The 117434-nt window shown below is 44.1% G+C and overlaps 4 protein-coding genes across 8 annotated transcripts; 2 read left to right on the forward strand and 2 right to left on the reverse strand.

Annotated features, from left to right (window-relative positions):
- Positions 1 to 24637: 24637 nt before the first annotated feature.
- AQP11 (aquaporin 11) lies at positions 24638 to 35209 on the forward strand (the record flags this gene model as incomplete). Its single annotated transcript, XM_084281568.1, has 3 exons — positions 24638 to 25232; positions 30317 to 30433; positions 35086 to 35209. 3 exons carry the CDS (start codon positions 24638 to 24640, stop codon positions 35154 to 35156), a joined length of 783 nt encoding a protein of 260 aa, XP_084137694.1. The 3' UTR covers positions 35157 to 35209.
- Positions 35210 to 38439: 3230 nt separating this feature from the next.
- Positions 38440 to 46954, reverse strand: CLNS1A (chloride nucleotide-sensitive channel 1A). 2 transcript variants are annotated; one of them, XM_084286850.1, is made up of 7 exons: positions 46805 to 46954; positions 45214 to 45350; positions 42852 to 42956; positions 42262 to 42372; positions 41979 to 42152; positions 40653 to 40737; positions 38440 to 39046 (listed from the first exon to the last, which is right to left on the reverse strand). In XM_084286850.1, exons 1-6 carry the CDS (start codon positions 46921 to 46923, stop codon positions 40670 to 40672), a joined length of 714 nt encoding a protein of 237 aa, XP_084142976.1. In that variant the 5' UTR covers positions 46924 to 46954; the 3' UTR covers positions 38440 to 39046; positions 40653 to 40669. The 2 variants fall into 2 exon arrangements, with proteins under 2 accessions (XP_084142976.1, XP_084142975.1); XM_084286849.1 differs by having other exon boundaries at positions 42852 to 42959.
- A 3401-nt stretch (positions 46955 to 50355) lies between these two features.
- Positions 50356 to 106093, reverse strand: RSF1 (remodeling and spacing factor 1). 2 transcript variants are annotated; one of them, XM_084304308.1, is made up of 16 exons: positions 105894 to 106093; positions 87821 to 87912; positions 84695 to 84787; positions 84200 to 84405; positions 82034 to 82191; positions 76982 to 78714; positions 74626 to 74823; positions 73610 to 73714; positions 71874 to 71953; positions 68155 to 68209; positions 66705 to 66814; positions 63776 to 63843; positions 62863 to 63070; positions 61465 to 61688; positions 59134 to 59325; positions 50356 to 57715 (listed from the first exon to the last, which is right to left on the reverse strand). In XM_084304308.1, the coding sequence occupies exons 1-16, from the start codon at positions 106078 to 106080 to the stop codon at positions 57138 to 57140; spliced, it is 4287 nt and encodes a 1428-aa protein (XP_084160434.1). In that variant the 5' UTR covers positions 106081 to 106093; the 3' UTR covers positions 50356 to 57137. The 2 variants fall into 2 exon arrangements, with proteins under 2 accessions (XP_084160434.1, XP_084160435.1); XM_084304309.1 differs by lacking the exons at positions 84200 to 84405; positions 105894 to 106093 and having other exon boundaries at positions 87821 to 87837.
- Positions 106094 to 106409: 316 nt separating this feature from the next.
- Positions 106410 to 114984, forward strand: AAMDC (adipogenesis associated Mth938 domain containing). 3 transcript variants are annotated; one of them, XM_084304334.1, is made up of 4 exons: positions 106410 to 106426; positions 109685 to 109835; positions 113165 to 113260; positions 113950 to 114984. In XM_084304334.1, exons 2-4 carry the CDS (start codon positions 109704 to 109706, stop codon positions 114088 to 114090), a joined length of 369 nt encoding a protein of 122 aa, XP_084160460.1. In that variant the 5' UTR covers positions 106410 to 106426; positions 109685 to 109703; the 3' UTR covers positions 114091 to 114984. The 3 variants fall into 3 exon arrangements, with proteins under 3 accessions (XP_084160460.1, XP_084160461.1, XP_084160462.1); XM_084304335.1 differs by lacking the exon at positions 106410 to 106426 and adding an exon at positions 108157 to 108241; XM_084304336.1 differs by lacking the exon at positions 106410 to 106426 and adding an exon at positions 108256 to 108345.
- Positions 114985 to 117434: the final 2450 nt, after the last annotated feature.

Genomic DNA, 117434 nt, shown 5'->3' on the forward strand with positions numbered 1-117434 from the left:
TAAGTGAAATTCAGATTCTTTTGTTTGTGTTCTGAGTACTCAGGGCAGAGAAAAGGCTCAGAAGGGGTTTGGGGAAGTGATTCATCTTGCCTTGTACGCAGGATAAACTCAGGCGGCCCATTTTCGATATGAGGGGGGATGGGGTTTTCTTACACCTCAGAAGGGTCTCTGGTGTTCTGTGGGAAGAACCTTGACACCAGGCCCCAGCCGCAAAGACCAACTCTGTTAAGCAATCGATTTTACAGCGATCATATCAGAACTGCATTTCCCTCCCTTTCGATGTACAGCAGAGCGAGCAGCCTGGTTTCTGGAGCTCATAGCCTGACAATTTATTCCTTGTCAGCAATACCAGCACTGATAGTTCTTACTCTGCCGTGCATCTCTGCTCCTAAGCTACTCCCTGCGTTGTGCCAGCACGGCTAATTGTGCACTTGGGAGGGCTCGGGGCACTTGGCCACCTCCAATTTTTACTGGGTGAATTTTAATCTGGATCAAATCCCCAAGTCTTGCCTGAAATGATGCACAGGGAAGATGTGAAATCACAGAAGCTGAAGGGTAGCTGGTGAACAGCAAGTTGTTAGGATGCACCAGTTTAGTCACCTGCCATCATCTGTCCACTCCTTTAACCTACTCGAGCAATTATGGACAAGTTGGCCTCTGCCTACAAGGAAGCAGCCAGAGTTCATGAAAGCCTTGAAGAATAATCAAAAATATCTAAAGAAAGCTTCCAAGGCTTTGTAGTCAGACAAGGATCAGAAAAAGAAGAAAAAAAAAGAAAAAAAGGAGTCCTATTATCACACATAAACAAAGTTCCTCAGCCAAACTGCCCACCACCAAGATGAAGAAGCAGCAAGTAATGGCAAACAAAACTGGAGGTGACAGTGGGTCGGGATACCACCTATCGCCTGGAGGTTTCTCACCCAGTAAATTAGAAAGAAATCCAGCAAAATAATGTTGTTATGGCAGTGTGAAGTGATGAAGAAGACAGACTATGATTCATCACTGCCCTACGTATCGTGTGTGCTTGTCCAGCTCTGCAAAACACTTCAAAATCAGAACCATTTCCTTTTCATTCCGCTTTGGCCAGATAACATGGTGAACTGAAGCAGTGGAAAATGTGTTTCTGGATGCAAACTTGCGATGCACAAACCAAGTGTTTTTTCTGAATGAAAGCCTAAAAGCACATCAGCATGCACAGTAGCAGCAATCTTTCATTTCCTCCATGTTAGGGTGTGCCAATGCCAGAAAGACCAAGTAGCAAAGTAATAAAAGGGCTGGACCACTTGACTGGAAGAGAGCAGCAAGACCTGGTTCCTCTCTTACCTGTCCTGATGGTAGATCATGTGCCACAGCCATCACAAAGAAAGGCAGTGGCAGCTCTGAAATGGATGGAAGTAGCACGTTACATCTCGTGCTGATTTAACATGGACACATATTTCTTACCATCCTGGAGAAACACTTAAACCTTGGTCAGCTTATGTCAAGAAATCCACCCCAAATTCAGTTTTTCCTTTCTTGGTTGAGTTGCCCTATAGCTGGCTGAAAACTCAGAGGCATCTTTATGCCATTCCAACTTTAAATCATCTCTGACCGCTTCATTGAAGGCCTGGAATCCAGCAAAACCTCTGGTGATGAATACTTTTACATTCCAGATCTCCTTTAGCCAGGAAATTGCACAGTGACAGCTAAGAGCACTCAGTGCTTCGGTGAGCAGTCAGCAAGTCAGGATGCATACTAGGGCAGCCACAAGTGACTCGTTGATTCTGGAGGCCTTATGTATTTCTGGAAGTCATAAAATACAGATGGGTAATGGCTTAACAATGAGGTCAGGCTTTGATTCATTAGCTAACAGCGGAATCTAAGCGCATTTATCCCAGTTTTGAGGCATGCTGCTAATTCAAGCTTAAAGAGATGGGGGGAGTTTTGCTCTGCATTATAAGTTTCTGTGGAGCTGTACATGTTCCTGACTTAGGCTTTGTGTGTTTTCCTGGTGATCTGAAGAGTTTTATTTCTTGAAAATTTACCTCTAGCCATTTGTAGCCTTACACAGAAAACATATCCAAATGCCTAAGCTTTCTCCCCAGCCCCCCTGTAAGTTTTGAACACATTGGGTCAGGAGCTGTGCTAATTCACACCAGGAGCTGACCATTTACATTTTGATCCCACAGCAGGCAAGGATCTGCAGAGACAAACGAATGCTAGGATAAGAAAACCTGCTTTCAGACACTAAAACCAGCACCAGCCTGTCATCCACCTCATGTTCAAAAGCCCTTTTCTTTCCTGCTCCCACCCAGCCAACCTAAGGTAGGCATATGCTAAGTCTGAACTTTCCCTTAGTGCTCAGTGGACTCCATCTGGACTAGAAATCATGAGAGCAACTCTGATTTGTGAAATCCATTCATTCCAGCAGCCCTTCAGACGAGGAACGAGGTACTCATGGAGAGCCAGAGGGGCTCCGCTGGGAGGCTGGCAGAAGTGAGGAGAGGGCAACAGGGGAAGCTCGTACATCCTGCTCATTCACTTGGGTCTTTGGAGCATGAAGGAACTTGCTGACAGCGCAGGAAGCACGGAAAGTAGCGTGGTAGAGGCAGGCAAACATCCCAAGCACATGAGAGCATGTCTCCAGACGGGTGAAATACCTGCAGAAATCACAGAGCATGCTATTGCCTTCCAGGATTCAGCTTACAGAGCTCTGATGTTATTGTAACACACTCAGAATCACTTTTCTATAATTTTCCATTCCTTTTATTCTATTTTCTTATAGCCCAATGATTCAATAAATACTTGTCTGTGAGAATCTGGAAAAAACACAGGTTTACAGGTAACTTGAAATCAGCAACTCCTGTTGAACCAGTAAGAAATCCAGAATGACACTGCTAAAAGTGAACTTAATCCAAGTTATCCATATACATATTATTTTTTAAATGTCTTTTTACCTGTAAGTGGGGAGAAATAAAACAAGAAAGCTATAATATCAAGGCAATAAGGGAGACAACTCCAAAATAGCATGGTAAAAGACTGCAGTAAGCTTTTCTTTCAGTAGGGACTGTCCAAGTTTAATGAGCTATCCTATAAGGAAAAAAATAATAAAAAATAATAATAATAAAAAAAAATCAATTAGCTTTTCTTCTCTATTGATTTTTTTTTAAGTATGCCTCTGGAGAGGTTTCACTTCCAGTACAAGGTTTAAAAAAAAAAACAAAAAACAAAAACAACAACAAAACTGCTACGTAATGCAGGAGGCAGTCTGAAGGAGACACCAGACAGGGAGTACTAATCTAAGGCTACTTTATTACTCAAAACCTACCAAAATCAGCTTATTTTTCTACCCAGAAAGTCTTGGCTGCTTTGGAGGACACCCTAAGCAGAGGACAGCAAGCCCGAAAGAGTTTGTGACAATGTAGTGGTGAGACAGATTTCGATTCTTTTGCTGGTTTTGCTGAGCTTATTCAAACTGTGTGACTCTGAGGACCCGATCCTGCTCTGGCTGAAGCTAGCGAGGCATTTGCCACACATTTCAGAGAGAACAAAACCAGCCCTTCAGTCATAACACCTCTGCCAGAGTTTGTTTCACACCCTGCCAAAATGTCATAGCCCGAACCACTGTGGCTGCTTGAGCCATTTAAAAGTGGGCTGAACAAAACCCCGGAGGATGAACTGCAGGGAGAAATCTTCCCCTCTTCTTTTCCTTACCTCTGAGATTCTGCCTCTCTGGGTTGCACGAACAGCAACCAAAAACTGCAAGGCACAGACGGACGTGGAGTCTCTGCGTGGTTTGTACTGATGCTTCACAAGCAAACTGCGAAAATATGAAGCCAACATCCTTCGTTCCTACCTATTTTCTTCATGTCCAAGGTGAATTAAGTGAATCATGACACAAAGGAAAAAATACGCTGAATTTTGGTTTATTTCATACCAGCTTTGAGCATCAGTGCAGTTCAGTTCTGTTAAAGAGCAAATAAAAGGTCTTCAGCAACATAATCTGCACTGACATGAGGCACGTGCATTATCGTCAACAGCAAAATAACTCAAATTGGTGTGCAGCATTATCTCACCTAAAATGTTGAGCCAGAGATCCCATTTTGCCCGGTAAAGAGCAGCTTCCACAGTCAATCCAGCAGAGGGAGCCAGAAAAGCTCAGGGGTATTTTGCTGGGTAAGGTGACACTGGTTAAATTGGTTTAACTGGTTTTAGTGTGACCAACCCGTGCTGGAGATACAGATCGCTTCCAGCCTGCCCAGAGAGCTGGCCCTGCAGAATTCTTCTGATATGATGCACATCTCAGCGCTCTCCAAATAACTGATGAGTTGCTCTGAAGGACACAAGAAACCTTAATAAATTTGATTATTTTTTGCAAAATGTCGTAAAATAGAACATATATGGAACTAGGTACATTGTCTTAAATGAGGGAAGAACAATTTTTTTCTGTCTTCACGTATCATTTCCAATTCCTACCTACAGGAACTACAAAATAACATCACAATGGCCCATGAACCCTTTTACTGGGCACCATCGTGTACAACATAGAGCTCCCAAAACTGCCAAGGTACAGCTGAGATTTCAGGAACATGCCGCCCTCTAACTTCACATTCCTGCCAAGCTGCCTCTGAAATCAGAGGAACATCAAGCTGTGCTAGCTCTGGAAGAATAACTTCATCTAGGATCCCCAGTTTAGATAAAAAGCACCACTGTAACTGCAGTAATTTCTGTGATGAGGTTTTTGTCCTGAGTCTCACCATCTCGTCTGGCTTTGTTAATTAAGAGGTTTAGGGCTGGCTATTTTGGTTTTCTTTTCGCCACATTTGCTGGGATATATTGAGATCCTTATCGAATTATTCAACTCTTACCAAATAATTAACTTCATCAGCATAAATTAATCACCAAAGCACCCTTTGAGCAGCATTACAGATGGGCAAAATGAGATAAGAGCTCAACCAGCAGCCTGAGGCCATGCAGCAAAACTACTGCAATTACGCTTCACGAAGTCAGGAGCTCCTGTCTCCCAGCTCTGTTCTCAGACGAGATCAGCCCTTAAAACTGCAGCTGAATGCTTACAGTCCTAGCAAAAATAAGCCTGGTAGAACAGATCTGACCCAGTACAGGCACATGGAGATCTGATCTTCAGCAGGCAGGTGAGCTACAGGGGAGGCAAAAGCAGAAACGTTTCATTTTTTTTTTCATTTTGCTGTTTGCCCCATATTTGCAGCCTTTATGCCAAGGGTTTGTGTGAGTAGTCTTGCAGGAAGACACGATACTGAAACTTACCCCGTTGACAGTGGCTTTTATCCCACCCAGGAGGGACGAGGTAAATGGCTGTACAGAGAGAAAAGGCCCAGAGGCGTAAGGTAAATAGTTTTCAAAGCACAATGCAGAAAGGGAGCCAAATGCTGATGTATGTGGACTGTGTTTGAAAGTGTGGGAAAGCTGCTTGCTCACGGGGAGCTGGGGTTGGGTACACTGAAGTTACACAGTGGACAACATTCTGTTGTGCAATCCCTCGATGGAGGACTTTTTGTTGTTTTTTTTTTTGCACATATGCCTGGACTTCTGGAAAGCGCAGATTTAATAAAACCCTCCTCAAGAGGACCGTGCTAAAGCAATTGTTTTTCCCCTTTAATTTTTAAGTGGTTGCAAAACAATGAAGCCCTCAGTTCTTTACACTTCACAGGGAAGAATGTACAAAGAGCTGCTTAATCTCTTTCAGTTCAGCTCCTTCATTCTCATGGGTATCCAGTTGCAAGGTATCTGTATCAGCCTCCGAATTCTCAGCCGATCCCCACAGCAAAGTGCATCCAACTGCAAGCTCTTGTTTTAACATGCTGCTTCAGGACTGACCAGGTTTCAGCATGCGAGGCTCGCTCTGCCTAAATCTGCCTGACATTGGCAGAGGAGCAGCAGCACGAAAACCCAGCAGCGCTCATTCTGGTGATGAAACGCCGAGTAAGCACTTGCAGAGTGCCAGGCTAATCTTACCACTGATGTCTGCGATCTCGAAGGAGGCAAGCCATCTGAAGGAGTCACGTCACCGAGGAAGATTTGAATGCTTCCTGATTGGTTTTCCAGACAATTATTTCATCTGCTTCGACAGAGACCGGCTTGCAATTCAAGTATTAGTTGGTTTTCTTCATCACTGCAAAGTGCAATTAAGGAATGGGATGGCAAGACATCAATCATATCCCAGGATCAGCTCAGAAAGAATGGTGAAACCAGACAGGGCTAGGGATTCAAATGAATTCTCTCCCACAATTGCCAGGCAGTCTCAAAGGCAAAAAGGAAAAAAGAAAAAAAAATATATATATATATATTTATAGTTAAGGTAATAAATTAACACCTGCACACCAAATTAATTGGTTAAATTTGCCAAATGAAAATGCTAAATTTAGCTCAGTCACTTAGCAACAGCTGCATCAGCTTGAGATGTTATCATTCTGCAGCTGTTAGCTGTCACCTAGGGCTGGAGCTCCCAGCCCTCGAGCAAAGTCAGCAGAAGGCAATGTGTCCCTGCATTTTGGCTGCTCCTCTTCAAAATTCGGTGCCTTGATTCAGATGCATCTTTATCAGCCAGCTGGGAGCTCGGCTTTGTTGTCAGGTAGGAGCCCCTCCGTACATTTATTCTGACAGCTCTTCTGTGAGGCAGCAACCCACGTCAGAGAGGCAGCACAAGCAGCAGCGATCGATGCCTTAAGTTGAGACAAAAGGAGAATTGTGAATAAGCATGAAAGTGCCCAAGAAAATTAGGGTAACAAAACGTTGGCTGAATTATTGCCTCGGTTTAACAAAGAATTTAGGAACTATTAGGCCAAAAAAGGAGCCAGAGACGATGTAGCCTAAGGGTTAGAGCACACCCCAAAGGGGAAAGGCAGCTGTGTAGTTTTGGTCTCAGCTTTCTTGTGTGCTGAACTGCAGCGGTGCTTCACCCTTGGTTATTTACTTGTTTCCTGGTGTGAGACTGCTGGCTGTGAGGTGTGTTCAAACCAACGCCATCCCAGGTTAGGGGATGCAGACAAAGGAACGCCTGCTACGAGGATCCTGGGTAGGGTTAAGGGTGATACAGGAGCTGAAATGCTTGTACTCGCTACAACAGCATCCAGCCTGATGTGCAGAAGGAAAATTGAAAGTGCAAGAAACGCTGGAAGCCAGAATGAAATCACTTTGGCTGGTCATTTTGGAGAACCATGTTTGTGAACTTACAGCCCGAAATTCTGATGGGAAAACGCTCCAAAGTTAATAATTTGAATCTCAGATATTCCTGCCAGAGAACACTGGAAAAAAATAGCATTAAGTTGTAGTCACAGCTAGGATTTCTGTGAACTGGTGATCGCATTTCCTTGCTCAAGAGCATCAAAGCAATCGCTCTCCAGGAGTTGCAGCGTCTCCACCTTCACTGGATGCCCTCGGGCAGGGCATAATGGCACAGCTACAGGGGAAAGCTGTCTGCCAGGTATCATGGTTTCCTGCTCACCAGGCTGGAACTCCCTCAAACATTTTTCTCCCCTGCTGTTCTTCAACAGGAAGAACTTAGCAACATCCGTAGGAATACCACTGTGGCCTCCTTCTCACCACAATAAAATTCAGGCTGAGGATGATGCCTTTGTACCACGAGCCATGAGGAAGCAGTCGGTACACTGGAAATATGCTTATTTTATTTTTTTATAATTATTTTTAATTGTGTTGTCTCTCTGTGAACGGAAAGAGACAGTAATCAGCCCTTCTGCTGTTACACTGGGTGCACGCTTCATTGTCACAAACTCTGGCTGATGCACTTAAGACCTAAAAATTAAGGAGACAAAACATGCACCTAGGCTAGGCAATACAGTAATTAAAATTATTTTGATTGTACACAGATGAAAGTCAGACCTGAAGCCCAGACCAAGCCCAAGGCTTCCATCTGAAGTGTGTATCAGTCCCCAGAATGGCAAGGCCATAGCTGGCAGGCACTGCTGTAACACTAATTAAGAGTAATAATAACTTGCCAAGCTGAACTCACAGCTCCTGCAGGACCCAAGTGTCCACTTGTACTGAAGAGAGTAGGAGATATTTAGTGTTTAGTTCCACTGGGAGCTCATCCTTGTGTGCAAGTGGAGGAAAGTCATCCAACACAGCAGGTATACAATTAATCTCTGCAAGAAACATCAAAAATATATCACAAATAAAAAATATAGATATAAATATAAAGTATATCACAAATATACCTGACAAAGAAGTGGGAAAAAGTAGGAAAAGTAGAAAAAAAAAGACATAAAAAAGTAGGAAAACGACCTAACAAGCAAGTGAGCCTGATTCTCCCCTACCCAGGGCCCTCCAGAGTCACTTACGATACGAAGTTGGATACCAAGAGTTCATCACCTCTTTTTTTTTAACCTCTGGTTTGTTCTGCACCATCTGTAGACGAACATTTTAGAGCTATTAAAAAAATAATTTAAAAAGTCATCATCAGGGTATGTGCCACTATATTCACACCACCAGTAAGACAACTTAAGATTTTTTTAGCCTGAATAAAAACTGTGTGAGGTTCATTCCTACCACAGGAGGTAAGTTTCCTTCAGCAAACAGTTCTCATACGCAATAAATAGATGCAGAACAGAATATTTTGGGGGAAACATGAAAAAGAAGTGAACAGGATGTTGTTATTAAACAAACTTGGCTCAGAGATCGCCGGTGGCTGTATGCTTTCTTTTTTTTTTTCCTTCCCCAAACCCTGTAAAATAATCTGGTGACTAATAAGATCGCAATCAGAGCAGCAGGCTGCAAGGCCCACTTAGTAAGGGAAAATAAATGTAAAAGCATAAACCTCAGTAACTTAAAAAACAAATCAGGTCAGCAAGCAACCCCGGTCCTCGGAAAGCGCACAGGAAGCTCTCCATTTCAAAGTGTTCCCCCCCCCCCCCTCTCTCAGCCTTTCAGTGCTTTTAAACTGGAATTTTGCAGGTGTTCAGGGTGAGCAGACGTGCAGGCGGAATCACTGCTGTGCACGGGGCGAGGAATGCTTCTAGCAGATTCCAGCCCCGGAACAAGCCTCCCGTCACTGTCAGAGGGAAGACTGCGGTTTTGTCTGACAAACTTTGCTGGACTGCTGCCAAAATGTTCTCTTGCCATGCTGAACCTTTCCCTTCTGCCTGTCCCAGCCCACCCATCCTATCCTTCACCCAATGAGTCTTTCCCTTCGCAAGCTGTTAGTTTGACCTAGGTAACATGGAATGAACCAAGCAGTTCAGTGAGCTCATGGGACACGATCGTGAAAAATCCCAAATAAGTAGGGAGTGCAGAACTTGCCTGTTTATGTTATCATTCGTGCTATAATCCTCACTTTCAGCTGTCTGACTCAGCTATCTCTGTGGCAACACACCAACTACTTCCCTGAGGTCCTGAGAGATCCCATTCTTCTCATCAAAAATCAGTAATTTCATAAAACAAGCATATTCCCTTGTTCTGATACTACCTATTTTGGTCAACTTCCTTCTCCACTCGGCTCTAAATCCCCCAGACTTGTCATAAAGCCTCCACGTCCATCCAGGTCAGGTGAGGGGACCTGAGACTCTCAGTGGCTACGCTGCAGTTTGCTCTGCAGAACATCCAACAAAGAAACACCACAGCTGTGACCTCCAAACCACAGAGATTTGGGTTTTCTTTAAAGTAATTTGCCTCCTTGCTTGCAATGTGGCCCCCAGACCAGCATTATAAAGCAGTGAAATCACAACGCCAAAGTGTTATTTACACTTTGATGGCAGGATAACATTTTTGCTAGCTCTGCCCACTATTCTCGTTTGCTGTGGTGTCGCCTTCTGGGACGGGGTGGGGGGGAGTCACTGCAGTTCTAAAAACTAGCACTTTCCCTTTATATAACAGAGTAATTGTTTAAAGTATGAGCACTGGTACTTACTGCAAGCTGCTGGTGAAACCGAAGTTTGTCTGAGCGCGTGAGATGATTTGTCTTGCTGTTTCAACTGGGATGGAAAGTTTTGACCCTGCAGCTCACGCAGCCTTCAAACTGAGCCAAATTCTCCTGTTGGTCACAGGTTTGCCATACGCATTTGACGAGGCTTCCATGCAAGGAGACCACAACAAATCGCCCATTATTTTTCTTTTAACTAACTCTCTCCTAACGCTTTTAGGATAAAAAATTAAGGGGACATGGCAACCTCCCTGTGCTAAAAATCCCAAATAAGTTGAAAGGAGAAGGGGGAGCCAGAGCTGCCAAAAACTTACTGACTTTGATGAGCTGCACCCGGAGACCCGGAGACAGCTACAGAAGATGGATGGCAGGCATCCACAGGGAGTCAGCTCCTCAGACAAGCTCCCTGACCTGAGAACGCCCTCTTCTCCCAGCTCGATCAGATGGGACTGCAGGATGAAGAAGAAGACGGCCAGACTGTCCTTGACTGCCCAGCTGCCTGGGGAGATGAGCGATGGTCACTCAAGCGTTTCCAGAGAAGGTGATTCTTGCTGTTTAATGTTACAAAACCAAGCAGCTTATCTAATACTGTAAGAAACGCAGAGAAGCCAGAATTTTTCACGGTCACTACTGCATGCCCAAATCACTCAGTGGGAAGAAGAAGAACGGAGGTCTCCAAAACCACAAGCATTTAAAGGATAATCTCCATTGTCCGTTAACAACAAAGCCTGCACCATCCAGCTGGGGAGTTCTGACGTGCACCAGAGGCACTTAAGGATTTTAAAAGGTTTTCTATTACTAATTTTTACTAATTATCACTACCAAATTGAGAATCCTAAGGTGGTAACACAACAGAAGTCGTACAGAGACAGCACATCTCCTGTTCTGAAAATCACATAGGCTTAACAGACAAGGCAGGGGCTACACGCTGCTGTGTGTGTTCCTAAAACAATGTTCATACATCTCAGGGTTTTTTTTTCATTGCTCAACTTTAGCCCAAGTCAGTAAAACATGGGCTTCTGACCACAATTCAGTGTTGTGGCTACAAAGCCTTACAATACGTGCCCAGAGGTTCCAGATTTTACCATTACACGCACAATATACAACATTAATTTAATGCACAAAAAGGATGCTAGAAGAACGCTAATGAATTTGCAAATCTGAGTATTCAAAATCCAGGAAATACCTGAGTGAATGTCAGCTGCACCAGATTAATTAACGCTCTTTGCATACGCACCTTATAACAGATTTTAATTATCTGAGTTGGTGCTGATTGCTTCCTCATTTGGTTCGCAAAACAACAGCACTCACTCAAGGGGAGATTGGTGTCATTTGTCTTTACGCCCCAAATGTAAGTAATCTGAACCTTCAGTAAGCTGAAACTCCTTTTGAAATAAGCATCTTACCACGGTGAATGCACAAAACCATAATTTAGATATCTCCAGGATGCAGCAGCAACCCACCTTTTAAAACAGCAGCAGCTCCAATTCTTTTCTCCTCCTTTTTTCTTGCGTGTTCCAATTCATTACTCACTGTAAGGTGGCCAAACCTGCAGAAAGAAAATATTGCTCTACAGTGTTCTATTATTTTCAACACAACAGAACTTCAGCATTTCTTACTTATTTTATTGTAACAACCTAGAGGCAGCAAATATCCAGTCCTACAGGGAACAGCTCTTGCCCAGTCTCAGTTTCTCACCCTGTCATCCCAGTTTTGTTTGCCCGATATATTTATCTCCACACAAACCAGGTTGTTTAGCTAAATCTGTTTCTTCTCCTTAAAGCCAGTCCCAACACCTTTATAGGGCCAGACCTAATTTCCTTCTCATGTCCCCTCTCTCCACCATCTTCTCCTCCACCCTCTGTCATTCTCCCACCCACCGACGGGAATTATTTTACTGTAGAAGCTGAGAATGTCTCCCCAGAACACGAGGAGATCCTTACAGGCTGATTTTTTGGGTGGTCCTGTGTGAAGCCAGGAGCTGGACTCGATGATCCTCGTGGGTCCCTTCCAACTCAGGATATTCTCTGATTCTTTTTCAAAGGCTTGTGACTTGGCCAAATTTAGGTCAATTTCCACAGGCACAAGAGGCACATTCCTGACGCATCCTTTTGCCAAACTGAAAAAGCACAAAAGCTTCTGAGCTTCTCAGATAAGTTACTGCCAGTATTTTAAAACTGAAAAACAAACTATTTTTTTCTTTCCATACTGGAAAACAACCAAACAGCTCTGTTTGAAATTTTTGGGGAAAGTGGGGAGGAAAGGGGCAGCGTAAGACAGACCTTTGGCTGAAAAACACCAGAATTAAGTAAAACTAAATAAATAGCTTCAAACAGACCCCAGATTACAACGGGTTAAGGGAAAATAATTATTTTTATTGCAAATGATGCCTTTTCATGGTCTCTGTGTGAGCTGTGATGATCACCTAGATAAGATTTCAGACATTTCTGAAAATATTTACAAGTTACGGTCCACTGGCTCTTTACAGAAGTTCCCTGGAGTCATCTTAGATTGTAAACCCAAGGGGAGGGAACTACCTTTGTACATTCACTTGCTGAATACCTCGCCCAAGGGGATCCACGCACCTAATTATTAAATATGTTTTGCATGCATTGCATCCTTTAACACCCAAAGGCTACCCATTTGCTTTTTCCACATTCTCTTTTTAACAGAACCTGCAGCAGTTATTTTTCCACGTAGCATTACCAAGTCTGTTTTCCTGATTCATTTTAAGTCTGGGTCTTGGAATTTTAAGTATGTATTATCCCCGTTACTGGTGGTTTACCAGTTTGAGATTGTGGAATTGGAGTGGAGTGAGCACTTTCGCAAACACTGACGCAGAATCCTGCACCACCAAGACTTTTTTTTGAAGCCCTCGCTCATAAAAAGGCTCAGATTCTGTCTCATTAAGGTATTCTAAACTTATGAAAGAAAACATAAAAATTTCTCCCTTTGCTGAGCTTCAATTTCAGTTTTGCTCCAACATGCAAGCCAGTTTTCCCATATCCTAGCTCAGTCTCATTTTACTTTTGGGCGCTTGGGCTGAAAACTCTGCCCAAAGCAGACGAACGTTTTGGAGATCCTCTGCCTGAAATCATCCACACCAGCTTAATTAAAACTCACTCTTCCCATTTATAGTTATTGCTTGGAGAAATCATGCCAGGTCAGTTTTGTACTGGCACAACCTTGAGAACCCTGATATAATTGGTAACTTCAGTTTTTCTTTAACATTGCTTCCCACGTTGTTACATTTTAGCACGAAAAGCATAACTGTCGGTAAATGAGCGTGGAAATATTTTCACTGTGATTCTGGGAACATAACTGATAATATGATTGGAAAGGAAGCCTTGAATCATGCATTCATGTTCTCTGCTACTAGAAGCAAGGGAATACAAGCTTAAAATAAACGTGCTTGGTTTTTTGCTCGATGATCTACTTGTGTTTTACACTCACGTCTCTCCATTTGTTCTTGCATCATTGTTTTCTTTTACATCAAACAGGTCATCCTCCTGCTGACCATTAGCTTGCCCCACGTCCTTTGAAACAGCAACTGGAGATAAGATTTCATTTGCCTTCATTTGGGACACATTTTTCTGCTGGTCCACCGTACATTTTCAGTTAGCAGCCATATCCAGATGCTTTACCTCCTCTTTCTGCAAATCTCTGTCAAAACCTTCTTCTTAGTCCCCAGTACGTGACTTTGCAATGCGTGCTATCAAACATCACCCAATTTTTATTCCTCAAGGTTATGCCGTGCTTCCTAAACAACGTTCCAGTCTTCCTTTGTTTTGATATTGCTTTCCAATTTTATCACATCAGTAAATGTAATTAGCAAATACTGTCTTGCTCAAGTTTTAGAGCTATTAGCCCTGAAAATATTATTCATTGTTATTATATACATTATATTTGATTATGATTATTATATATAATCATTATTATATATCAGTAATTGTTTATTTATTTATTGTTATTATTTCTTATCATATTACTACTCTCTGGCTTTGCTGCAAATGCTTGACAAGCCAATAACCTCATAAACCTGATATCAATGGAAAAAAAAATGTTTATCTAGGTAGCACAGTTGGTACTACTCCTGTCAATTCTTCCATCAAAGATTTTCTACCAACGTTAAAACTGTCGTTGTTCAGAGTTCCTTTGACACTAGGCAGACTGGGAAATTGTGGGGGCATTGTAGGCTAACTCGTCAATGATATTCCAACTCAAATTAAGTGACCTTATTTGTTAAGTTGTAAAATATTACCCACTGAGAAGAAAGGCATCCGTTAATGTTTCTCAGAACTATTTTACAAAGATTTATGAAAACTTAATTCATTCCCATACTGAATTGTTTTTTGAAATCCTGAAGGCTAGAAAACAAAGAAGGTGGGAGAAATGGGAGTTTATAACAAAAGCTTCAGTTCTGGGAAAATTGTGGCATTACAGAGAATTAGCTATTGTCCGTAGTTATGCGCTGGCTGAATTTCACCCCAAACCAACCTTCATTTAAAGGTGACATGGAAGTTTAGGCTTCAGAGACTTTGACATGGCACCTCTCAACATGGTAAAACTCGTAAGAAAGTAGAAAAAGAATAATTGAAAGAGCTTTCTGTGTCGAGCCTGCCACTTCTCAAAGATCTGGTGTCTTGATATTGTCCTTCACGTTACCTCTTATTATCTGTCTTGAAGGATGATGCCTAGCATTGTGAGGAAAGAAAGTCTCCTGATAGTCAGTGCCCTCATCTTACCCTTAAGAAAACTTTTAAACTTCCAGTTGATTCAGATGGAGCTTGGGTCCAGCATGTCCGGAGCAAATAGCAAAGCTATTGCTCACTTTTAAGGCCAAGAATACCCATGCAGCAGCACCTGAAAGTAAATAAAATAAAATAAAATAAAATAAAATAAAATAAAATAAAATAAAATAAAATAAAATAAAATAAAATAAAATAAAATAAAATAAAATAAAATCATACCCAGTCTGAGCACAGATTGTGCTCTCTATACATGATCTGGGTTATGCTTTCTGATATCTGCCTTTCTGTCATCTTGCACAAGGCATTAAACTATCTGTTGATTTAATAGCTATTAAAATGAGCAATTTTCTACTGCACCTCATAACAGTGCTGTGAAACATACTTCTGCTGTTTGTGTAATGCTCCAAGATTGCTGTTGTTAATAATTCTTTTTATTACAGTAGGGTTAGCAATCCCATTTGAGATCTGAGTTGCACATGATAAACACATTGCAATGATGACCCATACAGCCAAAAGTTTACAGGGTAAATATGCAGGCAGAAGAATGCAGGCAAACAGAGAAGGGCTTAGTTAAGACCACAACACAAAAAAGTCATGCAAAAAGGACTGGACTGCATCTCTCTTGACTTACACATCAGTGCTTTTGCTTACCTCATGTGTCGCAACTAAATTATGACTCCTATATAGAAGGCACTCCACTCAACACCTCTTCTTATGCTGAAAAAAAAATAGATAATAAAGTATAAAACACAAGCAAACAAAAGATGTAGCAATCCCCCATAGAAAAAATATAATATGTGAGTGAAAATAAAGAAACATGGTTGTGTTAATAAAGCTTTAATCTTATTATATTTTCAAAGCAATTGTGTGAATGGAATGATAAACAGGCATGGGACGTCTCAGTGCCAGGAACAGCAACTACACTAACGTAAACTTCTGCCACAGGGAGATACTCACTCAGATTGATCCTCCTCTCTAATGACAAAGTTTTCCTTTTGCTGCAGCTTCGTGGCATCAGAAACAGCCAAACAAATGTGCCTTATCCAGAGGGACTCCAGAAAAGATGAGCTTGTAAGATATTCTCTCTGAAGGGAATTGCAGAGAACACTGCCATGGTGCAACTGAAATGGAACATGATCATACAGTTAGAATCACAGAATCATTAGGGTTGGAAAAGCCCTCCAAGATCACCTGGTCCAACCACCCCCTACCACCAATGTCACCACCAAGCCCTGTCCCCAAGCACCACGTCCAACCTCTCCTTGAACACCCCCAGGGACGGGGACTCCCCCACCTCCCTGGGCAACCCGTCCCAAGGCCTGACCGCTCTTGCTGAGCAGAAATGTCTCCTCATTGCCAACCTGAGCCTCCCCTGGCACAACTCGAGGCCGTTCCCTCTGCTCCTGGCCCTGGTTCCCTGTGAGCAGAGGCTCCAGGGCCTCAATGTCCTTCTGGGAGTGAGGGGCCCAAAGCTGAACCCAGCACTCGAGGGGCGGCCTCAGCAGAGCAGAACCCAGGGGGACGAGCACCTCCTTAGCCCTATGCTCCATAGCCACACAGATCTAACTTCCCAAGCATAAACCAGGCATAAATCAGAGTCAGGTTCCCTTTCTCACATCTTCCCTTTCACATCAGAAGAAGACAACATCAGAATCAGCCAGAAGTTGTGATCACTCTCCCTATTTTATGTATTTCTTCACTCACCTTTGGTCACGCTTGCTGCCGTAGCTGTCTGATCCAGATCCTTCTGAGATGTGTTGCCTGTTTTTTTTGTCACTTAAAATCTTTCATCAGCTGGTCATAAAGAAAAGCAGAGCTCCCGTCAGCTTTCTGAACCACTGCTATTGTGTTTTCGAGGCTACAACCAACAAATGAGTCACTATCACTAAAAACTGAGAGAGGAAGAACAAAAGACCTCACTTGTTTCCCACAGAGAAGTTTCTAGCAGACTTGGTTTACTTTTTAGATAATTTTTTTTTCATATTTGTCAAGTGAACATGTCTGACAGCATGTTCAGAAGGCCACTTGGCAGGTATATGTGTATACCAGTGAGGTGATTTATACTCAGATATAGAGCTTAGCTACAATTAAACCTTAATCCATGAACTGCTTTGGCTAGGCCAAAACACTGTTTTGGTACCAAGTACACAAGCAAAGAGCACTGCGAGCCCTCCAGCTCCGTGAAGAACAAAATCAAACTGGGCATGAGCCAGGCTGAAAAAGTTTTCACAGGGCTTAAGTGTTCTGCTAAAAGCAGGACAGTGCTAAAAGACTGCTGGGCTCCAAGTTCTAGCTCAGCCCAGCAAAATACAAATGCCTATTTAAATATATTTCTGTGCTATGTGAGACAATACAGACCCTTTTTGCTTTCTTTCTAGCCTTGAAACCAGAGTTGTAGAAAAAATACTAACTTGAGCCTCTCTAAATCCCAGCAGCAATTTATTTGTTGGGTTTGTTCCATGGCATTTGACAGAGTCAGAAAAAGAGAACCAGCAGTGACAGCAAGTGGAATTCAGCCTCAGATCTCTCCAAGTTCAGCAGAATGCTGCATTTTATTTTTAGATGATTACTTTTTTTTTCCCAGAAGCACCCACAGGTAAAAATCATAACACAAAAATGATTGGTTTGGTTGATCCGTGGCACTGTGCGTAATAAGCAGAAGCAGCAAATTCAGTCCAAATGTTATTTTGGAGACTGCTGTTTCAAATATACTTGAAATCCAATCGTTTTACCTCAGGGTCTTCTACCATTTTCTCAGCATTTACAATTCTTAGAAATATGTTTCTGTGTTATCTTACATTATTAAGTAAAGTAGGATTGAATATGAGCAACTAAAAAAAAACAACACCATACACACACACACTGATGTCCTTTAGGACATCTTTACATTTCTATCAGGTAGGATTTTATTTTTTTAGTATGAAAATATGAGTTTAAATGGATGCTGCCCTTGCAGGGGTATCAAGCTAGTTGAGAAGAAAGAGAAAAGGGGCTACAAAGAGCACTGTAGGATTACTACAAGCACACCTGAAAAATATCATTAGCAAATAAATTTCTGATGCCATATGAGTAGGCTACCTACATTTATATGCATCTATGGCGTAAGCCAGGTGTGAACTAGTGACTGCAAGAACAGGTGATCCAGGAGACAGTGCTTGGGCTTTAGGAGGTAATAAGGCAATTACCAGTGAGGAGACGTGTAGCCCTAAAGGCTTGGCTCATTTCTGTAGACCTGCAGTTTGGAAAAACAGTTTGAAAGTTTTCAATCGGGTGCATCACACACAAGAAGAAAATAAGCATTCAGCTGTACCGTGTCATTTCATCCCTGTTCAATACAGGACTGCACTTTAATGCAACTAGTTGGACTCTGGCAAAAGCCCCAAACCAGTGGAAAGCAAGACAAAGCAAACAAAAGATGAAGGAGTGCCCGGTGTGCAATTTTTGTAGGAAAATTTTGGCTTTTGATTTTGTTTATCACTTTACTATCAAGGACAGGGCTAACACCAATGCTGAAGAAAGCAAAGCTGAGGGTGGTTTTGTACCACATAACCTAGAGGTCACTCACATAACCTAGAGGCCACACTAACCTAGAGGCCACACTTTTCAAACTTCACACAGGTGAGACTTCAAATAAAGAGTTCCCAAGGAAACCTCCACTTTAAACAGAATTCAACTTTAAATGGGATTTCCGCAGCTATTTAGAAATGAAAATCCACAGGACAGAATCGTTTGCAAGTATGTCAGTTGTGTGGACATGCCATATAGCTGGATGCCAATACAGTGATGTTGTCTGAAATAGGATCAGTGGGTCCCAACCTGCATGCCCCTATGTTATCGGCAGGTGGCTAGGAGCTGTTGCTAAGAAGGCGTGCCTTTCATTTGGCTCACACCTCAAATAAAACCTAAGGAAAATAAAAACACGTTGCTGTGAAAGTAAAAGGAACTCTGAACCTTTTATTGCCATACTAAGACTGATATAATTAATAAGTAATCAACCTTACTTCAGGAGAAGATAGCATTCCTCTTGGAAAATAACGTGTTACTGATTTCAGATCTACGTATTCACCTTCTACCACAAATATAAATTTATGATGGCGCATCCTTGCTCTGCATACTTTAGCAAAGCTAAATTCAGCTGTATGAAGGCATATTTCAGAACATCTATGAAAATGCTGATTGCTTTCTCCCACCCCTAAACCATTTGTGACAATTTTAGGTGAAATCCTTTAAAGCGACGGATGGGTGAGACGCAGACAGATGTAATAATTTTCAATTTCCATAGCGAAGGATTTGTTTCCTCTCACTTTAAATGCAGATTATCACGCAAAATAACACACACTCCTCTTGAGAAACGGTCAGCAGCAGCTCCCTGAAACGCAGATTAGTTGAACAGAGGTTTCCATATAAGCACAGGCACTGATGTGACAGACATCCTAAATATACCTAAAAAGGAAATTTTAGGCACCGCTTAAGCATGCTGCATTCAACCAGAAGAGGATTTGGTCTCATTGCATTCTGGAAAAATCCAACCTTGCAAGAGGTCGTGACACATCCTCGCTAGCTCTAGTCAGGAGCTATTTCAGCCAAATATCCACACTTAGGCGTGAGGATCTAGGGAAAAAAAAATAGAAAAACAGCAATGGACTTAAAAAAAAAAAAAGTCTTAATTTTTTTTCCTTTTTTATTTTTTTTTCTTTCTTTTTTTTTTTTTCTTCAGAACTTTTTTTTTTTTCTCTGCACTTATCTTCTTGTTAGTTTTAGTTTTTAGCCTTTTGGATTATGCTCACTAGCTAGACTTCAAATCCAGGAAAGTTGGATCCTTCTATTTTAAAACAAAACCTGAAAGATATAATCACTTGTACTCGGGATCCGGGTCTTAGGCAAAAAGCAGAAATATTGTGGCACCTGTAAGAAAGTCATGAGCCCTGGCAGCATCAGTGAATTTAAGGGTCTTTTGCCATCAGTGCCTGGCTTCATGTCCTCATTTAATTACAAATTATCCATTTTTGCTCCAGTCCTATTCACGATTTTCTTTTAAAATCCTAAATCCACACGCAGTACTGCAGTAATACAGGTATACTTCTACACCAAAATATCTATTTTTGTATAATGTCAAAAATTATGTCTATTACAGAATTATGATTTTGGGTGTATGAGTTTGTATATATCTTGTTGCATCAGAGATAATGAAGGCAAGGTGAAGGTGGGTTTGAAGACTTCTTTTCTCAGCTAATCAGTCAAATAACATTGCTCATATTTTTGGGGAAAAAAGGGCTTCCCAGCAAAGCTAACAGCATGAGAAAACAGAAAGTAGTGGTAGTACTCATCCAAACGTGTACTCACTGTGATTATACCCACATCAGTGAATTAAATGAGCCTGGGACCTGTCTCTGTCCCTGAGGCCATCTCAGTGGCATCAGAACTGGATCTCCAGTGCCCATTTTCCTAAAGCCTCCCAAAGACACTGAAAGCACACAACCTGCCTAGCAGGGATGGACCCCCCGATCTCCCAAACCATGCCCCAGAGCATTTCTGGACACTGCTCTTTGGCTCAGGCTCAAACCGTGACGCTCAGGAACATCCATGAAGCCAGTTTTGGCAGAGCTTTGAAGTACCCTTACATTTTTCACACTTTGAATTGTGCCAATATCCTCGCTGGGTCCCTACAGCCAGCCAGCACAGGCATATGCCGTGGCATTTCCTGCCCCAGTAACTCTTGGAAATTGCTCAAACCTCACAGTCACCAACCAACTCCCCCGATGTCATCATCCCTGGCTCTTAGGCTGCTGGAGCAGCCTCATGAAAAGCAACTGGAAAGGGGTAACGTCCCAAACCTATAGCCTTTTTTTAAGAAAAGCTGTGACAAAGCTGTGCTCAGGTTTGCCAGGGCTTCTGCTCAAGGGTGTTTTTTTTTTTTTGTTTGGAGGCACTCTGACTACTTCTACCTTCTCTGTCAGTTCCCAGGGAGGTTTTAAATGTCGAGGGAAAGCTACTGATTCAGGGGGAAACCAGCCGAACCACAACAGAGAACACAGGGGCACGTGAATTCCCTGCTGTATAGTTATCTGGACTGGTTTATTGAGATGAAAGTGGTTGGAAGAGCCTGCCAACATCTTCCTGCCTTCCTGCCCCTGCAAAATCCATCCAAGAATTCGTGACTTGTTCGTACCCCGAGTGACTCAGTCTCCCATAGGAAAAGGAAGCAGATTGGGGAATTTTAGGAAGGAAGAGAACAGACCATATACAGAGCTAAGAGCAGTTAGCTGCATAACATCTACAGAAATAGCAGAAAATACGGGGCTTGAGAAGGAACGTAGGAAGACACAAATAAGAAAATACAAGTACTGGTGTGCATGGAAAGGAAAATGGGAGGCAAGGATGTGGAGTGACTGAAATGGGGAGGAAATGGAGATTATCAGAGAAAATGGAAACTACAAAAATCCTGGTACAGGGCAGGCAGGAGCAGAAGGTAAAGCTGGTGTGTGGAGGAGAGGACAGAGAAGACACAAGGAGGACCTGGAATCAGATTCGGAGCCAGCCATGCCACAGGGAAGAAGAAAACGATGAGCCAAACCCATTCAGTTTACGGAAACTGAATGATAAATTTTAAAACGAACTTAAAAATATATTCCAGATATGAACATGCACTTTTACAAATGACAAACTTAAGGGCTTGCACCTGGATCTAGCAGGTCCTTACTCTCACCTAGCGGTGGCAAGAACACGAAATAAAACTGCTGTGGGTGCACGCCAAAGCTGTTGCTTGGAATGACACTGCCATCTGGTGGTCCCAAAAAACACCCTTTTAGTACACCGGGGGGGTACAATTGCTTGGAGTTGGTCCAGCAGGAAACTGTGACTTGTTTGACCCCTTATTCAAGCAATAGTCTGAGGCTCCGAAGCAGGCTGGCAATAATTTGTATGTTCTCTGGCAACGTGCAACCTGGAGACTGAACTTGGTCTCCACAAATTGTGTGTCTGGAGCATAAGGAAAGTGGCGTTTCAAAGCTGCAGGGGGAAGTTTCGATACAGGCTGGGGCAGTACGTGATTTTCAGGTGCTGAGATCGCTCAGTATTTTTAGCACAATCACTTTTTAGGCCTTGGGAATTAACAAGTGTTCCTTCAACCATCACCTCTTAGCAGTGAGCCCTGTTGCCTAAAGCAGTACCCTCCTAAAAAATGGTAACTTCATTAATTTGATCCTTACTTCTAGCAGGACATGCCTTAATTTCTTCCAAAATCTAACCATAAAGGATATAACTTTTTTTTTTTTCTTCTATATTACAGTTTTAGGATACAGAAGGCTGCTGCTGAGAAAATCAACTGCTTTTCCATGAAGTTGCTTCAGGACTTATGTACGGTTATTGCAGTCATTACGTCTCCTGCGTTGCCTCACATTTCTTGACATCTAATCTTGTAAAAACAATAAAGGCCAAATATTAACGACTCCACCATTTATTCCTTTCCTTTCTTTACGTTATCACTTTTCAACTGTTGTGTTTTGTTGTTGCTTCCCTGCTGTTAAAAACATCCCCATTTCTCACAGCCGAATGATCCTTTTGGAAGCTGAGCCTCCTAAATGCTCCTCTATCCCCAAACCTCGTAAGATCAGATGTCTCAGTGGTCCTACATTTCTGAAAACAAGGAAGAATTGGTTCATCATGTCACACCCTCTAAGAGAAATGGTTCTGTATTTTGCAACTTTGATTTCTACGGTAGACTGACCTTCAACTAAAAGTACGGGTTCGCTTTTGTTGCTTGGAAGCAGTATATTTGTGTATTGCTTTCTTGCAAGAAATGCAGTCGTGCAGATCCTGATCGGTCAAAAGTCGTTGCTACAAGGTCTGATAAGTTATCATCTTTGGTGCCACCTCGTGGTACGAACACTGGATCCTAGAAACACTTTACACTTGCCTCTTTTGGCAGGTGTGCTTATTGTAGTGGCAATCGTTGTCAGCACTGCTTCGGTTTTACAGTTCACAAAAGCAAGATTTCGCCGCTCCTAGAATTGCGACACCAGTGACAGGGAGGTGGGAAAGGAGAAAAATGCACTTTTATTCTTTCCACGTGGCGGAAATTTAAGATGTATGTTAAAGGACACACGGCACAGCCATTCGTGTGCTCAGAAGCCCCCGAAATATTTCTCTCTCTCCACTGCAAAACATTCACAGAAAGGGGAACGACCACACAACTGTCAATTAGCACCGCAGGTAGAGATTGAAGGAAAGCTCAGCTCCAGCCTCAGAGCAACAGGACGCACTTATGCCAATTACCTCACAGTGGGCTCTTCCTTCTCAGACACTAGAAATAAAAACATTGTAAAGGAGGAAATCTCAGTTTCTCCGGGCCATCTGAGGCCCTTCTGGGCCTGCCCTGAAAGTCAACCTTGCCACCTCCTGCAGCATGAGGACAACACCTATTTTTAGTTTTACTTCTACTGGAGACGGCCATGTATTGCCTCCAGTCTCCTTCTGGCACCCTGTCAAAGGTTCTTCTCCCAGCAAGCAGCAGAGAAAGAGGAAACTGAGTTAACCCAACCATTTTGTTGGTCTTTTCCAACCTTAATGATTCTGTCTTGGACGTGGTGCTTTGGGACATGGCTTGGTGGGTGATAGAGGTGCTAGGGGGATGGTTGGACCAGATGATCTTGGAGGGCTTCTCAAACCTTAAGCGGCTGAGGGACCTGGGGGGGTTTGGGGTGGGGAAGAGGAGGCTCAGGGCAGAGCTTATTGCTCTCTGCAACTGCCTGAAAGGAAGGGGTGGGGAGCTGGGCGGCAGCCTCTGCTCACAGGGAACCAGGGCCAGGAGCAGAGGGAACTCCTCGAGTTGTGCCAGGGGAGGCTCAGGTTGGCAATGAGGAGACATTTCTGCTCAGCAAGAGCAGTCAGGCCTTGGGACGGGTTGCCCACGGAGGTGGGGGAGTCCCCGTCCCTGGGGGTGTTCAAGGAGAGGTTGGACGTGGTGCTTGGGGACAGGGTTTGGTGGGTGATGGTGGTGGTGGTGGGATGGTTGGACCAGATGATCCTGGAGATCTTTTCCAACCTTAATAACTCTTATTTTAACACACCTGCCACACACACACCTGCAGCTCACACACAAGTCCCAGGGATATGTGAAACCACATTAACCCCCCACCCTACCAGAGACCACCACCAGCCCTTAACACCCCTCACTCAACCCCCCCCCCTCCCTCCCCAACGACCACCAGACACATTTCATTTTTTATTTTCCTTTATTCCAAACACCGAGGGGGGACAAGTCTCGCCGGGAACACTTATACATGAAGGAAAAGCGACAAGAAGGGACCAGGGGCACGACCGAGCCCGGCGCCCCCCTCAGCTCCCCTCAGCCGCAGCCCGCGCGCGGGAACGCGCCCCGCACGCGCCCCCCTCCCCTTTTACCCCCCCGCCTCCGCCCGCGCAGCCGGGCTCGCTGCGCATGCGCAGTGCCGCCGCCGGCGGCCGTGAGGCGAGGGCAGCGGGCGCCGCCGGTCCTCGCCGCGCCGTGTGGGAAGCGATCTTTTTAATTTATTTATTTGTATTTTTTTTTTAACCGTTTTGCGCCTCTTCGCGCTCTCCCTAAACCGGTCAAGGGCTGAGAAGGGGTAATGAGCTCGGTATTTTTTTCCTTCGGGGTGGTAGAGAGGGGTTTGCCCCTGCTCGTCCTCATGCTCCCCCTGTCCCGCCTCGCCTGAGGGGGCCCCGCAGGCCCAAGGGGGGCTCCTGCCCTCCTTAGGGAACGAGGGGACAGGGCTTCCAGAGCCAGCACCCCCCTCAGGCTGCACCCCTGTCAGGCTGAGGGGGAACCTGCCACCTGGCAGGCTGTGGGCAGGTTGGAAAAGAAGCAGCTTTTCTTCCTTCAGGGGCTGAGCGCTTCCATCTGCCCTCCCTTTCCCTCTTTCTTTTTTCTCGTAGGTTTTGGTGGGGCTGGAGCGGAGCCAGCGCTTCCCTTGTGAGTCCTGCTGCCCTGTGAAAGTCTCCTCTCCGTCTTGCCATGGCCATCGGTGGCATCTGGCCGTCGCTGCTGCTGATGGCAGGCATCGTGGCAGCGGTGGGATTGTGCAGGAGCCTGGTTCGCCGCCGCCTGCACGCCCACCCACACCTCTGCTCCTTCCTCCTGGAGGCTTTCAGCACCTTCCAGGTGTGTGCGTGCACGAACGAGCTCTGCCTGCTCGGCAACGTGGAGCCCAAGCCTCACACGGCGCTCACGCTCACCTACGGTTTCACCGTCCTGCACGGCTCGACGCTGACCGGCAGCACATGCAACCCCTGCGGCGTCTTGCAGCCCCTCTGGGGCGGTGGGACATCACTCAAGGCGGGTGGGCTGAAGATCGGGGCTCAGTTCGTGGCCGCTGCGCTCGCCAGAGTTTTTATGCACTTTGTCTGGAGGCTGGGGATTGCAGAGGCACATCCTGGAGCGCTCTCGCAGGGCTGCAGCAACCCCATGCAGACTACAGAGGTGCAGGCTTTCTGCATAGAACTGCTCTTCTCGGTCGTTTTCCAGCTGACCATCCTGCAAGTGGAAGCTGTTAAGCCCAGCTACCGAGTCCATTTGATCGCTCTTCTCATCACCATGCTCGTTTATGCAGGTCAGTCCTTTTTTCTCCGTTACTGCAATCGAGTTGTAACTTAAAAATTGTGAGAAGCAAAATTATTTTTATTTAAAAAGCCTCGTAGAAAAGTATTCGATCCTACAAACGCAGAGTTCATTTGGAGTTCATACAAAGTTTGCCTGGTTAGATTCTCCTGCAGGTGTGGCGTTAAGAATGAAGTGAGCTGTGCATTCAAAGCAACGTTAAATCTACAAGTGAATGTGGTTAAGAGACACCGGATCACTTTGAAAATAGCTCGGTGAAGGATTGTTTCATAATGCAATTTGATACAGAGTGCGAGATTTCATGCAGTGTGTGCCACAAAGTGATTTCCGAGAGGCGTTGTGAGGCAGCAGGGCTGCCTGCATCAGGAGAAAATCCCTGATTGTGCAGACCTGCGGGATGGATGTTCTGCATTTAAATGCATAATGCATATCAGTGCAGTTTATTCTGGTTAACTTAAATCTGGACGTCAGAAGCAGGGAGGGATATTTATGGAATGCATGCAGGATGAGCAAATAGTGTCGCATGATTCGAAGTACTCATGAAACCACATGTTTAAAAGAAAAAAAAGGTGCTTTTTATATCAGGGCACCTCCAGATCTCGTGTCTCTGTAATCCTCCTTGTTGCCCTGTCCTTGCTTTTGCCTCTGGGTCACCTCTGGCCTCCCAGAGCTGGGACAGTCACCTGCACAGCCTCCCTGGGTGGCTGGGAAGGAAGAGCTGCAGAGAGGCAGCGTGAATGTTTGTGCTGGCTCCTCGTGCTCCTTGTGCTCCCCAGCGAGGTGGCAGCTTTGTCACTTGAGGGCTGCTTGGCAGGGAGCAGCTTGTCCTGGGAAGGAGCCTCTGTACTTCAGGGTGCAGGGAGCTGAGGGAGAGGTGGTCACGGAGCTGCTTGCCCCAGCTCAAGCTTCAGCTTCAGAGGAAGTCATGCAGGGAATGATTTCTGAGAGGAGATCGCTGCCGTAGCTGCAGGTATCTGCAGTGGTACTGAGCTCTTGTCCAAAAGACAGAGGTGAATTATGCTCCCTAACACAGCAGGACAAAAATAGAGCCAAATTTTCAGATGCATTAACGAAAAAAGCCTCACTCATTACATTTAGCTGAAATCATAATAGCGGAAAGATTTTACTCCGTGGATAATTTTGATAATTAGCGATTTGAACCACTTTCTCAAATTAATCTTTGAAGGCAGAAGCGAGGTGTCGCTGCATTTTGGCACACCAGGTGTTATTTCTGAACGGGTTGGTAAAAGTGTAGCCAAAGATTATAGCACCTCTCCTACAAGCCAGAAAACTTGGATTACTGATTTCTTAACATTCCTTTGCTGCTTAGCAAATGTTCCTGTAAAATAATACGTGTCACGCTGCTTTTCCCTCAGCTAGTTCATGCAGGGAGTTCATGCCCAGTGCTCCTGGCCAAGCCATCTCTTTCCAGCAGGAGAAAGCTGTCTACCAAGTTGGCTTCTTGTCGTAAACTTGGACTTGTGACTATCCAGAGCAGTCAGTCTGTGTGTATTTCTAGGAAATATCAAACCTGCAGTGCCCAGGCCTGTTTCCCAGGCAGTTTGTGCTGTATCTTGTGCAGAACGCCTTGTGCAACCTGGATGTTTTTCTTTCCACTATACCTGAATCAAAAATCAAGGCTATTTTTAAAAAAAAAAAAAAAGTGTTCCAGGGAGCAGATCTGGAACCTAGTTTTATCCTCTCCCTAGTGGAAAATGTATTAATTCTTGTTCACCCTGCTCCACGCTTCCTAGGGTTTGCTAGGATCACAAAGAAAAGGTGAGAATGCCATCCTGCCCCTGCAGCAGGAACAAGCCTGCTAGTTACTGTGCGCTCCTAAGGTAGGGTTGAAGCATCTTTAAGTAGCAGAGGGCGTAAGAGCCAAGATTCCTGCCCCTGAGGTATCCCACCAGGTGTGGGAGCAGGCTGCTGCTGTGAACACCTTTCTGTGATGGGGTCAGAGGCTTGGAACAGATCCTTACCATCATGGAATGAAACATTCACCCCAGAGTGCTGAGAGAAGTGTTGCTTTTCCGTGCTGAGAAGAGTGCTTTGACCACACAGAAGGAAAATTGAACACCTTCCAAACTGGTCATTACAGTAGTGGCCAAGTGCTGGTGCACAGGGTTTGAAGACAGGCAGATCCTAATGTAGCTGGGCTAATCATTCTCAGGAATCATCTGCGCCTCTTCGTTAACTCTTTGTGAAGAATTTGAGCACTCCTGTAAAAGGGATGGATCTTTCTTGCTCACCCAGCACCAAAGGGTGAGCACCAGATTTAGGGAAACTGGTAACACCCCTACTTTACCCAACAGAAGTATCAAACAGTTATAATATTGTGTGAATAATGCTATTTCAATCTTTAATTTGAAGGATACAGTGTTTTGGCTAGGAACTCCGAAAGATGCATTCAGTTAGAAAATAAAATCTGTGATAGTGGTTTCTTTGCACACTGATTGTGCCTCCAGGACCTGCGTTTATTACAGTCGTGAATGAATCAGAAATGTTAGAAAATACATCTCAAATACAGTATATCACATTTCAGCACGTCAGTTATCTTCAACTGCATGTTTAAAAGCTATATCCCAAAGAAGAATGATCCTAAATGATCCCTAAAAAGGGACACTAAGGAGTATCTCATACTCACATTAAATTTGGTTTGGATGGAATGTTAACGGTTAGCCACATCTCTGTGGCTTATAGCCATCTACATTTGTTGATACATGTGCAGGGCTAAAAACCATTAAATTGTTCTTTTTTTACAGTTGACTGAGTTAGATTGATGGAAAAAAAGTAAGTGTTGTTAGGTCACTGTGTGTGCCCATGAAAGTTACTTAGGTAAAGCATGCAGCTTACTCCAACAAATAACATCAAGTTATGTTGTAAGTGTTTTCAAAATTACAGGCTGTTCCTTTAGCATTTCTTTTACTTTTTCAGGGAAAAACATTCAGATTTTTTTTACATTCTATCTTACGCTGGCCAAATTTTTATAATAGCAGATACTGTACAAAAGAGAAAGAAACAAAACCTCCAATACTGCATTCGTTTTGTTTCTTCTACAAAAAAATGAGAAAGAGAAAAGGTTGTGCCTATAAATATTAAAGGAATGATTCAGAAGCTGAGGATGCAGACCATATATATGCTGGTGAAGAACACTCAGATACTTCCTTTGGGAAAATATTTATTAGGGGAAGAAAAAAATCCACCTTTTGAGAGCTTTTTATTTACAGGCAATATTACAGTGAGTTGAATAAAACTGGTAAGATATTTCTGAGCCTAACATATTGAGGTAAAAATGATGAGAGTATTTTTAATTCTACATTTCTCCCTAATTTTGTTTTTTTTGCTTTTAGTAATCTTAGAAGTTAAAATTACTTTCTCAGTCGTTGTGCAGAGCACTCACTACCTCACATTTTTGGGTTTTCATGTGTGCAGTATCAAAGATCCTACACTACTTTTTGCCATCAAATGATTTATCCTTTCTAGTACACAGACTCTGAGGTGCAGCTTTGTGTTTCCTATCACGCTTTACCATTCTTTCATGTTTTAAATGTGGTGTGCTACCAAAGGACATTTTAATCTAACAAATATTTTTAAACATGATAATACAAGTGCCCCTGTCCTGTGGTTTATATTCCAGCAGTTCCTAGTACTGAAGAAGTAACAGTTAAAACTAGATCTTATGTTTAATATCTATTCTGAAACAGCATCTGCCTCTTGAGAGTGAAATTCTGCTCTTAAATGTGTGTTTGTGGATACAAAAGCAGGAGCTGTGAGTCTGTAAACAGATTAAAGTAAAGTAAATTATGTTAGATGGCCTTCCAGGCCACGGTGGAATTTGCACTTGTCTCAATGTGCAAAGTAAGACTTCACAGTAAGTAGGAATTGCTGTTGTCAAATCAGAGTAAACTGAATCGGTCAGCAAGGATTAAAACCTTTCCAAGCTGCAATAGTGATAAAAGAAATGGGGAGGAGTATATATAGAGAGAAATACAGAAGAGAAGGAGAAAGACCTTACTAAAACTTCTGGTAAATGATTGCATTCATGACAAACGAGGATTACAGCAGTGTGGTGTGTGTACAAAGGGCAAGGTCAAAGCTCATGCCAGCTTATTTGGCCTAGGAAAATCACAAATATGATTTAAGAAACTAAATAGATACAATTACACACTACGATACGGGAATAAATTAATAGATAGAATAAATATGGGGCAGCTAGTAAATAATAATACCAAATAGAGAGCTTTTTAACGAGCAGTGCTTTTTCAGCAGGGTTGCAATGAGGGGACCAAATCATATCAGAATTAAAAACACTTACCTCCCAGCTCATCTCAGTGTAATTGTAACTTAGTCCCCACAATGTAATATGTTTGGATCTCATTTAGAAAATGTCGAGGCAAGTTCATTTACATCTAAAGCCAGAGGGAAGGAAAGATGTTCAGCTTCTTTAAACTTCTTGTAAGAGAATGAGAGGGGTTTGCTTTTATTTTCTTCAAATAACATAGAATGAATGTGAAGGCTTTTCCCCTGTTATTGCCCTGAGATAACCCTAGAGTTCAATAAATCAATGTGATAACAGTGTTCTGTACAAAAATATACAAGTAAGCTTAGCAAGAACAGCACTTGGCAGTTTTCTTGATTATCTTGCATATATGTTACATGAGACAAGAAGATTTAATAAAAGCTCAGTATTTGTTTGCTGACATTTGTGTAATTTCTGCCCTAAAACTGTGATGCAAGACAGATTATAGTTATGTCAACAGAAACATTTAACATGAACCAAACCCATATCTTCACACAATATTTGTGATAAAGAGATAAAGGCAGCTGTAGCCTATACTTTGGGTATTTTAAAATACATTTTAGGAAACTGTTAATAAGTTAATCGTGTGTCATCTGTTTAAAAAAGAAAAAAAGCTGTGCAGAACTGTTCATCTGTTCAAGTGGTTTCTGCAAATGCATTTTATTGCAGGGTAAGTGTTTCTTGCAGTGGTGTGTAGGTGTGTTTCAGTATTGCATTTGAAGTAGGTATTAAGCAAGATGGTTTAATTTCATGCTGTTTATATTTTGTTTCAGGTGGAAATCTCACAGGAGCAATATTTAACCCAGCATTGGCTTTTTCATTACATCCAAAATGTTTCTATGACAATTTTTTGATTTATTCACTAGTCTATTGGATAGCACCATCCTTAGGTAAGTTCTTAATATTTTATGTATTTAAGAAAATGTTACTTTGCACATAGTTCAAAAATCAAGACGCAGATATTCTTTATTTGATAGTCTACTTGTCTTCTGGTTTAAATAGAAGACACTGAATTGTAACATATGCGTAGAAGTCATTCAGAGTCAGGGCTTCCTTCTGCAAATGCAGGCTGTGTATTTTGAACTTAGTTCATGCTTTATGTGGAGCACCCATAGTAGTAGTCAGTTTTGTGAATCGAGCATTTAATACTGAGGTTTAAACACCAGTTTTATGCTCAAAATAATATATACTGCTTTAATCAGTTTAAAGAAACAACCACGTTAGGATATAACTGCTTAGTTTTTGTGTCATGGTCAAAGTCTAAGTACTTCTGGGATGCTTTGAGTGGTATAATGTAGCAAGGGACAGGACTGCACAATGCTAAATGGAAAATAGGTAGGGTTAACTAGTTAGTTATGGACCAACAGTTGTTTACTCTGGAACACGATCCTTTTGGAGCTGCCTGCTGTTTCAGATTTTATGCCTGAGTATTAAAACCCAGCTTGAGATGTGTTGCATGTCCTTACACTGACCAAGGGCCAACTTGTAGATTACAGCAAAGTGTTAAAAAGGAGAAGAGGCTACCTGAAAGTAAACATTAGCCTGATAAATTTCAAAGAGAAACAAGTTGTTTAGCATGCTGTTTCTATCTTGTTTTGTGACAATATACAAAAATATGGGGATGATTAAATTAAAAAATACGTATATTTTTAATTAAAAAATAATAAATCCGGTATTAGAACAATATGCTCAATTATTACTACTATAATATCACCTTTTTCATCACCATAGTGTCCAAACTTTGCCGTTTCCATTCCATGTTTTTCTCCCAGTCACTGTAGGAAACGATCTATTCTTAGTTCAGGAATAAGGAACACACATGTGAGTAACTGGAATTTTTCTAATTTGAATTCTGGTTCATCTGGTGCAGACGAAAACACTTCGTGCCATTGATTGTTTACAGTTACTCCTACCAAATCTTTAGCCTTCTGTTATATATAAAGAGGCAGTCAGCTAATCCCGAGTTCTTTCATGACTTAATCCTATTAGAAGGCACGACAGTGGTATTGGAAACAAGGTGAGTCCGTGAAACATGCACAGGAAACAGCTCCTTGGTAAGAGTAAATAACTATTTTTTTCCTTCTTCGTGCATTTTCTACCAGAAGTGGCTTTTGGTCAGTCAAAAATGGAGAACGAATTTCAGTTAAAACTATTTTTTTTTGTTGTTAAAGCTTGTAAATTTTGTTAAATTACATATCCAAACATGACGACTAAATGGAGTACTAATGGATGACTAATGTGTGCTGTTCCAGTTAATAGCTAATGAAATGTTTTAGGTAAAGCTTATGGGCATCACCCAGTTCCTAATCAAACGTAGGATATTCCTCAGAATTGAAGTTTAGCTTTCTGTTACTTCACCTTATTTCAGTCTGATATCCATCTTGAGATTGTCTGGCTTCTCAGTATGTGACCTTTACTATTTTCACAAGTGATCTAAAGAAACAGGAGAAATTCTGAAACACCGTGTTCTACTTAATTAGCGAGACACATCCTGCAGAGCTGCTTTGCAGAAAGCCTTCAGGTGATCTCAGCTTGAGTAAGAAAATCAACAGATGGTAATTCAAACAGAACCATGAGTCAAGGAATGTAGGATGTGGTTGGGGAATAATGTTACGTTTCTATGAAAATGAAAAATTATGAAGATAAACAACAGTTTATCATTGGTCAACGTAAAGGCAATACATACAGAATATATCAAACACTTTTTATATTTTACCAGGAACTTCCAACCAAGTAGTTGTGAAGATGTGAACGCTGGAGACAGATCATTTTTTGCACAGTGGCACTACTGTAGCCAAACATTTCATTACAGATGTCAGGCCTGTGGATCACCTGCAGGGCAGAGTAGGCTATTGGTAACATGAATATCTCATAAAGCAAGGGAACTTCATGAATACATAGACCTTGTTTTATTATAAAACGAGAATTTTAAGGTGCCTGAGGTGGAAGAATAGGGGAGCTGAGACTATTTGAAAACTGAATCAATGAATATGTGAGTGCAGATCTACAAATCTAACATGAAATGTTCAACATGAGAAATTTAATCTAACATGAAATGACATTTTTCTGAAAATAATAGAAATTCTTCCAAAAGTGGACTGAATTATGAAGAAAATGGCCTGCTGTGATGATAAGAAAATTCTCATGAGAACAACCTCTAATACATAAGCAGATGATGAGGGAAAGGATATTTTAAATGTAGTTGTAAAGACTGCTTTCAGAATCCATGTGGCAGTAGAAATACTTCCAGACTTCTAGAAACCCACAGAGTCATAGCGATACACTAATTTGTGTCTCATTTTCCCAGCATCAGCATCTTGGATGGTTAAATTACTTTGTTCTTGTTTGGGGAAATTCTTGTAGGACTGTTACTTAGGGGTTTTTGTGATGTGGTATAATAACTACCATGTGCAGAAGCAGCATGGACCAGCATACCACGAAACTTCAGATTGCCTGTGCCACGTATGATACGATCTCATTTATGGGACAGCGGATACCATGAGGACCAGGAAACTGAGGCTATTCAGTGTTAATGGATTCCCTGATCTAGCTGTAAGCCAGTTCTTAACCATCACTTAAACAGTTTTCTTAGAAAGTACTCTGGGAACAAGAGGAAGATTGATTATCGTCTTCACAAGAGGAGGAGGAGGATATAGAAGTTTCCTGTTAGGATAAGCAAGTTTTCTAGTGTCTTACAGCCATTTGTGAATGTAATCTTGGAACTGTAGTTAAGAACTCATTTTTCAAAATGTTTTCACTGAAGTTTCGTTGCAGGTGATTCTTCAGTAACATTAAAACAGCTGATTCCCGAAGTGAATAGAGGTGTCAGCGAGTGTTTATGGCTTAGCTTAGGCAGTCCCAAATTCTTGTGAGCACAGAGGCAGTGAGTACAGGTGGAACAAAGACGGTTTCTCTTCCACTGCCAAAGGAATTCATGTCACTTGTCCAGGCACGATCACACCATTAGTAATGACCGTGACAGAGCTAATGCTTCTCTTTCAGTACCAGGGAGATGGCAGCTACGAGTGGAAGAGTTGGTGGCAATATATTGGATGTGAGAGCAGTAAAACAAATCTCTCTTAGCTGGACAGGCGCCAGCTTATCCTGCCAAGTTACTGACACTACGAAAGGAGACTCAATGACTGTTGCTTTGGATGGGTGTTGCCAGAAAGATTGCTGTTGTTCCTTAGAAGAAAATTTTTTTTCACCATCAGGTTAGCAAACAAATGCCACAAAAGTCACTTAGCAGCAGATGTAAAGGGAGGAGGCTACAGGTGAAACTGTCACCTTTCTGCTCAGAGGGGAGGATATTCAGGTTTCCATCAGGTTCAGTATGTAATAAATGACAAGTATGCTTAAGATACACTTACAGCTTAGTAAAGAAACAAGAACTGCAAGTCCATTTGCAGTGAAGTGATCAGCATCTTGGGGACTTCGAAGACTTGCTCCCAAACAGGGAAGAACTGGTGGTAAATGTGGCCTCTTGGGCTGTAGTCCTTACAGTAGTTCAGTGGAAGACTTAGAAGAGTAAACAGCAGAGGACTTTGGACTTCAGACCAAAGTTCTGCTTAGTTAGGGAATGGGGAAGGAGAATTCCCTGGGAAGCTGCCCCAAAGGGAGAAATATCCTCAGAAAAGCTGATTTTTCCAAAAGCTTGCTGAGAGCTCAGTAACATTCTCACATGCAGGAACAATCTGTCATGCAGTTAGTCTGGGAATTTTGACAGAAAGCCTCTCCCTGTGAAAATGTAATGATGGATGGCACGAAAAAGGCTCAATGGCTTTTTTTTCCTCATTTTTCCCAAGCAAAGCTTGCTCCCAGACCTGTGTGTAAAACAGTAAAGTTTTGGAAAAGAGGCAGTAAATAGAGTAACACAAGAGTAACAGTGTCATCTTCCTTTCTGAAACAGAATATGTTGTTTTTTCAAGAAGAGGGGGAAAAAAAGTCTTAATCCACTTTTTCTGTGTTTCAGTGCCCTTCTTGGGAAGAACGTACCATCTCTAACTGCCATTTGTTTTGATTTAGAATAACCTCTAATATGATACTGACCTTAAAATAAAAAAAAATAAAAACCCATTATCCTAAAACCATTTCTAATGCCTAATACCAACTGAAACAGACACTGCTACCCAACTCAGCCTTATCCCACCTACTGAGGAATTAAGGTTTGGTCACCATCACCTGTATGTCCTTGCTGATAGCAAAACAGAAGGTGCCCCCATCAGCTTCAGCTGGTCAAATCTGCTCTATCTTTGGCTTATATGCCCCAGAAATAAAACCTTCACTATCCAAAGAAACACTTCAGTATCAGCTCATAAGAATCACTTGCATGGTTCACTGAAGCTTTCTTTGTGGAAAAGTTTGTGTTTCCTAAAAAATACTGGTTGGCTCTGCCCTTTCAACGGGAAATTCCATGCTGCTGCAACCCCTGCTGATGTAACTTGACAAATACTTTAACATAACATTTATTTTCAACTGATGCTGGAGAATTGTGTCCTTGTGTCCTTTAAATAAATGTTCTTTTTATATTTTGTCTTTTCAGGTACGATACTTGTGGCTTTTGTATGGAAATCCTTCCTCGGATACCCTGAGACGCCAACTTCTGAATTTTAGCAGAACTACTTCAAAAAAATAGTTTCAAGAAAGTTAAATTACAGCCACCTGCAGAAATGAATCTTACAGAAAGATGCTGAAATCAGCTTACACACCACCTGTCAATTGTATTTTCAGATTTCATGTTTTGGAATATTTCACTTAAAGCTTTGTATTCAAAAACTTACTTTGTAATAGCGTATCAGGATGCTGAGAGTACCTGCCAACAGTTTCTGTTAAGCCATACGAATGTGAAGGACTGTTAGAACGCTGCAACTTTGTCACTTTAGCCGTAAGTGCCATTCGCTGACCTTAATTACAGTGGCATATAAAACTAAGTTTAGATAAACACCCGGTCCTTTCAGGGTTTGATTTTACTGGATTCTTCCCATAAATGGCTCCTGTGAAAATGAAGCTGAAGATTTCATTCTTAGATTGATCTCAACATACTCCTGCTTGCCATACGCGTACCTTTGAGAGGAAGAGAGGCTGGCTGCTTGCTTTTCTACCCCCTAGAAGAATCTCCACAGCTTTATTCTAGAGGTAACCTACACCAAAAGCAAAAACCTGTAGGACCAGCAGTGTTTTACTAATACCCAAGCGCAGGTAAGTAACTCCTCCCTTTCTTTCAGGAAGGCTTTGTCCTGTCCTCTCCCTGTAGTTTATTGAATGTTGATCTTGTTTGAGAAGAGCGTTAACAAGGTTCTGTAACAATTCAGTAGACATGCAGGTAAAAGTGATTATAGAGGGGAGGAAAAAAAAAACAAACGATTTTATCCCAGCTTGCAGTCTTTTGCACACAGTAGAACAGACACAGTAAAGAGGGGTAAATCACATGGAAGGTGATGCATAGGTGGTTTTATGCAACTCCTATCAGATATTTTTCTTGATTAAATTCAGTTTTTCACTTCACTAGATTTGAAAAGCAAGATGGTTAACAGGTTATATAAAAATTCCAGTACTAGACCCCTCTCTACTCATTGTTTGTTCAAACTTTGTTCCCGTTGCTGATCCTATTCAAAGAGGTACAGGAAGAGTCAAGCAAGCTTTTTGCACTAAAATTGTGATGGGTGCTATTGTCGCTGTGCTTTTTGCAAGAGCTTGGGAAATAGTTTCATTTCCTACTTCTTGCTACTACTTTTTTTCCTCATTTCCTACTACTTTTTTTTCCTCGTTTTAATTTCTAAGGTATGTTTAGATTATACTGTGAAATGAAATCACTGTTTGGACATGTTTTTCATATAAAACTATTAATATATTAACTGTGTTCAGTCACTTAAAAAAAATACTAATACCCCAAAGAGAAATAGAACTGCTGGGTTATCATCATTCAGCAGCACTCTGATCCTGGTGCGAGTTGGCTCGTGGAAGGAAAGAAGCTTCAAGGCAAGGGCTACACCCCAGCACGCTGTGTGCCAGATAAAGCGTGATCCTTCAGCCGTTTGGGTATTCAGCCATTTATTTATACCTCAGCCGTGGAGCTGTAACAAGGAACAAAGCTGAGGCATGCAACCTGTGAACACCACGTACTTGTGGTCTTCTGCTTCTAAAGGAGACTTGTCAGGAGGCTGCTACCTGTCACTGCCTTGCTTTACTGCTTTTTATCCCTTTTAAGGTGAGCCATACATCGTGTGTGGTTTGGTTTTGTGTTTTTTTTCCCCTGGGGCTTGCGTTTCCTGGTATACTCAAGCCCAGTTTTTAGCCTCATTTCTTACGGAAATGAACCTTACGTAATGAATTAATCTGCACATCTCCTCTGAGCCCCTAAGGTCCAGAGGATAAAGGTCTCAAACCTCAGCGTCAAGATAAAAGGGAAAAGAGAAAGCAGAGAAACACCTACAGGAAGCCTAATGTTGTTAGAGACCCTACTTCCACATCATTTTTGAAGGACTGCAATCAAAGTCCGTAAAGCACAGAGGGCAGCTCTGATTTCTGTAGCTATGTTATTTATTTTGGCATAGTATACACCTTAACAGTGATATTTGCTATGTAGCTGGGTAATTAATAAGCTGTTGCTCGATTTCTAGTCACTGGATTTTAAGTCACTGCTAAAAAAAACAAACAAGCCTTAAATTGACTAAGGGAAAATGAAAGCAAAGAAAAAAGGAGGAAGAACATAAAAGTTAGAAAGTAAAAATTTTAACTTTTTTTTTGAAAAAATATTTTTACGTTCAAAGTAATTAATGTTTACGAAAGGTTTCCCAGAACACTTACAAATAGCTCGAATGCAAACTTTCATTAAAGATAAAACTTGCAAGTCCACATTGGACAGCACATAACCTTACTTGGGGCTCATCCAGATTTGCTTCCACCTGACCAAAATTAATCTCACACCATCGCTTTGACTAGAAGCGTTGTAAAGCAGCTGGATTTGGAGTTATCAACAGAAATTCTCCCTCCTAGAGCTTCCTACTGCTTCGACACAGGGCAGAGTGCTCAGCACAACGCTGCAGCCACCCTACACGTTAATGCTGCCTGTCTGCTGTGATATCTAACACAGTCTGCAGTTTAGTGTGAAAAACAACAGGAAGAGCACACTTCAGCAATTCAGAGTTACACCAAAACAAACAACAACAAGAAATACCGGTCTCTTTTAGCCACAAACAGTAATTTGAAATTTTATGAGCTCTCCTTCTGTGGTTTCTATCAAGGAGCTAGTAAAACAGTATGATTAGAAAAATGCAAGGCCTACATGCTGCTACCTTTTTACCTGCACCACAGAAAGACTTAATTCAAGAGTGAAGTTAATGTTGGTAGGTCATAATCAACACTTTTTCTTCTCTGCAGCTCAAGCAGCTGTTTGGCTTCATTGCTTTAATCCACTTAGCTCAGCTTTGGGAGGCTCAGCAACGAACAAAAACCTAAGTGTTAACGTCACAGAACTTCAGTTTTCCTTTCAGGTCAAAGCAAAATAGCAGCAAATGGTAACTGGCATTCCTGCTGCCCCCACGTGAAAATAATTCAAATAAAAGAAAATAATTCAAATAAAAGAAGATAATTCAATTTTGCTGGCATGGCCCCACAGCAAAAACATCACAAAGCAGAGAAGTGCAGCAGGAGAAGGGCCAGCAGGACCAATCCGTAGTGATCTAAATTTGGGTTCCTAAATCTGGGCTGCGCCACAGAGGACTCCTATCCTACAGAGGCACTTTGCAAATATTCTGGCCCTTCAGTCTCACCTGTGGGTAACTGATGAAAATAGCTTCACTTTTACTATTATAATAGAGCTCAAAACTCGAGGGATGTCAGCTCAGAGCTCCCAGCAGTTTGTCGAGGTAAAAGACCGAGAACTGCAACACACAGGTGGCTGTGAGATACAAAAATCTTAGTTTATTTAACAGTGCTGTTAACATTTAATACAAAGACACAACCCAGTTCTCATTTTCAGGACTTTACAGGTTTTATTCCATCTCTACCACCCAAACTTTGCTCCCAGACAAATGGAAGGGACAACAGTGAACTGATACCAGTTACTTGAGGGGCATGAAGCTGAGCTTTGCTTTTCATCCCTGTCTGACCTTATTTTCTTTCAGCTGAGCTCTGTAACATTTCCATTCCTCTCCATTACTCAATGAACAGGTACAAAAATACGGGAAGTTCTAGGACAATCTAAAATTCTGCTCTGCGTAAAGTTGTATTTCTGCAGTCCTAGAACTCCTTCTTTGAAACGACCCCTGCCAAGCCCCATTTACATTAGATGGGAGAGGTTTTATTACTTGTTGTGTGTGTGTGTGTGTTTTTAAATAACCCCATAGTGGTCACAAATGTCAACTCCTTTTTTTAAACATCTATAAAAGCATTTATAGACCGAGATGTCTAAGCGCAGATCATTAAAAGAAAGGTTAACTCCCGACAGTCACTGCGATGCCTTCAGTTTTACAGCTTACTCTGCAAGTGCCACAAGGAAGAATCTGAAAGACACAAGACACCACGTTTACGTCAGCAGCACCACAAGAAACGATTATTAATCGTTCCAGTAGCCACCCGGAGGACAGCACTTTAATTAAAACGCACTAATTTGCAGGAGGATTGAGCACCTTTGTCCCTGACAGACCCAAACTCAGGCCGGCACGCACGGACAGCCAGCTGCATCCCAGTGCCAGGGCACCACATCACGCCGCCACGCACCACTTGGGCCAGAACATTGCAGCCTCGTGATGCGAGGGACAAAATGCCACGCACCACGAGACCAAGTGGGAACGTCCCCCCCCGAACCACCAGCGAGTCTTCCAGGAGCTTCAGCGGGAAACTGCCACATCGCATTTGGGTAACGAGCAGTGACGTGTGACACGAGCAGCCCACAAGGGCGCCACTTCAGAGGCAGGGAGCGCAGTGCTCTCTGAGCAGCGATTGTTTTTGCTGCTCAGAAAGCCAAAAGGACCGAGCTGCTCTGAGAGGATAACAGCCAGCTCCCTCCTTGCCCGTATTTTGATGGCGCAGAACCAAGCAGTCTTTGTGCTCACGCTTGTTAGCAGAGCGATGAACACCTCCACGAGCTGTTCTTACATCACCCTTCCAGTTCTTGCTGCGGGTTTTTTGAGATTCCTTAAATTACACCAACAGCACGAGAGCGCCCTGCGCAATCACCTGCTTTGCATGGAGTAAGGTGCAGGAAGAATCCCACCCACCAAAGCTTTTAGGGACAGAGCGTGGCATTTGCTTTGCCAGAAGATCAACCAACGCCACTTCCACCAGCATTTCAGGTTCCTTACAGAGCTGCCACCAGCCAGCAGCTCCCCTGAATCCTGCTAGGTTCAAACCAGGCCAACAAGCCCTCGAATCTGAATTTTAAACAGATGGCTGTTAAAAATGGCTGCTTTATTTTTATCTTCGTAAAACCACGGGCAGAAATCTCGGAGACAAAGCCAGCAGAGCTAAGCTTTCCATTCAGTATCTGAGAGTCACCGCATCTAGAGCTTGGTTTTAAAATGTGTACAGGGCCACCAGCACCTCGACTTTATTTGCAAGAGCTCTGACACCACAGAGGAAACACTAATTCAGGACCAATGGCTGGGATCAGCGAGCAGGGACTCAGAGACTTTCAGAGCTGCAGGAGTTTGGGAACAAATTAAAAGAAGCAGTGGAGGAGGAGAGCAGACACACACACCATCTTTCCACCACAACCTTTCTCAGGGACCACAGCCTCTTCCTCAGCGCCGCTATAACCTCCCTCTGACTACTTCTGACCCATTTTCACTCTTTTTTTTTCAGCTTTCTTCCTATTTGTCCCCTTTCCTTCCTTCCCCCTCAGCTTTTGGCTGTCTGCCCCACAGCTTCTTTTCTCTGGCAGTCAAGTGGAGCAGTGAAGCGGGGAAGAAGCGCAGCCGTGGCAGCGCTGCACATCTCCCAGTGATGCGGGGCACTTGTGGACCCCTACAAGAGATGATTAAAAACTCCCCACGCTCCCAATAACCACAGCGACCTTCTCCTTCTCCCAGCTGCCATCGTGCCAACACCACGAGACATTTCCCGTCCGCACGTTAGAGGTGGAAGGCCTCGGAAGCCACAAGAACTTACAGCAGCACGCGTCCTCCTCAGTGGTCAACTTCTGCATCTTCAAACTGCCCCGCCACTACTGGTGCCATGTCCACCTCCATCCCATCTGCAAAAAAAAACAGCCAGTGCCACTCAACGCTGCAGGCTTGGAGGGGATGTTAGCATCCAAAAGAGAGCGAGTGCCCTCTGCTGACAAGAGATCAGCAAAGCACAAGATGTTTGGCTGAACTTCTGAGAAACCCTGACGTGCTCATAATTCTTTTTTTCTTTTTCCAGCTGCATCAGCCGGTCCCTTAAAGACATCCCCACATCTCACCCTGTCTTATTAAAGGACTTCAATACCAGATTTTAAATACTTCATTATTTTTTTTTTTAAATGAAGTTTTGCTGTAACAAATGGTGATTGCTTCTAACAGCTCTAGTTGGGCTCAGCTGGAGAGAAGCCAGATCCTGTTCTCCAGCAGCTCTCAGCAATCAGCAAGTTGAGGATGGGAGCAGCTGCCCCGTGCTGCAACGTCAAAGAGCAGCAACTCTGAAAGCGAGCAGCCCTGGGGACTTTAATAAGGGCAGGAAACCAAGGAGCTGTACCAGAGCAAATAAGATCAGGGTGGCTAATAAAGCTGATAAATTTGGCTCTGAGACATTTGACGTACTGGCTGTTCAATTTTTTTTCCCAATTTTCAAGATGTCGGGGTTCAGAAACCAGACAATTTTCTAATGAAGGGCTGCGCAAACACAAGTAAGCCACCTAAAGTTATCTTTGTATAAAATTGAGTCACAAAGCTGTGGAACAAAAAGAACCTATGAACAACTGGCAAAGGAAATAAGATTAAAAAAATGATCCACGCGAATCAGAAAAAAAAAGTGATTATTGTGCTTTTAGCTCTTCTAGGCAAGGGGATAGCTAGAAATCACAACAGCTACATCATTTTCAAACAGCAATCCTTGAAAAGATTTCAGGCTGTTCTAAAACACTGAGATTTATATAAAATAAATTAAAAAATACATTACTCAGGTGAAAGCAGCATGGAAAGAAAAAAGAAAATGTAGAGATCTTTCCATCAAAAAGAAATATTACTCCTTAAATACACACTTAAACAATTAGGAGCATTCAGAGATGGCATCCTTCAAAAAGCTGACTTAGAAAAGCAGGTAGGATGTTGTGTGTGCTTTTTTTTTTGTTTTGTTTTGAATCTGTTGCACTACATTTCCAAGATCCTAAATTCACGCTGAACCCCAAACAGAACTATTAGCCCGCAGCGTGCTCAGCGCTGGTGTTTAGGGACCAGCCAAGCTGCAGAGCCACCGCACTCAGCAGTTGTTTAGGAAGAGCAAAGAGCATCTTACCCTCAAACTCCCGTATCGAGTCCTCCGTCCTCACCCCAGCCATGTTGTACTGGCTGCTGACAGACTGCGCCAGCATGCCCTCCAGCCTCTCCAGTGTGGCCTGGCCTTCTGCGGTTAAATGCGACAGCCCCTCCTCGTACGTGTAGAAGGTCGGGATGTCGCCCTGCTCCAGCTCTGCAAGACAAGCCCGTGGCAAAAAGAATGTTTAGGTGAGATAAGTTGGTTTTTTTGTTGTTGTTTTTGTTTTTGTTTTTTTTCCCCAAAAGAAACAGCTCTTACGAACCGCGTGCCTCAACGTCGTACTCCTCCCCTTCGTAATCGTTGTCCGAATCCTCGTCTTCTGGGTCGGGGTGCAGAGCCTGGCATTCGCACATGGCTGAGAACATGGCTTCCACTGGGGAAAGAGAACACAACCGCCTTGTGGACACGTGGCCGAACGAAAGATGCTGCCCGTTTCCCTCCAGTTGGCTGCCGTGATAAAAAAAACTCCTTTATTTCTTCACCAAGACCTCACAAGAAGCAAAAAGTCCTGGACTGAAGGATCAGAGGGACTGAGAATATTCTTTTACCAAAACCCACTGAGTTGGTACTTAATAACATCACCAACAAGCAGCCAGGCTAGGAAGAAATCAGATTTCCTGGATCCAGCCAAGTGCTTTATCTGGTACACCTCCTCGTGTACTAGATCCTGCAAGGAACCCTCAGGTTCTTAAAGCTTGGATACAGCAGCAAGCTCTGCACAAAACAAATACATTCACATTTGCAGAGAGCTTGTAAGAACAGCCAGCATTAAAACTTCAGCCCAGCAACCAGACCTCAAAGTTAATTAATAATAATAACCATTAATTAATAACCATTTCCCTCTTCACTTACGGGCTGATTTGTCGCTCGGTACGAATCTGAATTCCGCTATAGGCTCAACATCATCGTCGCTGTCTTCCTCCTCCCCTTCGGCCATGGGAGCCTCTTTCGTCTCCTCTTCTTTAGAGAAAGTCAGATGTTAGAGAAACGTGTTTATTTTGTCCAGAAGAGTCGGGTTTATTCTTTAGAAAGAATAAAACCAGAAACCTGGACACAAATCCACAAAAAGCACAACACGCTCCCACCCGCACTGCAGGCACCCAAGGTCCTCTCACAGCACCTGGACAACACTCGCAGTGCGCACACAGGCTTGATTTACGATTCCAGGATTCTACATTTCCCTCTCCTGAGCTCTCCTGAAGTACCTGAACGCACATCTGATCAGTGCTAAAGCAAAACCACAATTCACAATCATATTCACTTACCTGTGTAGCTATATCTAACCAAATCTTTATATATCTGCCTCAAGATATCTTTACCTTTAAGATACAGATTTGATACATATATATTTTAAGTCACAGATGAATTTTATGGATCCTTAATAATCCTTAAAGCTTCCAGTTTGGCCCCTCCCAGGGTCTGACGTTTCCAGAAGCACCCAATTTCTCCTGTTCTTAGCAAGCCAGCAAGGTGGTGAGTAGAAAGGATCCTCAGAGCCAAGGACAACTGTGAGTAAAACCTCTCTTCCTGACCTCTGTGCCCCAGGTAGTTGAATAATTAAGCACAAGGTGGTGTTCTGGTTTCTGTAAACACAAAATCCATGCAGAGGATGGCTGCAGTTCATCCCTTTGTAGCTGGGGTCACTGAATGACAGCTTCAAAATTGTTTTCCCCAGAAAAAGGAGAATACAGTGAGGCTGTTGCACAAAGAGGGGCTTTTCTCACACACAGAATTGGCAATGCCAAGCACACTGAGAGGCCAAGAAGCTGCCAGTCTGTACCCCAAAAATAAAGCTCCCGGGGAAGCTCCCCAGTCCTCATCCAACTGACATCCCCAGGCTCAGCTCGCTGCTGCTCCATCCAGCGCTTTGCTTTCAGGGAAGCCAACCCCCGACTGCCTTTTTCTACGAACAGCTTGAGGACAAGGCACATAAACACAGGGCACAGCAAAAACTTCCAGGGGAAGAACAAAATGTACCCTGCCCGGCTGGAAAATCGAGACTCCTGCAGCTGACAAAGTGGAGAGGTTTGGATTTAACTCAGCGGCTAAAAATTACAGGGCAGGGAGAGATTTGGAAACTGAATGTTTGGGTTTCTCCTAGCTGGAAACGTAGAATTCACAGAGTTAAAAAATAAGAAAAAATGATAATAATGAAAAAAATATCAATCTACTAAGGATTTATAGATGAGAGCTATCACAGGAGGAGTTTCAGATTCTCAAACGCTTATCAGAATGAATTAAAAGTTGGAAGTGATCTAGTGTGAAGATCTTTCTTCACACTAGGCACAGTTCACTTCAGAGGAAATACAATTAAAAGTGAGGAAGAAGAATATTAGTTGTAATCTTTGTAACGACAGACTGTCAGAGAATATTAGCAGCACGACAGAAGGAAACAATGAGAAATATTAATAGTGTAAAATCGTCTCGGGCTCCTGAGATTCCAGCATGTAGATAATTTAAAGAAAAATTAAAGGCCAGCTTCTAACCTTTAACTACAACAGCCAGGGGGATGAAGAGGAAAGGAGGCCTGCTGAAGACTGAATGCTTGTTACTCTCCAGCTGATGTGGAAGAGTTTGTGACACATTTAATAAAGATATTAAAGGGCCCACCAGAAAAAAAAAAAAAAAAAGATATATCAAAAAAAAAAAAAAAGAAAACCCTCAAGCAAACAAAGAAATTGAAAGCTTGTTTTCTGCAGGTAAAGAGCACGACTGGCCAAAATGTTCTTTTTTTGGAAATGTGCAAAGATCCATCAAGCTCAGTAACACAAGCTATGGTCTTTTTGTTTTGTTTTTTAAGGGCAAACCAGGATGAAAGCTTCCAGGGTGATGGGAAGCAGCAGGAATTCATGAAACCCGGAGAGGGAAGCAACAGTGGCAGAAATTCAGTAAGACAAAAACGATGTGTAAGCACTGGAATCACGGGGAGACAGCAGCCAAAGAAAATTGTTTAAAATAAGTGAGAGAGAGCAGAGAACCAGGCTGCAGTGGCTCTACCTGCTCCTAGCCACGTGCCGAGGTGCAGCAGAACCCAAACTGCACGCAACGGGGAAACTTTCCTTTAAATCAGTTACCCCAAACCAAAAGGAAAATGGACAATAACACTTGAACAAACCAAAAATCAATTAAATTGGTTGAAAACACAGATGGCTCCCATCTGGAGGACGGGACGGCGCTGCTCGGAGCGGGCAGGAGCCCTGCGTGGGGCGCGTACCTTCAAAGTTGGCGTTGACCATGACGTAGAGGTGCTCCCAGGGGAAGGCGCTCAGGTCCCTGGACACGGCGTGCAGGCTGATGTTGGGGTAGTCCAAGGAGAAGCCGACGCCGGAGTTTTCCACCCAAGACAGGCGGCTAAAAAAGGGGGGGAAAAGAAAAAGAGGAGTTAGAATGATAGAGGAATCAAAGGTACCTGAGTCATGCCTGCAGAGATGGAAAGTGACACCAAAAAGTAACAGAGAGATCCCACAGCATAATGGGCTGCTTGAGCTCTCAAATGCTGTGGGGTTTTTTTGGGGTAGAGGACGTCCTTTTTGTGGAGCCAGGAGCTGACTCGATGGTCCCCATGAGCTTCTTCCACCTCAGGGTATTTTAGGGTAGCGTGAGAGCGAACAGAAGTACGGAGCAGCAGAAAGCGAGAGGACAAAACCAACGAGAATGCCACAGAAGTCTCCTGGTGTCAGGAAACCAGGCGGAAAGCAAGAGCTGGTGAAGTGGTGGCGAGGATTTCCCCCACACACGCCTCGATGGGGCAGCTTTCCACGCTCTGACAAGGCAGCACGTGCACCCAAAGGCTCTTTGTGCTCCGGGCTCTGGTTCTGCCCCTACAAGCGCTGGCATTTTAGGATGCTGGTGAAAGCTTCACACCATGCCCCAGACACGTGGGAGCTGGCTGGGGGACTCGCAGGCGCCTCACACGATGTTTTGTGATCCAGTTCGGAGAAAACTCGGTGCTGTAAGTACTGAGGGCAGCGGCTGTGTGAACAGAAGCCCTTCTGTCTGCGGCCGAGCAGCTGAGCACAGCAGCAACTGGAATTCCGGGGAGATTCCTCTCCTGGAGGAATGAACGCAACAGCACCAAGTGCTGCTGGCCTCAGAGCCCTTCCAGTAGGGGTGGTTCTGAGTCAGAGTTAGCAGGATGCTCACTGTTTGGTGTGAATTTTAGGTCAAAACTTGGTTTTATGACAACTTTGTCACTGCAGGAATAGCCTGTATTTAAGGTACTTTTCAACAAGTAAAGGAAACTCAAAAATTCATTAACAACAGCTGGCTTCTTGAAGTGTATGGCTCAGAAAGAGTTTAAAAATAATTATAAAGAGTTACAGAACATGGAAGCAGTAAGGTTGGAAAAGCCCTCCAGGATCACCTGGTCCAACCACCCCCCTACCACCAATGTCACCACCAAACCCTGTCCCCAAGCACCACGTCCAAGCTCTCCTTGAACACCCCCAGGGACGGGGACTCCCCCACCTCCCTGGGCAACCCGTCCCAAGGCCTGACCGCTCTTGCTGAGCAGAAATGTCTCCTCATTGCCAACCTGAGCCTCCCCTGGCACAACTCGAGGCCGTTCCCTCTGCTCCTGGCCCTGGTTCCCTGTGAGCAGAGGCCGCCCCCCAGCTCCCCACCCCTTCCTTTCAGGCAGTTGCAGAGAGCAATAAGCTCTGCCCTGAGCCTCCTCTTCCCCACCCCAAACCCCCCCAGCTCCCTCACAGGACTCGCGCCCCACACGGCTCCCTCCATGCAGCGGTTAAACACCGCCTGCCCCGCTCAAACCCCCCCAAATCCCCTCTCCTCGGCTCCCCGCGCACCTCTCGGCGATGTACAAGGTGCCGGATCCCAGGGAGCGCCCCGCCAGCAGCGCCTCGGTGTCGGGCTGCCGGTGCCGGACCCCCTGAGCGGGCGGCGGGAGCCGCTTGAGGAGCGCCATGGCGCCGCCGCCGCCTCCTCCTCCTCCTCCCTCAGCCGCCCTCGGAAGCGGAAAGCGCGGCCCCCCCGGGCGCCCCCCCATGGTGCGGGAGGGAGCGGCGCCGCCGCCATCTTGGAGCCGTTCCCGCCTTCGCTGAGGGGAGAGGGGCCGCCCGTGTGGTGGCGTGAGGCACTGTGGCACACAGGCACCATGGCACTGTTGCAACCTAACATGATAGTAACATGGAAGCGTGGCAAGCACCATGGCACCATGGCATCGTGTCAGTCACCATGGCATCATGTCACCATGTCAGTCATCGTGTCACCACGTCAATCACTAGGGTGCCATGTCACCATGGCAGTCACCATGGTGCTATGTCAGTCACTGTGTCACCGAATCACTGTCACCATGTCACTGTGTCAGCCACCATAGCACTATGTCACAGTATCACCACGTCAGCCACCATGGCACCATGTCAGGCACCATGTCACTGTGTCACTGTGTCAGTCATCACTGCACCATGTCAGCCACCATGGCACCATGTCGGTTACCATGGCACCATGTCAGTCACCATGTCACTGTGTCACCGTGTCAGTCATCACTGCACCATGTCAGTCACCACGGCACCATGTCAATCACTGTGTCACCGTGTCACCATGTCAGCCACTGTGGCACCATGCCAGTCACCATATCACTGTGTCACTGTGTCAGTCACTATGGCACCATCTCAGTCACCGTGTCAGTTAACCATGTCACCATGTCAATCACTGTGTCACCATGTCAGCCACCACGGCACCGTGTCACCATGTCAGTCACCGTGTCACCATATCACCATGTCAGTCACCATGGCACCATATCACCATGTCACCATATCACCATGTCAGTCACCATGGCACTGTGTCACCAGGTCAGTCACTGTGTCACTGTGTCAGTCACCACGGCACCACGTCAGTCACCACGGCACTGTAGAGCTGTGTCATCATGGCACCCCAACACGGCGCTGAGGTGATCTCCAATTCATGGCAGGAATAATTTGGGCTATGAGACTCTGTTGGGCTGCTAACAAAGGCAAAAATACATCAGCAGAGCCCCTACTCAGCAGCCGTCCCCACACACTCAAAGGGGAATTTCAGAGGGTGGCTGGCACTGCAGTGCCTGAGCAAGGCACATGAAGAAGCTGGGGAGGGGCCTGGGACACAAGTCCTGTGAGGAGCGGCTGAGGGACCTGGGGGGGTTTGGGCTGGAGAAGAGGAGGCTCAGGGCAGAGCTTATTGCTCTCTGCAACTGCCTGAAAGGAAGGGGTGGGGAGCTGGGGGGCGACCTCTGCTCACAGGGAACCAGGGCCAGGAGCAGAGGGAACGGCCTCAAGTTGTGCCAGGGGAGGCTCAGGTTGGCAATGAGGAGACATTTCTGCTCAGCAAGAGCGGTCAGGCCTTGGGACGGGTTGCCCAGGGAGGTGGGGGAGTCCCCGTCCCTGGGGGTGTTCAAGGAGAGCTTGGACGTGGTGCTTGGGGACAGGGTTTGGTGGGTGATACTGGTAGTAGGGGGACGGTTGGACCAGGTGATCTTAGAGGGCTTTTCTGACCTTAATGATTCTGTGATCACAGCCTTCAATCTGCAGCAGTGGAGTTATCTCCATCTCTTGAAAACTGTCATCGAGGCAGCACCGCTGCGAAGCTCTCTTCTCCCTCAGCAGGCGAAGCTCTTCAGGTTGGCAAATCCATCAGCTGCAGCAGGGCAACGTGTTCGGGAAGACCCCCTGCAACTGTCAGCCTGCCACCATGGTTTGTAGCCTTCCCTGTCATCACTTTAAGGAGTTAATTACTCATGTGTGCAAACCCAGCATCTCACAAACACAAAGAGATTATTAGCAGAATTGGGTCTTCAGCTTTAGGATAGGATAGGATAGGATAGGATAGGATAGGATAGGATAGGATAGGATAGGATAGGATAGGATAGGATAGGATAGGATAGGATAGGATAGGATAGGATAGGATAGGATAGGGTAGTTCAGTTGGAAGGGACCTTCAAAGATCAAGTCCAACTGCCCGACCACTTCAGGGCTACCCAAAAGTTATCCAAATCCTCTTGAACACTGAAAAACTTTTCCTGCAAAACACTGAACGTTTTTTCTTCTCTGGACTTTTCTAGTCCTAATCTTGGACAGCGAAGAGGCGAAGCAGCGTATTCTGGAAAAAGAAATCGTGTGAAGAAGCCAGCAGGAACGAGAACATACTCAGCTCTTCTACGCTGAGCCTTTTGAGTGCTTTGGAAAGCTCCTCAGCCACTCCCACCCATTTTGGACTCTTAATTATGCAGATAGTTGTCATTCACACAGATAATCACCTTGACAGAAATCAGAGAGACTTCCACAGCGAGGTGAAATTTAAACATTGCTAGGACAGAGCGAATAAAACGCCAGCAGCAGTAGATGAGGAAACCATCTGCAAGTTCGTCATGCCAAGGAATTACCGAAGTGCTCATCTGGAAACCAAATCCTACAACTTGTCCACAAACCCAGATGAGACTGCAGCAGGCGGTGGGGTGAGCTGAGTTCATTTCTCCTCCAGCACGCCAGCGTGAGTTTCTCTCGTGTTGCAGACCACTCCTCCAGGAGCAAACAGGACAAAGCATGGTTTAAGCCCAGGTTAAAGGCTCAGAGAGGCAGGTTCCATCCCAGGGTGGTGAAGGATGCCTTAGGACACCCTGTGGGACTCATCACCCGAGGGAACCTGTTCCTCTCCCTGGCACTGCCCACTCCGGGGTGGCTGGTTCAGACTTCAGCATTTGCCCCAAGATGATCGGAATCACGCTCAGAGGCTGTTAAAAATACAAACGTAAGATGTTGGCATTTCATTTCCAGCGAGAAGATTCGGTTCGCAGCAATTTCTCACCGCCACAGGGACATGCAGTAGCTCAACTATAGCCAGACACCGGGAAAAAAAAAAATTGAATAGTTAAATACTTAAATAATAAAAAAAATATATTGAATATTAAATACGTTTTTAGTGCTTCTCTGCAGGCAGACGTGTAGTGGTTTTACACGTCTTGGCCTAATTAAACGAGCTCAGCTCATTAAGAATTCCCCACTGCAGTGTGAGGAAACCCGAGTGTTGTAGCACGAGGCAAACGCCGAGCTCCACCAGATCTTCCCCATCATCAGGGCAGAGAAAAGAAAACTCAATTTTGACCGAATCGGGATAAAACACGGGTTCTCCATTCCCCTGGCAAGGAGAGGCAGCGGCTTCACCACACAGCATGCTTGGCAGGTCGGGTTATTTCAATTTCTCTTTTTATTATGACAATTTACATGTCATATTTATATGAAAGAAATGACAGTAGATATTATAACAAAAAACATTATGAAAGAAAAGTTACACAATTAGGCCTGCGAGCTATAAAATGGCTTCAGGCCCAGCTTATACACAAAGAGTTCTGACCAGAGGACTGTAGTGAGACAACGCTGAACAATTCATTAACAAAAATATTGGCACCAGCCGTAACATTTTCATTCTTTTTTTTTTTTTTTTTTTTTTTTTACTTCATTTACAAGGAATACAGTATTTAAACAGTTGTGTACTGCGAATCGAAAAACAGCAGCTGTTGTGAAACTGCAGCTAACCCTTCGAGCACTGAGGCCACCGTGACTTCTTCCATTTGGGAAAAGTTTTCATCGCGTGCTTGGCGTGCGGTATCAGCGGTGGGAAGGGGGGGGGGAGGGAAGACAGTGCAAGCACCACCCGATTTATGTGCAACGAGAAGAACGCTTCCAGTTTTTGTGGTTGTTTTTTGTTGTTTTTTTTTTTTTTTTCCAGCTCCCACACACGCAGCGTGCGTCCCCTCGGTCCTTTCCCTCTGCCGCGACCCGAGGGATCGGACAGCGAGGTTTGGGACTTGTGAAACTTGTGAAACTCTGCGAGGAGCTCGGTGGGACGTCACCGTGTCAGCTCTGCAGGGAAAGGAACCAAAAATGAGGCCAACGGTGACGGGACCGCTTTTAAGGAACCCAAGGTTTTCTTTGCCACCATGCAAACAGCCCGCGGGAGTAAGACAAAGCTGTATTTCATGCACGTATCTCTTAAATTTCCTAATAATCTTATTTTTTAAGAGACCTGTCTGGCAGTTCGGCTCTAATTCTTGCAGGAGGTTGGAGGATGATCCTACAAGCAAGTAACCCGGTCTGTGCTGTCAGCAAACACACCCAGCCTTTGTCCAGCAGCTCTCTAAAACCTCTGCGCTGCTTCAGACCCGTCGTGCGCGCCGACAGCAGCGACCTTCTGCCTTCCAAACACCACCTCGGGGCCACTGCGGGTCTTTTGGGGTGGGCTGTGCGACACAGGGAGGAACCAGCGACCCGGTTGGCGGTAAAAGCGAAGCATTTCAACACAATTAAAAGGGGGAGTACCATTTTCATGAGGAGAGCGTCGGGTTCTGTACAAGGTTTGAGAGTCCATATAAAGAGTATGAAACAGCAAACTAAACGAGGCGTGGAGTTATGATGGGATCTCCATCTCCACCAATAACTCAAGCAGTAGATTAATATCTATTAAGGACTTTTAATTGCTCTAACTACCAAATGGTGCACTGGTGACTAGGCCCTATGGTGTTTTAGCAGGACTTTATCCCCTTGGAATCGTTTAAGCCAGGTTCTGCCGGGCTGACCTACGCCTCAGCTGCGCGGGACACGAGACGAGGAGCGAACAACAAAGCAAACTGTGCGGCCTCCGACCAGGGGCAGCCGCCGCGGGTCTCTGCGGACCCATCCTAATTAATTTCTGCGGACCCATCCTAATTTCCATGGACCCATCCTAATTCCCTCCGCATCCACACTGCGCTGGCGGAACCGTTCCCTCGAGGGAAGAGGCCGTGAGTGGATTTTTTTTCTCTTGATTTGAAAGTCAGGGTGAGAAGAGGAGGGCGCCGGGATGAGTCTCTCAGCAGAGACCTTCTAGTCTTTAAAGGGCAAGTCGGAAGCAGATTTTGGGGCCTTTCTTGCAAATTGTGGGGGTTTGCGTCCCCGTTTTGCCGCTCCGCTCGCCTCCACCCATTCCCCACCTCCTGCTGCCGCTGGAAGAGCGCCCCGGCAGCAGGAGCAAGCGACTCGGTCTGCACCTGGGGAAGCGGTGAGACTGACTGTACACAAAGTGCTGCAAAGTGCACGAGTAAACCAACCCAAGGGCCAGAGCAGCTCCGCCCTTCGGTTTTCCTTAGGAACCTTTGGGGTTATCTGTAGCAATTGGAGATCTATCTGCAGACACAGCTGCCTTCCTTGAGCCTGTGTCCTCTCTAACTGCTATATTGTCCCCTCTCCTGCTCAGAAGCTCAGGGGCGGGGTGCCAGCATTTACAAAATGATAGTCGAAAACCCAAGTGGTAGGACTTCCTTTTAATTGCAGTTACATCTGGAGCCTTTACACCGCATAACTCGATTATAAAAACTTCTCATCTACTTTAGAGCGTTCTGTTCTCTCCTCCAGAAGCTGTACACAATCTTTTTTTTTTTCTTTTTTAAGTGTCATACTAAGCAATATACATCTTTTGCAATATACAAAATAAGTTAAATTACTCTGAAGCGTTGGGACAATCAATTCCCAAGCACGCGTTTTTTTTTTTTGCCGTTTGGAACTATCTCATTTAGTTAACACCTAATCTAAAATAAGAGCTCGGTAAGTGATGCAGGTTTTCAGCAATGACAAGAAATCTTCAACACCCCAATTGCCAGGGGTCCAGCTTCAGAGATTGTTTTCAACTCAGAAACATTTCTGAAGCCAGAGCTTTCCATGAGGGCTCCGATTGGGTACCCAACTCTATAAAGCATCAAAAATGAGTCATTTAGATTTTTTCTTACATCGGTATATGCTGAAAAAAAAAAAAGTGTTGTTTCTGATGTATTTATTTCCTGTCTTACAGCATTCGAAGCGATCTAATCCCTGCCCCACCTGTTACAGAAGGGGGGGAAGAAAAATAAGACAACCGGGAGACGTGGGCTTGATCCTGCACATCCTTATCTCAGACCACAGTCCTAAACGCTCCTACAGAGGCTTTAAATGCTGTAGGAATTGCAGAATTGTGCTCTTCTCACACGAATTGCTGGAGTTTCCCCCACCATATTCAACACGTTTCGTTTCCCAGAAAGTTACTGTGCTCAGGTCTTTGCTATTTTCTCTCTATACGTTAAAGGATTTGATAAACCCAGTGAATTGGAAGCATGCTTCAAATGCAAACAGGTACCAGGGGTGTGCACGGCACATCACATCCACAGCACGAGCCTGTGAGCAGGCACTGCACATCGCCCAAACCCACCCTCAGCGCCTACCTAGCACGGTTTGACCTAGGTGACACAAATCTCTTGCTCAGATCGGGTCTGGGGGCTGGGATTACTGCCATCATTTCTTCAAATTGCTGGGTACAAAGTGAATTAAGAAAGCAGGTGCCACAAAAAAAAAAGATAATAAAAAAATCCTCGTTTACTTTTCATAAAGGAAGTTTGTGAAATACGCAAATTGAAGCAATGTCTTGGAAGCTGAGACCAGGCCTTCCTACTGAAGAGCATCGAACACCAAGTTGTAAGCGCCTGAAAAGAGGTAAATAAGGGACACCTCGACAGAGAACTATTAAATCATTGAATGATTGCAGCATCCAGAGACCAGCAGAGTTCAAATGATGAATATTCAGATAAATTGGAACAAGTGCACCGCTACCATACAGTTTCTCTTTTGGGAACACACATTTTTGCCTTGAGGTTCTTAGAGTAAGATCTCTCAAAGCGTTCAGACAGCGATTAGACATCAGGAGCGAGCAGACAACAAGTCCCCCCAAGCCTTTAGCTCTATGAAGAGTGACTGAGACATTTGAATCCAAAGAAATCTTGAAGGTGACCAATTTAGAAAAAAAAGCATCTGTTTCTCTCAAGTGCTGGTAGAACAGAGCGATCCTTTCATTAAAAACGTCAGGGAGATGCAGTTATTTTATAACAGAATTAGTATCTACGAAGGCAAGCTATGGAAGAGCTCAGAGCTGGTTTGTTCAGCACTGATCTTCCTACAGAACTTCAACACCAAAGGGTTTTTGGTAGCTTGGTGATGCTGTTTTCCATTTTTAAATCAAGGATATGCTCGGGTTTGGGAGATCTGATAATTAAAGACAGCAACAGCGGTGAAGTTTTAACCTCTTAATTCTGGCAGCCTTCTGGCTCGGTTACCGCCCTGATTTCCTTACTGCGGGGCAGCCACGCCACACATTTTCTCTCAACCCCACGAGCTGTCTGTGGGATGACAACTCGCCATCGCGCCGCTTTGTGGCACACAACGCCCGCTCCCCACGCACTTCCAGCTCCTTCCCCTCTCCAGGGCTACCTGAGGCTCAAACTTCAGACATTTAACCTCTAATCGCAGGATGAGGACAGAAGAGCACAAGGTGCAGACACCGAAACACCCGGAGGACGACCCCACACAACATAACGCAACGGCACGAACCCCGCGTGGCAGCCAGCTGGCCTCAGGCCTGGAAACAACTTCCCAAACAGATCGCACGTTTTTCACCAAGCAGGAAGCCTCAGAAAGGAGAGAAAAGGTTAAGTTTTAAAGCGTTAGCCTTTCCAGGACGTTTTGGCAGATTTCACTCGCACAAACTCGCCTAAGGGAGAGCTCCGGATCCTGGGGGACGAAGCTCTCTCAGGTATCAAAGGTGGCTTCTGAGAAGACCGAAGAGTTGGCTTTCCTGGCGACCTACAGACAGTCAAACCTCGCGACACGTTGTCCTCTCACACTTATAAAACTCGGCGCTCCTGATTTAAGCTTCAGCTTCTGCTTTCTGGCCTCTCCTGCTTTTACACCGCTCCCTAACGCAGCGCTCCATTTTCTCCCGGTCAGTAAATTCGGTGGTTGAGCTCCTGGGTGTTTTCCCACACGCACAATTAGTTACTCACTAATTAGTTAACGTTTGGGCTGCCTCTAGAAGCAAGAACGTTCGCTACAGCACCCATCGGACACTAACAGGCTCCGCCTGGCAGCGGGACAGATTATGGCACTGCCAAAAGAGATGAGAAATCGCCGCTCGCACCGTGTGGCTGGACGGGAATCAGCCAGTTCGCACTGCAAATATTAGACCCGCTTAGCAATTATTAACATTAAAGAGTGGAAGCCATCTGTTCTTGCTTGTTTTAAAACACGAGTGCATTAGAAACGCAGAAGCTGCATTTGGGCATCGCCTAGGCAAAGACAAAGCCTTGGGAGCCCAAATGCTACAAAAGCTTTTAAAAATGTTCTGAACTTCTGTGGCTTTTCACTACCCTGTCTTGATGTCTGCTCATGAAAACTGTTAAGAATTGGGAAGGTGGAAAAATATTTCGTCTTAATGGCATTGAATTCGTTTAGAGAGTGATTTCTCCGGCCGAACTCGTGGAGAGGGAGGTGGGCAACAGAAAGAAGAGTCCCGAGGCCAGAAGGGAGGTGTTCGGGCCCGAGGTTTCCTAGAGAGGTATTTAGTAAAGGCCTAATGCCGGTTTCATCACAAGAAAACAGAAGTGCTCAATGACTGACTAGTAAATACAATACAATGGAAGGGAATCAGGTGGGGCAGGAAAGGAGAACTCACTCCTCAGTGGCAGCAGCAGTTTTGGTGCATCCATTGCCGGCAACGGACATAAACACCAGTCAAAAATCCAAATCTCAGAGCGAAAGGATTAATAGATGTGACCTTTTTGGATTTCAACGCTTGGCAGATCTGTCTGAGCTGTCTGGGAGCTACAACACGTACAAACGCTACAGCCTGCATCTTAATTCACAACGAAGAGAAAACTCAATGCTACCCAAAACAAATTTCAGCTCTGCTCTTTCTTATGTGCCCCATGATGGTTTTTTTCTTTTGTAATACCCTTTTTTTGTTGTTTTTTGTGAATAAAAGCACATATCGCTTCACGCCCACTCAAAAGGTGACGAGATGTCTTGGAGTCAAGCGTTTTCTCTCAGAAACACTGCCTTCTTGAAATCAGTTGGTCACATGGCAATTATTAAAATGTATTTTAAGAAAATCCTAATGGCCAAAGGCCGACACTACATTCAAAACCTGCTAATACATCCAGGCAGATAAGTAAAATCAAAACAAAAAAACACACACAAACCCCAAAACAGAAAACCTCCAAAAGGAAAACTGTTCCATTTGTTTACTTCAATTTGAAGTAGATATTAAGGACATGAATGGACCAGTCACGGTTTATTGGAAAATCCCTCAATCCTTTGATGCGCTGTAATTCTGTGGGCAACGCAGTTTGTACAAACACATTTCGTTCACAATACTCCGACAGAAGGTGAAACGCGAGTGGCCAGGCAGCTACGGCAGGGTTCTTTTGTCTGTCAACGGTTGCAGCACGTCAGGATGCCTTCCAACTTACAGACTAACTTCGTATCAACGCGTCCTCCCTCTAGACACCGGGCATCGAAGATCGTCTGGCGGGCTCTGCGTGAGATCGCCTCGTGAATTCATCGCTAGCGTGTTTCGGCTGTCAAAAACTTCATTACAGTACACTTTACTGTACAAACACTTTAAAGGATGTTTATTAGGAAAGTCTGCAAGTCATAATGGATAGCAGAGTTCTTGTTTATGGTACCTTCTTGGCCTCTAGTAATTCTGTTTGCCTCCAGTATTAAAATCAAACTGCTTCCATGAAGGTGATTACTAAAATGAGCTATGGTATGTTAACCTACAACTCACAAAATGCGACAGTACAGACATTAATTTTGAGACTGTCTGTTAAGTTGTAATCTAAGTTGTGAACATTTAAATATAATATATATCTCATATGAAAAAGCTAAAGCACAAGTGCTTCTGCATCCCCCCACCCCGTGAGCCAAACCCACCCCAGTTCCGGTTTGGGCCCTGACCGATTTGGAATGCTTTCTTAGGCCACCCATTTCCACAAATTTGTATGCACTCAGGAAATATAAAGTCAAAAATATACAAATCTCTTGTTGTTATAAGGTTTTTGTGAGTGAAATTACCCAGGACCATGGACTTGGAAGGAGAAGGAGGGGGGAGGGGGGAAGAGGGAATTTACAGCAATTCTTCTTCAAAGTTCAAAACTGGTCACTTCACAGAAAGACTGCAGGACTGGTGAAATTCTTGCTTCTAAAAAGTGATACTGTAGTGGAGAATTCTCTAGGAAAAATAAAACAGCTTTTAATAACTGGCCCGCTGGTATGAGCTACCGTGGAATAAATTAGCACAAAAATGGAAGTCTTATAACTGTTCACTGTTACAGACGTAATCAACAAGGTCAGTCACTCTCAAGAGTTCGTCTTCGTCTTCCTCCGGCCCTACCGCTTCCTGCCCGCTCCCCGTCCCGTTGGGCGCCAGGCTGGCGCTGGCCGTGCTGTCCTTGGGGGCCTGGGTCTTCTCACCGGGTTTGCCGATCAAGTTCTCAATGGTTTTACCTGGGCTCTGTCCGTTGGTGGAAGGCAAGTCCACCAGGCTGTAGTCCAAAGGGCTCTCCACTTTCCCTACGTTCTCGAAGTCGTCTTCTTCGTCGCTTTCTATCCGGTAGCAGTGCTTCTTGGCGTTGTCTTGGGGAGCCTGGGGTGCCGGCAGCTTGCTGGCAGGCGCGGGGTTCTCCGCGGCGGCGTTGGCGGCGTTCTCGCCGGTGTCTTCGTCGTCCGTTTCGATCCGGTTCAGCCGTTTGCGGACCGGCCTCTCCTCGTCTTCCTCGTCCTCGCCTTCCTCCTCGGAGTAGTCGTCCGTGCTCCGCCGCCGTTTTCGAATCAAGCGCTTGGACTCCTTCGTGGAATCGTCGTCTTCCGAGTTCTTGGACGTGTAGCTCTCTGCAACGAGCAGCAGACTTAAAGCCGTTAGCAAAGGGGGGCACGCGCAACAGCCAACGCGTTCCTGTCCTCTCATCTTTCACCCTCAACGAAAAGCCGCCCCTCTCTCACCACGCACATCCAGGCTCCTTCCTCAGTCCCCAACCACAGCACAATGCTTGCTTTTAAATTTTAAAGCAATAAACGAGCTGTTGCTGTTCTGTTTTGGGTCTCAGAAGTACCAGAGGCTCTGGAGGCCGGTGTAAACACCCCCGGGTGGTAACTGCATGACACACAATTTCATCCCTATCCCACGACACCTATTTTACACCCTTTCAGAAACTGAGGGCCCAAATAACGACTGCACTATCTTCAAAATATATAAAAAAAAATAGATCCTTGCATACAGCTATACTACCCCCGTACACAACTTCTTTCCAAGTATACGAACACCGCTTACATGTCCCCAGAAGGTTGCTGCCCTTTAACAAGAGGCCTTTTTGTGGCAAACTGGGCTTTCGTGCAGGACAGACCCCGTCAGGCAGGCCCTGTTTGAAGTCACGATGCAGGCAGCAAGACCCTCAGCCAACAAAGAGCTGACAGATTTTTAGCAGGCAGCCTGCACATCCAATTTCTGAGGGCAGACTGCGTATCGAGGATCGGGTTTTCAAGGCTTTACGTCCTTGTTTCCCTTCAGGGAAGAGGATCCTACACCAGGCTGTAAACTCGGGCCAGCACTTCCCAAACTTACCTACAAGTCAGAGGCCTGCAGAGATTTTCTGAGCAGCCCTGGCATCCGCTGCACCCCGCAGGGCTCGGCGTCTCTGGGAAGCTGTCTCATGAGCAGGGCGTCCAGAACATAAAGGCCCCAAAGCCAGTGGTTGTTTTTGTGAGAGATAATAGGGCAGCTCAATGCACGCCAGGTGCTCACGGTGTGACAGATATTAGTGGGATCAGGCTTCCTCTGTGACAGCACCCGGTGAGACACCTGCCCCTAGCACAGCACCTTCGACCAGGACGTCGAGTAGGGACTGAAAAAGGCTGAGCTGCCAGGGAGAAATGTAGGGTGGCACAAATACAAGCGGTAACAGCCTTTGTCTCGCAAAAGAGAACCTTTAAAGACTCAGAGGAGGATGTTTTGTGACCTCTTAGTGGAAAAGTGGCCATATAGTTACACTAATGATAGTGTCAGCATCCCAGCAGTCCTTGCCAGGCATGGAAAACCACACCTGGAAGGCAGGAGTGGGGCAGCAAAGGCTTTGAGAAGTAACTGTAACAGCGTGTCACAGAGGAATGTTTCAGAAGGAAACAGTTTCTGAGAAACATCAAGGAACTCTAGCAAGAAAATTCTCTGGGCACCTCGGAATGACACCGAGTTTTCTCCTCGGGCTAACGCTGACGTACAGCAGCTCCTGCAATCACGGACTGCTCATTTTTACCTTCGCTGTCCGAAGTGGAGAGCCTGCGTTTATGAACTCTTCTCAACTCCTTTCCATATCGGACGCTTTTCTGGGAGCCGTCGCTTTCCGAATCTTCCTTGTAGTTAACTTGTCTCTTCTGATTCCGCCTTGATCTTCTCCTCCTGGTTTCCAGGTAATCGTCGTCGCTGTAATCCGTGTAATCGCCGCTCTCTGTGCAGAAGGAAACAGCCAGGTCCATTAAAGCAAAACTCGACTATTTGGAGAAGCTTTAGAGCAACATTAATAAAATCACGCACTCTTCCAGCACGGGAGAGTCTCAGCCAGCACGCCTCATCACCCTGACCTGTTCCAGCCTCACGCATCAGTTCCCCTTTCACTGTCAGAGCAGAATTGCTTGCTTTGAAAATCTCCTCGCAAACCTTTCTCCATCAAACTCCTCCAGAACAGCTCTGCTCACTGTGCTTTTGTTCCCTCTACTGGTGCCAAAGCTGCCTCCTCTACAGTTCCTGCCGGCTGAAACAACCCGAGCGAATCCAAGGGACGGCACACACATTACTGCTTCCACTGGAAAATCCTTCCTGGTTTGTACATTTAAATTCAGTGCTCTCTACTCAAATCATTTTCAAAATAAGCAGATGAAAAGAAGAAAAAAAACAATGACAGGGTGAGAATCCAGGTAAAATTTGGCTTTGAAATATTAAATCGTTAACAAAAATCAGGCTTAAAAGTTTGCTTACAACAGAAGCTGCAGAGAAGAATCTCACAGCTATTCCCAATTCGTCGTGCCCCAGACTACTGCACCTACTGTCTCTAAGAATTAAATTTATTTAAATTTTCAGTACTTGACGATAGTTTTACAACAACTTTTGCTGCTTTTTCACTGAGCTGTGCCAGAGTAATTATCCTGAGGTCACGGCACATTTCTACATGGGTCACAAAATGTTCTTAAGTTACTAACATCACTCACAGGTCAACGTAGCAATTCCCTTTACCTCCTAAAATGTTAGGGAAACGATCAGCGCAAGTCGGCACAAACAACCACCTTCAGAAAAAAATCTCCATCACTGGAGACTGAAAACAAAGCCATTCACGGAGCACATTACTTCTTTAGATCAAAATAGGGTTAAGGCAGGATCCTGAGGGACAGTAACAAGGGTAAAGAAAAACACAGTTAGATGTAGAAGGAATTATATTAGAAGCAGTGAGGCAAGGCTCTACCTAGAGCTTTTTGACACAAAAGAAAGAAAACTGTATTTGTATTCAGTCTCCTCTTTCTTCTCTTTTTTTTTTAAACAGGGTGCTTCGGATGGTACATTACGGAGTGCTGATTTTCTCACAGATATGTGTCCACAAGCAAACAAATAAATTTTGCTCGCAAAGTAGGCGACTCTTTAGATCCTCCAGCTTCTGCAAATATCTTCATTAATAACAGCTTACATTTGGGACAGGGAGACAGCAAGTGGATGCAGCTGTCTTAATCTGCCCATGCATTAACCCTCCTTTTGGATACCAGTACCTCAAAGCTGCCTACTCCAACAAGTTAACACCCCAGAGTACTCACTAGCTTAAATTCACAATAAAATTAGTGAAGGTGATTATATATCTGGCACTTTCTAGTACCGGATCTCCAACGAAGCAGAAACACAGAGGGCGGTCTTCAGAGAACGACGCAAATCACCCAAAGGTGTGCATGTTGTACAGGTATTATTCACACGCTTTGAATTGTGCAAACAGAACCTGAACTGCCTGAAGGACAAGCAGAATGAGTGAATTATTAGGCGTGACAAAGGCTTTAGTTACTACAGATGAGAGAGGATAAATGCAGAAGAGACAGATTCAAGGTGTTAGGGTCTGCTTTCATGCCTGCCGGGGATCACAGCATGCCATACAATGGCTCCCTGCAGCTGAAGGAATTATTTGTCCATACAAAGGGAGGGAAAATGTTTCCTTCAGAAGAAGCTTTTTCAATTTATCCAGAAGGTCTTCAAACAGATGTAAAGAAATATATTTTTGTCTCCATCCTCTGTTTTCCCTGCAATCATGATCCAAACAGGAAGGTACGGGATAGCTGAAGCTGTACACAAAGGACATACCGTGACAGAAGCATCCATTTAAATACATATTTATTTAAGTGCCAAGAAGCCAGTACTCTGGAATAGTTTCCTTCAGAATACTCGCAGCAGAACAAGCAGCAAGCTGCTTTACAGACAGGAAGCAAAGATGACATGTGACTTGACCAATGCAACCAAAACCATTAATGTCAAAGTCGTGACAGGAAACTTGAGACTTGCACTCCTCCTCTCTCCAGTACGAAGTATTTAATGCTTTTGGAGGACTACTGATACTCACCAGATTCTCTGCTTGAATTCTCTTCAGAATCTTCCTCTTCATCATCTTCAGAATATTTTTTCTTGACTGTTTTCCTTCGTAACCGCCGGCTTTGCCTCATGGGCCTGGAGAGGTGTCGCCGGGATATGCGGGCGCAGAACTCGGAATCGCTGTCCTCATTCGATGGCGGGTCGTCTTCGCTTTCATCCAGATTTTCCTCCGATATAACAAACTCGTCCTGAGATCTGTTCAGAGAGAGACCACAGACAACAGAGAGATCTGAAACAAAGCATCAAAACGTGACCTCTATTTTATGAGCAAGTAATAAATGCAAAGCAAGTGCTGTCTTTAATAAACGTGCACAAATCTTACAGAAATAACGTGTACTAAAGATCCAGAGAGAGCAAACTGCTGTCTCTGGAGTTAAATTTCAGTTTTCTACTGGGGAGACAGCTTTACAGGGCGTGAGATTACGCAGCAGATCAGAACAGCAGGTGACTATGAACGCTACAGCAAACTGAGACTGCATTTGGCCGCCAGCTGAATGTAAATTCCAGTACAACATTCCAAAGGCGTTCAGCGGGGATCTGATTTGAAAATGCATGAGAACACTTTAACAGACTGATGTGCTATTAATTCCGTGAGATTTCCAAAAGCTACATTGACTGATTGGAAATTTCCAGCACATTTTGCTTAACTATTCAGGATGCCATTGAAAACTTCTCATCATATAAAAAGAAAAAGCTCAAGAGATATTTGCATTCATCTTGGTTATCCATAAACTTAGTAAATTGACCATATGACTGGTGTAAAACTTTAAAAGTTGATGGTAAAGAGGCTAAACCTCCATTATGGTTCTCCACTGAGGCATAAAGGAAATTTAAAATTATTAATAATCATTTAACTTTAGGAATTTCCCAGTCTGAAAGATGAGAAACTCCAGGGAAAAAGAACTTCAGTCAGCTAAAGCAATATTCATTCAGTGTTGAAACGTTCACATAACTGTTTTCTATAATATAAGCCTCTTGACTGTGTTTAAACTCTACCTTTTAGAAAGCAAAAATCAAGAACTGATTTCAGATCCCACGTGTCAGGGTGGAGAATTTCACTCCTCTGATTTCTAAATGGCAATCACGCCAAATGAAAATCCCACAAAATATGACATTTTCAAAAGGAAAGAGCCTGCCTCATTTCAGTTATGTCTTTGCTGAGGATAGGTTCTGCTTAAAAAGCAGGTTGGATGATTTGCAGTGCATTTTTTCCAGCTCAATTATGTTCCATTAGGCCTGGAGTACTTTTGCTGGCACCGTGCAGTGGTGTTCCAGAACAGGACACGCACCCTAATCACCGTTTTAGGGGCACTGCAAAGTCACAGAAACCTGTAGCAGCCAGGGATTGGAAACTAAACTGCAGACCTACCCATCGCTGATCTTAAATTCATCCTCGCTCTCCTCTTCATCCAGGTTACTGTCACTATCCAGGTCGTTTAGTCGCCGTCGTTTCTTGCGCCGTGCTGCAGCAGCCCTTTGTGGTCGCTTGTTTTCTTTCCTTTCTTCCTCTAGGATTGTGGAGATGTCTTTCCCACGGTGACCTGTGATATTAGACATGTCTTTGCCTCTGCCAATGCCTGAATTCAGTGAGAGCAAAGGGAAAATAAGAACAAGTTTATTTGTATTTAGCTTTACACGCATCTTTCTTCCACATCTCTAGCTTCAGCTTATTTTCTGTAATACAGAATAATTTTTGTCATGCAAGGCACTGGCTGAGTCTTGTTCCTGACACACACAGCCCCAGCTGTGGTCACTTAGAAATGCTGAAGTCAACCTGGAAGACAGCAGCTAAATGTCAGCATTCTGATACTTAACCACAATCCACATCATTCCCAATATGAGTGCTTTTTGTGGGGGGCAGATATCAAAAAATAACCCAAGTTTTACAGGTGTCAAATGCCAACAGCACTAGCTACCACTCCATTCAGAAACTCAAAACTTAACAAATGAATTTTAAAAGGTTTCTTTAAAAATTTTAATTAATGAATTTTAAATGAATCATTTTTTTAAAAATGAATTTTAAAAGCTTTTCACTGTATTCATATATCAAAACATGAACACACTGAATTTAACTACCAAGACCAAATACTTTTTGGCATCTTTTGGCAGCCTGGAATGGCCATTTCCAAGGGAAGTTAATTAGTTTGACTCTAAAAGTATGGTAGTAAAAACTGTTAATTGTTTTAAGGGAGATTGTATTTGTTGCCTATCATATCAAAAGAAATCTGGACTTAATCATCTTGCCCCACTGCAAAGAAAACCAAATAAAGTCAGAAACATACCTCCTCCATCAGCTTCCTTGATATCATCTTCAATTGCCTCATCAATTGCCTCATCAAATTCATCAAACCTAAAAGTAACATCTTTCATTTATGACTTTATTTGATATTAAGAAAACATACCTCCAAATCTAACACTGCTTTAAGAAATCACACTGCACGGATAGGGGGCTGGATATATAACAAAATAACAGACAATGGGTCAGATATATGATGAAATAGCAACATTTTAAAAGGTGTATTTATTATTTTGATGTGCTAGCAGAGTATTTCTCATTGCCAGGGCGTATTACTATTGATTTATACGAACAGAAAACCACCTTCATTTTACATGACAGGATTCAGCAATATATAATTCCAACACTATTTTAAATGGTATCAGTGGCATTTTTCAAGCAGAAGACTAGTTTTTCACACCTTTTATCTGGATGACATATACACTGAAAATTGGCAAAATAGATTTGCTGAAAAGCACCTGAAAAGTATAATTATGCACCCTAATTTTTCCTTGAAAACTTATTTCAAATAGCTTCTTTTCTCCTCTTTAAAGCTGACAGTAATTACGTCTTATAGATCTGCAACATTCTAAGCTGAACAGATAAAATATACCACGCAGACTTCATAATTATATACAAACAGACCTAACGTAATGTTATATAATGAAATAGGAAAACCAAAAGCAAAATACTGGAGTACACTTCTGTAAAACTGCACAAATCCCTACAAACTGAGGAACTCATTTAAAGGGAACGGCAAATGGAGGAGAAAGGATCCAGCCCTTTTTCATGGAAGATGACTTCTTTGCTTTGTTTCTTCAGTTCTGAACTTAAATCTTGCAACAAAAGACTGTTACCTGCATTACCAAAATGATGCCTTCAGATGCAAAAAGTAGAGATTTTATTAATTATAGAAAAAAAACATTTTGTTTAGATTATTTTTTTCTTCTAATAATTTTTCTTCTAATCATTTTTTAATAGAAATGACTAGTGACTGGACATACTTTCATAAAAAATTCACCTGCCAGTCACTAAAGATTACAGCTATGTTTATCTCAGTCCTCCATTGAGGACTCTGTCAGAACAAGATGAAAATAAATCTGGCAATTACTCTGTGTTCCAACAGTAACCATAAAGCTCTTCTTTAAAAATAACATGATTGATTTCTGGCCTCTCTGTACATCTAAGAAGAACCTTATGTCATGTTCAAGGCAGCTTTACACGGTAAGAAACTAACTCTGAAATTATTCCATCAATAAGATTTATTCCACATCACCCAAACGCTGTTTTCCCTCTGCAGCACTAAAGACACCCTCTTTAAATAGTGAGGAATCACTTAATGCTTTCAAAACACTGCTAACAAATAACCTGAAATCAAACGTGAGCTGATAACTGCTTGTCCGTTAAGTGTAATGGGACATTATTCCCTCTGCTGCTGCTTTATTTGTGAGGCAGATACTCGCTAACCTGCTCAGGAGAGGAAGACACAGATGACTCATGGCACAAAGGAATTAACCTGTCTTTGGAGAAGCAGAATGCTACACGATACAGATTTGTCTGCGAGCGGAATGAGACATTTAGCATTTATTTTCCCACTCTGAGGGAAAGCACACACAATTCTCACTGCCACCGGTCGGACTTCACTGCAGGAACATCAATCTGAAGTGACACCCTGACATGTGTAATATTTCCACCAGCTCTAAGTTATCTGTACGATGGAGTCCATAGAAAAGGCTGTCATTTTCTATCAGAAGATTGATTTTCAAGAGCCACGTTATATTAAACTTTATTTCAAATACAATTTACTGTCTTTGTACCATGTGTGCCCTGCTGAAGTCATGCCAGATATCCTACAGGCACCGTTTTTTCCTCCTGGTCGGCTGCTGCCTGACCTGTCACACAGCAGCAATTCTATGTAATCGTGCCCGTGGCATAATGTTCCTTACAGAAATACCTGATTTTGCAAACCAGCAATGACATTTCTGTTAATGTGGCTTCTGCTGCTGATTTTAAAAGCTACTGAAATGCAACAGCTAAGTGAGGTCAGGCTGAGTTTTCTGAACAGGCTGGAAAACTCACCAGACACAAAGGCTATGCCTCTCGTCAACCAGGCTGAGCTTAATCATGGTTATTGCTGGAAGGTTTTGGAAGTTGTAATGTTCTAATTTTTTATGATAAAGGTCTACACAGAACAAGTACTGTGGGAAAGGCAAGATTTTTTTTTCTTTATATTCTTAATGCAGCTGGGACAAAAAGCACGAGCTCTCAGGCAACCAACCCCGTCCTTCTCTAATCCCCTGGGGAGGATACTGGGCATATCTCAGGGTATTTAGAAAACAGTTTATAAAACACTCTGACAATACACGGAGAACAAAAGATAACATGAAGATTGTGCTGAATTTTGGAAACCTTAGTGGCCTGTTCTACTTTTACTTTCAGAATGCAGAGTCTAAATGCCTTGGATTTTTAATTTACCAATTGCATTTTTATCATCACAATTACTCTGCAGAGTTGTTCTCTTCTAATTGCACATTAAGTTTCATGCCCCTTTTGTGTAAAGTAGCAGTAAAGGGGAAAAAAGAGGGAGAGGAATTTCAGGCCTTCACACAGAACGTAAGTTTCTCTTTCAAGAGAAAGGAGGGGCATAACTGGGCTGCTTTAACTTGCTGCAGAAGCTTCAGTAACACCAAAATCTCCTCCAATATTCCCGAGCAAAGAAAGTACCGTGTGCATTTTACATCTTTTATGCATCTGCCCTTCGCTATGCTATAAAAATACATCAAGCATAAGCAGCATTCAGAGAAAGAACAAAGACACTTTAATTTGGTTGCTCTTTTAACTATAAACGTCTGCTTGAGAAGCTGTGGGTTGCTTGAGAAAGAACATGACAATGACTTTTTGTGTTGTTTTACAAGCTATTTAAACAAGCTGCCTACCTGTAGCTTATGCATTTCCGGGTTCTGGTAGACCTCCTTTCAAGTAGCTTTGATTTGGGCTTTTTGGAATCTTTCTTTTTTTCTTCCTGACCTTCAGGTATTTCTGGCTCCTGTTCACATAAGACAGAGTGTCAAAACGTTTTCTCTTCCCTCCCTCGCTCCAGATTTATTACGACTGAACTCCTGCCGTGCAGATTTTTATGTAATACAGAAAGTTTGTGTGTCCAACACAACACATTTTGATTTCCAATGCAACGACTCGTTACAGCGCAGATTTCATGGGACCGCTGGCTGACACTGCCCTTCCTGACAGCCTAATTCAGGTTCTTGTATCGCTGTGTTTACACTGCAACACTCAGGTGATCCTCTCAGGACTTGTAAGCAGCAGCTGAATATGCTGTTGCTCGTATAAATCTCTACCTACTAAGCACAGGGACTCTGCATCTGTGCCCCCGCACTGGTCTCTGCCTCCAGACAGCTAACGGCACGGGTGCTTTGCTCAGGGGCTCTCCTTGGTCTAAGCCATCACAAACGCCTTTACTCGGTGCAGTTTCAATGAAATTCCAATGAAATTCCACGCAGTTTAAATTTAAGACACTGTTTCCAAGTTATTAAGTTAAACAAACAAATAAAATCTGTCCCTGGGCAGATATTTTTAAAAATATTTTTTAAATACTTGCTCTCAGCCAGAGTCTTTTGCAGGTTTGTAAAATCTGTTGTCACGTGTTGGATATCCACAGACACATGGAGAAAATTAGCTTTACTACAGCCAGAATGGAAAGTTTGTGTTTAAAACAAACTGCAGTTTCATTTTCAACTTTAAAGCAAGGAACATGTTATATAATTTTGGATAAAGGCGTTTGGCTATGACATGAAGAAATTCACTTTAAAATGTATTCAAGAAGTGAAAAAAGGGCAATCACCACATAAATAAAAATATTTTTCCTATTCTGCAAAGGGAAACCATGCACAAGCTCTGTTAACAGGACACTAAATGCCTATAGTTTTTCACCAAACTTCAATATGAACTTGCTGTAGGCAAAGGAACTGCATAACCTCGCTCCTCACAGGCCAGAACCACTCATTTCTCTCCATCAGCTCTAAAGGCTACAGCAATTAGCTTAGAGATGACTGGACAGCAGACAGCAGAGTTAATTGCACTGAATCCCACCTTTACAACTGGCAGGATGGCAGAGCACTCTACTCAACACCCAAGTGTAAGGCAATTCTGTGATCTTTACCAACAGAGGACTCTGCGTAGCACCAGGTGGCTCTAATACGCAGGAGAAAGCTCCCTTGGCTTCAAATTCACCCTCAGTCTAAAATGAAGGCCACTGAATTATTTCTGTCTTGAATATCCGTTGATTTTTCTTTCCAAGATGCTAGTAGCTCTCGTAACACAACACTGAGAAAGAATAAAGAATACTGCAACGTAGATGCAGTGACCTACCTGCGGTGGGATGATGTTCTCAATACTGATGCCCACGTACACCAACCGCTCTTTTCTTTAGGAGAGAAAAAAAGAACATAAGTTTACAGAAAGATTGCAGGTATCTAAAATAATGCTGCAGTTAGCACCATTTGAAGCTCCTACTATCACTTACAGAAGCATCCAAAGAAGGTGTTCCAACTGAAAACCGTTATTACAGCTGGAATCTAAATACTAAAATATCTAAATATCTAAATACTAAATACTAAAATCTAAATACTAAATCTAAATATCTAAATACTAAATCTCATGTGATTACATTTTCCTGTATGCATAATAAAGTGATTTCCAAAGAGTTCTCACAAACAACAATATTTGAAGGTTGCTAGCACCCCAGAAATGACTGAATTCGGATACAAAAAGCAATTAAAAAACCAGCTGAAAAACCCTGATGTTGTGACACTACCAAATCTATAACCACCATTAATCTTGGAGGCACTGGAAGATAAAATGGGAATTTAAAATCACACTGAACTGGAAGAAAGAGATGAAGACGGGATGCAATTCCAAAAGGACAAGTGCCGGGAGAGAGAACAGTGCTCAAATATAGGAAAAATGACCGGAAGGAGAAGGAGGCTGTTCTTCTGGACCGCAGTAGGTAAGAGGATTAAATCAAAGTGAGTAAAATTGAGTTTTGGGGACAGCAGCAAGCTTAGCTTGCCTCTGAGCATCTTCTGAATTGCTTTGGGCACAAGTCTGGTGCCTGGCCTCTGCTTGCTGCTCCAGCCACACCAGGAGATGCCTCCAGTATCCCAGCACCTCACCAAGAGCACGAGGTGCTGACCTCTGGGCTACCAAACCCAGCTATCAAAGAGCAGTCTGTCGCCTTCTTCTATGAAAACAAGGGATAGTTTGGATAAGTGAAAATAGCAAAGAAAGCTATGCTGAGCAGCTATACTGAGCCCGTGTCCTGGAGTCGCACCAGGGTGCATCAGGTGCACAAGGACACAAAGGTATAAGGTGCATATTAATCTGAGATGCCTTTACTTCATTATGTTATGCACATGCTTACAGGCTTCTATGTGTAAAAAATTGGTTTCTAAAACTGTGATTAGCTTATAAACAATCTAAGTAAATTTTACAATAGCCTTCTGACCAGCCTCCTGCATTTTTATCCCAATAACCTTCTGAAGAATGGTCTGCTGAAAGAATTTAGCAGAACATTCTTAAATGACACAAACTGGTATAGTTCCTGAAGTCATACTGACAGAAAGCAGAAATGTTTTACAGGCAAAAAGACCATGAGTTTTGACAACTCTGTATCATTAGATCTAAACTGAAAAGTCAGGCTCTGTATTAAAGTAATTGTTTGTGTCTCCTATCATTAGCTTCCAAAAATGAGAGCTCAAAAGAAATTGTCTTCGTCCACCTGAGAGCCATGAGATTGTTTGGATGACAGGAATTTTCTCATAGTCTGTGCAAAGTCACCGTGCTCTTACAAATGAGTTTAAACAGCATCTTAAGGCAAGGAACGCAACTCCTAAAATCAGAAAATTGATTTTATGGTCTCCATTTCTCGTTTTTTGTAGTGCAAAACATCAAGAGATGGGAGAGATGAAGAAAATTCAACTGGTTTTAAATGTGATCAGTGAGGCTTTGGGGATCTGCTTTACCTCCCCTGGCTTAGGTACACACTGTTTAAGAAATTAGCAAATAAAACCAGCCAGTCCTGCCAAGGTAAAGGTCTTAAAACAAATCACACCATAAAGTATCAAAGCTTTCATTACTAGGATGCAGGACCCAGAAGCTCAACATTTTAACCGGTGGTTTAAAGATTTTAACCAACAGCTTTGGGACTGTGGGTGCAGGTAAGCACTGACTGGTTACAAACACTTCCCAGAAGATTCCAGAAAACATCTCTCAAGTAAACAGCAGAAAAAGTTGCTAAAGGGAAGTAAAAAAGAGGGCAGGAAAGGAAGTGCTCCACCTGATTTGAGTGGAAAAAGTAGAGAAGTATTTCCCAGAGGGATTTTCTATCAAGTCTGGGAGTCTCTGACATGAACTAAAAGGGGCATCCATAACAGCTTGTGATAGGACATGATTATCGAAGTGTGCGTGAGACACCTGAAATTCAGCCAGGCTGTTGTGGTGACATCTTGAATTCACAAACAGAAGGAAAACAAAGGTATGGCTTTGATCTACATCTTTGTCGGTCATCATGTAGCTGAAAGTTTTCATAAAAAATCTGTGACGTGGCTCTTGGGGGATGTGTGAGGATATAGCTGAACAGCTGAAGCAGTTTCAAGGGGATTCTTGAGAAGCAGAGAAAAAACAAAGCACAACGGTGTCGCTAGTCCAAACAGCACGGTAACAACCCTGGTTCAAAGAGTCGATGACGTGTGTGTGCCCATGAGAGAATTGTTCTTCTCCTTCCCAAAAAGGCAGAGAGGAGATACTGTCATGTTACAGAAATATTACATTAAAATATTTCTGTGCCCTAAACAACCTACTTCAATTTATACACCAACCTGTAGTAAAAAAGGCCAGCATTTCTTCTTACCATTGTAATTCTTGCTGTCTTCAGCCTTTTTACCTTAGTTTCCTAAAATACACCGCCACTAAGTTGAAGGACTTCAATATTCAACGACTGTATCATGAAATCCTTTACAGCCCAAATTCATTTCTCTCTTTTTAAAAGACTTAAGGGAAAAAAAATGAAGGTTCTTACGGTGTACAACAGAAAACATTAGGTTAATTTGATGAGGTATGAGCATCAGATTGCAAAAGGGCTGTTAAACAGCTGTTTCAGCCCCTGAAAAGTGCTATGATATCGACTGTATGCTCCCCTGTAACAGTCAGAAGGCCGTACTCTCATGCAACACCAGTGATTTCAAGGAAGGAAGACAGACTGGAAAAAAACCTGGCATTCCAAGTAATGGTTGCCAGCAGAATATTTACCAAAGTAGGTCCAAAAATATTGTTCACCAGCAACGAGGCTTCCCACCACAAAGCAGAGCAGCAGACACAGTTCCTCTGTGTCCCATACTCCTGCACAGATGGAGTAAGCTGAGCTCACTCGTAAAAATAGCTAATTGCTTCATTCCCAAAGCTACAAATTCGCTAGAATTGGCAAGCCGAGGGTAATTTTACCACAGTGGGATCTAAATCCACTCTGAGCAGAAGCGAGGAACAGTTGGTACCTGATCTGTCACTCTCGGTGGTGGTGCTGCAGTGATAACAAACGGATCTGAAGGAAGCTGAAGGCAGCCAGGGATTGTGCTCCACTCCTGAGCACCAAATCACTACACCCCGTGTGGTCTTACTGCGGGTGCTAGAAACACGAGCCTGCTCCACTGCTGTCTTTACAGGGGTCTCACCTTCAGGTGAATTGTGCCTCTTAATGTACAGTTCATGCAAAGTTGTGTTTAATAATGCATGCAGATAGTATTGAACGTTGCAGAGCACTCAGTGTATGCCCTAAAGCAGTCTGTTATGCAGATTGTGTCTCACGTCCCTCATTTTCAGGTCTGAGACATGCAGATAGCTATGGTGAGCCATAATTGTCCTCAGACACCTTGGCTCATTACTGGACTTCTGCCATCTTGCAAGCTGTCCTGGTGCTGCACCACCAAAACCTCTGTCACCAGTGGGAAGGCAAAACTGGTGTCACCACTTTCCAGTTTCTTTTAGCCCTTCCTCCCCAGTCCCGGGTTCGTTAATGCACGTTGAAGGAGTGGTACCTGCGCTCTGCACGCTCCTTCTTTTTTAAGACAACATCCAGATCTTGCAATTGTTCTTCTAGCTTCTCACAGAGTAATTTCTAAGGGAATGAAACACAGCATTAGTTTCTTTCGTAACCATTTTGGTCTCCTGTTCAGACCCTTCATTCATTATTTCTATATTTGTCAAACTGCTATCTGGAGGAAGGGTGAATGCTTCTACACTGGAGGCTTTTTGATGAACAAAGCTTAAAGACTGTCTTCCTAAAGCATGTGTGTGCTCTGGCATGAATGTCTTTAGAGAAGCATCCTCCCAGTAACTGGAATTTACTGTAGGAAGCAATGCACCTAAAGCAAGTACTAAAGATGTTTAACATAAACACACTTCTGTATTAGTATCACATTTTTCTTGGTATTTATAACGTAGCCTCAGAGAAACCTAAAGATTTCAGACATACGTAAAATGCACACATGAAGCTGAGTGTGCAAAGACTGATTCTGTTTGTCACTGAACCTCTGGACAGCACACAGAAGTCTATGGAAAAAAAAAAAAGTAGGGGCTACAGGAAAAAAAAGTCTACAGAGAAAAAAAGATAGGGGTACATTTCAGCATCACTTTCTCACCAATTATTCCATATTGCATTTAATAAGCAAGGAGCCGTATGTAAAAATGACTTTTTATGGACAAATTGTGCTTTGTTTCATGATCACGGCCTTATTGAGCTATCTCCAAGGATGATATTTCACTCTAGCACAAATTTGGTATTTTTCTTTTTAAAAAATACCAAGCAGCAACAAAGCAAGGGGATGTTTTAACTGCAAGCTGCAATACGAAATCGTGTAAGGAAAACTTTCTTACTATTCAAGATCATGACTAGTCAAACAAAAACACTTCTCAGAAGAGAACTGACAAATTGATGCGTGATACAGCCATATCATGCCATGGCTGGTGTTGCTTTTTGCACAGCAACAGCCCTTCTGGCAAAGGATTTTTCCTCTGCAGATGGGCAGATTATGCTGAAAACGCACACAGGATGGTTCCCCATTAATTTGACAAGAACAGCATCACACATTCTTTGGCTTATCCTTCCGAGCATCATCACTGCAAATCTTGCTTTTTATTTTAGAAGCACTTTTATTTTAGAAACTGGGCTTTTTTTCTTCTTTTTTTTTTTTTTTCTTTTTCGTTTTTTTTTTTTTTTTTTTTTTTTCAGAAGGAACTTCTAACCTTCAAAAAAGTGGCCATTACTTGACAGGGACAGCACTGCCTTTCTCAGCAGAAGCTAACTAGATTGTGAAACCCATCAGAATTAGCAGCTTTCTCTACCAGCTTCTGAGCAAATGTCTCTGGAGACCAGCACATCAAGAAGAGCTGCTTGCTGTGGTCACTTTATTTTATATAGATATTCCTTGCTGCTAACTGCTCCCCCTCCCAGATGCCAACATCATGCTTCTTTTGGGAAAAAAAATAAAAAAAGATATTACATTTTTAATATTATTTTTGTTATTTAACAAAATATAGGAAAAAAGTGTGGCTGGAGTACACACCAGCAACATGTAGTCATTCATCACTAAGAGAAGACAGGAAGGGAAAGGGAAAACACCCCACAAAACTGAGTTTTACTAATGGCTAAGGGGAAGATCACTCCATCATGGTCTACTTTAAAACAGAAAGATGAAAGAAGGAAAGAACTTGTTAAACTCCCAACAACCCTCCACCAGTGCAAAGCTGAAAGGGAAGTGGAAGAGGTCCATACGTGCTGGCAAGGTGGGCAGAACCACTCTCCGTCGGGAATGATCATCAAAGGAGGGCGAAGGCAGGCTGTGTGGTATCCGCTGTCGCAGGAGTCACATAACAAAATCTGTTGAAACAAAACAAATCGTGAGTATCTTTTGGCATTCAAAACATGTAACGAGCTCCAGAAGTGTTTTCCCTGCCAACACAGAAGCGCTTCATAAATGCTTTGGGCTGTGCCAAAACCCCCAAAAATCCTCTATCGCTTATCACTAGCTGTTTGCAGGGCCAGGGGTGGTTTTTATGGGCAAGTTTATGTATCACAGTTTTCCACTTTAACACCAGATTTTGTCTCGTGTTGTGTTCTCAGGCACTCAGCACTTCTGGGCTACGCAGAGTGTGTGCCCGTAGGACTGTGGGATCTGGTAATGCTTTCCAGACCCCGGCCTAAGTGGAAAACTACATCTGGACAAGATGTGGTGCGAGCTGCTTTCCCTGCACGCTCACGTCTACGTGAAGGAAACCTGGCCATGTGGAGGGAGCCTGAGCAATCTGAGGCAATTTCCTCAGTCAGGATGATTTTATGTCCAGGATGGTAGAGATAAAGCTAGAGATAAAGCCTCGCAGGCTCTCAGGGATATACAGAACTAGGCAGCTATTAGGATTGCTGCTTAACCGGGTAAAGAAACCTCTGGAGATCCCATTTCATTAAAACTGACCTAACTATGTGAGTATCTATTGCAATGTTTACCTCTAACATCCTGATGTTCTAACTTTGTCTCAGCCATACTAGGAATCTGTCACACACCTGAGAATATGCTTATTTTGTACCTCGTAAAAGACATTTAAAAGGCGGTAAACAAAAGCAGTAATGTCCTTCTCTCCTTGTTAAAGGTTAACTCATCTTTCTTCGTGGCTTCTTTACCTAAAATCTAGAGGGTACTCCACATACATCCACCTCAAAGAACAACGTGCCTTCAGATACTCTTTTAATCTACCAAAAAAAACACTCAAGAGAAGCTTTCCCCCAAAGCCTACCAGCTCTGGGTGGTTGGGAAGGCCACACTTCTTGCACGGCTCATCGTCATCAGCAGGTGCGGCTTCTTCTTCCTCCTCTTCTTCCTCTTCCTCCTCCTCCTCCGAGTTTTTTTCGCTCTCTGAGTCCTCACTGTCTTCATTACTTGAGTATTTCCACCTGCCCCGTGTCCGTGTACCCGTCCACCGAACTTTGCTTCTCTAGGAGCGACACCATTTCAAAGAGAAAACACAAAGGAAACTTACAGTTTCTTCCCAGATCCTAAAAAAATAGTAGGCTCGAAAGTGAAGTGATTCATCTCCATCACAAGAGTTTTAAATTCACAGCAGAGCATTTCAATGAACAGATTACCATTCAAAGAGCCTGAAAGTTCAACAGGATAGCAAAGGGAGAAAAATACTATCTACCTGCAGAAAGAGATTTGCAAATGAGGTTTAAAAATAGGAAGGCAGGCTGGTGACTCAGCCTCTTTTCTCCTACTTTGAAAAAGCAACCTGGTTTGTGCACAAATTAAAGTCCACATTTAAAGTTTTTTAGTTTTCCTCAATCCAAACTGAATATTTAGTCATTTTTTTATACAGTTCATATCTTTCATTTTGATTTAGGAAACATGTTTGCACTCTAGAAAGTGTATCAATTTAACTGCTTTTGATGCATTCTTCTAAGATAGGCACAATTTTCTGAAATAAAAGCAGTGCACCATACAAGTACATATTTATATCATTTCATATTAGTTAAAACCACACTCTACAACCTGGATATTTTAACTTTAAAACAATGCAAGAAAAAAAGAAACTCTTCTTGCAATTGTTTCTCATAAACATGATGCTCTCACAAATATTTTTTAGCCCCCAGACACTGAAAATTTAAAATATTTTTTCTAGGTTTTTCAGTTCAAACCATTTTTCAGCTTTGACTAAACTACTCATTGATCTGAACCTGCTAAACTGAACTGTACAAAATATTCTAATGCTCCTGCAGGATGCACTCATTACACAGCACTACTTGTCACATTGGTAAAGTTTCATTTTGGGTTCTTAACATTCATTTCCTGCTCTTCAGCGATTTTACTGTTCATTAAAGCTTAGTGACAAATCGTGCTTTAAATCCATGAGAGTATTAATTCAATTTTAGGCTTCCTCACATGTCACCATCGTTCCAAATCTCTTTTTAAAGAGCCTTTTTAGAAAGAAAAGGAACATAAAATATCCAATTAAAGATTAGGGTATTTTGATAAAATGACAGAGGCATAACATTATCAAGCTTCTTCCTCTGTCATAACTTTTAAAAACTCTCTACCAAATTAAGCATTCTTAGATGTCTGTATCTTGGAAAAAAAAAGATCAAATTACAGCAACAGTATTTCAAAATTAAAACTACTTGTAAAACTTAGAAGCACTACTATCCTTTTATTTCACTTTCATTATTTAATTTAGTTATTTTGGATATATGACAGAATTTTTTCAGCATAAATGTTACCGTTCACAGTAAAATGAGCTGCTCTTTTTAGGAAGGTTATTCAGCATTGCAGTATGTGAAAGAATTTTCTGAATATGTGACTGCGTTGGTAGAACTAAAAAAAATCACTAAGGAAACAAGTAGCAGTGAAAAATTAATAGGATATCAAGTTGATATAAAAGAATATACTTAAAATTACAGCCTCTTTATTCCCTCTTTCTCTTTTGTACTCCATATCCAGAAACATACGGAAAGTAAATGAATAAAAGGTGGTTACAATTACATAGATTTAGAAGCAGTATCCATACAGACGTTTAACTCCTTGTATTATTTTTGCCTGACATGCTTTTAAGATTTATGCCCCAAAATGGCAAGTTTATCATGAAAAAAGACCTCTATCCATAGTACAAATTGTTTATCGCATGTATAAGAAGAGCTAAGTACATCATGAAGCCACCACAATAGCTTCAGCTTCACCTAGAAGTCCTAACATGTTATTCTTCACCAGTTTTGCTTTCTTTTTTTTGCTTACGATCATCCCCATACTGACCAAGTATCCATCTAGACAATCCACAGGAGCTACAAGTCCCCGTGCAGCCACTCAGTCAGACTGACTCGGGTCTGATTGCATGGTTTGTTAGGAAAATTCACTTCCACTGGCTCAGTCTATTTTGCTGAGCTTAAATGAAAGATTTTATAAGCTGCTAAGTCAACAGATATTACTAATGCTCTCTCAGGGGGTGTTTTTATATTGGTTGAGTCCACTAACTGGATTGCAAAGCTAGTTCCTCGCAAAAATTGACCAAAGGAATGTAATCCTTCATATTCTTATATAAAACCATATCCTCATACAGATAAGACCATGATAATTTCTATTCCCAAGAAGTAAAACCGTATTACCTTGTTAACTTTAGAATTGGACTCCTTCTCTTGTTTTTTTGCATCTTCTTTCCGTTCCTGCTTTTGCGCTGCCGCAGGTTTCTCCTCGTCCTCCTCAGGTCGTTTTTTCTCAGATTTCTGATCCCGAGTCTCCACGACTTTTGGGGTCGGCTTGGATATTCTTGGAGATCGCCGTAACGTGCGGCCGATGCTGACCTCTTCGGGTGGCGTTTCCGCCTTTCTCTTCCTACTTGAGATCCTAATTGTTAATTTAATTCCTTCTTTCTGTCTTTCAGACGTTATTTCCTTATTATCTGTTGCACAGCTTTCCTCTTCAGAAACTAGTTTATATTTAAATTTGCTTTTAGGTACAGGAGATTCCTTTTTACTCTCCGAGGAGTCCTCCAGATTAGAAGCGTGGGCATCACCTAATCCATCTGGCTCTGCCTTGGCAGCTTCAGGCTCTTCCTCTTGTTTTTCAGGGCTGGCTTTTTCTTCTACCTTGCTCTCCTCAGGGGGAGTAGGTTTAGCGTCGGAGCCTTCTGTTTCTGAACCAGACTTCTCTAAGGTAACAGGCGAGGTGGATGAAGGAGGCGTCTCAGCAGCTTTCAGAGAATCAGGCTTCTCCTCGGGCTCGCTTCTGCTTTTCAAAGCCTCCTCATCAGGCAGCGCAGGCTTGGCTATTTCTGCAGGAGCAGATGCGTTTGTGGACTTTTCTAGCTTCTCTAAGCACTCTTTGGGCGGCGGTAGCCTGTCCTTTTTGATTATCACGGCTAGCTTCTCTTCAGTATTTTTGGCACAGTCTTCAGAGTTTGAAGATTCCTCCGCTACCGGTTCAGCAGCTGCATTGTCGAGGGACTCTTTTTCCACAGGACTAGATTCCTCCTTGAAAGGCACTTTCTGATGAGAAAGCTCAGAGACCACAGCCCCTACCTCTTTCACCACAGTTACTGCGTTTTTCTCAACTTCACACGCTTTTATAATTCTGCTAACAGAGTTTAGGGAGTCCGAGATCTTTTCACCACTCTTATTACCATTTTTCTCTTTTAACGAGTTGCTGTCTTCCTTTGTAATAACAGAGTGCTCTGCCTTATTGTTTTGGATGACACTTGGGGTTATTTTTTCACTGCTCACCTCTCCGTTTACCAGTATTTTCCCATCAGGACACAAAGCAGTAATCGTAGGGACTCTCTTAAAAGTTTCTTCTTCTGGTTTCCCTTCTTCCTTCAAGACATCCTTCGTTGGAGTAACGCATTTACACAGGGAGCCCTTTATCGGACTGTCATAGTCATCCGTCAGCTTGATCTCTCGCTTTTTAAGTGGTATTTTTGCCTGCTGGTCATTTTTAAGTTTCTCGCTTTCTTCCACAGACTTCTCCACAATTTCCTGGGGAGTTTTGACATTAACACAAAACTCTAACCTCTCCGGCTCGTGAACTGCTATTTTGTCAGTACAACTTTTTACGTCTTTTAAGTCTTTTGGTTCTATTTTGTTTTCCTTCACTTCTACTTTAACAGGCTTGACGTTTTCTTTAAAGGAGTCACTTTCCTCTTTGACAGTTTGCTTTTCTTCATTGTATTCTGAAGGTTTCTCTAATTTTACTATTACTGGCAATTTTATAATTTCTTTTTCTTCCACCTTCTCAATTTTCATCGTGTTTTCATCTTCTTTGACCACAGGAAGAGGAAGACTTCCCAGTTCCTTGGGCTGTTCCTCCACCTCCTCTTTTTCTTCTTTGATTTTTAATTGATTTTCTGTTGGCAGAGAAAAACAACTATGAAACAAAACCAGGGGACCTACAGGATTACAAATAGCATCCATCAAAATGAAGGTATATCTAAAAAAAAACAACAACAAGTCCCCTACAAATGAATCTTCTCTCCTGGAACAATTAGGAGGCTGGTTTGTCTAGTGCTGTCATTAAACAAGGAGGCTGCCAATTTTTAGAATCACTGTTCAGTTTAATTATATACAAAGATAAACCTAAATTTGAGAAGCTATCAGCAGAATTCTACACTTATCCTAATTTATACGGACATCTCAACTCCTTCAGTAGCATCACAAGACCGTTAGAGAAAAGATATGTAAACCCTCAGCAGAGTGCATGTGAAGCATCAACTTAGAGAAGTCTTGTTTGAATTCCTGAATTTTGTCAAAAACCAGAACATGGGGTGAGCTTCCACGTTCTTCAAGTGCAATTCCACGTTCGATTCAGTTCCCTGTTTGTACAGATTTTTATTTCAAGAAAAATCTAACTATTGTATTTTAACATTTCAGAGAAAAATGGAAAATATTGAACACTGGCTGATGGCCAAATTCACCTGGCTTCTCCATTCCTAGGCAATGAATGCATCTCCTACGTCCTGTCAAAATGCACAGAACAGCTAATATTTCATTTTCATAACATTTTCATTTTTGAGACATACACAGCGAGTAGTAGCATATACCAGAAAATCCTGCAGAGCTTAAAGAATGAGAACATGCCTGCCTTGCTCAGGCAATTTTGGATCATTAGGGCTTAAAGTACAGCTCCAGCACCCAAAAGAAACCATACGTTTATTGTGTTGCTCTGTATTTCAGCCTATTACTTCTCACTACTAAAGCCACTTAATATCTTGGGGTTTTTATTTTGCCATGCTTTTGGAGTCACCTAGGGATAGAACTAATTAGAAAAAGCAAACATGATAGCACTGCATACACTGTAACATTATCTTCCACCACCTGGAAGATGTTATTGCAAACATGTCAGAACTCCAAACAAAAGGATGGTTTTTCTTTCTTCTACCTCACCCCTCTCCCTCTGCACTAGTGTAATTCTTCTCCAAGATGAGAGCTTCCCAAAGCAGTTAGAAATACACGAAGTACATGACAGTTGAATTAATTACATGTAAAGAAAACAAGCATTTTACAAGAGGAAAGAGTGGTGAGGAGGAATTCGTACATTTTAACATGTTTTCAAATGCAAAGCGTTGTATCCAAGTAAGTCTCAGCAGTTAGCAAAGGAGTGAGAGATGCATCCCAGCACACCAGAAGCAGTAATAGTCTGAAGGCTCAAGACTGTTTTTTCTCCCCCTCCTAGAGGTGATCACCACTCTGAGCTCTTGTAACGTAAAAATAAAAGCTGCCTCTCTGAAGACATTTGTCTGCAACAGTGTGAGCAGCACATTTTCTGTCTTCTTCTGTCCTCTCTTCACTTCTCTCTGGATAAACTTTGTCCAACCATGTCTTCCCGTTACCTACTGCTTTCTCCCAAACTTCTGACATCAAGAATCTCCAGAACCCCCAAAACCTCTCTATCCTGAAAAGCAATGGCTGTTTTAAGATCTATATATATTTTTTTTTAACTCCCCAGGCTGCTCGTAAGGCATTTTGTATGCACAAAATGACTCAGCAGATGCACAAGTTGTCTTAATGATATTTGAGTCAAACAGGCTAGTAAAAAAGAAAAAAATAAAGTTAAGCACCGGTTCAGTTCACTTTATTTTTGAATAAACTAATTTAATGCTATTTGGAAAGCTGCCAAAACAAATGGGTATGAGTCCTTCGGATATATTTTCAGAGTACCTGTGAAGGGCTTTAATATTTTCCTAGAATTTGAATACAGACTAATGGGAAGAGTTACTAAAGCTCCTCAACTGAAATGATCAAAGCTCTGTGAACACGGTGACTGCACTTCCATCACAGCACATGTAAATAATTTCATTATTGATTGCATAGGAGTGATTTTGCATGCATGTAAGTAGTGATCTAGGTGACACTGGAAGGCTGAGCTTGTGGTAGGACTTTGGGACTTATCCCAAAGTGGGGTCATTTATTAAAGTTTGTAAAATCATATTTGAAGTAGAGATCTCAATTAAATAATTTGACTCAACTGATTTTTAGTGAGACCAAGACAAGATCAGTACTTCGTAGAATTAATTCTGCAGTAACAGTAACTACACAGATTGTGCTGTCACTTACATGCAAAGGTAGATACTGGAAATGTTTTAGAGACACAATTCTCCTGGAGTTTGTCCCAGTTTACTGCAATTTCTACCCTAGCCTTTAAAATATTTCCAAAACAAAACGAAATATTTATCTAAATGTTGCATTTATTTCTTCTGTTCTACAGTGTTTGCAAAGAATGGGAATAAGGTAGCAAGTGTTCATCTTTGGTACTCAGAACAAAGCCAGGTCTTTGCCAATTCTGTACATCTAATTAAACTAAACAGATTTGGAGAAACATACTAATGCTGGAATCCTTAAATCTTGCTTCTGATTGAGCAAATCTCCTGCAGTTTAACAAAATGTTAACACCAAGTAGTAACTGGTGTAAAATTACTTGGGATAACAAGCTTTTAGTTTTTCATAACCTTTAAAAGATCAGATTTTTGTAACAAAATATTTTAGGCTAACAGACAGTAAGAACCAATGCACAAACCACTAAGTCAAGCAAGATATTAAATATGTGCAATGACATGATAATAAGGAAGGAAAAAAGGTTATTTGCTGGTAAAAACAATGTGGTGGAGACAGCTAACGACCACTTCATGTAGAAATATTTTAGCATTTCAAATTGATTCAACTTAAACTCAGGTCTTCTTGAAAAATCGCGTAGGCTGGGAAATAATTGAGGAAAAAGCCTATTTTTTTTGATTCAAACTTAAAAGTAAAAATAAACAACATACACAATACTGTAGTGACTTCAATCATGGCATTGCACAAACAGATTTTTTTTTCTTTTTGAAATTTTAATGTGTTTAGAACAGGAAAAGCTGGGCAACATTTTGATGCTCCACAAAAGCATACAGTGACAAGTATTTACAACACTATACAAAATGTACAGCATAAGTAAAATTACTTGGAAAACAATTTATACACATCTCTTTTTTTATAAATAACTCTTGAGCTTAAATACGCACTAAAAAGTTCATTAATATTTACCAAGATATTCAGTATTTACTTGATTTACCATGAACAGAAACATGTATATTTTTTAAAAAGGTCCTAATCTAAAACAGCAACTTTTCAGCAAGTTGAAAATCGTGACACTGCCACAGCACAGCATTTAAAATTTGAGAAAAGGCAGAAAACCTTGTGTAGCTGCTTCTTCGCCCTTTTTGGTGTCTTCATCTTCTATGCTTGGGCTTTCACGTGACGAATTCTCCTGCTGAGAGTTGTTGTTTTTCAACAGGGCAGGATCAATTTGCGCTTTCAAGAGCTCAAGGGTCTCTGCAAGCTCATTTCGGTTTCTAGATGACGGAAGAAAAAAACATATTGTCTGATAAGCCACTTACTCGCTCACCCCAAAGGGATTCATTAAAAATAAACAAACACCATCTGCTTAAACGAACGCTGCCCTGAAAACCTCCCATCCAAGCACTGTGAAATGCCTGTCCTACCAGCGACTGCGAATTTTGCATTCGGAAACTTTCCAATTTATCCATACCAAAATAAAACTACTTTTTTTTTTTTTTTTTTTGGAAGGACTTTATCTATCCCAACTCAAATCCTGTTGGCCCAGATCCAAGCTGCTATTATTTGTTATTCTTTCATTCATCCTTCTCTTACGATCCTCACTGGTTTTTCTTTGCAATTTCTTCTTTCTCTCAGCAGAGAAGAAGCTGTAAGCTTTCTGCCTGTGCAGCAGACAGGCAACCACATCATTCGAGTGAAATTTTCAAAGCAGTTAAATAATTTAGATAGTTTCTACAACAGCCCATCCTAAATATATTTGGGAAACAATACGAAGATGTCCACAAAATTCCAGCTACTGTGATTGGGAGACAATATTTGTGTATCTGTGTGTGAATCTCAGAGTACTTTAACTCCTTACTTAAACTGGCCATCTAATGAGAAAAAACAAAGCCTTAATAGATAATGAATTTGAGTGATGATTAAACACATTGTTTTCATAACAGACTACAATAATAAGACTCATTTTCTTTTTCAAAATCAACATTCAACAACTAGTTAATTACAGTAATAAAAGGAAGACTGGAAGTGCAACAAGCCTGACACGCAGAACACCACAGGTTTAAAAGCATTTCAGGTTTCATCATTGCATTTCTGTGTTTTTCTGCTCTAAGTGTGTCAGAGCTTTCCCAGCAGAAGCCTGATTTCCTCTGCTTTTCGCATTGACCTCTGGAGTCTATAATGTGGGAAGAAGATAAACACTGCTCAGCTCTTGGCTGGCTTGTTTAGATACTTCACTGTGTTCGCCCACAACAGCTGTCTAAATTTCATTGGTGGTGAGGCTTATCACTTTATGGCCCACTGACAGTGATTTAAACCATTCTGTGTGGCTGCCCTGGCTACTAAGGTTACTGAAGTTATGGGTACGTGAACAAGCTATGGATATAGAAGTTAACATTTACAAACAGAAAAATAAAAAGGTTAAATTATGTATATTATCTTTAAGATCTATTTCTACTTCTCTATCTATGTTCTAGAGTTGATTCTGTTGAGCCCCGTTTTAAATCCACTTGGAACTAAACAGCTGAAAAAAGGTAAGATTGCACGGAGATAAATTAAAAATGGGTAACTGGTAGATATGAAAAAACACACACAAAATTATTTTTTCATTAGGAAAGATCCCATATGTGCTTTGCATTGAGTAGGAAAGTGAAAGAAAAAAGTATGTAACACGCATCACAAAGGAAGATGACTAAAATGTTATCAGACCAATTTGCAGCAGCTGAGAGCCAGGGGCACTGAGTCATTTCCATGTCAGCCTGCATCTTCATCACATACCTCATCTTCAGTGATCTCTGAGCTGAATTCTACTCCAGGAAGGGTTTAGTACCTATCTGGATTGCCAGCAATGCTTTTAGCTTCATGAAGTTAAAATTGCAGCGTGATTCTCATTAGAACGAAACTGTAATTGTCTTAACAGGGCAGAATTTAAAGAAGCAACAGTGCCCCCTCCATCTCCTAAGGCATGCCAGGAAGCAATATGGAGCTACTGTCCTCTAGGCAGCCTTCTCTTGGCTCCTCTTCCATACATCCTCTATGGCTTGATTGAGAATAAAATTCATTAGCTATTACCCGCAGACCAGTGAGCCATTTCTGTACATATTTTTGCACTAAATCGTACGTTTTTTAGTAAATCATACATGATTTAGTACACGAAGGCAGAAAATGTGGCTGTTATGAGCCTATTCCGTGAGACATGGAGAGTTATTGAAATACATTTCCAAACCCAGTAAACAACAACAAAATACGGGGGGAAAAAAAAAGGGGGGAGAAAAAAAGGAATACCTAACAATGCACTTCCATGTGGATCCATCCTGGTCATCCTGTTCTTCTATGTACATCCTGACATTATGCTCTTGATCTAGCTGATACCAATACATCAGTCCATCCTTGTCTCGACCAATGGGCTGAAGACGCATGGCATCAGCATCCTCCTCGTTAATTATATTTTTAAACTTTAGATTGTCATCAAACTGACATTCACAGAGATACTGGAAACATGAGAAAGTAGAAAGACTGTTAAAACATCAAAACATGAAGAGAAATAACGTATGAAAGTCTGAGCGTGAGAGGTACGCAAGCAAAGCATTACTGTTTGGGCCTGTCCCACTACAACGAGCAGCGTGCCTGGGACAAGATCAGCTCCACATTTAACATATCCAGGGAAGGTTCCGTCAAGCTAAAGTTGCAAGGTGCTTCAGTGAGTTGAGAAAGCCCAATCTCCGGGATATTCAAGTGAGGGAAAAAAACCAACATTCAGAAACTTAGTTGAATGTGTACCTTCAGAATGCCCAGCTTGCATTCCACGCTCATTTCTAGGTATCCTTTTTTTTCCATCTCCCAAGCCCAAGTGCTGTTGAATTCTTGGCATATCTGTCACAAACAAAATATTAAGATTGGGAGGGTTAGAGGATAAAAGTAAACTTTAAACTTTAATGCCAATAATACCTTACTGCAGTAAAAATTACACATGATCTCTTCAGGACTGCGTCAAAATGTCAAAAAACGTGGCACAAAAATCAAACTAGAACTGGGACAGCTCAGCAGGCACTGGCAAATCTCCATGGAGGAACGTCTCATTATGGCCCTGACCACTACCAACCTCTCTCAACCTCTTAAATTAGGCAGCACAACCCTGTACTGGGAAGTTATTCTCATCTTTGCTGTGCAAAATCTTCCGTTTTTCTCTGAATTGTCTATTTAGAATATAAATTGTCTTGAGTGGACATGGTTTCTTCCTACATCTTTACAGTACTTACCATACAAGCTGCCAGGCACTCTTGGGACCTACCTGTCCTACAACAGCACGGCAAATAATAAATGAAGCTGATATTCACTCCACGTTGTGGAATTATTGGGTGTATCTTGAGCCTCAAGCCATTTAATTAATATTTTAAAGTCTTTTAAGTGAAGCCAACCTCAAGTTACTAAAAAGCAAATAAATTCAGTGCCACCAACGTGGACAAAGCCCAGAACGTGGAAAAAGCAGCAGGAGAGGACAAGACAACTGGATCAGGGGGGTGCTCCAATAATAACAGTGCAGAAGGAATTCCCTCTCCTCCCTGAAGAAGTCAGAGGTGCTTAAGACAACTCTCATGGAAAGAGAGGGGTCATGAGCAAAAATCCAGCAGCTGCTATCAGTGGAAGATAGAGCACGGGGATCTCCAGCTGGAGATCACATCTGAAAGCAACCTTCTCTGGAAACAGCAGCAAAAATCACCCGAAATTTCACCCACCACAAGCGCTGTGAAGCTCAACGTGGGATGCAACCAAGCAAGGTGGAGGTCTGCCTCCTGTCCCCACTGCTGACACCGATTGTTAAGTGACCGAAGCGTAAACTACTGCCCAGGAAAGGGAAATTTGGGGCAGCAGCTTGCAATTAGCTTGGCTCAGCCACACCATAAAGCATCCTCTGAGTCTGTGACCTCCAGAGAACGGTGACGACGGCGCTCTGATGATGGTAATTCTGCTGAGGAGCAGTTTTCCCTGCTCTGAGGCTGAGGGACATCACACTGCTACCTCTGTGGCACAGAGCTGACAGTCACAAAGTGAGCTCCCTTCTGCCTTCTCTCTCATTTTCTAAGCTGTAACGTGAAGAATGCCAGGAAACTGTGCTAAGGGCACGTGCCAGTCACTGTTCACTGCTTGCTCATTAAGTATGAAAGCAATAATGAGAAGTTTGGCGTGCTCTGGAAGCGAATGACTCTGAAAGCAACAACTCAAGAGACATAAGGGCCGGTGAGGCATCTGCTCCAGCTGAACCGAGTGCGTTTTGACAATTAAAAATCATGCTTTCTCCTGAAAATGCAAAATACGTTTGACAATAGTCAAGTTGAGCGTTTGGTCAGGAGGCAGCGCAGTCTGAATTCAGTCACCGACACGTTTCTCAAAAGCTGGACAGTTCCTCTTAGTTGCTAAGACGTGTAGGACAAGCCATTTCTTTCCCTGAGTCGTACACGACCACGTACTGTCGTTGTGCAGGAGAAATTTGGATTCTTGGAGCCCTACAGCCATTTTCTCCCCAAAAAGAGTAGTGTGCATGCTGGGGAGCCAGCTCGGGGAATTTGTACCATCCAAACTTTGCTTTAGCAAAAGGAAAAACAGGTCTAAAAAGGAAAAACAGGTCAACGCTGCCTTTTAGAGCAAGTCAAAGAAGTCAAGCAACGCTGCAGACTTTTATATGAAGAATGCTCTCAGTGCTTCTACACTTTTTCCATTTTTCCTGTTTTTTGTGGCATTTCCCGGTGTCGTTGGTTGTTTTTCTAAAAAAATTACACCTTTTGGAAACGGGGACAATATTAGCATACCTTTCTAATTAGTTATATTCATATTCCTTTGTGCTCGAGACTTCTTTGAACCGCTGGCTAGAATAAATATCAAGTTAGCTGCGGAGACTGCCAAATGAAATAAAAGTCATTACTGATTATTGGCCTTAATGGGGGGACTGGGAAGGTTTCCTTATCGCTCTCCCATCCTTGCTGAGGGAATATTTTCCATAATATTCCCTCATAAACTTGTTTTTCTCCCTTTCTGCTTGCCACACAACTGCTTCGGTGGGATTTACACGCTCTCCAGTCAGAGGGAGGTTTTTTTTCTCAGCTCGCTGCCATGGCCTGTGGGTATATTGATGGATTTCATACAATTCGGTAACCATGGACCACACGACTGTTGCATGAATTATGTTGTTATTGCAAAACATCAGCATGAACACTTTACAGCTGGTGAAGAGGTGAGGTTTAACCTCAGGCCCTTTGGCAGGCTGGTTCCTGACACGCTCCCAGCCCCGTATACATCTCCCAGTCCTATTTACATCATCATCCTAGGGCTACACAAGCCAGGGGGCAAATTCCTGCCTCTCTAAAGCTGGCAGAGAGCACTTAGGGGGGACAAACCATAACTGGAGGTGCTAAGTGCCATTATTTGTTTGGCTGCTGTTACCATAACGGTGTAGTTGTGAGTACGACGCAGTCCTGGCTGTGCAGACAACACCAAGCCTACATTTTTGTGAATTAAAAGGCTCGTGGAGCAAGGTCTCTAGAGAAGAAACACCAATCTGTTTGAGTATTTGTGTATTTTTATTTTATAGAGTGTAAATGCTTTAAATGAAGAACTATTTGCACGTAAGGTGCCAACAGAGGCACTGCCCCCTCTCTCCTCAGATTAGCCTGCTCGCAGGCTGCTGAATCTCTTTCACACCCAGCAGATAATGTTTATTTTCAGAGCTTTTTGGACAAGCCCAGGCAGACTGAAAGTTAAGCTGGGATCTTACGCAACTAAAGGCTGGGCGCACACGTCGATGTTGGCCACGAGGCAGCCCAAGGCTCGCTGTAATTCATAGCAGGGCTTGCTGACACAACAGCTCATCGTAATCGTATCGCAACACAGAACACGAGATGCATATTGTACCTTGATCAAATATTTCTCCCATCTGTCTGCCGTGACAGACTTCCCGATCTTTCTCATCAGTTTCAAGTGAAGCTCCACCAATTCTTTTGGAACTGCAGGATTGAGAGAGAAAGAAAAAAGACGTTATAAAGGCTGGTGCAAATAAATCTTCAATGTTAAACAGTGAAAAACTGTGATAAATGGAGAAATTTTAATAAAACGCAGTAACTTGAAGTCTGAGTAAGAGCAGCCCGGCCACTAAAAAAAAAAAAACAAACAGAGCAAGATTGAATTAATTGCATGGGTCTTTGGCTTAATTTACATTTATGATGACCGTTGCCCTTCCTGTGGCCTCCCCTGAACTCGAGGAAGCACACCTCGACGATAAATACTTAAAAACTCGTCAGCGCTAAAATAGAAACCGCAGAGGAAGTACGCCAGTCACACCCCTGCAGAAAAAAAAACACTTCATTACTGTGAGCAGCACACCTGCAGCTGCCTCCACCACTCCAAAAGGTGCCTCCTGCACCGTGCCTGGATTATCACCGAAGCCAAATTATTTTGGGCTGGCTGCACGGCGTGGGAGATGTTCTAGAAATGGGGTCCTCGTGGATGCAAAGAGACTCGTGGCATCGATGGTTTCCAACTTGGCAGGCTCAGAGCTCACAGCACACACCTCGGGTGCGACCTCAGCATCTCCTCTTGGCTGGGATTTATAAATCAGGCTGGCACCACCAAGTGGCAAATTTGCAGAACGTCAGTTTTAGAGGCAAGAGTACCATCACTTTTTAAAATTAATTAAACGGCAATTATTAATGCAACTACACACGACTAATGAGATGAGCTGTCTCATTTACATTTTATTGAAAAATATTAAAGAACTTTTTTAGTATTTTTGCTTGCAGGCTGTTTGCAAACAACTTTATTTTTTGAAAGCATTTTCATTCCTCTACACACACACAAAGTTAAAAGGAAAACCTCTTACAATCATATTTATTATTATGGTTTTTCTGCTGGTCTGGTAACATTACTTGACACGTGATAAACAGCTGGGATACAAAATGCATTTGTTCTGGATGAGGCATTACTAGGTAGGATTTCTTTTACTGGTCTATAAAGTGTTTGAGCCTCTTTGTGGATGTTTTCAATATTTAACTTGCTTTCACTCTGCCGATGTTCATCCTTCGATCCGCTGCCTCTATTTCCAGGTGCAGACGAGCTGGTAAAACGCTGGGCTGATGAAGATACTTGCATTGTTTCAGAAGACGACCACAGCTCCTGGTTTGCAGCCAGCGAGTTAATGCACAGCCACAGGCCCTCCTCAAACCCAGAAAGCACCAGCTTGGTAGCCAAAAAGAGACCTTTAAATGCAGGTAATTCTCGAGTGACTCTGAACCAGCCCTCGCTTTTTCTCTTTTATCCACGTTGTTTCCATTAATGTTGCAAGCTGAGGAAACCTCACACGTCCCCTCCTCGAAAATAGATGCGTTTCACAACTCCAACCCACCAACAAGGCACGGGAGCAAAGGTCTCAGCCCTGCGAGGTGCCGAGCGCTTGGCACTGCCAAAATTCAGCCCAGAGCACTTTCCACGCACGAGCAGTTCTGTCAAAGTCAGCTCCCACAATTTAACCTCAGCTTGCGTTCGTGTAACGTGGAGCTGAGCCAGAGCATTCAAAACCTCGCTGGATCAAAGCTTTTGTTCTGCATTTTCCTTTTTAAAATCTTTTTTACAGGTACATACTGATTGGAAGCCCGGTTTGAAGACACCCAGATGATTTGTTCCAAAAGCACCAAACTCCCAGGCACCAAAATATTCTTTGCTGGAGCGCTGCTCTTTGGAGGGACGGAGAATGTTAAAAATCCAAACACTGGGAAGCGATTTTGCACACCCACCCTCGGTCAGCACTTACAGGGACGTGTTGGCAGCCACTGAAACCCCGCTTGTTTTCTGAGGCTTGAGCATTTCAGGGATCTTGGTGACGCGTTGACACGGTTATTTTCACACAGAAACTTCACAAACGTTACGTTCCTGATCCTTTTCCACTTATTTATTACCTTTCCAAAGCGTTCTTCACACGGCCAGGGATCTCGGCTAGCTTTTTGCCAGCTCCCTGGTGAACCCTACGAGGAATTGCGTTACGCAGGAGCCCAGGAACAAGGTGGGAGCTCAGGAAAAGAAAATCGAGGTCCATTTTGCAGGCAGAAACTGTAAATACCGTAGGGATCCCATGCTGCAGCACAGCCCTGGCTCGCAGGCAGACAGCAGCTCAGCGAGGAGGTGGAAGGAAGGCTGAAGAGCGGTGGAAAATCTGTCCCTTGCTGGAGCACCTCGCTGGCAAGGGGAAGAAGGGCACCAGAAAACGAGATGAATATTTCGGTCAGCTCAGAAACGCTGTGAACCCGCTGATCTTTAAAATAATGAACGTTCCCAGGCTTTGATGAAGCTTTGGTTTCTCTGGCAAGCTACGGTAGCTCCCCAGAAGCACCAGGCCCACTTTCACAGAATAAACTTCGATGGTGGAGAAGACTTTGGGACAATAAAAAAGGGAAACGGTGCTATTTTAAAACCAAACCAGCTTATTTTTAGGTAACTAGTAAAAACCAAGCCGTGGCCATCTGCTAGATAGTCAGAAACGCAGACTTTTGATGGCAAGGAGCCATGAGTCAGGACGAATGAGTCACTGCACACAGAGTTATGGGGCTTCGGGTGCACTTTAGGGGATTTTGTGAAGTCCTGAGTTTTCCTGGAGGGCAAGCCCTTGTCTGGGCATCGGGCAGTGATATCCTTTGGATGCTTTTCTGTCTACTCCAGCATTTCGAGGGATGTCCCGTACATCAGTCCCACGTTTCTAGCAAATTCGGAAAAGGCAAAAAATGGAAATGGAGTAGAAGTAGTAGGACCACGTGGAAATCCCGTCCGGTGGTTAGCAAAGCCTTCACTTCCAGCACCTGCAGAGCCAGGGATCAAAGCCCTGGTTGTGGCTCCCCGTTAACACCTTCCCAAATAACCGTAAACTCGGTTGACCTCAGCTTCTTTTCCCTGCCAAAACGAACACGCTCCCAGCTCAACACGCTCCCAAACAACAGCAGAAGAAAGAAAGGAGGAAAATGGAAAAAAAAAAAAAAAAAAGCTCTGGGTGTGGTGGGATGCTGGGACTCGTTATCAGGAAAATGATTACAAATAAATTGTCAGAGATGTAGGGCACGGAGAGGAAGATGAGGAGGAAGGGAGCAGCATGCTGAGGCCCTTGCACTGCAGGGAGGCACATTTTGGGATGCAAAGAGCGCCGGCAGCTTGCACGCTCTGCGAACACAAACAGGTCCTCCCAGTTATACCAGTAAAACCTTTTTTTTCCGTGCTAACTTGCTTTGGCAAGCGGAATGAAAAAAAAATAATACAGGGCAAGTGTTTCCATTCACTGCTGGCTCTGTTTGTCTTTATCCCTTGACCACAGTGACCTCTGCTTGGTGGATTCAGCACCAAAGCAAGCCACGCTAAGCAGGTGGGTGGTGGAGGTGAAGGGGATCTGTAGGGACATCCCGCCTCCCCTTCTCATCCACTCACCGTGTGTGACCCTACAAACCTGGCTACCGGCACCCTGGGTGTTTCTCACCTCAGCCCTGCGAAGAAAAATGGGAGATCCCTGCAGTTGGGATGTGTTCGTACTGAGTTCATGGACCAGAGAGGGAAAGGATGGTGTTGGTACGAACGTGGCACGCTAAAAAACTGTAAGGACACAGCCTCTGCTGTGAACCAGGCAAGAAGCTACAGCAGCCCCCTGAAAAATAACCACATTAAGGAGATTCAAGCAGAATATCAGGCTCCATTCACGTTCAAGCTTGGCAGAAAAATACGTATTTGACGCCTATATTGTTTCCTAACATGAAAAGCAGGAGTTTCTGTTCCAAAGGACAACCTAAATATCTTCCAGCTGATTCACTTGACGAGTGTAACCAGCCTACCTCCAAGCTGCCTGCCCGTAAAAACGACACGGAGGAGAGGGGGGGAATCACAGCCGCTCTGCCTCCTGAGCAGAGGCAAAAGAGCAATCAACGACGCTGTAATTAAACCCAAAACGCCACCAGAACGAGCGAGTCACCGAGCAGCTTTTTTATATCCTGTTCCTAGAAAGATTTTGGCAGGCACGAAAACCAAACAAACCGCGCTCCTGTTGAAACGACGCTGTCAGCCCAGTGAAGGGCCCGGAGATCTGGATGCTCGGCAGCTCCATCAGTTCGATCTAAATATCAAGCAGCTTCACCTCTTACCTGTAGGCTCTCTTCCCTTCCATGTGTTTTTTTTTTTCCTTCCTACCTTACTGCCTGCAAATCCATCCTGTGATTTTATGCCTGTGCTCCTAAAGCCCGCACTGCCACCCGTCACCTCCTCTCCATCCACCAAAAATCTTCGTTTGCTTCATCGTTAGCATAACTCTGGAAGCTGGAGGTGCAGAAGAGGACTGGGTGTTCACCAAGCAGCTGGAACCATCAGAGACCAGACCAAGCCAAACAAAACCCCTGCAAGAAACTTCAGCTTTTTCAGCCACCCTTCAGCAGCTAGAGGCTGGTTTAGTTTTTCACCTGAACAAGTCCCCTCTGTTTCTTTCTCTGGCTACCAAGTTCCTGGCAATATTTTTTAATTTAATACATTAAGCAACAGCAGGAAAGAAAAAAACTAAGAAAATCAAGACAGGCACACTAAAATGTAAGATTTAGAAAGAAAAGCGTATTGCACTAGGCTAGGAAAATGAAATGGAGGTAGAAAAAAAAAAAAGGAGAAATGACTTTGAAAACAATGCAGGAAAAAAATAGCACACGGTCTATTTTAGAAACTGGAAATAGCCCAGGGAAAAAAAGAAAAAAAAAGACAGCAAATAAAAGCCCCGTTTACTGCCTCAAAAATGTACTGAATAAGAAGTGGGCCCAAATCCACGAGCTCCAGATACATGAAGAGAGAACGGGAAAAATCGGAGCAGAGCAGCAATGTGCAAACAAGCAGCGAGCACTCAAACACAGGGAGGGAAAGCCACGTGAAATTGTCACAGATTGCTGTTGCTCCGTGGTAAATCACTTCCAGTGACCACATCACGCACTCCAACTCTTCCAAATCAAGCCCACTTGACTTGCTGATTAATTATCAGCAAGTCAGAGGCAAGCACTTGACTCTCTGAAGCTGCTGTAAGCGTGACGAGCCAGCAGCTTGCACTCCGGCTGGGAAAAATCAGCAACTCAGATCCTCGAGGATGGCTCTGGGAGTCTCCTCCCTGCAGAGTCTCCGAGGTGTGAGTGGTTTCTACCCAAGACTTTTAGACTGTGAGCAGGAAAGGCTCCTCATTTTCCTCTTTAGCACTCTCAAATCCAGAGCACCTGTGATGAAGGTGAAAGGCAAATGGGCACGGTGTGCCCACAAACCACACAGATCCAGCCAAAGACACATTTTTGTGTGTCTTACGGAGTTAGGAAGCAGCAGAGAACTTCACAGCGGGTTGGTGAGCCAGGATTCTCGAGCTGTACAACAGGAGAAGCTGAAGAGGCAGGCAGCTGGAAACAGGATCTGGTTCTGGAGAGGTGTGCAGCAAAATGGAGATCTCAGGTGGGATGAGGCATCTGCTGGCTGTTACAGGAATGGAAGAATCACTCGCCAAAAAGGAAGCAAGCAAAAAGAAATCAATATGGCAACGTTTGCCTCTTGCTCCAGCACCAAGTAGTTCCATAAGCAGGCAAGAAATGGTGAAGTTGAATTCAGTGCCTTCTTTCAGAAGGTTAAAAATTACCACTCACTCCTCGGAGGGTGTCCCAGCCACAAAGCAAACAGCAAGAAAAGAAACACAAGATCCAGAGGCCAAAGGATGGACAAGAAAAGGAAATGTGACTCTTGTTTGAGTGAAAAAGGATCCTGAGTTTTAGATCCTACTCCTCACTCCCAGAATTTCTTAGGTATCTGCCATTAAAACCTCAGAAAGGGGAGCAGCACAGCTGCAGGATTCATCCAAGCAAAGGCAGATATTTACACCTGAGTGAGCTGCAGATAATCCAGCGAGAGCCCCTGGCCAGAAACACGCTTCTGGAGTCAGCTCATCCTAAAGCACACATCTGAAAGAGGTTGGAGTCAATAAATGCAGTCAGATTAATTCTGTTGTGGAGTTTCTGGCAAGTTTTTCAGTGAAAACCAAGGTGTGTAAGGTCTTGGGGATGGCCGCAGGGGTGTTAGCAGCTCCTGGGGGTTGTACCTCATCCTTAAACAGCCCCCTAAACTCTCACGCTCCCCTTCAGACGCAGAATTACCATCGCAAATCCAGCCTCGATTCACAAGGTTTGTCCGTGCACAGACATTTCTGGCAGACAAAATCAATTCTTTGAGCATGGCAGCCTTTAACTTGGAGAGAAAGAGCACGCACCCTCTTGTACTGAAACCAAATCAGGAGCCTCAGTGCAGCGAAACAAGCGAGGATCAAGATTAAACAACACCGAACCGCACACTGCAGGAGTTAGGGCTTCAGCTTCATGTTAGAGTCCTCTTTATTCATGTAACAAGTGAAACGAGCTTCTTTAACAGTGCTCTGTTAGAGGATAAGCTGAATGCAAGTCATTTTTTAGTGCATTATATGAAAACAAAGACAAATTTAAATGCTTTTTAATTCCTCGCTCTGTTTAGTTACTTGAAATGTTGCTCTGGTGGCGGTTTTGGTGAATTTCTTGGGTACTGAGCTGAGTTTTCTTCAGCATTGACAGAAGAAGGATGTTGATGATCCTATGAAACCACTTACTCACTTGAATAAAGAGGCAATGTTAAGAAATTCAGAGCAGGATAAATAAAATCACTTCTCTACAACAAGTTTCATCACCCAGGTTAGGTCATCATCCTTAGCCCTTAGTAGAAAAAATATACAAAGTTTTGTGGGTTTTTAATCTTTTTTTTTGAGTTTTGTTTTCATGTATCAGATGAAATCTATCAGGGAGATAGTTCTGCCCTTTTTGGCGTTCAGAGAGCACGTTTTTTCCTCTAGTCATTGCATGGAGACTTCACCTGAGTCCCATTTATACCTTCAGGCTTCATTACCCTGCATCAAACTTGCCATCACGCCTAGCAGTTCACTACAAAACTTGCACCATGTTTCCTTTAACACTAACTTCACGCAGCGATGCTAACAGGTGAATTGTTCCTTGGCAGTTTCCCTGGAACTGTCAAATATTGCAGATACCACTTCTAGAAAGCCCGGTCTTGCAAACTTAGGCCTTGTAAGACAAGAAATGTTGTTAGTTTACTGGATCCTAACGAAATACAAGAATATAACCATGCCGTAAAGATGTACATTCAATGCTTTGCAAAAGATTTTGATGAATTTGTGTAGAAAACTTGAGTACTACTCAGTAATTTGGTACTTTACACATCAGGAGCATTGTGTGAGCCCAAGATTTAAGGATCAGCATGAGCAAACTTTGAAGACGAAGCCAACCCAAGTCATTCTGCAGCACACTTCCCTCTCCAAGGTCATGTCAGCTCATCACCGTACCTTAACCGCAGCTCAAGTGAAGATTTACAATATTTTAAAGAACTACCTGAGATTCAGAAAGAGACAGGCTGCATTTCGGAGACTGATGAAGATGCCTCTGACTGTCGTGCAGCTGGCTGAAGGGATTCTGCAGAAGAACTCACGAGCACGAAGTTTACAAGGCTGATCCAATGCACGCGGGATGGGAGGCTGCTCAAAAACAGTTCCCCAGCGCTGTTTTTAAGCAAACCAGGAAGAAAGCAAGAGTAGAAATGTGAGGAGTAAAACTGCCTGAGACAATTGTCTGATGAAGCGTTTGTAGTAAATAAAAACCAGGTGTGGTTTCTGACCAATTTCCTTAACCTTAGGTCTCAAATAAAGACACGATGCAGTCATGAGATGAGCAAACTGTCCTTACATGAGCAGATAATTGAATCGCAGACAGCACAGGGATTCACAGAGGCTTCGTTCCTTGAAACATGGAGCTCTAAAGTAAGAAACCCTCCAAGCAAAGTCATGTTTTGACCTGCTAACACTAAAATCTCTACCCCCGTTCACGCAATCCTTTTAATTGCCAGGAACGGTTGTAACTCTGGGGCTGCTGCAGCTTCACGCAGGCAGCAGGGACTGACAGTTGTGGGGCTGGCACTACCTGCCACCCCAAAGAAATTAGGGTCTATGCAGAAAATGTGTTTATGGCAAGCACTTGGGAAGGAAGATGATGAAACGCATCAGAGCCACGGCGCTGATAATCCAGGACTTGGGTTTGATGGTGACCACCCTCTGCTGCGTCAGAACGTGGGCACAGAAACCCTAAAACACATGTCTGCAATTGCCCACCCCCACGTTAGCTTAAATCCTCTTTGTCGTCACAGCCCGGCTTAACTTCAAAGCCAGAAACTTCACGTTCTTGGTTTTATTTTTAAGTATTTTTACCACAACTCAGCATTTACTCTCTGCATCTTGTCGAGCTCTGGCCTCAGCAAGAACCTGCAGCAATCAGCTGTAATTATGCAACACGTGAAAGGCGTTTAAATCTTAAATTATTTTAACAGACCATTTTGCCGCTTCTACAACCCAAAAGGAACGCAGACCCCCAGAAGCCTTGCCCTGCACACACTTAAAAAATCTCAGAGGTTAACAGCATTCATTTTTTCAAACTTTTTTTTTTTTTTTTGGTAGAAACTTTCCTACTGTTCTGCTCACCCTCCTGACCTGTCCCCGTTTCCCTGCCAGGTGAAGCAGCCACCGCCGGGCACTAAAATCAAGCTGAAGGCAAGCAAGAACAGACAAGCTGGGATATAGACACATATCCCAAATAAAATATCCCCAAATTTACTGTATGATTCACAGGCTATTCCTCCTGCTGTCTGGTACTGTCTGGGCTGTCACCAGTGCCTCGAATCTTTTCTCAAAACGGATTTTAAATATTCTGTGATGTATTCATCATAAGCATTTTCCCTTCTCATGCAAACTTACAACTGTTTCGCTTGCAGCTTCGTTGTCTGCTCACACCACTGTTTTGTCATCCACTGCGCTGTTTCCCCTCAGTCTGGACCAGCCATTTTACAGTTGGATCTGTTTTCTTAAGGACTCATCTCCTTCCTGTTTCCTTAGCAAGAAAGATTAACTGCCCACGGCATACAAAAAAATAAAAATCAAAGGGATTCCACTTCACTCGTACCATGATGACGAGAATTCACTTTCTCTTCTGAGCTGCTTCCCGGCGGTTAATCGGTTTAAGGTTTACTTTCCCTCGGAAGTTATCACCACTTGGGCTGACTCTGGAGAGGTTGAGCAATGCATTCCTCCAGCTCTCTGCCTCGGAGGATGCGAATCAGTGGATTCGAGGAGGCGAATCCCTTCCTCAGCACATCCAAACCCACCCTCTGCAGTGCAAACACGGACCTCTGGCAGCAGCAGCTTGCGTTGGGCTGCGAGCTCCTCGCCTCACCTGGTTCCTCCTGCCACGAAGGATCCCGTCACAGACAGGGCTGGCTGTGATGGCTTCGAGTTTTGTTGTTTTAGCAAAGGTGCTGAGGAACACAAGTCAACTGTTTCAGTCAGGAACCTCCTTAAAAGTCTTTCTGAGTGCACGCTGAAGCGTTCTGCCAAGCACCAGCCGTGGAGCCGTGCTTCGGAAGAAGCCAGAGAAAGGAGCAGAGCATTTGTACTTTGGAGGATAACTGAACTCTCAGAAGGATGAAACTACAATTTCCTAGCGTTTATCAAAACCAGATGTAAGAGCTACTTGTGTTTGATTCCCTGCATCTCTGCTAGGCTCTTTAAAATGTGCCAGTCCCCGTTTTCCACTCCTGTCCTCCCAGCTCCAGTTTGTATATTTTTACCAGCTGTATTCCCCAAATTTCTCTTCCAGAGAGCCCAGGGAGTGTGTGAGCCCGGCAACGAGCACGCTTTGGTGTTATTTGGGTGTTCCAGGACATCATTTCCTAACACATCACTTTTATCATATTTCACCTGCGTTGCCAGAAAGGAGGAGGACATCACAAATTAGCCCAATAATGACTTATGCAAACGAGTTCCTTAAGTTCTCAGCGGTGTCCTTATGTTAATTATCGTAGCTAATGATTTTTTCCCCCTTGGTTTAGGGCTGCTGCTTCTGCTCTCCCATCTTTTAAGGGAAATCTCTTCTAAGGGTTAGGTTTTAATGCCTCCACCTTGCCACTTCAGGATAATTTCAATTCTCTCCCTTCCAAGCACGGCTGCTCCTTCTCCATGGAGGTGAAGCTTTATGGTGGAAACCCAAAAGCTGCAATCCAGTGAGCGCCGTTTTCTTGGAAAGAACCAAAAAAGAGGCTAGGGCTGGCAAGACACGACTCAATTTTCCTTCTCCAACCATCAATCTAACCTGCGAGCCCAAGGATAAGCACAAATTTTCTCCAGGGTGCTACCTGATCACAGCAGAAAAGAAACCTGACAAGCTCCTTCAGAAGCACGCCTCGCCTCGAGGAATTGGTTGTTTTTCCCCCAAACCATTCAAGGGATCACCAGGGCCACAATTTCTCCTGGAGTTCTGAGAAATCCTGCTTTGTTTCACTCCTGGGGTAGAGCAATAGCTGCATAGGGCTGACGGCAAAGCGTGTGTGAGGCTGACAAGTGCTAGAGGCTACTAAAATACTCGTTAAGGCCCAAATGGTTGTCAGGCTTCGCAGAACAACCAAAGCAAGGGAGAGTTCATTGATTTGGGATGAGGCAGGAGGAGGAATGAAGCAGGGTGGAAAGAACATCTTGGCGTTACAAACGCAGACCTCGCTGTATGCTACAGCTTGGGGAAAAAAAAAAAAAAAACAAAAACAAAAAGACAATGCTGTTATTGCAAGGCTTGGAGGAAGGAAAAAAATGCACACCTTTGTATGAGCTTGGGTATTTATTTCTCGCTGCGATTTGTGGAAATGGAGGCTTCCAAAATCCACAAGGCACCGGTGAGCGCACAGCCACGATATTCTTCAGCAGGATGTTTGTCCTGTCCTCCGTCCCTCCTCAGCAGCTCCTTCGGTAGCTCCTGTCCCCTCCTTCGCACCACACAAAGGAATTTCTGCCATCCCTGCCCTCTGCCACCAGCAGGATCTTGTTACCAAGTCACTCATGCCAAAGCCTGCCAGGTATGCGGGCGTTATTTCTGCCTGAGGGATGCGAGCCGTCAGCTACTGAAGAGCACAGAAACCCCCCAAATAGTGATTCTGTTTTAATCTTTTAAGTTTTCCAGCAGTTCCCATGGGCTTCTCAGTTTAGGCCACGCAGAAGCCAACCTAAACATCAGCTTCAGGACGGGCTCAGAACAGGAGGTGCCAGGTGGTGGCACTAAGAATTGCACACACCTTTGTTAACTTCAAGGTAATGCTGTCCGGTGTGAGAAATCTCAAACAAGAGGAAAAAATTCCACTCAAAGAAGATGTAAAAAGGAAAAAACACAACCAGGAAGCGCCTGGGCTACAAACTGTTGGAAGCTGGGAGAATATCCCAAGAAACTCCCAGCTCCTGCAGCTGACCAGTGCCGAGGACAAGATGCTGCTGGATCACTGCCTTCATCTGGAGCAGCCTTCCTGGGGCCGGCAAAGCACCTCCTGCTGCTCTTTTCCTGGATTCCCACCAACACGCCCAGCTGGGAGAAGCAGCCCCCGTCTCTCCAGGGCTATATCGGGTACTGGCACATGTTTCTGACACCCCAAATTCTGTAATCCTGAGGATTCAGATGAAGTGCAGCTCAGACTGCTTTAACAACTCGGACGTTTGGTCCTTCACGCGGGGAAGAACCTCGTTGAAGCTTAAGTTTTCCAGCGGGGACGCTATTTCTGAGCACGCCAGAAGAAAAAAAAAGAGGACAAGAGCTAGACAAAACACAGCTCCTCGCTTACACGTGATGGTGCCACGCTGCTCACCCTGATGGCTGTGAAGGTCCCTCCTGCAGATATACCACAATGTCTACTGACACGAAACTGGAGCTGCTTTTTAACCCAGAAGCACGATTTGCCCGTCTCCCCCGTCGGTTTGGGTGATGGGGAGTCTCGCTGGGGCTCGGAGTGGTGTTCCCAGCCTCAATCCCAGCGCACACTCCAGTGGGATAATGGGCCAGCCCCATCTTCAATAAATACATCAAGCCTTGCCACGGAAAAACTAACAGAAGGGGGTTAGTTAGATCACAGAGATGCATCCATACTCTATTAGGAAGCAATTAATTCCAAGACAAACTTAATTCACTTCTCCAATGAAGAAAAACGCACGTGGCCAGGCACGCTGGCCTGAAGTCTTAATCTAAAAGGACTGCAAAAGGAGCAGAGGAGTTGATTCTGCATTAGCCTCGTTTGCCACAAAGTCAGCACAAGACCAACCACTCGTGCTGCTTGCTTGCTCCAAGTTTAAGCCCGTTAAACCCCGACAATTCCAGCCACACACAGCGGGGTCTGCCTCCACCAAACCCATTCACCTGATGACTGGAAACACAGAGCTGCAGAACTTTAAACAAACCAGAGGCACAGAACCCGATATACTCAAAAATGAAGCAAGAACAGAAGTAATACGTTCAAAATTTTACCAGGTACACCCTTATTTGCAAGTCTGCAGAGCAGCTTTAATACAAACGCTTTTATTCCTCAATATTTTATTAAGCTAAGCACACTGCATTACCCTAACAGGTTTCTTACCAGGTGGATTAATGGCTTGGACAGGAGTTTAAAAATTTGGGTCAGTCCCTAGGTACAGCAGTGATCCACCTAAACTCTGTTTATAAACCTCAGGTGAGCTTGAATTGCATGTGGGGGACGACTACCCGATTCAAGCAGCAGTCACGTTTCTTACTCATCCAGGAAAGGGCGCGATGAGATACGAGCAGAGGCTCCTAAAACTATAAAAAAAGTTACTTCAGACTAGTTGATAGATGTTTAGAGCAGCAGGAAGCTTATAACACTGAGATACCCACACTTCATGTCTGATGGAGAAGATCCAAAAGCGCCTTGTGTGAACAAACCCCCCAGCCAACAAACCAGACATGTTCATTTACACGAGGAAACTGCCCTTTTCACACCAAAACCAGATGATAAATCACCATTTCAGTTAATATTTAGTAATTAACAGCGTTTGACCACTTCCCTATCCCATTTATTTCCTATTCTAACACCGACCAAGCTGCAGATTTCTGCAATCTATCAGGACTTTTGCCTAGAAGTCGCATCAAACTCCCTAACTTTGGGTCAGTAGGACCCAAACAGGCTGGATCTTGTTAAACACCAGAAAATCAATCACTTCAACGGAGCAATCTGCTTTATTCCCCTCTTCATTAGGAGCATTCCTAATCTTGAGCTTGAAAGCCTCGCTCCTTGCCATCGGATCTCGCCGGCTTTTGTTTGCTGCATTAAAACAGCCACAGAGCTCCGGGGCTGCTTCTCGCAGCCAAGTATCGACCAGCACTTTAAATCGTCGTTAATTGTTAATTTCTGCAGAGAAGGGTTAAGAACCTTACGCTGCAAAGCTTTGCAAAGGTATCGGAATGACAATAAGGGAACTGCCAGGACCCACCGGAACAAACGGCTTCAGCATCCAAATTCCTTTGGAAAGAGAAAAGAAGTGAGGTGTCCAGAAGATTTAGAAACAAAAAGTAGTTTATAAAACCTCTGAAGTGTGGTAGATCCAAAGAGTACATACTTTTTTCAGTTCTATGATGGAACTTTTAAGTGTACTCGATACTAAAGAAACCATAAGTAACTTCCAGGGGTTTTCCCACAGCCTACCTGCCCCTAACCTCAGTTCTGGATATAAAGACAAAAAGGGGGAAGGGGAGAAAAGACTCACAAAATTGGACCTACACCTCACATCATCTTTCTCTATACCACTTGAACCTGAGCCAGCATGGAAAGAGTTTGATAATAAAACTCCAAACCCATCACATCCACGTGATAATTAAAGAGACAAACTTCTAGGCTGGCTCAATCTGCCAGCAAGAGTCAAAGGAGATCCAAAAGCTCCTGGGGAGAAGGCAGCAGACTGCCTCAGCCCAGAGACGTACCCACCAAAACGTATTTGCTGCTTTCAAGCCCAACTTTAGCACCACCAGGAGGACTTTGAGGCGAGCTCGCTGTTCGGCTGCGCTATGCAAAGCATGCCTCCCTGTTCAAATTTCAGTCAGGAGCAAATCAAGCCCCATACTGCTCCAAAAAGCCTGCAGCAGGGGATGAGCGAGCGGAGCCGAACGCTTCCGAGGACACGATTCACCTCAGCGAGAGGTTCTCCCGTTCACACACCGGGGAAGCTGGCAAACCAGCGAGCGTTTTGCGTAGTCATGTGTAAAATGAGATCTCTGTCGTGCAAGCGAACGTTCTGCTAATATTTTCATTCACAAGAGCCCGAGTGCTTAATTAACATTTATACCAATTCCCGAGCTATTTACCAACACAAAGGAGGCGATGTGATATCATGGTTCCTTAAACACAGCCCTCAACGCAGGCAGAGTTCTTGCTCCCCTCCATCACGTGTTGAAATACTAAATTTTCCACGGCTGGGCTGCTACAAGAGAAACTTGGGAAAACAGGCAAGGTAGGTGCGTTAGAAAAAGGAGAACAAGCAGTGCTTCCCGGGGATTACTCGCTCTGTTTGCACCATTTTGCCTTTGTAGGAAAAAGATGCAGCAGGACGATGTGTCTTAGCTTGGCACCTCCCAGTGCAGTGACACAGGGGACGATCACATCTCCCAGCCTCATTAGAAGCCCCAGGTAAAACCAGTTATTCACTCACTTTTTATTAAATCCTAAGAGAAGCGATTTCCTTTGAGGCATGACAACAAGGTAGGGCTCTCACCACCCAGATCTCTTCTTGGTGGAAGAAGCTTTAGCCCATCGTCAATCCAACCCAAGTCATGGTACAAAACAAGGCTCAATATCATTCAAGACCAGATAATTATCCCTCACAAAGCAAAACATTCACCAAATGACCCCAGGTCTCACGACTTTGACCAGTTACAGGTTTAGAGCGAGGCACCAGTTTAGAGCTGCGGCCCCACGGGTCCACACTTATCCCTCTCCTCTCTTTGCAACCAGCAGGATCACCGCTCTGCCACCTGACCGCTCACACACGGTTTAGGTTATCTGCCAGCTCCCGAAGCGCATCTTTTAACTGGGTTTGTGCGTTCGGATGAGGCCGTACCTCTGCACAGGCATTTCAAATACCTCACGCGCTGCCGACGCAGGTTAATCCCACACCCAAACAACTCGGACAACGAAGGAAACCTCTGCGCTCGAGCACTGCTGTCACTGCCACCTCTCGAAATCCTCAGGTAGCAGCGCCCCTTCCTCCCCAAAAGCTTCTGCTTTGGTTACTTCATCATGAACGAGCTCTTTGTTCAAATAATTACCAGGAGAAAATAAAGACTGTTATACAACAAGGCAGCAACATTCAGACCGGAGCTCCCGCTGCTCCTTGAGACACCCAGCACAAGGAGAAGGAAGTTTCACTGACATCTTCCACAATCAACTCTTCAGACAAGAAAAGAGAGCCCGTGGTGTCTAAAACCACTCAGGTGGTTTTATATAGTGCTGTCTAAGCCCACTGGTATCAAAAGTGAAACTGTGCACAACTTAAATCCAAACCTTTTTTGCTCTCCAAGGAAAAGCTGCGTACGGTTGGTTAATACTGGATGCTCAGAGGACAAAACAACTCATTCTTCAGTTTTCAAACACTGCCCAGCAACTTGCTGGTTTGTAACCTTACAGACACCCTGTCAGGAACCAATATATGTAAAAAAGACACAGAAATGTAGTATCTGCAATTGTTTTTTCTGAAAGCATGAACACACTAATAGATACTGGCACCACAAATCAAGCTGGGCAAGTTGGCTCGATCGATAAAACACAAATCCCTGTCAGGCAAATCATCGCATCAAGCTTCAAGAACCTCCTAAATTTAGTTTTCCACACTTCCACTCTTTCTTTTCTTAAAGATAAGCAAAGGCAGGCAAACTTTCTCTACACCAGACACAAGCAAAAATCAAGCAGCTCAGAGAGGGCATTACCAGAAGGTAAAAACGTCCCCATTTGTGGAGAACAACCCGTCCTGCCCCCCAAATGGGAAGAGAAACGCAGAGTGTAGCAACTGAACGCCCCATAACACACACATCACAACGCACAAGGCACGCAAAAGCTTTATAGGGACGAGCTGTGCTGTAGCTGTTGTCCTGTTGATATCCACCCCCTGTCCCACGCGATTAAAGTTCAGAGAAAATTCAGCTTTTTACCAAAGGCATGTACTTAACACACAGGTCACTCAGCCTTGAATTTTAATTTATTCTGCAAGTCCACACAACAAATCACTCTTACGGGCTCGTTTACATTTTGTCACAGGGTAAAAACATTCGTTTTCTTTACAGATGTTACTTCAAAAAGGGTGTTTTCATCACAAATTCAAACTCCAGCGCAGCAGCGGCTTTTATTCAGAAGTTTTGCAAAAACTTTGCCAGAACAGGACTTCAGCAACCAAATCCTTTTACGGGGGGGAACTGACGGATATTCCAGGCAGGTAGCCCGGCTTTTAGGAGTTAGGGGAGCTCATTTTTTCCTCTGCACGTGAGCTGGGAGGCGGAGGAGGCTTTTCTCATTCCATTTCAGCTGGTGCAAACTCAGGCAGGACGCGTGCGCCCCGCGAAGGACGGCTTCCTCCAGGAGAGCAAGCACCCCCCCGCCGATTTCACCCCCAAATCCCCGCGCCGCGGGGTGGCTTTTGTAAGGAGGGAGTCGATTTGGGGAGGAAAAAAGGGGAGGAAAGAGGGTTTTTGGGGAGGAAAAGCAGCCCCGGGTTGGGATTCTCCAGCAGCAGGAAGTTTCTATGGGGCCTGGGCGAGCATGCGCCGTGAGCCCGGCGGTCTCCCGATGTGGCAAGAGTGCAGAGAGGCAAGGAGCAGAGAAATAATCGAGACAGAGCCCGAGAGCAACAAGCACCTTCCCCTCTGGATCCCCGGCTGCTGTTGCTGCCGCCTCCTCGCAGCCCTCCCCCTGGCCGCTCGGCTGCCCGGGGCCCTCCCACAGCCATCGCAGAGGAATTGGAGAGGCTGGCAAGCAAAGCTTCTGCTGCTGCTGAAGGGAAAGGAGAGGAAAAGGAGGAGAGAGGAGAGGAGGAGCAGCTGGCAAGGGAACGGCGGAGTGGCCCAGCCACCCTGCGCCTCGCCCAGCTCAGGTGGTGGGGGGCTGGAAGGGGAAATAGGGGGGGGAAAAGGGCCAAGCTTTTAGCCCCCTGCCCAGCTGGGAGAGAAGGGAGGAGGGGAGAAGGACAGAGAGCAAGCACAATGGCTGGCTGTGTGTGTGGGGAGGAGATTTCCTACAATAGCAGCACTGGGGAGGGCTCGGGGCTTTTCTGGTGCCCCCCCCCCCCCCCCCCCCCCGCATCTCTTCTTCCCCATTCCTCACCTCACATAGGCAGGGGGGAAAGGAGGGGGAGGATAAAAAGCCTGAGGGCATTGCCTTGGGTCTTCCCCACGGTATTTTTCTTTTAGGGGAGAAGTAGAAAGGGGCACAAACACCGCGGGGGGGGCACAGAAGCAACCCCCCAGCTGGAGGCAGGGTGGAGGAGACCCGCTGCCAGCGTTAGGCTGAGCAAAAAAAAAAAAAAATAATAATAAAATAGTTATTTAAGCCGATCTCCCTGCACGAGTCCAACCCAGGGGGGCTGAAGGAGGGGGTGTGTGGGGGGGTCACAGCCGATATTGGGGTGGGGGAAAAGGGGGAGCCCCCACCTTCTATTTGGGGGGAGGGGAGGAATCTTCCCCCTTCCCCAAGCAACTGCTCAGCCCAAAAGGGTGGAAGGGGTGAAAAAGGAGGGGGGGGGGGGAAAGGCCACAGCCCCCCCCCCCGGGGCTTCACGCCGGGAATCCCAGGCCCCTCCTCTCCCTCAGCGCGCTCCACCCCCGGGGCTGGGAGGAGGCGGGGGGGGACCAGCCCCGGTTCCCCCCCACTTCAAACCCCTTCTATGTCACCAACCTCTCCCCCCCACACCCCACCGTCCCCCCCAGTCCTTCCTCAGAGCCGGCGGAGGGAAGGGAAAAGGGAAAAAGGGAGAAAGCTGAGGGAAGGTGAGGGGGGGGGGGGGGGGGGGGGCGCTCACCCTGCTCGCCGGGCTCCTGCAGGACGCGCTCCAGCTCGGGGAAAGGCAGCTCGGGGAGATCCAGCAGAGCCCCGTAACGTTCGAGGAACGAGCAAACGACGGCGAAGTTAGGCCAGGAACCCGGGCAGCCCGGGCCGGCGGCGGGAGGGGGAGGCGGCGATGGAGGCGGAGGAGCCGCCGCCGCCATCTTGGGGCCGGGGATGGAGAAGGAGCAAAGGGGGGGGGGGGGGGGGGAGGGGAGGAGAGGGAGTGAGGGGGGCGCTGCCGAGCCGCGCGCCGCCACGGTCCCACAATGCACCGCGGCGGGCTGAGGAGAGGGGGCGGGAGCGCGGGGCCGGGCGGCTCCTCGCCGCCGCGTGCGGCGCGGCAATGAAAACAAGGCGGGGCGGGGGTATTTATAGAGGGGGCGGAGGGGAGGGTGGGGATGGACGGGTGGATGGGCCAATGGGAGGGAGGGGAGGTGGTGCCGGTAGGCGGTGCTGGCCAATAGGGAGGGAGGAAGGGAGGGAGGGGGTGGGTGCTCCGCGCGGCCGGTGAGTGGGGTGCGGGCGCGTGCCGGCCGTTAACGGCCGGGAGGGGAAGGGGCGGGAGGGAGGTGCTGAGGTGGGAGGGGGGGCGGTGTCGGGGGCTGTGGAGAAATGGGAATAAAAATAAGTTTTTAGGCAGTTTGAGCCTCGCTTCTCTCGTGTCCTTGCACCCTGCCTCGCCTCCTGTCACAAGCTGGCCGCCCGCCCTCCCCTCTCCTCCCCGTGCGCGCAGTCCCGCGGCTCCTCCCCAAAATATATTTGTTTTATTTTTTCTTCAACTTTACCTCAGTCCCTGTCCGACCCGCTTCTTTAAACCTCGCTTATCCTTCCCCCTTGCGTTTCTGCTATCGGTTTTTAAGTCTTCGCCTGCTTTTCTACCTGCTTTTCTACCCTCATGAAGTTGCTTTGATGCAGGGGAGTTTCTTACTTTTTACTTACTTTTCTTCTCATTGTTAGTTTTGGAGCACTACATCCCCTTTTTGGTATCCCCTTTTTGATACCTTGCTTACTTAGTTTCATGTCTTGATACTTATTTTGATACTTTGATACTTATTTTGATACCTTGATTCACTCTTTTGCCCTCTGTGACCTCAGGGCGTGTCTTTGCTTTTAATAAACATTTACTTTAACAGGCTGTCAATACAGCGTTTCTCTCCCTCCCCTTTTTTATTCCAGCTGTTCCTGACAGGTTATACTTTGCAGAAATGTTGAACTTCACGGAAGACACAGCAACGTTGCCAGTTTTAAATCCACCTGCTTGCCCAGCTACACTTCTACGTCACATTTCTTTAGGTTCATCAGTTATTTTTTCCTCCCCCATCCTAGCCATTACTTCATATATTTTTTTATTTCAGCCCAATCTCCTTGTATAAGTTGGTATTTTGCCTCTTAAGCTTTTCTGCTGCCATTATTTCCCATGTTTTCTGTAGCTTTGCTTACAGATTCCTCAGCCATCTCTGCTCCTCGCCTCCTGGACCTCCCTCCCTGTCACGTTTGGACTATGGCAGTTTCCAGTTTGTGGCATCCAGCTCATTTGATTCTTACTTGGCACTCTGTTTCAGCAGATAGCGTAGTGAATAATTAAAAAGCAACTCATTTGTCGGGGAAATATTTCCCTGATCCGTGCTGATTAGTGACTGGACCGTGCCCTGTGTGAAGAAGGTCCAAAGTCCCTGTTAAAAAAAAATTCATTCTTCTTCACTTCAATTTAAGATGCCTTCACTAATTCAAATAACCTCACGTTTCTGGTATTCCCTGGCAGTATGATGGGAAATGCTTTCAGACTACTAATCATCATTTATGGCTTTTGAGTTATCTCTCTTAGCTCCTGCCCCTTATTTTTGTGCTGTTGGAAGAAGATATGACAGAATCTGGACGCTATGGATTTAAGCCATGCATTCGCCATCCTATTTGCAGTTTGTGCTTCTTTGATTGCATTAACCCAGCCTTGCAAATACCATTTTGATCGGGAGATCTGATATTCCTAATGTTGTTACCATTCATTTACCTCTCCGCCATTCACCTCGCTGCAGTCTCTGCTCAAAACTAGCCTGGGGAAAATTTATTTGAATTCTTTGCAGCCATGTTCTGGGTAGTGGTTTCTTCCTTTTACTCTTTTTGGTGATTTCACTCTGCTGGGACTAGCGATAGCTATTTCTTCTGCCCTAATCTTGCTTCACCAGACTTTTGGGAAAACAGTCTGATGACCTTTTGTGTGTCAATCCCTTGCTTTGTAGGTACGTGAGGAGAGAATCCAGAGCACTGGAATCCAGGCAAATTTCTCTCCCTCGTAGCTGCTTGCCTGGCGTCCTCTTTGGCAGGGTGCGTGTGCCACCAGCTTCACAAAGGAGCAGGAAAGAAATAATTGCCCTGTTCTTCTGGGGAAGCAGCAGCTCTGGCAGCCTCGGTCCCGTGCTGAATCCAAAGTAAGGCTGTTTCTACTTCACACGACGTTTGAAGCAGGGCACCGAGATTCATGGCCTGCCTGCTCATGTGCAAGATGGGACGGGAGGCTGCCAGGAGGGCTGCAAGCCTGGTAACCCAAAGATTTCTGCTTTGTGAGGGCTCCTTCCTTAATCAGCACCACCAGGGTTCCTACGATCGATTTTCTTGGTGAATTTGGATTATTAAAAAAAGGAAAAGGATGAGAATCTGGGTATCTGGAAGGATCTGCCAGAGGTTTTCTGGGTCAGCCAGGAGCAGAGTTCTTCTTACTGCAGGAACCAGCATCTGTTTTTGCGGCGCAGGCTTCAGACCATCCTCTTCGCTCGGAATTGGAAGGGCAGAAAACAGAAAGGTCACTCCCAAGGCGCAGATCTTGGCTGTCGAGCAAGTCCAAAGCATTTCCAAGGCATCCCTGGGACTGGTCTCTTGCTGTCAAGTGCCAGAATCCCAGCGGCGATCAGGTTGCAGTTACTTGAAGGACTGTGACGAGGGCGGAAACTTTCGAGGTGGTGCTTCCCAAGGCATCGCCCCTGCCTGAATGCCCGGCTGTCGGGGAAAAATGAGAAAATAAGGAGAGATTTAGAGAGCGTGGCCGAGAGGAAGGCCAAAGGGAACTAAAATTTATTTATCATTAAACTGAAGCAGTAAAGATTGAGGTTAGGCATTAAAAATGATGATGTTTGGCTTCTGAACTGTCCTGAGAAATTGCGCTGGGAGATTTGGTGTCTCTGAGGAGTGACTCAGGGAATAAGGCTCAACCCTGTTAGGTCTCCAAAAGTCCATTAGTTTAAAGCCTGTGTTCAACATTTCACTGTCTTCTCCTTTCCCTAAAGCTAATAAGGCAACACCATGCTTGTTTGGTTTTGTTTTGTTTTTTTCTAATCTCATCTACTGTCTGAAACTAATAAACAGGAACATACCAGCATGGTTTAGAGGGCCAAAGAGACAGTGCATCCCACAAATATTTTAGGAAAATTTGACCTTCTTCATCATATATTTAGCGAAAAGATTAAAAACCAGATTTGGAAAGAAACCCAGGGAACTGATCCCTGTTGATTGTTCTAAAAGTTGAGCACCTGATACTTTAACAGATGTAGCATGTAAAATGATTTGCTCTGAATCCTCCCAGAGCCCCAAAAGGATGGGTAATTAACAAACCTGCTGGTCCTTTGCCCAATTCTGGTGCCACAAAATCACACGGATCGAGCCTGTAACAGCGTTTTCTTCCCAGCTCCTTGGGGCAAGGACACAATTTGGGTTTTTCATTAATGTGCCGCATGTGTTAGCCTGATGGTAAGCATTAAATATCCTTTTTTCCAGACTTTGGTTCAGCGTAGAGATGTCTTCCCCTGAAATCGCTTCCCTTTCGTGGGGTCAGATGAAGGTGAAGGGCTGCTCCACCACCTACAAGGACTGCAAAGTGTGGCCGGGAGGCAGTCGGACCTGGGACTGGCGAGAAACGGGGACAAACGTGAGTTTGCCTTTTGCTTCCCATCCTGCATTTTGAACAAGACTTGATTAATAATGCAGTTTTCATAAGAGGCTGGTAGCAACCTTTATTAAGGCTACATAAAAATTGTCTTGAATAGGATAGAAAAGAATTTATGGGAAGTCAAAAGAAATCCTCAGCAAGTGACCGTACATGTTTGGCAGAGAACAATGCAGGCAGCTTAGTTTATATCCCTTTCCTTGGGGTTCCTCCTACTTATTTCCGAGGAGTAGTATGCAGAGACAGCATCAGATGCAACAATTCCTCCACGAAAAACTCACAGGCTGCCAACCGCAGTGACCTGGCTTTGGAGCCACGTCCTAAAGGATTCCCTGAACAATTTTTATATCCCTTAAGCTTTATCTGTAATTGCTATCAGAATCCTATAACGCTACATGGAATAGTGTTGGTGTTTCAAATTTAGCAGCAGCATTATATATTGGGAACCCAATTTGATCATTTGTCCCATAACAGGGCTTGTACTAAAATAGCTGACTAGAAAAATAATAATCCACATATTCCAAGCAAGAATTAAAGCTAAAAAGACCTACACACCGTGCCTTAGACCCTGCTGTATCCATGCAGGCCCCCCAAGGTTGCTGCTGTGTTCATTTGGACACAACCAAGAGGCAGAACTTTGGGTTTGGAACTTCCTAGATCATCTCCTGGGGAGCAGAACTTTTTAAGCTCTCAGATTTCAGTCCATAAAGAGTGTACGGCACAAAGCAAGAGGCTTTTTTTGCTTCTCAAGAGAAACCCGAGTTTTCACAGTGATGCTTTCTCGGTTTCTGTGCACACACGAGTGGAGAAGCAAAACACATGCGGCATGAAACGTTCCGCAATAGTTTCCAGATCACATTTTGATCTCATTCCTCCATTTCAAAGCGTTGTTTTGGGTTAGGACGTTGAGGAGGACGTGCCTTCCTTCTAAAGCTGCAGCCAGGGGATGTCTTCAGGTGACAGAGGAAAGCTTTAAGCCCATAAAAGTCCTCAGGGGAATCCTGCAGTTGACACAAGAAAGAGGAGGCTGTTAAATGAAAATCAGGGGAGAAAAGAAGAGTTGGGTTATTTGGAGAGGCAGGTTTTATGACATATTTTCTATGTAATCAGTAAACAAAAAATTACCTATTTAGGTTTTCCTGTATAGGATCCTTTTAAAGCTCCTGCTGGAGGTCAGACCCATCGCTCCTACTGCTATGGCAGCCAGAGGGGGAGTTGGGTGGTCATTAAAACCGAACAGCAAGCAACAAATACAGGGCTAAAATGAGCCTTTTAGAGACTGCATCCTCTCCTCTAGAAGGATTATGAAGGAATTTTATTCAGTTAGCACTGGGAACAATAGGATTCATTCATCTTCTGTGTGTTTCCTCGTGGTAGCATGCGTGCTTTGAGCGTGTTTTACCTGGGCCTAGGGGGAGCTGCTCCCTCAGCCTGAGGAATAAAGCGGTGCCCCTCGTGCCCCGCACTCCAGTTGGAAACAAATCCCTTCCTTTCCTTCTCTGCTTTCAGCCTGATGCCTGGCACGCCGTCCTTTCAGCAGGGAAAAACTGCATGACTGGCTCTGCGAGGGCCTGGAACCCAGCACTGCTCTCCCTCCCGACCTTAACCCTGGGGGATAAAAGGCAGCGTCCCTAATAACCTGCTAGCGGGGAAAAAAGGAGGCCTGAGGAGACCAGGGAACAACACGGGCAAGAAATTCTGCTGCCCGTGTTCCCTCCCACTGTCACCTCAGTGGAATTAGCTGCGATGATACAGTTATTCCTCCATGGTCCATATTTCCTCTGACGCTACTATTTTCCTACCAAGCAGGTGGAAGCCCCCTGATCAGCGCGTAACCGCGGCAAATCCTTTTGTTCCGCGGCATTAATGTCTCAGCAGTGCTTATCATATGACAGCAAACCTTCCCCCAGCTAACTAATTAACGTAATTGCAGGAAACCGTACCTGTTCTTTTTGTCTAAGCTTTGAGCCTACCTTAAAAACCCCCGAAGGAAAAGCATTACCTATTTTATCACAAACTTGCAACGTTTTATCACGTACTTGCAATGGTTTTACAGTGGTTTGGCCTGAGAAAGCTCCGCAGGATGAAGCGAGCTGTGTGTTAGGTGGGGATTTTAACTGTAAATGTACCTCAAGGGAATGCAGCCCTAAAGGTAAACTCTCTGCTGCTGAAATTCTGGATCCCAACTAACCCTAATACTTTGGTGGGATCATTTAATCCACCTCCTAGAAGCGGCACCTTAATATGGAAGGTTTCCCTCAGAGCTTTGGGAGCTCTCATGTTGGTTTCCACTGGAAAGCTCTCACCATGTTCAGCAAGCTGATGCTGAACAGGGCAGGGCTGGCAACAATCCTGACACCTTGTGGGAGGCTACAGGGCTGGCAACCTGGGCAGGAGAAAAAAAAAAAAAAAAAAAAAAAACAGGAGAGGACACAAGGATGTCAAAGAGAAAAGCTCACAACCTCATGGAACAAAGCTCACACATGAAATAACAGGAGCTGGCTGCTGAGCAAAAAAAGGAGCAGGGAGAGAAGAAAAGTGTTAATGGGTTAAAAAAAATAACGCACACCAAGGAGGGGCCAACAAGTTGGTCATCTTACTTCTGGCCATACAGAGAGCCATGGAAAGGGGCTGGGGGAGAAGTAGTGTAACATAATAAAGGTTTATCTTCAGATATTACATGATATTTGCAGATTTGTATGTTTAAAGGATACCAGCAGTAAACGAGTGTACTTTAAAAACACCATCCACATGCTCTTAGAGCTCTTTTTTCTTTAAAAGGAATTGGGTTTCAAATATTCCCTTCTCAAAATTAAGAATAGAGCAGAAATTGAAACCGTTACCTGAAATGACACTAACCAATATGTTTCAGTCCTCTTTGGTAAAGGATTTAATCATTTTAATTATTTGAGGAGCTCCCTTATGATTAAAGCGAGTAAACGTGAGCTCACTGCAATCTTTACTACAAAAAGGCTTTGCTGGAAAACAAGAAGCTAGGTATTGCAATTAATTGATTTCACTTTTGATATTTACAAAAAGCCGTTAGCCATAAATGTTTTAGGGATGTATGATGCATCATTCATTTTTAACCGGTTAATAAAGGCTGTCGATATTGCCATCGATTGATTAACCATCATCCTTCACCTGCCTATGAAATACCTGCTGAAATTACCACCGTGCAGGGGCTGTGGTACGTTTTGGTGGGGTACTTTACACCGCTAATCGAGGAACAGGCTCAGAACCCGTAGCTGAAGCCCTCCCGGTTGATGCTGCCACTACTCTAACTATGATTTCCTTCCTCTCACCCTCAGCATTCTCCAGGAGTGCAGCCGGCTGACCTTGAAGAAGTTGTCAAGAAGGGCGCGCAAACCGTCGTGATCGGTCGTGGCATGAGCGAGGCTCTGCAGGTAGGTTTTCGTTCCGGGGTTGTTTTCCCTCCCCTTCTTTTTAGGGGAAAAAAAAAATCCACAGTGATTTACCAAGAGGGGGAAAAAAAATTCAGGCTGCTGACTTAGCATGACTGAACTCCTGCCGGGAGTCACCCTCTTCCCGAAAGAAGCCTCGTGTGAGCTCCTCTGTGTTAGCATCAATGTCAAGCAGTCAAAAGGCTGACGTTCTGCTAGAGAAGCAATTTAAACAAGGAGGATTTTTTACAATGTCATTACTCCCCCTCTCAGACTAGGCTAGGAGACTCGGCTAATGAGGCCTTTTTGTTAGCAGCGCCGGCGGTGTCACTGCAGCAGGTAAACCAGCTACACAAAGCTCACAAGCGCCGAGCTTCGTGAGAAGCAATTCTTTTTGGAGAGCTGAACAACACCTTGCTTACACTAATTACCTTTAGCTCAACTTCCACTCCCTTTGGTAAGAAAAGGCTGCACTTTACACTGCATTAAGGAGGGAGGAGAGGTGTGTACGTACACGTAACTTTATCAAGGAGAAAAAATGGTATCAAGCTTAGAAATATCTGAGCACTTTATCAGTTTGGCAACTATCAGTAACATAAGTGCATCTGCTAACAAATCTCATCAGTTTTTCTTCAAGCCCTGTGCTGGGAAGGGAAGTCTCTAATCCTTGCTTTTTCCTTTTACCTTCGGAGGTTCCATCGTCTACCGTGGACTATCTAAAGAAAAACGGGATCGAGGTGGTGGTCTTGCAAACTGAGAAGGCTGTGGAAGAATACAACGCCCTGGTTGCTCGGGGTGTCAAGGTGGGGGGCGTCTTCCATTCGACGTGCTGAAACACCGCGGGCTCAGAGCCTGCCCCTGCCCTCGGCCAAGTCACGGGCAGGCCTCCCGGCTGCCTCAGGTTACAGCCAGCAGTGGGGATTGACATGCCACAGCATTAATGTGCGCTGGAAATCGAGTGCAAGGGCAGTTTATGAGCTTAGGATTTAAACAAACCGAGTGCTCACAAAGGTGGGTTGTTAATGAGATCGTTTAATTACAGAACCGTTTGCATACATTCTGGAGATTGACCTAAACTTTAGAATATTGGCCGTATTCTGGTCACTTTTCACCTTTGGGTTAAATTAAAATATTAAATTGTGAATACTCTCATTAGGAAATGGCCCAGGATTACATGATTAGCTACTGCAGCGTTGTCATAAAACATCTGATAAGTACAATCAAGCGGTGGTGAAGGATCACTTTATAAATAAGATAAAGTAAATGAATAAAAATAAAAGAGGTGACCCCAGAACAACTCTGCCTCCTGCTGGTGACTTCACTCAGGGTATTGGTTGTGCAGATCTGAGATGAATCAAGACCGTAAAACTTCCTACTTTTAAATTTTACATAGAGCCTAGAAAAAGAAGCCCATGGGGAATAAATTTATAATCTGTGCCTTAAACAATTTTCCCATTACCTGCATTGTGAGTACGGAGTTGTGAAATGTGTGTCTTGCAAGTATTAAAGAAGTTGCTACCTGCTTAAAATGATCCAAAAACTCTGTCTCAGAGCTAGCTTGCAGCATAAACGATGAGTTTTTAGGAAATCGGTCTAAATTACTGTTGGCAAGGTGTTGCCAGCAAGCGTGGGGTGGAAGTTAGGGTTCTTACCAAGCATTGTGTTTCCTGTTTGCACATCACAACAAGAGCTGTTATAGTGAAAGGATTAAAAGTTCTTTTAGTTGCTCTTCTGCTGTTTCTTTTCTTTGCTGGGCTTCTCTTAACGTTACCAGTTACACGTTACCCATTGTAGGTTATAGTTTTCCACTAGGCTCACTTACTCTTCACCTGAGCAGATTAAGGCTGTGCACATTACCAAAAGTGCAATAAAACTCTGAGGCACCTGGAGCTATCCAAGGAGCAGCAGAGAAGCTCAGACTGGTAACGAGAACTGGGTGATTTTCCAAAGACCCAAGAACAGCCAGATTGACAAAGTACAGTGGCCTCTTTCTGTTTATTTGCTCTCCAAACCATTTAAAACCTTTTATCTGATCAAATACAACGTGACATAAAAGCGAAGGAAAAGTGAGTACTTGTACGTTTTATCTTGCAATCTCCTAATTGAAGCAATATTTTTGTGGAGCTACGTTTGAGGTAAAATCTCACTCAAACCAGCAAAAACTCCTTTTCTTACTAACTTTCTAACTTACTAACTTTATAACTTTCACGGTGTGAAGCAGAAGACGAACAACCAACCCAGAAGGCTGCAGTCATCCCAGGGGAACACCAGCAGAACCATTTCCTACCACTCTGCAGGGAGTAAAAGATGTAATTTGTGTGATGTTAGCTAATAGCAGGGGGCTGCCTCCTGAGCAGTGATAGATTTGTGTTATTTCACGATCTTCTGTGCCTTGAAAAGGCCTTGATTAGGAAGAGGCTTTTACAAAAGGGACGATTCCAGTTGATTAAATACTGTTACGCTACTAGAAGTTAGGCAAACACCTTCTCTCTCACCTGCTGCTTTTGTTTGGTGGCTTGCTTTTTGTTTTCATACAGCACTGAAGTAAATTTTTGGATGAAGCCACATTCAACAGAACTCCTAGACCCAGAACCTGCATTTGAGCTAAATTTGATGGGCTCCTTCCCCCACCAACCCCGTTTGGCTTTGTCCTTCCCGCAGGCAGGAGCAGCAGTGGCACGGTGCCAGGTGACACAGAGGTGTGTGCATTTGTGCCACAGCCTCTTAATTGTTCCTTTCATTTGGCCTCCTCATTGTTCCTTTCATTTGGCAGGATACAGGAGATTCCACTTCTCAGCAGGGAAGCAGGTTTCTGGCTTTAAACTTCTGTCTCTAAACTGCTAAATCTTGCTCCCAGCAGCACAAGAACTCGGTGTCGACAAGGAGATAACCTGCTGCAAGTCTCTTGCAGCCCTACCTCCTGTCACCGCTCGCAGCTCAGCTGCCCAAGTCGGCTGTGGCTGCTCCCAAAAAACTCCGCTTCGCTTGGGCTGCTCCAGCCACTGAACGCCCTTCGGTCCCCGGCTCTTATCTGCGGGGAGCAGCACGCCCGAGCTGGCAGCGAGGAGCAGCAGGCTGCAAAAAAGCTCTGATATGCACCTGAACACCACGCGAGGAGCATTTAAGGGGCAGCAGGCAGCGTTTACAGCTCCTCTTCCTCAGAATAAACTGGCAGAGGTGAGTGAAGTAAGATAAAAACAGCGCTTCTATCTCTGGCTTTGTCAAAAGATCTGACAACTTGGGTAAGCAGCACAGGAATGCGGAGGAAATCCCTCTCCACGAGCTGGAACCCACGGTGATATCGTACAGTCCCCATTTAGACACGTGCCCTGTTCTTTCTTCTTTCAGACGTCTTTCTTTGCTGGCAGTGGCTGTACCTGCTTACTTTTAAAAGCACGTAAAAGCAAAGCTGTGAAAGCCACACCGGGGCTGAGTTAGCATCTCGTAATCATCAACGTTGTTCTGAGTAAATCCGCGCGTTGTTTTAAGCGTCCTCGACTCGGTAATTGCAGTGTTCAGTTTCAAAGGCCTAAGAATTAGCCTAATTAATTTCAATGCTCTTAAGTGACCTGGTTATGAATTTCCCATTAAAAGCATGCAAAACTAGGCTTGAATAAGATGTGTAATTACATCTGAAAAGTTAAACAAGAAGTTTTCGAACAACCCTTACGTGGTTGGTCAGCTTTTACCAGCTTCTTGACCCTCTGCCCTGATGTTTAACTACAAGACAAAACACAGAGGGCGGAGGTGAGGGGTTTGAACAGGGAAAACAAAGGTACACTTGAATCCTGAAAGGATCACAATATTAAGAAAACAGCATCTGGCATTGAAATTTAAGATCGTAATGATCAGAACACTTCTCAGTTCATTTAAAATGATGAATCAGTCATCTGCTTGAAGAGATGAAACCTATGAAGAAAGGGAGGACCTCAGATTTCTTCCCATTCAAAGCAGAAGCCAGAGAAAGAGAACTCTGGGATGGTATCGAGAAGAGAAGCCAACTACAGGAAGCTCTTATTAGGGGGTTGGAAATATTTGAGTGGTTTTAAATTTTCAGGTGATTTCAGTCACCTGAAGTTACAGATGTGGAACTTCTCCAAAGCCTTTCAGTGCTTGATTCTCAGTGGCAATGAACTTTGAACTTTTGAGTGTGAACTTTGCTCGTCTGTTAAATGAG

The sequence above is a fragment of the Netta rufina genome, assembly GCF_964035555.1.
Source record: "Netta rufina genome assembly, chromosome: 1".
NCBI lineage: Eukaryota > Metazoa > Chordata > Aves > Anseriformes > Anatidae > Netta > Netta rufina.

What these genes read in the sequence shown, in the direction of transcription:
- AAMDC (XM_084304334.1), top strand. Translation starts at nt 109,704, where the DNA reads ATGTCTTCCCCTGAAATCGCTTCCCTTTCGTGGGGTCAGATGAAGGTG. An exon ending in GGCGAGAAACGGGGACAAAC is followed by an intron (nt 109,836 to 113,164) that starts GTGAGTTTGCCT and finishes TCTCACCCTCAG; the next exon opens with CATTCTCCAGGAGTGCAGCC. An exon ending in GCATGAGCGAGGCTCTGCAG is followed by an intron (nt 113,261 to 113,949) that starts GTAGGTTTTCGT and finishes TTACCTTCGGAG; the next exon opens with GTTCCATCGTCTACCGTGGA.
- RSF1 (XM_084304308.1), bottom strand. Translation starts at nt 106,080, where the DNA reads ATGGCGGCGGCGGCTCCTCCGCCTCCATCGCCGCCTCCCCCTCCCGCC. An exon ending in AGAACATCATCCCACCGCAG is followed by an intron (nt 66,815 to 68,154) that starts GTAGGTCACTGC and finishes TTATGTGAACAG; the next exon opens with GAGCCAGAAATACCTGAAGG. An exon ending in CTCCACTTCGGACAGCGAAG is followed by an intron (nt 57,716 to 59,133) that starts GTAAAAATGAGC and finishes TGCTCGTTGCAG; the next exon opens with AGAGCTACACGTCCAAGAAC.
- CLNS1A (XM_084286849.1), bottom strand. Translation starts at nt 46,923, where the DNA reads ATGGCGCTCCTCAAGCGGCTCCCGCCGCCCGCTCAGGGGGTCCGGCAC. An exon ending in ACCTTGTACATCGCCGAGAG is followed by an intron (nt 45,351 to 46,804) that starts GTGCGCGGGGAG and finishes CCCCTTTTTTAG; the next exon opens with CCGCCTGTCTTGGGTGGAAA. An exon ending in CTCGATACGGGAGTTTGAGG is followed by an intron (nt 40,738 to 41,978) that starts GTAAGATGCTCT and finishes TTTTTTTTGCAG; the next exon opens with ATGGGATGGAGGTGGACATG.